At 42.6% G+C, this 111,254-nt stretch overlaps 7 protein-coding genes across 15 annotated transcripts; 2 read left to right on the forward strand and 5 right to left on the reverse strand.

Moving 5' to 3' along the window:
* Positions 1-677: 677 nt before the first annotated feature.
* On the reverse strand, positions 678-2,117 carry LOC115158864 (ciliogenesis-associated TTC17-interacting protein-like). 4 transcript variants are annotated; one of them, XR_003868763.1, is made up of 3 exons: positions 1,520-2,117; positions 1,307-1,444; positions 678-1,154 (listed from the first exon to the last, which is right to left on the reverse strand). XR_003868763.1 is itself a non-coding variant. In XM_029708269.1 (3 exons), exons 1-3 carry the CDS (start codon positions 1,905-1,907, stop codon positions 1,145-1,147), a joined length of 252 nt encoding a protein of 83 aa, XP_029564129.1. In that variant the 5' UTR covers positions 1,908-2,117; the 3' UTR covers positions 678-1,144. The 4 variants fall into 4 exon arrangements, 2 of the variants coding, with proteins under 2 accessions (XP_029564129.1, XP_029564119.1); XM_029708269.1 differs by lacking the exon at positions 1,307-1,444 and having other exon boundaries at positions 1,520-1,673; positions 1,820-2,117; XM_029708259.1 differs by having other exon boundaries at positions 678-1,328; positions 1,520-1,673; positions 1,820-2,117.
* A 7,320-nt stretch (positions 2,118-9,437) lies between these two features.
* tap2t (transporter associated with antigen processing, subunit type t, teleost specific) lies at positions 9,438-20,247 on the reverse strand. Of its 2 annotated transcripts, XM_029708296.1 has the most exons (12): positions 19,230-20,247; positions 18,193-18,747; positions 17,905-18,019; positions 17,609-17,739; positions 17,149-17,354; positions 15,372-15,569; positions 15,036-15,164; positions 14,744-14,932; positions 11,465-11,638; positions 11,130-11,289; positions 10,718-10,854; positions 9,438-10,447 (listed from the first exon to the last, which is right to left on the reverse strand). In XM_029708296.1, the coding sequence occupies exons 2-12, from the start codon at positions 18,701-18,703 to the stop codon at positions 10,256-10,258; spliced, it is 2,142 nt and encodes a 713-aa protein (XP_029564156.1). In that variant the 5' UTR covers positions 18,704-18,747; positions 19,230-20,247; the 3' UTR covers positions 9,438-10,255. The 2 variants fall into 2 exon arrangements, with proteins under 2 accessions (XP_029564156.1, XP_029564147.1); XM_029708287.1 differs by having other exon boundaries at positions 18,193-20,247.
* A 2,151-nt stretch (positions 20,248-22,398) lies between these two features.
* Positions 22,399-33,194, reverse strand: slc16a5a (solute carrier family 16 member 5a). Its single transcript, XM_029708307.1, has 5 exons — positions 32,955-33,194; positions 31,079-31,564; positions 25,160-25,303; positions 24,115-24,945; positions 22,399-23,080 (listed from the first exon to the last, which is right to left on the reverse strand). Exons 2-5 carry the CDS (start codon positions 31,353-31,355, stop codon positions 22,818-22,820), a joined length of 1,515 nt encoding a protein of 504 aa, XP_029564167.1. The 5' UTR covers positions 31,356-31,564; positions 32,955-33,194; the 3' UTR covers positions 22,399-22,817.
* A 13,585-nt stretch (positions 33,195-46,779) lies between these two features.
* On the reverse strand, positions 46,780-61,054 carry kctd2 (potassium channel tetramerization domain containing 2). Its single transcript, XM_029708333.1, has 6 exons — positions 60,400-61,054; positions 60,004-60,112; positions 59,757-59,848; positions 59,377-59,472; positions 59,055-59,180; positions 46,780-51,661 (listed from the first exon to the last, which is right to left on the reverse strand). Exons 1-6 carry the CDS (start codon positions 60,748-60,750, stop codon positions 51,632-51,634), a joined length of 804 nt encoding a protein of 267 aa, XP_029564193.1. The 5' UTR covers positions 60,751-61,054; the 3' UTR covers positions 46,780-51,631.
* LOC115158895 (gamma-tubulin complex component 2) lies at positions 60,627-75,496 on the forward strand. Of its 2 annotated transcripts, none has more exons than XM_029708327.1 (18): positions 60,627-60,697; positions 61,871-62,028; positions 62,117-62,245; positions 62,354-62,530; positions 62,773-62,932; positions 64,429-64,636; positions 65,785-65,984; positions 67,018-67,207; positions 67,387-67,532; positions 67,701-67,881; positions 68,812-68,992; positions 70,733-70,905; positions 71,131-71,259; positions 71,367-71,487; positions 71,815-71,958; positions 72,167-72,295; positions 74,393-74,556; positions 74,854-75,496. In XM_029708327.1, exons 2-18 carry the CDS (start codon positions 61,879-61,881, stop codon positions 74,927-74,929), a joined length of 2,658 nt encoding a protein of 885 aa, XP_029564187.1. In that variant the 5' UTR covers positions 60,627-60,697; positions 61,871-61,878; the 3' UTR covers positions 74,930-75,496. The 2 variants fall into 2 exon arrangements, with proteins under 2 accessions (XP_029564187.1, XP_029564179.1); XM_029708319.1 differs by lacking the exon at positions 60,627-60,697 and adding an exon at positions 61,223-61,281.
* Positions 75,497-77,378: 1,882 nt separating this feature from the next.
* LOC115158916 (disintegrin and metalloproteinase domain-containing protein 8) lies at positions 77,379-85,839 on the forward strand. 4 transcript variants are annotated; one of them, XM_029708345.1, is made up of 23 exons: positions 77,379-77,493; positions 77,808-77,914; positions 78,063-78,136; positions 78,235-78,313; positions 78,450-78,526; positions 78,896-79,094; positions 79,240-79,305; positions 79,400-79,462; positions 79,707-79,876; positions 80,116-80,340; positions 80,460-80,637; positions 80,902-80,991; positions 82,132-82,327; positions 82,577-82,679; positions 82,880-83,051; positions 83,171-83,251; positions 83,346-83,430; positions 83,515-83,635; positions 83,750-83,924; positions 84,208-84,255; positions 84,367-84,417; positions 84,552-84,893; positions 85,109-85,839. In XM_029708345.1, exons 1-23 carry the CDS (start codon positions 77,448-77,450, stop codon positions 85,166-85,168), a joined length of 2,808 nt encoding a protein of 935 aa, XP_029564205.1. In that variant the 5' UTR covers positions 77,379-77,447; the 3' UTR covers positions 85,169-85,839. The 4 variants fall into 4 exon arrangements, with proteins under 4 accessions (XP_029564205.1, XP_029564216.1, XP_029564232.1 ...); XM_029708356.1 differs by having other exon boundaries at positions 84,552-84,872; XM_029708372.1 differs by having other exon boundaries at positions 84,552-84,872; positions 85,054-85,183.
* A 5,770-nt stretch (positions 85,840-91,609) lies between these two features.
* LOC115158948 (inhibitor of nuclear factor kappa-B kinase subunit alpha) lies at positions 91,610-105,116 on the reverse strand. The gene is made up of 22 exons (XM_029708389.1): positions 104,712-105,116; positions 104,402-104,508; positions 103,934-104,028; positions 103,663-103,780; positions 103,317-103,386; positions 103,150-103,238; positions 102,875-102,964; positions 102,628-102,752; positions 102,364-102,471; positions 100,306-100,441; positions 99,843-100,037; positions 99,193-99,295; positions 98,833-98,956; positions 97,486-97,637; positions 97,187-97,248; positions 96,487-96,596; positions 95,750-95,799; positions 95,486-95,591; positions 95,063-95,210; positions 94,755-94,891; positions 94,538-94,637; positions 91,610-93,060 (listed from the first exon to the last, which is right to left on the reverse strand). Exons 2-22 carry the CDS (start codon positions 104,504-104,506, stop codon positions 93,004-93,006), a joined length of 2,280 nt encoding a protein of 759 aa, XP_029564249.1. The 5' UTR covers positions 104,507-104,508; positions 104,712-105,116; the 3' UTR covers positions 91,610-93,003.
* Between the last annotated feature and the right edge of the window lie 6,138 nt (positions 105,117-111,254).

Here is a 111,254-nt window from a genome sequence, read left to right on the forward strand (position 1 = left end):
CGGGGAGGAAGAGGCCTTTTCCCTAGAGAGGGTTTATAGCAAGATAAAACGGTTCTTGCAGATGACTCCCTTCCTGCAGTGGTGGCCTCTGTGCAGCTGCTGACCACGCTCCACCAGCAAATCCTTCAGCAGCAGGTTCTGAAGGACACGTCTTCCTGCGCTGTACGCAGAGGTGACTGATCTCTGACAGCCACACTGAAACCAGTGGGTAGGTCCCACTGTAATCTTCTGTCATTTGCATTTCATTTAGCTGATAGTCCCTGCACAACCAACAGGACATGTGTTACACACAGGCTTATCAGCATTAGAGACAAGGACTACAGAAAGTATAGTACTTTGCTCCCTGTGGAGCATAAGGCAGCAACCTTGCAACTTTTTCAGCTTCCCCCCTAAGACAGGCTTATTGTCTTCAGTCCTTTGTGGTTGAATTAGAACTAGGTGTTAAAGTTTAAAGGAAATCCAAACCATGCTGTCCTGACTCATTTGGTCAAGGCCAGTTGAAAGTAGGCTCAGCAGTGTTCCATTCAGAAACCAGATCATATAGACATGACATGACTTTCATTTATGCCTTTGTTCTTACACATTTATGGGGTGATCACAGCAGAGCAGCAGTTACTGAAGCTATCACACTCAAGGATAAAGTTCTTAACAGAAAAATCATGGAAAACATACAAACATAAAATACATTATATTTTATTCAGACCAACTGACATAACTAACTCTTGCGGTTGCCATATCAGAGTTGATTGGAATTTATTTCAGTGCAGCTCATACAAACAAAAACAGTAGACAGTAAAAACAGTACCACAAAATAAAATACTAAATATCCACAAAAGCATTCATATTTGATGATTGAGGGCCTCTGTACATACTAATGTCAAGTGCTAACCAGAAGAGTATTGTCCTCACTATAGTGCCTGTGGGAGGAAGCTACCAGACTATTGAGACGCAGCCACAGTGTGACCCCTCAAGATAAGGTGTTGAAGGTGCCCCCCAGGGGTCGTCAGGAGGCGAAGGGAGAGAAGTCCTTGCTGGCGAACATGAAGACATTGCTCGGTTTTTCGCTGAAACAGGAACTGCAGGAAGTCGGCCATCATGGCACGGAGCTCCTGGTGCTGTCGCAGGTTCTAGACATGTTCTGCCTTCAACTCCTCCTGTAACACACACGTCAGGTCATGTTGGAAACGTAGGGGTTAGTGGTTTAAGAAGGGAACATTCCCAATAGTGTGTGTGTTCCTGTGTATGTGTGTATCGGTGTGTATTTGGGGAGTGAGCACAGGAGCCTCATGTTGACGGGAGAACACACCTGCATTCGGCTGGCCAGGTACCTAAACAGGAACATGATATGACATCACATCACGCAGGGAGAAAAAGAGATGGCAGAAGCAGTGGTACCCTGTATATCCCGGGTTCCCCTGGTGTAGGCCGGCTTACTGTAAAAACACTGAAAACTGCTAATGTCAAAAATATATATCATTTTGCTTGATTGATTGTATAAGGAGAAGTTATGTCCTCTTACCCATCAGGCAGGAAGTAACAGTGCCAACACTGCCAAGTGGCTGGGATGTCCTCCACTGAGTCCACCGTCCTCTCTACCATCTGATGTCTGCACCCCAGCTCCCTCTGACCACAGTTTGACGTGTTGGCCCACCAGGGCATTTGGTCGGAAGTGTCTGGGAACGAGATTAAATCAAACACAACTGAGAACACACATCAACTTCGTAGAACAGGTAACGCTTATCGCTCAACAAAACACACTTTCATGAGTATTATGAGTAGGGCAGACTAAAACAACTGACACACACAAACACTCACATACAGTATATAGAGGTTGAGAAGTGTGTGTCCTGGTGAAAGGAGGGGAAGGCCATGTTTTTCAGGATGTTCTTCCTCAGAGGGAGCAGCATGTTAGAGCCCTCACACACTAACCCCTTCAAAGAGGACAGAGGGCATGACAGTCTGCATCCTCACTTCCCACACACAGGTTAGCGCCTTCAGATACATACCCTCTAACAGAGCACAATGGGAAACATTCACTCTGCATGCTTACCTCACACACACAGAGAAATATACTGCTCAAAAAAATAAAGGGAACACTTAAAACAACACAATGTAACTCCAAGTCAATCACACTTCTGTGAAATCAAACTGTCCACTTTGGAAGCAACACTGATTGACAATACATGTCACATGCTGTTGTGCAAATGAAATAGACAACAGGTGGAAATTATAGGCAATTAGCAAGACACCCCCAATAAAGGAGTGGTTCTGCAGGTGGTGACCACAGACCACTTCTCAGTTCCTATGCTTCCTGGCTGATGTTTTGGTCACTTTTGAATGCTGGCGGTGCTTTCACTCTAGTGGTAGCATGAGACGGAGTCTACAACCCACACAAGTGGCTCGGGTAGTGCAGCTCATCCAGGATGGCACATCAAGGCGAGCTGTGGCAAGAAGGTTTGCTGTGTCTGTCAGCGTAGTGTCCAGAGCATGGAGGCGCTACCAGGAGACAGGCCAGTACATCAGGAGACGTGGAGGAGGCCATAGGAGGGCAACAACCCAGCAGCAGGACTGATACCTCCGCCTTTGTGCAAGGAGGAGCAGGAGGAGCACTGCCAGAGCCCTGCAAAATGACCTCCAACAGGCCACAAATGTGCATGTGTCTGCTCAAACGGTCAGAAACAGACTCCATGAGGGTGGTATGAGGGCCCGACGTCCAAAGGTGGGGGTTGTGCTTACAGCTTACACCGTGCAGGACGTTTGGCATTTGCCAGAGAACACCAAGATTGGCAAATTCGCCACTGGCGCCCTGTGCTCTTCACAGATGAAAGCAGGTTCACACTGAGCACGTGACAGACGTGACAGAGTCTGGAGACGCCGTGGAGAACGTTGTGCTCGCCAGAGGTAGCCTGACTGCCATTAGGTACCGAGATGAGATCCTCAGACCCCTTGTGAGACCATATGCTGGTGCGGTTGGCCCTGGGTTCCTCCTAATGCAAGACAATGCTAGACCTCATGTGGCTGGAGTGTGTCAGCAGTTCCTGCAAGAGGAAGGCATTGATGCTATGGACTGGCCCACCCGTTCCCCAGACCTGAATCCAATTGAGCACATCTGTGACATCATGTCCCGCTCCATCCACCAACGCCACGTTGCACCACAGACTGTCCAGGAGTTGGTGGATGCTTCAGTCCAGGTCTGGGAGGAGATACCTCAGGAGACCATCCGCCACCTCATCAGGAGCATGCCCAGGCATTGTAGGGAGGTCATACAGGCACGTGGAGGCCACACACACTACTGGCCTCATTTTGACCTGTTTTAAGGACATTACATCAAAGTTGGATCAGCCTGTAGTGTGGTTTTCCACTTTAATTTTGAGTGTGACTCCAAATCCAGACCTCCATGGGTTGATAAATTGATTATTTTTGTGTGGTTTTGTTGTCTACACATTCAACTATGTAAAGAAAAAAAGTATTTAATAAGATTATTTCATTCATTCAGATCTAGGATGTGTTATTTTAGTGTTCCCTTTATTTTTTTGAGCAGTGCATATCTCATAAGATTCTCGGTGCAGACTTTAAGCCTTTCTATGCAGAAATTATGACCGTGGGTGATTGTGTGCTCATCCATTCCTGTGTGTGTTACTTGTAGGAAGTAGTATATCTGCTGCAGCAGCTCCATGTCTATGGATGTTCTTCTCCGCTGAAGATGTGTAGGATGTGAGGTATTGTAAGGGATTGTAATTCTGCATCGAATCTATTTAGTCCTACCTTAGGCCAACAACCTGAAAGGATGGGACACCACAACTTAACACACCCTGTAACTCTTCTGATGTCAAGTCTCGCACACCCAAATATCTCTCTGCAGCTTACGTTCCATCTCTGAAGTAACCATTGCTATAAATGCTAAAAATCCAATCTTACTTTAGCATATATCACTTGTTGGTTTATCCCTCTGTACTGGTACAGATCTACTACTCACACCACTCCTCTCAGGATCCATCCCTCTTGACCCATCTTCCTCTACTTTCTTCCCTGCCTCAGCATATGACAACTTCTGCACTACTCTAACCCTGGAAACGTTAACCTGCTTCTCTCGCACGTGACACGTCTGATCCACAGCCCCATGGGCATCCCTACAATTAACACATACCACTACTTTCCCCAATGCTACACATTCCTTTGTCTCATGCCCTTCTGCACTTCTCACACCTCCCTCCTACACACTGCTGCCACATGCCCATAAGCTTGACACCTGTAACAACGTAATGTATTCGGCACAAAAGCTCGTACAGGATAACTTATATATCCTAACTTCACTTTGTCGGTCAAAGACTCATCAAAACTCAAAAGAACAGACAATGACTCTTTCACCACTCATATCACCCTGTCTGCGTCACATCAAACGACAAGCATCACAAACACCAGGAATCTTCCCCTTCAGTTGGTAAACTTTTACATTTACTGCTACCCACAATTCACATTTCTTGCCCCCATTCATTTAACACGGAGCGCCTTCTCCCTCTGACCAGCAGAAACCCAAACAATTATCACAAGACCACTTCTGGTTACTCTCACCAATTCCACAGCACCCAACTCTGTTTCACCCACCCTGAAACCACAAATGGATCAGCCAAAAGGCAAGGGTCCACTTTTTCCAAAAACGTAACTCCTACTGTCACAGACTCATCTTTATCCTGACCCTAGGTGCAAGCCTCGGGCTCTGAGAGCTTCACCATACCTACCACCTCATTCACTTCCATTTCTCCACCTGTCTTCAGCTCACTTTGCTTACATTTTCTACCATTGTTATTTAACAAACCATCTCCCTTTTCCCACCATTGTTAATCCCCTCAAGCTCACCCTCTTCCTCCCTCTCTCTCTCTCTCGCTCTCTTAGACCTCATCTGCCTGTCTTTTCCCTCCATTTCTCTTAGGTATTCCAAGTATACTTCTCCTTATGATCATGCTGCACTTCTCCTGACATACATCTTGTTCTTGCCTTCTCAAGGGACGCCATTTAACCGGCTGTCACAATCAGCATGAACCCCTCTGGATGTAGCGCTCACCAGTGCATCCCACTTATAAAGCAGCTGCTTCGTCTTGATATTCTTCTTTATCAAAAGCTACCGAAATGCTTTACTATTGCAAACAAGCGCGCTCTTCTAACCACCATTCACCGTCTCGCTTCCTGCTCGTTTTCCATTCTAACTGATAATTAAATGCACCCACCTGGTCTAAATCAGTCCCTGATTAGAGGGGAACAATGAAAAAAGGCAGTGGAACTGGCTTCGAGGTCCAGAGTGTAGTTTGAGGGCTCTAATATATACAAAGCCATACCAGGCAAGGCAGGGAATGGCAGAAGGGTTGTGCCTACCTATATGTGTAGTGTCACTGTCAACATTGCCAGCTTCAATTTCACCCAGTGGTGCAGGTGTAGTGGTGGCCATACGCAGGAATACAAAGTATGTCCACCTATTTCCACATATACTCACCTATACTCACTAATTACCATTGAGAATAATTGAATATAGATCGTTATATTTTTCAATCTTAATTCCTTTCATCTCTGCCATTATTAGGTGGGAATGACCACCTATAGCTAGCTACGTACCAGGGGCGGAAATCCCGGGGGGGACGGGGGGGGACATGACCCCCCCATCCTGGGAAAAATATGATTTGTCCCCCCCAATATATCACTGAAACATAACTATGTAATTTAAAGAATATTAATAATACGCAATGAAAGCAATTGTGCTGATTATAGACACTTAATAGCGCGTTTTTAAGTTTCAAAAGATTGCGACCCCCCCACCCTTTGCCTCACAATGGTTTGATCCACTGCCAGTTCCTTAGTTGGCAAGGTAACAGAGGGGTCGTGTCTACTGTCTGAAAGGCACTCAATGAACGTAACTGACGTGAGGTTAATCCAGTCAATCGCGCACACACACTAGCTGAATATGCAGAGCTAGCGCGCAAATATTAACTATTAAGCTAGCTAGTACCTATTCCATTTATGTGGCCTCGTCAAAGATGGAATCTTTGCTATCGTCAATTTATTCCAAGATCAGCATGCAGATGATGTAAATTAGTGCTTCAAAGTCCCTGTGATAAGGTTAGTGATAAAGTCCAAACTGAACAGAACTACACTCTCTTCTACCATTGTCTTAAATATATTTAATGGTCTCGGTACAAAAACTAAATTGTCGCAAGGGAACTTTTATTTATTTATTTTATTTCACCTTTATTTAACCCGGGTAGCAAAGATTATAGCAAACACCACTGAAACGGAATTGGTGCTCGCTAGCTTTGCAAATTCAGCTATTGTTGGAAGCCAGCCAATATGAAACAAACTATTAACATTACAAAAGGTTGCAGCATATGTTGTGTAAATGGTGAACTCATACAGCTGTCAACTCTTGTCATTTTAATCCGTTTCACATTTGCTAGCTACCTTTTAGATCGAAGCCCAAATAGAATGATAAAAGATAAGATGATAGAAGCCCATCTCCTACTGTAAATAACCTACACACTGTGTGTGTGTGTGTAGCCAGCCAGACAGCCAGCCAGGTAGAAAAATGGCAGAAAAATAAAAGACGGACATCAGAGTATTTTTCAGTACACCAAAACGCAAAGTAAGAACCCTAGTAGCCTAATATCTCAAAGACTAGTTGATAAAATGTTCATAAGAAAGAAATGAAATTCTAATGGAAATGTTTCACAATGATGTCATTAGGCAGAGCAGGCAACAGAATGCACACAGACAGCAGAGTTGGGGACAGATATGCAGGGACAGACTGGCAGAGACAGGGAGTCTCAGGTAAGTTTGTTGAGTCTTTGTTTGGCAACATTATGAAAGGTTCTCAATTTTTTTGACTTGTAAAATAGGAACATAATTGGAAAATGCCATGGATACCCCCACTCTCAACTTAAACTGGTGACTGAACTAAGATTTGTTAAAGGCAATGGTATTGCTGTTGTGATTAGTTGTGTAGTTTTGGGTACCGGTAGTTAGGAGTACGGCAAACCTTATTTCTTTGGTTCCTCAATATACATTTACCATATTACAATGTAGGCTATGTGTTACAGCACTACTTTTGGTGTCCCCCTCAGGAATTGCTCTTGAGAAAATTTCATGTAATTGTCCCCTCCAAAGTTGATATCAGATTTTCGCCCCTGCTACGTACACCATATAACGTTAGACAATTGTTGATAATTAATTCATACTCACCTGATGGCAGAGAGGTGGTGATGGTCAAAATGTATGTCAATCCGTGTTAGCTGGGGCTGGATAGCCTTGAATGATCCTTGTACAGTGTACAGACAGGTACATACACCTGTTTGGTATGATTGCTAGCCAGTGGTGATTTTAGCATGTCAATCTTGGTTGGGCAAAAAAAATGTGGGATGCATGCCAGCAAAGCCACTACACAACACAACACAACACAATATATTAATTGCACTTTACCACTGCTACACCTGGCTATCAGCAGAGCCTTGTCTGGCAGCGAAACAGTTCATTCAGCCTCATTTACTGCATTTAAAAAAAAACATAGCTGATATGGTCGACTTGCTTAAACAAATGTGGTTTCTACTGACAATTGAGATGTACAAACTTTGGCATAAAGGGACGACAAGCAGATAAGAGGAAATCGTAATTTTGATTAAGACATTAATGAGCGAGCTTGGACGGACGTAGTCAATGTAACTATTTGTTCAGCACTTTTGAAATGTACAGCGACAGAATTCAGAACATGTGCCATTCTTACAGTGTTCTCCCTGTATACCAAGTCAGAAGCATAGGATAAATAAAGGGAGCATATAATAAGACAATGAAAGTTCTTACAATATTTGATGATTAAATTTCTCAAAAACAGGTTATAGGCTACATGTTATTAGGGTGAGGCACATGGGCTACTAACAGCTTACTACACATCATACACATAGTATTACTTTCTTAGCTACAGTATACATATCTCCCTGGCATATTACATAATTTATGCAGCAGCATACAATACATGTTCAGACTCACCTTGTTGTGCTGTGCTCACTTGAACAGGAAAGTGGCGCGGCGGTCCTTCGTGGGCAAATTTTGTCATCAAACTTTATCAAAGTCTGGCATTCTCTGGATTTATGGTGCTTTCAAGACAACTGGGAAACTCCCCCCAAAAATGTATGACGTCATTGATCTTCAGGTCATAGCTCTAGAAAGAGGCTCAAGTTCCCGATGTACAATTCCGAGTTGGATGAAAGTTCAAAACGTATTTTCCCAGTCGTAGCTCATTTTTCCCGAGTTCCCAGTTGTCTTGAACTCACACTGTCAGATTTTGCAGTTCCAAGTTAACAGTTGCTTTGAGCGCATCAAAAATCATGCTTCATTGATAGCATGGCCAATGTTGAATGTTTATAATTTTCAACTAGGAAAAGAGACCCTTAATCTTAGACTTGGAACCACACAGCCACTCCACTGAATAGCAGGCTAACGATTACTTTGCAATGCTTGCAGTTAGCCACTGATTCCTTCCAAACCACTCATTGTTGAATTTGCGATTTCCAACTTGGTGTGTAATGTCCAATGGCCGATGAGAACCGATACGTTTGATCTATAATTTATTTTCATTATTTCTCTTCATATGACAAGGATTAAAAATGATTTGCCAGTAGATTGTCAACTTGATTCATGATGATGACTGCTAGCTAAGATTTTTCAGTCCAATCAAAGCTACTGTTGATATAATGTGATTTGACATCATTTTATCTGTGGCCAATAACCTTGAGCCTTCTTGGATGGGCACTTCTAATGTAACTCTATGGCAGCACCCAAGGGGCTAGAATTTTAGAGCTCTACCCCTGGACCCTTCTACCTTTGGACTTGGCGGTGATGTAGTGTCCCCATGAGTGACAGAACACTGAACCAATCACGCGCAGCGCTCCATATTTTCTGCTGGCTTGCCCCACCACCACAGAAAGCATTGAGCTAGGCTGAAACACACTGAATTTTGGAGCTGCCTTACTCAAGAAAACAAAAAAGCGACTATGTTTGTATGCAGCTTTATTAACTCAATGATATATATTTTTTTTACATTGTTTGCAAACTGATATGTGATACGTATTAATGCCAAAATAACATGCAAAACAGGCAAGCCCCAAAAAACTCTAAATAATCTATATATGTGAATGACGTGTGAATGATAGGTCGCCACTGTTACTAGCTAGATTTAGACTTTTAATATAAGCTCCTTCTCTTGTCTGCCAGTAAAGCCAACAAGCATTGAAGGCTTGTTGGCTTTAGTAATGGTGGCCCTTATTTATAACTAACCTGGCAAAAGCTAACTAGCTGGAGCGATGGTCAGGTAACATCAGATAGTCACATACTGTAGCTTTTACTGTGAAAACAGAGAAAACACTGTTGCAGTTCCTCCATCGCTGTGCATTAATTCAATATTTTGGATGACATGAGAAAAATACATTTATGCAATCGAAATGATTATCCTTCTTAGTTGTTTACGTTCAGATATTGATTGAACAAACCGAACACGGACCACTTTTGCACTCATTTTCAAAGATGGTTATTATATATATATATATATATATATATAATTTTTTTTAAACTCATTTTCAGTGTTCACAAACTTGCTCTTTAATTTTAACATTTCAGTGCCACTGAAAAAACATCACATTTCTATGTGATTGTGAATCAAAGCAAAGAAAATAGATTTATGCAGATTTCTTACAGTAAACAAACTATTAACATGCGTCATATTCAGGTCTGATCGTTGAGTATCATTAGCTATGTTTCTACTAACTTGCCCAGTGATTTTTTTGTCGACATTTAGAAAGTATGAATAGAGAATAGATGCGACAATTGCCTGCTTAGGGCGCGTTTCCATTTAACTATAGATACACACGGCGAGGTGTGGCTTAATGTGCCCACGCCCCCGAGTAGAGTACCGATGTAGGGTAATCCCTTTACTCAGAACCCGACAATGGGTGTATACTTTTTTTTTATCAATCTATAAACATTTTGGATATGCTTAGTTGGTAGTTTTTTAACATCCATGTAGTTGTGTCGATTAAAAACAGCTGGACATAATGACATCACACCAACAAAAACATTTTTGCGGCATTGTTTTTGTCAAATAAACCTGGGTCAATGGAAACATGCCTCATGATAGAGTGTGCTGTTCAATCAACATTTTCACTTTTCATAAATGGAAGTATTCTGTGTGGGTCTCTCTCTCTGACAGCTGTGTGATTCCTAATCAGTCCTCAAAGAGTTCCTCTTTGAGCCGATGGTAGCGCCCCTTGCTAGCCATGAGCTCCTGGTGTGTGCCCTGCTCAACCACCTCCCCGCCCTCCATGAAGATGATCTGGTCAGCCTTCTCCACAGTCTGCAGCCGGTGGGCCACCACCAACACTGTCTGGCCCACTGAGCCTGCCAGGACGCCCTGCACCTGGGAGAGAGCATTACGAACCCTATTGACATCATGTTACTGAAGATATTAGATTTAGTTTCTATGACAATATTGGGTCCTGGTTATAGGCTATACCTAAGACCCAGAGTTGTTCCTGCATAAATCCAATTCTTACCCCTAAAAAAGATTCAGAGTCTGTAGTCTGTTGTAGTTAGTCATGTTCATTCTCCAGTTGGTTTAGTTCTATGTTTTACGTTAGACATGAAAATCATGTAATAGTGTTGTGCTATAGAGGTCTTGAACGTGTACCACATGCTGTGTGTTGATGTCCATGCCGCTGGTTGCCTCGTCCAGAATTAGGACCTGTGGCTCTCGAACCAGAGCTCTGGCGATGGCGATGCACTGCTTCTGTCCAGAAGACAGCTGCCCTCCACACTCACCTACGTCTGAGAGATACACAGGACATTAGTGCTAGGCCAGCTGGTAACTATACAGACAGGCCTGTAACTCACAATACGACACAGAGCAGATAATTCCCTCACGCATTGTACACCCGGTTGTTCCAGTCTTACACCTTACGTGCTAACTTTGTTAGAGTCTTTTTGGCAGGCTTTTATGAAGGCAGAACAGGCCCTCTACAGAAAATACAATGCTTGGCAATGAATAAATGTGATGAATATGTGTCAATACAATGGCCACAAGATGACCCATCACTACCTACCTGTGTCGTAGCCCTGTTCCAGCGTACAAATAAAGTCGTGGACGTTGGCGCTCTTCGCAGCCTCTTTCACCTTCTCCAGGGTGCATCCCACGAGGCCGTACTCTATGTTGTGTCTGATAGATCCAGAGAAGAGCACTGGTTCCTGGGACACCAGGGCCATCTTACCTCAGAGAGAGATAATCATTGGGGATGTTTGGTTTAAGAACATATTAAAACGGTCCTAGTTTGCATAATGGTTGTTCACACACGTATAAAGGATTATGGAAAGCAGAGCCCTATCAACGAGCTAAAGTACTACAGCACATTATTGGACATGGTGGGTTTCCTGACTGTACCTTCTGATGCAGGTACTGGTGCTGGTAGCAGTGCAGGGGCTGTCCATCCAGCAGCACCTGGCCCTCCTTGGGCTCATACAACCTCGCCAGCAGGCTGACGCAGGAGCTCTTCCCGCCACCAGAGGGCCCCACCAGCGCTGTCATCTTCCCCGGATGCAGTTCCAAACTCACAGCCTGGCAGATAGATGGTTAGAGACATTTAACCAACCATATACTGGAAATTATTGCAGGTACAGGCAAGCATGGCAGGGAGATAATAGAGTGCCTTCAGAAAGTAATGACACCCCTTGACATTTTCCAAATTTTGTTGTGTTACAGTGGGATTAAAATTGATTTAATTGTGTGATTCTTTGCTAACGTTCTACACAAAATACTAAAAGGTGGAAGAAAAATCAGAACATTTGTAAAAAAAATAAAAATACATTAACATATCTTGATTATATAAGTATTCAACCACCTGAGTCAATACATGTTAGAATCACCTTTGGCAGCAATTACAGCTTTCTGGGTAAGTCTCTAAGAGCTTTGCACACCTGGATTGTGCAATATTTGCACATTATTCTTTTTTGAATTCTTCAAACTCAAGTTGGTTGTTGATCATTGATAGACAGCCATTTTCAAGTCTTGCCATAGATTTACAAGCCGATTTAAGTCAAAACTGTAACTAGGCTTTCAGGAACTTTCAATGCCGTCTTGGTAAGCAACTCCAGTGTATATTTGGCCTTGTGTTTTAGGTTTTTGTCCTGCTGAATAGTGAATTTGTCTCCCAGTGTCTGTTGGAAAGCAGACTGAACCAGTGTTTCCTCTAGGATTTTGACTGAGCTCAGCTCTATTCCGTTAATTTTTATCATAAAAAACTCCCTAGTCTTTGCTGATGAAAAGAATACCCATAGCATGATGCAGCCACCACCATGCTAGAAAATATGAAGAGTAGTACTCTGTGATTTTTTGTTTTGGACATAAAGTTAATTTCTTTGTTACATTTTATGCAGTTTTACTTTAGTGCCTTTTTGAAAAGAGAATGCATGTTTTGGAATATTTGTATTCTGTACAGGCTTTCTTCTTTTCACTCTGTTAATTAGGTTAGTATTGTGGAGTAACAACAATGTTGTTGACCCATCCTCAGTTTTCTCCTATCACAGCCATTTAACTCTGCAACTATTTTAAAGTAACCATTGGCCTCATGGTGTCTCTGAATGGTTTTCTTCCTCCTTCCTTACCCATCTACCAATAGGTGCCCTTCTTTGCGAGGCATTGGAAAACTCCCTTATCTTTGTGGTTGAATCTGTGTTTGAAATTCACTGCTCGACTGAGGGACCATACAGATGATTGTATGTGTGGGGTACAGAGATGAGGTAGTCATTCAAAAATCAAAAAACACTATTATTGCACACACAGTGAGTCCATGCAACCTGTTATGTGCCTTATTAAGCCCACGTTTTAGGCTTGCCATAACAAAGGGTTTGAATACTTAGTCAAGACATTTCAGCTTTTCAAAAATGTCTAAAAACATAATTACACTTTCACATTATGGGGTATTGTGTGTAGGCCAGTGATAGACAATCTCAATTTAATCCATTATAAATTTAGGCTGTAACACAACAAAATGTGGAAAAGTTCAAGGGGTCTGAATACTTTCTGACGGCACTGTAACTGCTTGGCCAACAGGTACAGTGCATTCGGAAAGTATTCAGACCCCTTCGCTTTTTCAACATTTTGTTACTTTACAGCTGTATTCTAAAATTGATTAAATAAAAAGAAATCCTCATCAAGCTACAAACAATACCCCATAATGAGAAATAAAAAACAGGTAATAACTTTTTGCAAATATATAAAAAGTAAAAAACAGAAATACCATATTCATATAAGTATTCAGACCCTTTGCTATGAGACTCGAAATTGAGCTCAGGTACATCCTGTTTCCATTGATCATCCTTGAGATGTTTCTACAACTTGATTGGAGTCCACCAGTGGTAAATTCAATTGATTGGACATGATTTGGAAAGGCACACACAAAAACCAAGCCATGAGGTCAAAGGAATTATCCGTAGAGCTCAGAGACAGGATTGTGCCGAGGCAATGATCTGGGGAAGGGTACCAAAACATTTCTGCAGCATTGAAGGTCCCCAAGGAACACAGTGGCCTCCATCATTCTTAAATGGAAGAAGTTTGGAACCACCAAGACTCTTCCTAGAGCTGGACACCCGGCTAAACTGAGCATTCGGGGGAGAAGGGCTTTGGTCAGGGAGGTGACCAAGAACCCGATGGTCACTCTGACAGAGCTCCAGAGTTCCTCTGTGGAGATGGGAAAACCTTCCAGAAAGACAACCATCTCTGCTGGCACTCCACCAATCAGGCCTTTATGGTACAGTGGCCATAAGCCACTCCTCAGTAAAAGGCACATGACAGCCTTGAATGCCAAGCATCACATCTGGAGGAAACCTGGCACCATCCCTACGGTGAAGTATGGTTGTGGCAGCATCCTATTGTGGGGATGTTTTTCAGCGGCAGGGACTGGGAGACTAGTCAGGATCGAGGGAAAGATGAACAGAGCAAAGGACAGAGAGATCCTTGATGAAAACCTGCTCCAGAGCGCTCAGGACCTCAGACTGGGGCGAAGGTTCACCTTCCAACAGGACAAGGCAGGAGTGGCTTCGGGACAAGTCTCAATGTCCTTGAGTGGCCCAGCCAGAGCCTGGACTTGAACCCATTCGAACATCTCTGGAGACCTGAAAATAGCTGTGCAGTGACTCTCCCCATTCAACCTGACAGAGCTTGAGAGGATCTGCAGAGAAGAATGGGAGAAACTCCCAAAATGCAGGCGTACCAAGCTTGTAACGTCATACCCAAGAGGACTCGAGGCTGTAATCGCTGCCAAAGGTGCTTCAACAAAGTACTGAGTAAATGGTCTGAATACTTATGTAAATGTGATATTTCCGGGGGGGTTATATATACATTTGCAAACATTTCTTAAAAACCTGTTTTTGCTTTGTCCTTATGGGGTATTGTGTGTAGATTGATGAGGGGGGAAAAAAACTATTTAATCCATTATAGAATAAGACTAACGTAACAAAATGTGGAAAAAGTCTGAATATTTTCAGAATGCACTGTATATTTCAATAGTTACATTTTAAAAAAAGGTGCTGGTTCAAAGACAAGTCTCCCTATTAAAAGATGTAATGGTATTGATAAATCCATGAAAATAGCAGGGCTATTACGCTTTTTTGAATATTGACACAATCTTTCATAACAGCTCATATCCTATGAATGGATGCTTACCTTCAGTGCGGGTGTATTTGGGCGTGAGGGATAGTAGAAGCTGACATTGTGGAAAGCAAGTTTCCCCTGAAGCTTTGCAGGAGCCAGCTCTCCTGCTTCTTTCTGATCTGACTTTCTGTCCAGAAACGTGAACACCTTGGCTGCCGCCCCGACAGTGCACAGCATGTCTCCAAAGACATAAACAAGATGCTGATAACAACAAAGAAAACATTTCAGTCAGTTTCACATCAGGTATTCCCGAAATATGACCTGAGAATTCAAAAGCCTGCTGGTGGTTCATTTGCTTACTTACCTTCATATTGGTCACCATGTCTTTCTGGAAGAGGACGAAAGCCAGCACACTGCCAATGCTCAGCTGGCCAGCCGAGATGAGCCTCCGACACAGGAACAGCATGGCCACCTTTAGGCCCACTGTCACCATCTGGCCAGACAGAGAAAAGACACAGAGGGGTATTGGGTACAGGAACACGTCACGTATATAGAGTACTGTATACGAGTTAAAGGTGTTCAGTGTGTGTAGGGATGTAGGGAAGGACAGACACATCATGTGGGATAGACTACATCTCCATGTTATTTACAGCACCCAGGGGTCTCAAACATCCTAGAGTTATCATTAGTTTAATTTTACCCTTCTCAGTAAAAGGTGGACGGCACTGATGATGCCCTTGTGCTCCTGGACCTTGTACATCCTCTCCAGTGCTTGGTTGTACCTATCTAGCTCCTTCTCCTCAGCTCTGAAGCTGCGAACCGTTCTCACCGCCCCAATGGCCTGGGATGCCAGCTCCTTGATCTGGGCCTGGCAGTCCTGCAGCTGCTTAGTGAACTCCTGTTGGGTGGTAGCAGTCAGTCAATGAATCAATCAATCATAATTCTACAAGCATCTATCACTAACTAGTCAATAATCCCATTACTTTTCTATACTTGGTCTTTATCTTGCCTACATTGCTGTCAGAGTTATAACTGCATGGCTGTTTGGGTGTTGTTCTAGCTACCTGGCTGTAGGTAGGGTAGAGTGGGGTAAGTTGAGCCAGTATCACTCCGTCAAGGGTAATATAGTATTCTTTCTAAAAAAAGATTTCTACATATATTTCAGGATGTTGTGTGTCCCTGGAAATAATCAGAATTCATGTAAACATTACCGTTTTGAAAACATAGCTTGTCCTGAAAAAGTGGTCTCTTGGCACAACTTTCCCTGGGTTTGGGGTAAGTTGAGTCGCGGGACAGGGTAAATTAAGCCACCTACAAATGTCTGTACTGATTGAAATAATACCTCAACCTTTTTAAAACAATGTCTATCTTTATTTCCCCAAACACAATCGCTTTTTTGTCTTTTAATAATTTTAAGCGTCTTTTAACACAGGCTTAACACCTAACAAACACTTTGTACTTTTTTAATACTTTTAACATAGGCCAGGCCCTGTTGTTACCTCATATCACAACAACAATGCCTTGCATTATGCCATGGAAGAAAACACTTCAGTTTGCTTAACTTGCCATTGGCTCAACCAGTCTCAATTTCCCCATGGCCATTGGCTCAACATACCCCAAGGCAAACATTTTGACTATATTGCCCCACACAGATACAAGGATGCACTTTCATGCTAGATTTAGGACTTCATATTGAAGCTTATGAAGACCCCAACTGATGTATAGTACAATCTTAAAATTATCTACTTTGGTTTAGATACAAGTATCATATAACCTTTAACACAATAAATTCACGAAGTGAAAATCCTTTTTTTGAACCTAACTTGCTTACCACTTGTTCCATGTGGTTTCTTCCTTCACAGACTCCATGAAATTATCACCTCTTCCTAAATATTTGGTCAAATTATTACATTTGTGTATGGTTTCCAAGAAACAAGGGTGGCTCAACTTACCTCTTTGGCTCAACTTACCCCCATGCTCCCCTATTATATTTTAGGTGTTTGGCTGTTGTTATGTCTACCTGGCAGCAGGTGTTTGGGTGTTGTTGTGTCTATCTGGCAGCAGGTGTTTGGATGTTGTTGTGTCTATCTGGACGTATAATGGTGTAGGTGTTTGGGTGTTGTTGTGTCTACCTGGCAGCAGGTGTTTGGCTATTGTTATGTCTACCTGGCAGCAGGTGTTTGGATGTTGTTGTGTCTATCTGGATGTATAATGTGTAGGTGTTTGGGTGTTGTTGGGTCTACCTGGCAGCAGGTGTTTGGATGTTGTTGTGTCTATCTGGACGTATAATGGTGTAGGTGTTTGGGTGTTGTTGCGTCTACCTGGCAGCAGGTGTTTGGATGTTGTTGTGTCTATCTGGATATATAATGGTGTAGGTGTTTGGGTGTTGTTGCGTCTACCTGGCAGCAGGTGTTTGGATGTTGTTGTGTCTATCTGGACGTATAATGGTGTAGGTGTTTGGGTGTTGTTGCGTCTACCTGGTTGTATGTGTTATATTTGGTCTGCAGCAGGGTGAGGAGGGGCATCTCCACCATGGTGAGCAGGGTGAGCTGCCAGGACAGGCCCAGCATCAGGACCAGCATACCAGCCGTCTTCACCAGGCTGCGAACCAGCACATTACTGTTCAGAGCCACAGAGCGTCCCATCTTGTCCACATCATTGCCGAGGCGGGAGGCAAGGCTTCCTGTGGGAGGAAGGACGTCATTCATAAATCAATTGGATTATAATGGTGGATGAGCTGTAATATTTATACCAGAATCGTCTGTGACTAAGGATAGAGATCACATCACATGCCACCAAAACAAGCGAATAGGACATGGCATGACAATATGTGTTATTATCCTATTACCTCTATGATATAATATCCATCCCACTGGGAACAGACGTCAATTCCACGTTGGTTCAACCAGTGGGATGTTCCTGTGTACATCATCTCACCTGGTTTGTTCTCCTCAAAGAAGGGTATGTCCTGTTGTACCAGGTTGCGGAACAACATGTGTCTCATCCTCTTGTTGAGTCTGGACAGGCTACACATGAACAAGCCCCCTCGCAGGCCTGAGCACAGAGCACTGAGGGGAAAAACCACAGAATGGTCACAGACAGGCCAATCAACAATCACAGAAGGGTCTATCATTCTTCTCTCTGTATATTCACAGATAAACCAAAACACAGAGGTGAGGAAACAACCAAAGGAAAAACTAGAGAAAGTAAAAGAGGAAGCGAAACCTGTGTACCTTCCTAGTGAGACGAGTCCCATGCCTCCAATGGCGTACATGAAGCTGTTGTGCTGGTACTGACCCCTCAGCGTATCAATGACCTTCCCCTGGTAGTAAGGGATAAACGTCTCACCTGCAACAACAAGATTGGCTCGATCAAAAACGGTTCACTGGAACGGATGGCGTAAGTAAGAATAATTATAGCTAAAAAAAACTAGCTCAACAAATTCCTTGAAAACAATTGATAACAGAATACAAACGAACGCATGCACATTTGAAATGACTTTTACACAATGCTATACTCACAGATGACAGCCAGGCTGAGGAAGAGGAAGGCTGCAGCCAGGTAGAGGGCGTCTGGTTTGCAGTATCGCACCACCCTCATCAACTGTGCCCTGGCCTCCTGTTTCTTCTTCTTCTCCTTCCCTTGGTTCCCTCCATCGTCAGGGAAGCCCAGCTCCCATGCCAGGCAGGCCACAGTGGAGGATACCAGGGCCAAGACCACCATGCTTGGGCCAGGCACCAGACCCAGGTCGTCGGCAGTCGATGCCGGCACCATGACCATACGTCCACTTTCAAACACAGGAGGCAAGAGGCAGAGCACTGCCACCCATCTCCTCAGCACTTGCTGTGGCTTTCTATCAGAAAGCACCAGGGTGATTGAGTGGTGCAATGCCCACCTTAGGGCTCCAAAGGCCCATAACCCCACCAGTCCTCCACTACTGGAGAACTCAAGTAGCACTAACCCGGTCCACAGTGCCCCCCACAGCACTAGGTCATAGAGAAGGACCAGCCCATATGTTTTTAAACGAGCCATGGCCAATAGATAAGAGTTACAGCAGTATCTCAATTGTGCTTATCCTGGAAAGAAAAAAAATAAACAGGTAAGTCGATATGGTGCTCATTATTAACGTAACAATAGCAATGCCTTTACATGCATGATATGAATATCCACAATGAGCGCACAAGACACATGGGCAGTATATATTTCTGAATGTATAGTATAATATTAGTATAGTAATACAATTAAGCAATAAGGCTCGAGGGGGTGTGGTAAATGGCCAATATAACACGGCTAAGGGCTGTTCTTAAGCACAACGCAAAGTAAACCTCCAACCACCCAGCTATAATATAGTATAATGCATACATGGAAGACCGGGAGTTTCAGAAAATGATAGGGCCCATGGCATGCCCATCATAAAATCGATGGCGATTGTAGTGCAATAGACAGCTAACTTAATCATATGAAGTCATAACAGAAAACGTATTTGGTAGTCTATCATCCACACTGACAATCGCCCTGCATAACTCTACTTCCTTAGAAAAGCTAACAATATTCTTACCATCGTCTTCGCTGGCTGATGCAAAAAGGGCTTTATAAATACATTTGATTGATTGTTTTCGTGCAGCAGGTTAACGTTACACGTTACAGTAAAATACGATACTTTTACTTTCACTTTCTACTGACCACCGGAACAACAAGGTATCTGTGAGCGAGCGTTTGAAGTGTCTAGCCTACTCCAGTCCTAGCCTATATGTCAACAACATTTTACTATAGCTTTGTAACTGACAACTTGACAACTACGTTTAAAATAATGTAAATATAAATATTTTGCTTTGGGAAAATATCATTCGCTTTTCCTTGGAACAAATCTCAATATCGACTCCTTCTCAAAACCCATTGGAAGACAATGTCAGGGGGGCGGGACCTCTGACTTTCTCATCCAATGGGTTTTGAGAAGAAGCGAGGCGAGGACGCGAGGAATCAAGGAAATACAATTGAGATTCTCCCCTTGATTTCAGCTAGAAACTATTATGCCTTATTTTCACTTTGAACTGGCAGGCTACACTGTCGCCACATCATGTCATACTTTGACAACATTTATAAAATTGGAACACTCCGTTCTCAGAACATTAAGCGATAGCCTATCTTTCCGACCTCGAACGACAGCTTGTTTGCTCTTTAAAAAAAAACTCATGTTTTTTAAGGTGACATTTATCATTTCCACAATTATTTTATATAAATAATGATTTGTATAAAATAAATAATTATTTGGCCCCAGCGCAAGAAACAATAGCCCTTTCTATAAAAATACCTATGAATCGTTCCATGACAAGGGAGCTATAGCCAGGGGCGGACTGGCCATCTGGCATTTCTGGAAAATAGCAGATGGGTTGGTCCAATTTTTGCCTAGTGGGCCGTCGAAGTTGTATTTTTTTGCGCAAAATTATAATTATTTGGCCAATAATGGGGCCTCAAGGAAATAAATGGGCCAGTGTGTTAGAAATGCCATAGCCTAAAAAGTATGTTGCCACATACAGTACCAGTCAAAAGTTTGGACACACCTACTCATTCAAAGGTTTTTCTTTATTTTTACTATTTTCTACCTTGTAGAATAATAGTGAAGACATCAAAACTATGAAATAACACCAAAAAAGTATTAAACAAATCAAAATATATTTTATATTTGAGATTCTTCAAAGTAGTCACCCATTGCCTTGATGACAGCTTTGCACAAACTTGGCATTCTCTCAACCAGCTTCACCTGAAATGCTTTTCCAACAGTCTTGAAGGTGTTCCCACATATGCTGAGCACTTGTTGGCTGCTTTTCCTTCTCTCTGCGGTCCAACTCATCCCAAACCATCTCAATTGGGTTGAGGTCGGGTGATTGTGAAGGCCATGTCATCTGATACAGCACTCCATCACGCTCCTTCTTGGTCAAATAGCCCTTAAACAGCCTGGAGGTGTGTTGAGTCATTGTTCTGTTGAAAAACAAATGATAATCCCACTAAGTGCAAACCAGATGGGATGGCGTATCGCTGCAGAATGTTGTGGTAACCATGCTGGTTAAGTGTGCCTTGAATTCTAAATAAATCACTGACAGTATCATCAGCAAAATACCCCCACACCATCACACCTCCTCCTCCGTGCTTCACGGTGGGAACCACACATGCAGAGATCATCCGTTCCCCTACTCTGCATCTCACAAAGACACAGCAGTTGGAACCAAAAATCGTAAATTCGGACTCATCAGACCAAAGGACAGATTTCCACTGGTCTAATGCCCATTGCTTGGGTTTCTTGGCCCAAGCAAGTCTCTTCTTATTGTTGTTTAGTAGTGGTTTCTTTGCAGCAATTTGACTATGTAGGCCTGATTCACGTAGTCGCCTCTGAACAGTTGATGTTGAGATGTGTCTGTTAATAGGCCGTCATTGTAAATAACAATTTGTTCTTAACTGACTTGCCTACTGTAGTTAAATAAAGGTTAAATAAAAAATGTTAAATTAAACTCAGTGAAGCATTTACTTGGGCTGCAATTTCTGAGACTGGTAACTCTAATGAATGTATCCTCTGCAGCAGAGGTAATTGTGGGTCTTTCCTGTGACGGTACTCATGAGAGCCAGTTTCATCATAGTGCTTGATGGTTTTTGCGACTGCACTTCAAGAAACTTTCAAAGTTCTTGAAATGTTTCGTATTGACTAACCTTCATGTCTTAAAGTAATGATGGACTGTCATTTGTTTTTGCTTATTTGAGCTGTTCTTGTCATAACATGGACTTTGTCTTTTACCAAATAGGCCTATGTTCTGTATACCACCCCTACCTTGTCACAACACAACTGATTGGCTCAAATGCATTAAGGTAAGACATTCCACAAATTACCTTTTGACATGGCACACCTGTTAATTGAAATGCATTTCAGGTGACTACCTCATGAAGCTGGTTGAGAGAATGCCAAGCTGTCATTATTCTCAAATCTCAAATTTATTTTGATTTGTTTAACACTTTTTTCATTACTTTAATTAAACATTTTTAAACTTTAACTAGGCAGTTAATTACAAAATCTTATTTACAATGACAGCCTACCCGGGAACAGTGGGTTAACTGCCTTGTTCAAGGGCAGAACAACAGATTTTTACCTTGTCAGCTCAGGGATTCGATCCAGCAACCTTTCAGTTACCGGCCCAATGCTCTAAACGCTAGGCTACCTGCCATCCCCCAACAAATGGCACATGTGTTATTTCATAGTTTTGATGTCTTCACTATTATTCTGCAATGTAGAAAATAGTAAAAATAAAGAAAAACCCTGGAATGAGTAGGTGTGGCCAAACTTTTGACTGGTACTGTATGTGACTATGTTCCTTAGAGTAATCTTTTGTTGATGATACCTGAAAAACGAGTAGGTTGAGAAGTAACAAATCTCCAACACCTACAGTACTTGCTTCAGTCTTTGACAATGAATAACACCCATGTCCTAGTAACTCCTGCACTTTTACACAAGACATTCTCAGTCATACCACTAAGCTACTGATCGTTCTGTAACTCTGTTACACAATGAACATATCAACAAAACATGAACAGTATCATAAAGAAATGTTTAGGCTCCAAAGAATCCAAGACTTCTTGGGATAAAAAACTTGACGTTGATATGATCAGTCAATGATATCCATCTTAATAAACTGGCAGGCCTACAGTACTCATCATTCAGGCACATCTGTTTTTTTGCACAATCTTGATTGTTGAAGGGTGGCGAAGGATTCCTAAGGTATGTCTTCTAGAACAACATGACACTGATGAATGTTTAACAGGGTGTGAGCAGGAAAGGCACAGGTTTATGGAATGTGTGAAAAAGTACTGTATTCAATCACCAATAACAGTATTAGTCTGCATAAAGAGTGCAGACTGTAATAGCAATGAATAATCCACTCCTAGCATGAACCCATTGGATGAAATACTCAACCCATTTGCACTCACCAATACTCTAACAGTCAAGAGTGTGTATACTATGATTGGAGTGTCAGATCCTAACAGATTGGGATATCATATCAATTATCATACACTTGTACTGTGTATGATCAGCAGCACAGTGTATATAATCACAAAATATACATCTGTGAGTTTGGGGTATGTGTTTGGACTATGACGCTGTTCACAGGCAGCTGACATCCTCAGAGTCTGAGGCCTTGTCTTTGTCTCCCTTGGTGGGCACACTGCTGTACTGGCACTGGGGGACCACATTGTTAACACTGGCAGGCTTTGGTGGGGAGACCTGCGGTGGCACCTGCTGCCCCTTTAGCACCTTTCTGTCCAGCCAGTAGAAAGACACCATGAGGAATACAGCTGATGAGGCAACAGTCGCACTGCAGGCGAAGAAGACGTAAAAATACTCCCCAGTTCTGTCCACCAGGATTCCTGTAACAACAACATAAACAACAATAACAGGAGCCAATCAGAATTAGTGAAGGCCCAGCAGTGCATGACAGACAGTTCATGATGACATAAGGGGATAACTACAACAATAACAGAGTATTACCACAGAACTTCCTAAACCCAGAGGCGCTACATCGCATTACTTCCGGAAACGCTTGCAAAGCAGACCAGGCCGGGGGTTGAGAACTCAATGAGAGAAGCGAAACATTCTTCCTTAGTTGTTAATTTTCTTAAAATGTAAAAGGCACAACCTAGACTTGAGCCTATGTCTTAAGCAGCTGAACATGTTATTACTCCAACCTGGTGGAAGTGACACGTTTCCATTTTCATCATAAACAACTATATCGAAGGTGTGCCTTTGATTTTGACGGCCTTCACATGCACAGTTCGGCGCAAGATGACCGTTAGACCCAATGACGTGTTTCTGCGAATCAGCTTAGCTAGCCAACGTCTCCAGATCACACCTGCAAGTGTGATCTGGGATTTCTATTGGAAAAGCAGTTTCACACTATGCCGTCTTTGATTCTACCATTGCACAGTGAAACTCAACCAACTACATAAGCAGTCAGACAGAAAGAAGTAGGTTGCATACCTGACATTTGAGCTGGAATGCCCCCCCCCCAGGAAAGAGGGAGCTGAACATTCCATTCTTATTCAAGTTTGTCTTCAAGACCCCCCGCAACATGCACGAGCACACAGGCACACACATATTCATGTACACACACACACACACACAAGGACACGCAAACACACACAGCCTGGTTTCCCTTGGACACATGATTGGTTGGATGTCCGTGGAATCCAAGCAACAGGATATGCTCCTTGCCTCTGACCACAGCCTGTGTTATGCCTAGCACTCCTTCAAGTTACACTACAACACTTACTTGATGAATGTGTTCATCATTGAATAGGACATCTCCTCGCCTGGTTTTCATGGAGGGGAGGCACACGCGCACACACACACACACACACACACACACACACACACACACTCCATGCCTCAGGTAGTTCGGTACCTGCGAACGGGGGCCCGAACAGTAGCGCGACACTCTCCATGATGGCCAGCAGGCCCAGGGCAGCGGGGAAGCGACTCATATCCAACGTATCCATGAGGACGGTGAACATCAGTGAGCCCACCACGCTCATGGACAGGCCGTAGGTCACCACGTACACCAGCAGCACGGGGAAGCTGGCATCGATACAGCAGATACTATTACTCAGCCCGTTCATCAGCAGAGCAGCAGAGAACACGTAGATGTGGCGTCCCTTGAACCAGGGCAGACTGAAGACCAGGCCAATGGGCGGCCGCACCACGATGTTGACGATACCCAGGATGGAGAGGAGGAGGGCGGCCCGGCTCTGCTCCATGTCGTGGGCCGTGGCGTAGGGCACAAAGTAGATCAGCGGCACCAAGAAGCCAAGCATCATCCAAGTGATGCCCACAGCGTACACGCGGTAACGCAGGTTGTTACATAAGAGGTCAAAGGCCATGTGATGGTGCAAGGCGGCCTTCAGACCGGCCCACAAGGCCCTCATCCTCCCCTTTGGCTTCTCCTCCTCTGGCTGAAGAGGCCCGTGGTTCATCAGGGGCTGGCCACGATGTCTGTGGCCCCACAGAGGCCTCATCACAGCTCCACACACACAGCAGTTGAGCAGGACGGCCCCCAGAACCGGAAAGCTCCCCCGCCAGCCCAGCTCAGCGTGAAGGTAGTTTCCCAGGAGGGGCAGGGTGCACAGGCCCAGGGCAGTGCCCGTGGACGACATTGCGTTGGCGAAAGCCCGCCGCCGCACAAAATAGTGCCCGAGAATAGTTACTGCGGGCTGGAAGCTGAAGCAGAATCCAAGTCCTGTCAAAGGAGAAGACAATGAATAAGGCACATGGCTGAATGCATGGGAGAAGGTAGATGTTGCCCCTAACCACTAATACAGTGTGATTTTTTCACCATCCCTAAAAATAAAGATTGTAAAAATTAGGATGTAGGGTTATCTGATTCTAGATCTGTTGTTAGGGGTTAAAAGCTTTGTGGAATGATTCCGATTTCTTTTTAGGAGGTTAGTGACCTGCAATAACCCCAGCTGTGACGTAGAGCTCAGTGATGGTGTGGGTAAATGAGCTGGCCGCCATTCCAAGACCACTCAGGACCCCGCCCACCATCACCGTCGTCCGGCAACCAAACCTCTCCACCATTACACTGCAGAATGGACCTAAAGGAGGAGACATGCTATTGGTTAAACACACAAAGACATCAAAGAAAGTACAGTAAAACTTAGAGCCTTAGGTACAAGGGAATTTCCCTAATCCAACAATCTTAGCATAACTGCCCTCTATGGCTATCTTTATCTGAAACAAAGTGGTGGTTTGTGCAGGGCCTTTTGCACCAGATGGGACCCCAAGCACAAACCTAAAGAGATACAATGACTTATAGTAAACTGAACAATGTTTGGGTTGTGTTTCACTGCTAGGATCATATAACTGCTGTTGAGTAAAAACAGAAGGTCAATGCTCTGCGAGATCCCGCCCCACACCCACACACTTTTTATTTTAGCCTCTTCTAATGTTATGTTTACTAGAAGGAAATCTGTGGAAGCAATCATTGCAGTGGGTGCACCAGACTCAACATTAAAGACAACCATGTCTCATTGGCTCCTTGTCTATATTCAGTTTTTCATTGAATTGGAGTCAATCAAGCTTTGGCACAAACATGGAGTTCCAGGTAAGATGCCAGTAAGCACTGGTACATGGAAAAGTGGGTATACTCTAATTTGTTCCAACATTTCCCAAACGGCCCACCCGGTGAAGGAAAGGCACCCCTGTGAGAAAAATGCTATGAGAAACAGTGACATACATGCTGAATGACCTAAAATTATAAATCCCATATTGGTCTTTCACAGTCAGGCCAACCTGTACTGTGGAAGTAGGCTAATAGTAGGCTTACTATTGAAACATAAATGAGATAAATGACACTGTCAACTGAGTCAGACATATTTTGTGTGAGGTTTTTGCTCTCAGTCACACTTTTTTAAATTAGAAGTTAAGTCCACAACAATGCTTAAACCACATCAGGAGACCACTTGAGGTCTGGGGACAATGTAATAAATTATGATTTGAGTGTAGTTACCTTTCAATTCAACTGTGCCGGCACATAGCACTGTTGTTTGGTTAGTGTGTGTCTTGAGCACACATGGAGTTTGGAAAACAAATGGCCACTGGATTGATGCAAATAATCATGATATAATTCTGCCAGGTAGGCATACATTCTTAAAAGAAAAGGTTCTGGATAGAACCAAAAAGGGTTCTATGCTTGCTTAATATATGGCACCCCTTAAGGTTCTACATACAGTAGAACAGAAATTGGTTCCATATAGAACCTCAAAAGAACCCTACAAAAGGTTTCTATATAGAAATTTTAGGAGTGCCATATACAGTGCCTTCAGAAAGTATTCAGACCCCTTGACCTTTTCCACATTTTGTTACATTACGGCTTATTCTAAAATTGATTAAATAAATATAAATCCTCAGCAAACTACACACAATACCTCACGACAAAGCGAAAAATGTTTTTTTAGAATGTTTACAAATAAACAGCAACACCTTATTTACATAAGTATTCAGATCCTTTGCTATGAGACTCTAAATTGAGCTTAGGTGCATCCTGTTTCCATTGATCATCCTTGAGATGTTTCTACAACCACAAGTCCACCTGTAGTAAATTCAATTGAATGGACATGATTTGGAAAGGCACACAGCTGTCTGTATAAGGTCCCACAGTTAACAATGCATGTCAGAGCAAAAACCAAGTCATGAGGTCGAAGGAATTGTCCATAGAGCTCCGAGACAGGATTGTGTCGAGGCACAGATCTGGGGAAGGGTACCAAAACATTTCCGCAGCATTGAACGTTCCCAAGAACACAGTGGCCTCCATCATTCTTAAATGGAAGAAGTTTGGAACCACCCAGACGCTTCCTTGAGCTGGCTGCCCGGCCAAACTGAGCAATCGAGGGAGAAGGGCCTTGGTCAGGGAGGTGACCAAGAACCCGATGGTCACTCTGACAGAGCTCTAGAGTTCCTCTGTGGAGATAGGAGAACCTTCCCGAAGGACAACCATCTCTGCAGCACTCCACCAATCAGGCCTTTATGGTAGAGTGGCCAGACTGATGCCAATCCTCAGTAAAGGGCACATGACAGTCAGCTTGGAGTTTGCCAAAAGGCACCTAAAGACTCTCAGACCATGAGAAACAAGGTTATCTGGTCTGATGAAACCAAGATTGAACTCTTTGGCCTGAATGCAAAGCATCATGTCTGGAGGAAACCTGGCACCATCCCTACGGTGAAGCATGGTGGTGGCAGCATCATGCTGTGGGGATGTTTTTCAGCGGCTGGGACTTGGAGACTAGTCAGGGTCGAGGGACAAATGAACGGAGCAAAGTACAGAGAGATCCTTGATGAAAACCTGCTCCAGAGCTCTCAGGACCTCAGACTGGGAAGGTTCACCTTCCAACAGGACAATGACCCTTAGCACCCAGCCAAGATAACACAGGAGTGGCTTCATAAGTCTCTGTATGTTCTTGATTGGAAAAGCCAGATCTCGGACTTAAACCTGATCGAACATCTTTGGAGAGACCTGAAAATAGCTGTGCAGCAATGCTCCCCATCCAACCTGACAGAGCTTGAGAGGATCTGCAGAGAAGAATGGGTGAAACTCCCCAAATACAGGTGTGCCAAGCTTGTAGCGTCATACCCAGGTGCACAGGGCGGGGATCGAGAACCAGGTACTATGGTGTTAAATGCTGAGCTGTAATCGATGAACAGCATTCTTACATAGGTATTCCTCTTGTCCAGATGGGTTAGGGCAGTGTGCAGTGTGATGGCGATTGCGTTGTCTGTGGACCTATTTGGTCGGTAAGCAAATTGGAGTGGTTCTAGGGGGTCAGGTAGGGTGGAGGTGATATGGTCCTTGACTAGTCTCGCAAAGCACTTCATGATGACGGAAGTGAGTGCTACAGGGCGGTAGTCGTTTAGCTCAGTTACCTTAGCTTTCTTGGGAACAGGAACAATGGTTGCCCTCTTGAAGCATGTGGGGAGAGCAGACTGGGATAAGGATTGATTGAATATGTCTGTAAACACACCAGCCAGCTGGTCTGCGCATGCTCTGAGGACGCGTCCGGGAATGCCGTCTGGGCCTTCAGCCTTGCGAGGGTTAACACGTTTAAATGTTTTACTCACGTTAGCCGCAGTGAAGGAGAGCCCGCAGGTTTTGCTAGCGGGCCGTGTCAGTGGCACTGTATTGTCCTCAAAGCGAGCCAAAAAGTTGTTTAGTCTGTCCGGGAGCAAGGCATCGTGATCCGCGACGGGGCTGGTTATTCTTTTGTAGTCGTGATTGACTGTAGACCCTGCCACATACCTCTCGTGTCTGAGCCGTTGAATTGCGACTCCACTTTGTCTCTGTACTGACGCTTAGCTTATTTGATTGCCTTGCGGAGGGAATAGCTACACTGTTTGTATTCGGTCATGTTTCCGGTCACCTTGCCCTGATTAAAAGCAGTGTTTCGCGAGTTCAGTTTTGCGCGAATGCTGCTATCAATCCACGGTTTCTGGTTTGGGAATGTTTTAATAGATGCTGTGGGTACGACATCGCCGATGCACTTGTTAATAAACTCGCACAACGAATCAGCATATTCGTCAATGTTGTTGTTCGCCGCAATGCGGAACATATCTCAGTCCACGTGATCGAAGCAATCTTGAAGCGTGGAATCCGATTGGTCGGACCAGCGTTGAACAGACCTGAGGGCGGGAGCTTCCTGTTTTAGTTTCTATCTATAGGCTGGGAGCAACAAAATGGAGTCGTGGTCAGCTTCTCCGAAGGGAGGGCGGGGGAGGGCCTTATACGTGTCGCACCGTCGATGTGTCTGCTTGGGGTGGAATATACACGACTGTGATTATGATCGAAGAGAATTCTCTTGGTAGATAATGCGGTTGGCATTTGATTGTGAGGAATTCTAAGTCAGGTGAACAAAAGGACTTGAGTTCCTGTATGTTGTTATGATCACACCCTTCTTCTTACCAGTGAGATGCTTGTTTCTGTCGGCGCGATGCGTGACGAAACCAGGTGGCTGTACCGACTCAGATAGCGTGTCTCGAGTGAGCCACATTTCCGTGAAACAAAGAACGTTACAGTCTCGGATGTCTCTCTGGAATGCTACCCTTGCTCGGATTTCATCTACCTTGTTGTCAAGAGACTGGACATTGGCGAGTAGTATGCTCGGGAGCAGTGCGCGATGTGCCCGTCTATGGAGCCTGACCAGAAGACCGCTCCGTCTGCCCCTTCTACGTCGTCGTTGTTTTGGGTCACCGGCTGAGATCCGATCCATTGTCCTAGGTGATAGGCCAAACAGAGGATCCGCTTCGGGAAAGTCGTATTCCTGGTCGTAATGTTGGTGAGTTGACGTTGCTCTTATATCCCATAGTTCCTCCCGACTGTATGTAGTAAAACCTAAGATTACCTGCGGTAACAATGTAAGAAATAACACATAAAAAAACAAAATACTGCATAGTTTCCTAAGAACGTGAAGCGAGGCGGCCATCTCTGTCGGCGCCGGAAGTAATAGGAACGTGGAGGCAATTATTTTATAAAGACTTCCTCATATGTGCTCTCCTGTGCTATTGGTTTTCAACTCAACTTTATTTCATTGTCTAGCAGCCAAAGCCATCATCCTAGTCATATTAGCAACCCATGATAGTTGTTGCATCTTTAGATCTCACCTCTTTCAAAATGTCTACGATATATTTTAATCTCTGTCCATGAAACCGCTTGCATGTGAGGTGATTATTTTAGAACTGTGTTTTCCCGCAAATTTCATTTTGATACATTTGCGCGTAGGCCTACTGCCATGTGTAGATTGCTGCGCTTAAAATGTGAAAAATAGTTTATCAACATTTTAAGATTAATATTCTAAAATATATATATATATATTTTGATACACCATATACCTCAAAACTATTTTGATACGCATCGTGGGGATTAAGTGAGTATAACGCAATGCCCACCAAAAAAGTGGGTATACAGAAAAAGGACAAAATTGTCATACTTGAGTAAAAAGTAAAAAGACACCTTAATAGAAAATGACTCAAGTAAAAGTGAAAGTCACCCAGTAAAATACTATTTGAGTAAAAGTCTTAAAGCATCTGTTTTTAAATGTACTTAGGTACAGTGGTGAAAATGCACTCAATATCATACTTAGTGGAGCCAAGTGCTGCACCAATGGGAACTGAAGCGCAACAAGTAGTAAAAACTGTAAGGTGGACGGAAAGTACACCTTGACACTGCAAGGTCATTGAAATAAGTAATGTACCAACTTACTGATTCGCTCCACACATTGCTCAGTTTATCATTTGACTCATCTTAATTCAGTTCTGGTGATTTCTTTGTTGTTGTTGCGTTATGGCAGTGGACATACACGCACACGACTTTCCCAGATGTTTAGGGCTTGAAACCCAAACAGAAATAGACCCCCTGTGAGTGGCTGACCAAAGGAAGGCAGCTCATGTGGCGCTACACAGCGTTAGTGTGTGTGTAAGCGTGAGAGACCATCCCCTGAAATCTCACTTATCAAATAAACAAACAGGGGATGTGTTGACTCTCATAATGTACGCCTTTTCCATGGGTTTGGTGTCTGTCTGCGTGTGTCTGATCTGACCAGTCATTATTAGACTGCAAACCTCGGCACTGTAAATCAAATGTGTACACAGTGAATGATCATGACAGGCTGAGTGGGTTAGACAATCTGCTTTAAGAGTTTTAAAAAGTAAGAAAGTCTTGTACTGTAATAGACTGTCAGTGATTGCTGAACTTACTTTGAGCACATTTCCCTGCAAGCATATATGAATGTGTCACTGCAAAAAGAACCCTGAAAAAACCCTACTTAAAATCAGGTGAATCTACGGAAATCTATGGAAACTAGGATGTGACTCTACTACCATACCTCCAGCATGAAGCACTGATACCATTATTGAAGGCACCCAGGAAGTCTCTTGGTTGCTGGCCTGGAACTCTGTCTGTAGGTCCGTGTAGAAAATACCTATGCAGGAGGGGAAGCCCAGAGTCAGGGCTAGCACCAGGATGGTGGACACCAACACCACCCAGCCCCAACCCCCATCAGGTGCAGTGACGGGCCCATCCATGGCCACAGGGACTATGGGTTCAGATTTGCCATTCTCCACCTCTTCAGATTCCATGATCTCTCCATTCTTCTGCCCCATGTTGTGTGTCTGCTCAGGTGCCTTTGCTCAGGTGCCTTGCTCTCCATCTGGAGGCTGTCACAGTCCCCTGCCACCTTGCTGCCTTTCCTCAGGTTCATCCTCTGCTCCGATGCTGAGGAAATGCCCTAGTAGTACAGTAGCTTGTCATGGTGAATGACACCCACTAATATATTCCATCTCACAGCGTATCTCCTCAGCAATGAACATGCCTGTTAATAGGTGGGAAAAAACATGAGCAACCTGATTTGTCCTCTGGCTACGTTGTGTAAAGTCTTGTTTGTATCAAAGCATTAGACACACAATTTGCATAGCTTGTGGCAAAAACTATCCAGCTGTCACTTCATAAATAGGAAAACACTAACTTTTCCAAGGTCTAGTGTAATTCTGTATGCTTGAAAGTAAGGGCCGATTTCCACTATTGGTGTCTGTTAATGAAGGGGGAAGGGAATAGGATATAGATATATGGAACTGGCACATATCTGCATGTGCTTGAGGAAGTCAAAAAATTCAAATGAATGACCTTTTCCAGTTTAGATTTCTGGCTGTAATCTTTGTTAGTTTAGTGGTATTCCTTACAAAAAAAATTGCAGTTTTGAAACTGCAGTAAAAATGCATTAACTGCAGTCAACTGTGGTATTTTGGATGCAGTGACTGCTGGTATACTGCACTCTGACTGCTGGTATACTGCACTCTGACTGCTGGTATACTGCACTCTGACTGCTGGTATACTGCACTCTGACTGCTGGTATACTGCACTCTGACTGCTGGTATACTGCACTCTGACTGCTGGTATACTGCACTCTGACTGCTGGTATACTGCACTCTGACTGCTGGTATACTGCACTCTGACTGCTATCTTTTTTCGTGAGGGACACATTCGAATTATGAGTGCAACTGTGCGTAATTAGGCTTTAAGATGTCCAAACATAGCCTCTAATTCGCATTTAGGGGCACATTAATGACATAATGAGATGCACGTAATTTAGCTGTCTTTATCCCATTTTAACGCCTCAATGTGTGAGCCACTCTTCAGACGGCAGTACAGTGTATGCAATTTGGGCACGAGCGGCAAAATCCAATTCAATGTTCAGTAACATTTGGTTATTGTCATACGTTGTAGTCGCTTTGTCACTCTAGTAGCCTACCCACGTAGAATGTCAATTTATTTGATATTAGAAATCATAACTGTTGGAGTTATCCGGGCCAAGAAAGACAGACGTCGATCCATCCAAACCATTACCAACTAGACCTTGATGCGTCCGAACTCCAAATGACTAGAGCGGCTACTTTGAATAGATGTACAGCAACAGCACGACAACGCTCGAGATAACTCGTCGACAATAATAGGCTACGATAGTGAGAAAACAGTTTGCCTGCCCTATAGTTTACTCTCTTATTATTGTTGAAGATTATCGTCATGGCTCAAATACTTTACGTCAAAATTACATAGGTTACATTTAATTTAAGTCCAGTCTCAAAATAAAAACACTGACATAACAGGCAAGATCACTTGTTTTCAGTAGACTATCACATTGCTCACCAAATTGAGGTCGGCTAGAAAACCTTGTTTACACTAACACGTTAGCGCAATTTTCTTACCTTTTGCGGTTACTCATTATATCTGACGACCATTACCCTCTCTACCACATACATTATAAACAAGCCAGCTGCTGTAAGTCCTAGCCCCTGCCACGGAGCAACAATAACGTCTAATGGGTGGGAGGAGACAGGACGTACGAGCGTTGATGGATGTTTATCACAAATTACATTACGGACACACATTTTTGGCCATTGGTAGACTACTGTTAATCCAGACCAATCTGTCGTGTAGCCTAATGTGGTCGAATAAATTGGAATGCGAGGCGCTTCCTTATATTTTCACAGGAGGTTGGTGGCACCTTAATTGGGGAGGACAGGCTCTTGGTAATGGCAGGAGCAGAATATGTGTAATGGTATCTGTGTTTTATGCCATTCCTTTCATTCCAGGCATTATTATATGCAGTCCTCCTCTCAAATCCGTGACACTTAAATGAATGTGATATGTTATGGTTAGGTAAGAAAGATGGTTACGTGAAAGGGAATTTCACCCAGGCACTGCCGCGGCCTATAGTAATTACTATATTAACAACTTTACGTTTTTATCGTAAACATCACAATTATCCAAACCACAAGCTAGAACTAGCACATTTTCATTTCACTGGTAGAATTGGGAAGTTTTGACTCCCTGTGTAATCGTCTGCTCATAGTGAACCACAAAGTCTGGCATTGATAACAAAACAGAAGATTCTCAATTAGAGGTAACCTAACGTTAGGTAGCTTGCTAGCCTAGATGGGTATGTTAGCTAGGTAGAGATGGTCGCCTCGCTTCGAGTCCTTAGCAAACTATGCAGTATTTTTTTATGTATTATTTCTTACATTTTTACCCCAGGAAATCTTAAGTCTTATTACATACAGCCGGGAAGAACTAATGGATATAAGAGCGATGTCAACTTACCAACATTACGACCAGGAATACGACATTCCCGAAGCGGATCCTCTGTTTGGACCACCACCCAGGACAATGGACCTAATCCCAGAAGCTGACCCTAAACAAAGGCGCCGCAGAAGGGGCAGACAGAGTGGCCTCCTGGTCAGGCTCCGTAGACGTGCACATCGCCCACCGCTCCCGAGTATACTACTCGCCAATGTACAGTCTCTTGACAACAAGGTGAAATTCGAGCAAGGGTTGCCTTCCAGAGAGACATCAGAGATTGTAACATCCTCTGTTTCAAGGAAACATGGCTCTCTCGGGATATGTTGTCGGAATTGGTTCAGCCACTGGGCTTCTCCATGCATCGTGCCGACAGAGATAAACTCCTCTCTGGGTAGAGGAAGCGCGGGGGTGTATGCTTCATGATTAATGACTCATGGTGTAATCATAACAACATACAGGAACTCAAGTCCTTCTGCTCACCCAACCTAGAATTCCTTACAATCAAATGCCGGCCATATTATCTCCCAAGAGAATTCTCGTCAGTTATCACAGCGGTGTACATTCCCCCTCAAGCAGACACCATGACGGCCCTCAAGGGAATTCACTGGACTCTATGTAAACTGGAAACCATATATCCTGAGGCTGCATTTATTGTAGCTAGGGATTTTAACAAAGCAAATTTGAGAACAAGGCTACCTAAATTCTATCAGCACTATGCGCAGGTGTAATACACTCGATCACTGCTCCTCTAACTTCCCGGGATGCATACAAAGCCCTCCCCCGCCCTCCCTTCGGCAAATCTGACCACGACGCCATCTTGCTCCTACCGTCTCATAGGCAGAAACTCAAACAGGATGTACCAGTGACTAGAACCATTCAACCCTGGTCTGGACCGCTGGTCTGACCAATCGGAATACACGCTTCAAGATTGTTTTGATCACGCAGACTGGGATATGTTCCAGTCAGCCTCAGATAACAACATTGATCTATTTATAAAGAAGTGCATTGGAGATGTTGTATCTACTGTGACTATTAAAACCTACCCTAACCTGAAAACGTGGATGGATGGCAGCATTTGTGCAAAACTGAAAGCGCGAACCACCACCGCATTTCACCATGGAAAGCGGTCTGGGAATATGGCTGAATATAAACAGTATAGTTATTCCCTCCGCAAGGCAATCAAACAAGTTAAATGCTGGTACAGGGACAAAGTGGAGTCGCAATTCAACGGCTCAGACACGAGACATATGTGGCAGGGTGTACAGAAAATCACAGACTACAAAAAACAAAACAACGACGTCACACTTCCAGACAAACTAAACACCTTTGCACGCGTTGAGGATAATACAGTGCCACTCGTTTTTCAACCACTCCACAAATGTCTTGTTAACAAACTATAGTTTTGGCAAGTCGGTTAGGCCATCTACTTTGTGCATGACACAAGTAATCTTTCCAACAATTGTTTACAGACAGATTATTTCATTTATAATTCACTGTATCACAATTCCAGTGGGTCAGAAGTTTACATACACTAATTTGACTGTGCCTTTAAACAGCTTGGAAAATTCCAGAAAATGATGCCATGGCTTTAGAGGCTTCTGATAGGCTAATTGACATAATTTGAGTCAATTGGAGGTGTACCTGTGGATGTATTTCAGGGCTTCCATTCAAACTCAGTGCCTCCTTTGCTTGACATTATGGGTAAATCCAAAGAAATGGGGACAGAGATCATACTTTTTGGAGAAATGTCCTCTGGTCTGATGAAACAAAATTAGAACTGTTTGGCCATAATGACCATCGTTATGTTTGGAGGAAAAGGGGGGAGGCTTGCAAGCCGAAGAACACCATCCCAACCGTGAAGCACGGGGGTGGCAGCATGATGTTGTGGGGGTGCTTTGCTGCAGGAGGGACTGGTGCACTTCACAAAATAGATGGAATCATGAGGATGGAAAATTATGTGGATATTATTGATGCAACATCTCAAGACATCAGTCAGGAAGTTAAAGCTTGGTCACAAATGGGTCTTCCAAATGGACAATGACCTGATCTGGAGTCATTCCACAGCGCCCTGCTGAAAAATACCCCAAAGCGGTGGCATTTTGGGTACATAAGCATGAGGGAGCGGACACGCCTTGTGATTATGGAGAACAACTAGATTGTGGAACAGAAACCAGCACGGGACACTGAAAGGTATACAATCAAGTCTATAACAGTAATGACCCAACCACCTCATTATTCTCTGCAGATTCTGAAAACACAAATCAAAGACATGTCTACAAAATTCCCCTGCAAGGGGCTACTATTGACAAGACACTCAGGCTCCCGAGTGGCGCAGTGGTCTAAGGCACTGCATCTCAGTGCAAGAGGCGTCACCACAGTCCCTAGTTCAAATCCAGGCTGTATCACATCCGGCTGTGATTGGGAGTCCGGGTTTGGCCGGGGTAAGCCGTCATTGTAAGTAAGAATTTGTTCTTAACTGACTTGCCTAGTTAAATAAAGGTTAAATAAATAAAAAGAATGATCTGTCAATGGGCTAGGGCAGGTTTATAGACAGCCCTTTGAGATGAGGAAGGGGATTTTGGTTGTGCTTAAACAGTAAATGTTTTGTGTACGAGAACAATTGAAAGGTGCCATTTCTCCTCAATCTCCCATACACAACAATTCATACTATTGATAAGAGAATTATCTAATAAAGGTAAATGAATCAATAAACCATTATGAATTATAAGTCATGTAGCATGGTTAATGAATAATCAATGTAATGATTGATTAGTACCAGAAAGTCTAGTAGAGGCTGGAGAGGGAGAGAAACGTGTGTGTGTATTTAGTGTGCCCAAGAGGGCAGGGGCCAGATGGTAAAGGGAGTAGAAACTTCAAGGGGTTCCTAACCTTGAGGGAAAGGAACAGGCTGAGCTGGATAGTAATAAACAGTGTGGGAAGTCAAAGGGGGATGCAGTTCACCAACAGTTTGTGTGTAAATGCATGTGCGTAAGCAAGCAAGAAACGATATAATGACTTTTGTTATCTTGACCTCAGAACGTTCTCTGAATAAAGCTACATAAACCTTTTGCAGAAAGCTGAGTCCTTGCCTAATTACTTAACCCATTGTCTTACAAACCTTGGGAATTAGTCAAGGCTTATTGATTGTTGATTATTATCATCTAGATATACAATTATTTTAACAACTGTGTAAGAACTGCCTTCCTTATACTTTTCACACCTTCTTTAGGCAACCAGCCCATTCCCTTTTTTGACTCTACTTTCCTCTCAAAAGCATCTCTCAATGTCCCCTCATTGTATCTAAACAATATGCTAGCCGGTCCCTTTCAGTTGATACCTTTACCAACAAAGGTGGTTGCACTACATCCCTTCCACAAAAGTTTAAAATGTTAAGACCACACCCATGTCTTTCCAGGAGATGCAAGAGAACCAAACAGTTGGTGATTAAGAAGCCCTACACCACTTTTGGCAGAGTCTTCTCCAGATGGCCATTCACGGCAGACAGGAAAAGCCCATCGCCAGAAGCACAAAGAGTCTCAGCTTCCCCAGCCCACAATTGCCAGTGTACCAGGACTAGGGCTGAGTTTACACAGGCAGGCTAATTCTGATATAATTTTCACTAATTGGTCTAGATCAGTTCTGAAAAAGATCTGATGTGATTAAGACCAAATAGTGGAACAAATATCAGAATTGGGCTGCCTGTGTAAACGGTGCCCGTGTTAGCTCAGCTTAAGACCATGTAGAACTGGGGTCTCAACCCTGTTCCTGCAGAGCTACCCTCCTGTAGGTTTTCTCCAACCCCAGTTGTAACTGACCTGGTTTAGTTTACCAACCAGCTAATTATTAGAATCAGGTGTGCTAGATTTGGGTTGGGGTGTAGTTGTATTTATTAGGGATCCCCATTAGCTGTTGCCAAGGCAGTAGCTACTCTTCCTGGGGTCCAAACATATTAAAGCACGTACATTACATAGAAAACAGTACATCATATAACATTTACACCACTTCATATCTACAATACAAAATGTTTAATACCACCATACAACAATATCACAATGTATGCATATGCATGTGTCTGTACCTTTGTGTGTGTCTCTTCACAGTCCCTATTGTTCCATAAGGTGTATTTTTGCCAGTTTTTTAAAATCTGAGTCTACTACTTGCACCAAGGGGATTTAACCGTTTTTACAGTCAACCACCGTTTTTACAGTCAACCAATCTTAATGGGCTCCGAGTGGCACAGCGGTCTAAGGCACTGCATCTCAGTACTAGAGGTGTAATTACAGACAACCTGGTTCAAATCCAGGCTGTATCACAACCGGCTGTGATTGGGAGTCCCAATGGGTGGTGCAAAATTGGCCCAACATCATCCGGGTTTGGCCGGTATAGGCCTTCATTGTAAATACAGTCGGGGACTCTTGGTGCTGTTCTGTGAAGGGAGTAGTACATAGACTGATGAGTTTCAGAAGAAAGTTCTTTGTTTCTGGCCATTTTGAGCCTTTAATCGAACCCACAAATGCTGATGCTCCAGATAATCAACTAGTCTAAAGAAGGCCAGTTGTATTTCTTCTTTAAATCAGGACAACAGTTTCCAGCTGTGTTAACATAATTGCAAAAGGGTTTTCTCATGATCAATTAGACTTTTTAAAATGATATACTTGGATTAGCTAACACATCATGACACTGGAACACAAAAGTGATGGTTGCTGATAATGGGCCTCTGTACACCTATGTAGATATTAAATTTTAAAAGAAATCTGCCATTTCCAGCTACAATAGTCATTTACAACATTAACAATGTCTACACTTTATTTCTGATCAATTTTATGTTATTTTAATAGACCAAAAAATTTGCTTTTCTTAAAAAAAAAGAAAGGACATTTCTAAGTGACCCCAAACTTTTGAACGGTAGTGTACATTATCAAGCATTTCACACATATCCAGATACTGACTGTTAGCACTTGGTGGTCTATAGCAGCTTCCCATAAGAATGAGCTTAAGGTGAGGCAGATGAACCTGTAGCCATATTACTTCAACAGTATTTAACATGAGATTTTCTCTAAGCTTTACACGAATGTGGTTCTGAATATAGACCGCAACACCACCCCCGTTAGCATTTCTGTCTTTTTGGTAGATGTTATAACCATGTATTGCTACCACTGTATCATCAAATGTATTATCTAAGTGAGTTTCAGAGATAATATGAATATGAATGTCATCTGTTACAAGCTATTGACTTCATGGACCTTGTTTCTCAGGCTGCATATGTTAATGCGGGCTATTTTTAGCACACCGCCTCAGCGCTAACAGTAACTCTGGTTCATAGGCTCATGATTACGGCATACAATAGCTGTAGGATCAACAGAGGTATTCAGGGCAATTAGGGGGACATCATTTAAGTTACTTACATTGTGTCTGCCAATGCCTCTAGGATAATGTACATTTGATGCAGCATTATGATGACTCATTGTCACAATGGTAGGGATTAACTGAGCTGGTCTTGGGTCATTGATAAATTATTGTTTTAAAGCAGCCTTGAAATGCGTGTCCAGGAGCCAAGATGATTTGGATGGACTCTGTCATTCCTGTAGAGTATCTTCTCTTTCCAGAAGGTGTCAAAGTTATCTATAAAAGTGACTCCAGCAGAGCTACAGTAATATTTTAGCCAGATGTGTAATGCCAGTAGCCTGCTAAATCTTTCACACCCGCGGCCCAAATATGGTACAGGACCTGAAATGATTGTTTTTTGGAGTCTTTTAATGCAAAAATCTGTTCTTTAAAATCCATTTTTAGATGTTTCCAAGCTAGCCCTCCTGATGTCGTTTGACCCCACATAGACTGTGACGGCGCCAGCTCCCGGCATCTGCCGTAGAACAGTCGGAAGCAGCCTTGAAATGTTCTGTACTCCTGCTCCTGGGTAGCACAGGGTTTTTGCATTGGGGACCGAGATGTTTCTCACCATAGAGCTGCTGATGATGACAGCTGGTGATGTTGAATGGGCCGGTCTGTCAGGCAGCCTCACGGTCTGGTGGGAGTGCTGAGGATCTGAACCCGAGGTAGAAGCCACCGGAGAGGGAGACAGAACAGAGGACGAAGATGCAGGTATCTTTGGATCCAATCTCGAATGGGAAACCCCTAAGGAAGAGTGAGTGAAGACCTACAGGATGGTAGCTCTCCAGGAATAGGGTTGGAGAGCCCTAATATTTTCTAGCAATCTTCAAAATTTGTCTGCGCTTATGGATTCACAGAATATATTTATATAAGCTGTACAGGGCTCTGTAGCACCAAACAGATGCTAGACATTCAGATATCCAAAGAATGTTTATTTGTCAAAATCTAAAATACAGGAGTGTACTCTTAATGCTAACTCAAGAGAAATGGTTATTCAAACAACTATGTTATATGGTAAAAGTAACAGTGTGTCTCAGGTGTAGAGAACTGTTGTTACAGATTGTTGCACCAGATAATGTGATCAAAGATGTTTGGCATCTTGTCTATTTCAAGTCTTCTGTCATTGATCGAGACCGGTGATGACAGAGACCTGAAATAGACACGATGGCGGCGCACATATCGTTGGATTACTTTATGGAGCAAAACAGTATAATGTATTTTTTTTTTTTAATTCAAATTGACCCCCTACAAGTGGACACAGACATTTTATGAGACTCCTGTTTCCCCGAATCGAGGCGAAGATGGCATCGCTAATGTTGGTCGAAAATTCTCTGTGCTACACCAAACAGTACCTATCCTGTAACTCCCAGTAATAGATACCAAAAATCTTTGGTTAAATCACATCATCTGGTGTAACAATCTGTAGCTAAGAGAACTGGTGGTCATGATGAAATTGCCGTTAGGCAAGTTTGATTGGTCAAACTTGTACAGTTTGAACAACAGTTGAACCGTGCCAGCATAACATCAACATTATGGTAGACTAGTTGAACATGCATGCGCTCAGGCACAGAGATTACATTTACAACAATATCTAGCCTAATAGAAAGAAATATGGCATAACCTTCAACCTTTGCACAGTGACCAGGCTGTACAAATTAGCCTAGGTAGGTAGGCAAACAGTATCTACCTACAGTCATGTCTATCAGGCATGCTTAGGCAAATATTTCTATATTAAAACCAGCTTCAGTTTAAAAGATTTACAAAGGTAAATTATTGTATTTTTGTTTCTCCTCACTGCTTGCTAGTAAACTTAGTTATTTAAAAGTCAGTTAAGAACAAATTCTTATTTACAATGACGACCTACCAAAAGGCCTGCTGCATGGACGGGGGCCTGGGATTAAAAAGAAATAAAATAACACACATCACGACAAGAGACAACACAACACTACATAAAGAGAGACCTAAGACAACAACATAGCAAGGCAGCAACACATGACAACACAACATGGTAGCAACACAACATGGTAGCAGTACAAACATTATTGGGCACAGACAACAGCACAAAGGGCAAGAAGGTAGAGACAACAATACATTACGCAAAGCAGCCACAACTGTCAGTAAAAGTGTCCATGATTGAGTCTTTGAATGAAGAGATATTGAGATAAAACTGTCCAGTTTGAGTGTTTGTTCCAGTCGCTAGCTGCAGCGAACTGAAAATACGAGCGACCCAGGATGTGTGTGCTTTGGGGACCTTTAACAGAATGTGACTGGCAGAACAGGTGGAGGATGAGGGCAGCAGTAGATATCTCAGATAGGGGGGAGTGAGGCCTAAGAGGGTTTTATAAATAAGCATCAACCAGTGGGTCTTGCAACAGGTATACAGAGATGACCAGTTTACAGAGGAGTATAAAGTGCAGTGATGTGTCCTATAAGGAGCATTGGTGGCAAATCTGATGACCGAATGGTAAAGAACATCTAGCCGCTCGAGAGCACCCTTACCTGCCGATCTATAAATTACATCTCTGTAATCTAGCATGGGTAGGATGGTCATCTGAATCAGGGTTAGTTTGGCAGCTGGGGTGAAAGAGGAGCGATTACGATAGAGGAAACCAAATCTAGATTTAACTTTAGCCTGTAGCTTTGATATGTGCTGAGAGAAGGACAGTGTACCGTCTAGCCAAACTCCCAAGTACTTGTATGATGTGACTACCTCAAGCTCTAAACCCTCAGAGATAGTAATAACACCTGTCGAGAGAGGGGCATTCTTCTTACCAAACCACGTGACCTTCTAGCTGGCTGGATATGCAATATTTAAGCAATAAGGCTTGTGGTATATGGCCAATATACCGCGGCTAAGGGTTGTTCTTATGCGCTACGCAACGCAGAGTGCCTGGATACAACCCTTAGCCGTGGTATATTGGCCATATACCACAAGCCCCGAGGTGCCTTATTGCTATTATAAACTGGTTACCAACATAATTAGAGCAGTAAAAATAACTGTTTTGTCATACCCCTGTTATACCACGGCTGTCAGCCAATCAGCATTCAAGGCTCGAACCACCCAGTTTATAATTGTTATTTACATCTGTTTGGAATCCTATCTTGCGTCATGCCTATAATTTTGTGAGATTGAAATGCATCCACAGTCAATCATAACCAATGTCAACCCTTGTCAATTACATTACATAGCTAGTTAGTACAATTATTTACAGTTGCTGATGTTACACATCATTGCTAGCTAACAAGTTACAAATCCGAGGCGCGGCACATAAAAAGTTAGCTGGCACCAGGCTAACTAGCTAGCCAACTCCAGTCATGTGCTAACGTTTCCTGGTAAACCTAGTTGTGGCTGTTTGTAACATTGTAGTTTTCTGTTTAATAGCTAGAAATATCTACGACTAAAAAGAGAAGAGGTTTTTCAATCGAGATACAAAAGATCTCCTATTGTAAAACCTATTCTATGATTTTAAACAGCGTTTGACATGCTTCGAAGTGCGGTAATGGAATATTTTGATTTTTTTTTGTCACGAAATGCACTCGCGCTTCACCCTTTATATACTGACCTGAACGCACAAACAAAACGGAGGTATTTGAATATAACTATGGATTATTTGGAACCAAAACAACATTTGTTGTTGAAGTAGAAGTCCTGGGAGTGCATTCTGACGAAGAACAGCAAAGGTAATCCAATTTTTCTTATAGTAAATCTGAGTTTGGTGAGGGCCAAACTTGGTGGGTGTCAAATTAGCTAGCCGTGATGGCCGGGCTATGTACTCAGAATATTGCAAAATGTGCTTTCGCCGATAAGGTAATTTTAAAATCTGACAACGCGATTGCATAAAGGAGTTCTGTATCTATAATTCTTTAAATAATTGTTATGTATTTTGTGAATGTTTATCGTGAGTAATTTAGTAAATTCACCGGAAGTTTGCGGTGGGTATGCTAGTTCTGAACATCACATGCTAATGTAAAAAGCTGGTTTTTTATATAAATATGAACTTGATTGAACAAAACATGCATGTATTATATAACATAATGTCCTAGGAGTGTCATCTGATGAAGATCATCAAAGGTTAGTGCTGCATTTAGCTGTGGTTTTGTTTTTTTGACATATATGCTTGCTTTGAAAATGGCTGTGTGATTATTTTTGGCAGGGTACTCTCCTGACATAATCTAATGTTTTGCTTTCGCTGTAAAGCCTTTTTGAAATCGGACAATGTGGTTAGATTAATGAGAGTCTTGTCTTTAAAATGGTGTAAAATAGTCATATGTTTGAGAAATTGAAGTTATAGCATTTTTTAGGTATTTGTATTTCGCGCCACACGATTCCACTGGCTGTTGACTAGGTGGGATGCAAACGTCCCACCTTGCCCAGGGAGGTTAAACTGGGGTGGGGGGGGGGCAAAAATGCTATTTCAGAATGTGGGGGGACATGTCCCCCCTGTCCCCAGTGAAAGTTGCGCCCTTGCAAAAAAGCAATTGCGCCATTACTCTCTAACTGTTTGTACCACTTTTAACTGCAATTACTGCAACCAAATGCTTCCTGTATTTGTTGATCAGTCTCTCACATCGCTGTGGAAGAATTTTGGCCCACTCTTGCATGCAGAACTGCTGTAACTCAGTGACTTTTGTGGGTTTTCAAGCATCCAGTCCTGCCACAACATCTCAAATGGGATTAGGTCTGGACTTTGACTAGGCCATTCCAAAACTTCAAATCTATAGCTTTTTAACCATTTTCATGTGGACTTGATTGTGTGTTTTGGATCATTATCTTGCACGACCCACCTACGCTTCAGCTTCAGCTCACAGATGGATGGCCTTACAGGAAAAAGTGGACCGAGCACGCCACCATTCTCATCGACGGGTCTGTAGTGGAGCAGGTTGAGAGATTCAAGTTCCTTGATGTCCACATCACCAACAAACTAACATGGTCCAAGCACACCAAGACAGTCATGAAGAGGGCACAACAAAACGTATTCCCCCTCAGGAGACTGAAAAGATTTGACATGGGTACTCAGAGCCTCAAAAGGTTCTACAGCTGCCATCCAGGACCTTTATACCAGGCGGTGTCAAAGGAAGGCTCTAACAATTGTCAAAGACTCCAGTCACCCTAGTTATAGACTGTTCTCTCTGCTACCGCATGGCAAGCGGTACCGGAGCGCTAAGTCTAGGTCCAAGAGGCTTCTAAACAGCTTTTACCCCCAAGCCATAAGACTCCTGAACATCTAATCAAATGGCTACCCAGACTATTTGCATAGAGCTCCGAGACAGGATTGTGTTGAAGGAACAGATCTGGAGAAGGGTACCAAAAAAGAGAATGCCAAGAGTGTGCAAAGCTGTCATCAAAGCAAGGGGTGGCTACTTTGAATAATCTCAAATATTTTTATTTTTTATTTAACACATTTTTGGTTACAACATGATTCCATATGTGTTATTTCATAGTTTTGATGTCTTCACTATTATTCTACAATGTAGAAAATAGTAAAAATAAAGAAAAACCCCAGAATGTGTAGGTGTCCAAACTTTTGACTGGTACAGTACATGTAGGCCTAATAAAAAATGATATAGTAACTCTTTTATTTAAATGTAGCAATTATTTTACAGCATGTCATTGCCTCATTGCTCAAGTGGTTTGCAAGTGATTTCCATTTTCCCAATTCCTTTGGGTCTCCTTTTTCACTTTGCTCATCTCTCTGTATGTCCTGTGCAACAATGTTATCATAACTGGCCAAAAGTGATCACACCGATGCACCTTCTTTCCTCAACTTTCCCCGACATGCATTTTCTATGCTGTAGGCCTGTTTTACATTCAGCAATTAGCAAGAGCAAGCCTGATTCTTTCCCTGAATAGGCTATTAGGCCTAGTATAAAAAAATGATCAAAATGACTGTTCTATAGCTTTTATAGCCTATAGGAATGGTCTATTGCAGAGAGGCTTGTGTAGCCTATTGCCTGTCGCGCACGGGAACAGCTAGAATAGAAGTGATGTTTAGCTAAAAGTAAGAAGCTAAATATTAGCTAGATATTAGGCAATTCCTTAGATAAATATTAGGGATTTAGGATAAATATTTACCTGTCAAAGTGCAAAACATAATAATTAACAGAAGATATAACGGTAGATCTGTAGTGCATTCTGCTGTGCTCTGTGGTCCCCGGGCTCACAAAGCGCCACTATTGATTTGGCCTCTAGGCCTACGTTTTTAGACAATTATTATACCGGGGCTAACAACATAGTGCAATTGTGAGTGCACAATTATTTGACCATAGGCTGTAAACTACAGTGATGTAGGCTAATTTTAATATCCGCTCAAAAGTCCTGTTTTGTTTCATGCTGAAGTAACTGCAGAGGCCTACAACCTAGGCCTGATTATGCAACCATTTGGATCAGTTTGGGTCTATTCTCGACTGTTTAGAATGTCCAGAAAGGTACATTAGCAGGCCACTTTGTCAGGATGTAGCCCGGTATTAAGATAGGACTGCTATAGGACAATATGGGCTTCTCCTTTCCAACTCCCTGCCCGTTCCTAATGCTGTAGCCTATTTTACATTTAGCATGCACAAGCAAGCATGCATCTATCCTCCAATAGGCTATTAGTAGGCCAAAGAAAATGAATTGAAATAAGTTTTCCAACCAGTTTTTGTAGTATTGCTTTTCTTGAGACTTAAGAGTAAAAGCCCTGGTTGCGGAGGCCAGGTGCACAATTGTGCAATAGAACAAAGTCAGACAGGCTGGAGATGTCGACTATAACCTAAATTAGAAGTGTATGCATATTAGCCCATAATTCATAAACTCAATGTTAGGCGTAATAATGTAGTGAAGATATCCAGTCAATTTACACAGCGAAAGGAAAAAAAGTGATCAGATAATGAAATCGTAGCCTACACTATGTGCACTCCCGAGGCTGAGCGCACTCGCTCCCAGTCCCCAGGTATGCAGCTCGAAAAGCTACCCTATTGTTTCAGTTTTTTAGGGACAAGAGATGGATCCTACTTAGGCTACAACAACACAATGTAATGAAACATTTTGTTTTCATGTGAGTACACAACTCTAGTCTGATTTATGATAATGCGCGAGCATGGAGTAAATTGTATCCATAGTTTCCGCGTTTGGCTTCCATGTTTTAAATGTGTTCGAAAAATGAGGTGGATAGTACATTTTACAAATTCGTAACATATCTTACGAAATGGGTGACAGACATCCACAAATGAATACATACCATACGAAATGTAACATTATACTAAATGGAGTGTCTCTAATTTACGTACATAATAATACAAAATGCTCTGACACCAGGTTGCAGCAGCCTTAGGCTACTGTAAAGGCTAATCTCTTGGTTTATGTGTGAAGTTTGATACTGAAACATGCAGCTATTTGGGACGGGGACCCAATAATAGGTTAAATCAGAAAGTGTATGAATTTCTTGTGGATTTGTTCACATACTTTTCTAAAATTATGAAATATAATATTTGAGGTGGTATAAGACCTTAAAATCCACTATTATTCACACATACACAAACACACACACTAGTTAAACAGCTGTACAAAAACAAGTTACACACACATTTTGAAACACAGAAACACATTTTATAATTAAAAACCAGACTGGATTTTGTTAAAATTATTCAATTTAAAGAAACTGCATTGGTAGACAAAATTCCAAAATATAAAAGGAATAGGAAAATCAGACAAAATGTTGTTTCAGCTTCAAAATAGTTCTCCACAGTCTCCATTGACAATAGTCACATGACATGAATTTTGTTGATAAATTAATACACTTAAAATAATGTACGTTTTCAGTACATCTAAATGTGTGTACAAGCATGTATGTGTATAAACACATGCAGATGTTGCAGATTAACTATGGTAGAATGAGCCCGGATTAAAATGATCCTCTCTTCATTTTGCGTGTGGACTTTTAGTTTGAGTCAATACTAAATCCAAGTTTGGGGTCTGCAGACTTGTTCAGTTTTCAATAGACAAAGAGTCTGTTAATTTAGTGAGGTTAACTTTAAACTAGTTTTTTTTTTTTAAATTGACATGACACAAAAACAACAACAGAAACAAAACATGACTAGAGAATACTTGTAGTTGCAGACTCACTGTTCCACACAAGAAATGTACACCTACTACAGCCATGCCTCCCTCTGCTCTCCAACCATGCTCCATATACAGTTTGCACTAACACAGATGTCAGACAAACTCCAGTACACAACTCTGTATTCTCTAGTACACTGCATGTGTTTTTGAAGATTTGTTAAAATTGTTCAAATATCTGAATAGTGCAGTGATAGGGGAAACACTTTATTTTTTTTTTGCAATGATCGTTTGTATCTAAGTACAAGGTTCAATATCAAAATTGGATGAACCAATCTGTAAGTATAAAAGGAAACAAAGAAATGTCAAAGGAGAAATTTGGGTTCACTGGAGTGAAAAAGTAGTGGTTCAAAGTGAATGCATACATCAACAACAAAACCTTCTGTCAGTGTAATTGTCATGGGATCAGAACAGACAGCATAAGTTGCCAAATAAACATGTCTTGCCATTTTCCCAAAAGAAAAGTGCACTGCTGGCTTTAGGGTCGTTCCACGAAATGAGTGCCTTTTGCGTCCCTTTGATATTTTAAGTGAAATTGTGCACCAACCAATATTGAATTGTAAATGCCTGTTATATTCAATGATGTGCCCTTTAATATAGACCACAAGGAGAATTAAATATTTTTTTAAAATATGAATAAAGACTTATTAAAGGGCAAAATTCAGCAATTTAACATGTCCCTCCATGCACCCTCTGACTTCCAGGAAGATTCAAGTTTTCACCATCATTGTAAAGCCCTAGTTATTTTGTTGCTTTGACAAATCAATTTCTGAAGATTATTATTTCATATGATTAGTGATTCATTTTAACAAAAATACATTTGAAATTCAAGCCTGTTATGTAAACTGATCTCATTTTAATATGGTGAAACTATTCCTTTTTAAACATTTTTTTTCTCAAAAGAAACATTGAACATCAAATAGTGAAATCATAGTGTAAAATGAGGTCAGCTGTTTCTACTCTGCATTTCCTGGTGTTTTATTGTGGAAAACGGAGTTGGTTGAGCATAACACGTCAAGCCTGTTACCCATAGATACACAGGTTAGAAAAGTTTTAACAATTATGTTGTTTTTTGTGAAGCTTGCATTCCAATTGCCCCTCCCTGTTGCACACAAGTTTAAATTTCCCCTGTCACAAGTGGAGTTATGGCTGATTTAACATGAAATCATCAACCCTGTTACTTTATTTGGCACTTAATATAGGCTTTTTTTTTAAGATGAGAAAATGGGCTCTTTATGACAGAATGTAAAAATGAGGTGAAATCAAATGTTATTGTTTCACCAAGTTATACATCTCAAAAGGCACCGACTTGGTGGAAGGACCCTTTTACTGAGATAAAATCACAACTACAACCACCGTCTCCTGTTCTCTGCCTCTCAGCTGGTTGTGGGGTAAACTTACAAGGCCAACTGCACCTACAGTCTACACACATTTATGACAGGAAAGAAAACAAAGGAATACAGCGACAAACTAACAGGCAAAAGGTTCAGGAGCTAAGGTACAGGGGTCAATAAGGGGTGGGGGGCTTGGTTAAAAAGTATTGGCACAAAATAAAAGGAGTTAAGCCTGGTAATCTGCACTGTACGTAAACAAACAGGACCTAGTCATGACGGCAGAATAGACTCGGTCAAGGTCTATTCCAGGAGTTTTCCTCTCACTGACTAATAACGGGAGATCGAACCAACAGAGGAACCACGCCACACGGGTCCCTCGGGGGCCTCGTAGCTTTTCGTTTCCAATGCGAGAGGAGCCTCATAAGCCAGAGGGGGGGGCAACAACTGTGCACAACACAGGTCAAAAGGCACAACACTGGACACAGACAGACAGACAGACAAAGGGAAAGAGAACAACCCCCGGGGGCTTTGAAAAAGGCTCAAAGAGGAGAAAAAGAGCCTCTATCAGACAGTCAGTCATTCTTCCAGCAGCACAGTCTGTGCGCTACTGCAGTTTTGTCCCAGTTTAGTAGTAGAATTGCACAACATACACTCCAAGAGGAAAAACAAAAAGTCACAAAAAAACAGTCAGGGAGCATAACAACACAGGTAATTATTTTGTTTTTTTTAAGTTGAACGCATTCTTACACATGCCGATATAACATAATTGCACCTAATATTCATTATACACAGGAAAAAGGTGTACAGATTATGTGACGCCCGTGAAATAAAAAGGATGTGATATTGGTTACTGATGGGGTACTTATTTTAAGTACACAGTCAAATCGACAGAATGTAGTACAAATGGGGTAATACCAGGATTTACTCCTGGGGCAATGATATGCGTATAGGAGAAGTATACTCCAGACAAGCTTGTACCCATCACTGTTGGTTGGTACAGAGAGATGTAACACTTGTTGAGAAACAAAAAGTATAACTTCCTTATTTTCCCCTCAACGTTACAAGTCAAAAAGCTGAAATGTCCCATCCATGCAGCAATTTCAGTACCCAATGTTCCTGTGGGTATACCGACTCTATAACAATTCCAGAGTATGTATGTCAAATATTCATTTCAGCATACTCTAAAATGACTAAACAGTGCATACTGCAAAATGTAAAGCAAAGCTGTTAACTGAACATACGCCAAGGTGTGTAGCAGGCAAATGCACAGTGAGTGATAATTGGCATGAAAATGAAACAAGGCTAGGCAGATTACAGATGATCACAGGCCCAACAGGCACACTGTACTGGACACATGCCATCTCTTCATTTCAAATAAAAGCTTTTCAGTAACCCGTCTCTTATCTCTGATTACAATTTGAAGAAATGCAAAGAGAACATAATAGAGCTGCGCGAATTAAGGATCGTTTGAACGGGTTATAAGGAACAGAAAATCAACTTAGAAGTTGTGTCATTGAAAAACTCTGGGTCGCTGATCATATCTTCAATCATTAACGTATAGCAGAGAGGCACTGCATACACAAACCTACACCTTTGTCATTGGGGAAAACACCAAGAGGAGTGATATGTCTTCCCCGAATGGAATAAAACACACCATACTACACAAATATGACAAAAATCTATCATTTGCATTCATTTTTTCCATATAATTTCATTATATATAGATGTATATTCCTCACATGCCTGACAATTGTGTACATGTGTGTGGTTTAGTCTTTTAAGTTGTGTGTTTTCTTTTGCAATGAAACATCCCTAGCACGGCTGCAAAAGAAAGATGTGCCCTCCTGGTGACAAAGGACTTTGACCTGAGCCAAAAAGAAAATGGATGCTCAGTGTGATGGATGCTCAGCACTCAGCAGTGAAAGTCACTGATGAACCACGGTGGAGTGGAGCCTCTGTTAGACAAGGGTCTGTTCCTCCCCATTATCCTCTAGTTTTATAATGCAAGAGTTTCTGTGAGAGCAGGACTGACTGCACAAGATGACCAAAAGAGACGCTGTAGTACAGGGGTATTCAAATCTTACCCTAGAAGGTCCGTACTACTGCTGGTTTTCTGTTCTACCTGATCATTAAAAAAAATAATAAAAAAATCGCACCCACCTCGTGTCCCAAGTTTAAATCTGTCCCTGATTAGAGGGGAAGAATGGGGGGGGGGGGGGCAGAGGAACTGGCTTTGCGGTCCAGATTTGAATTTGAGGGCTGTAGAAGATTCTGGTGGCTTCACTGTCCTTAGCCCCACCTCTCCGCCTTCAGCCTCCCAAGTGACTATGAACTGTCTTGGAGCTCCAGCTGTGGAGATGGAAGGACTAGGATTGGAGGTCAGAGGGTGGGCCATGTTGCTAACAGTATCATCTCACCCCATAGGTGGATATTCAGGGCTGTAGGTAGGTGGGACAGGTCACAGTCAGTAGAGTTTTTGTTTTCCTTTTTTTGTCCTTTGAAAGTCCTGAGGAGATTATCACAGATTTCCGCCAAGTCGACATAGCCAGACAGACAAGGAAAGGGCTCCCCACTAACTGTGTGATCACCTGAATGAGGAAGGTGACAATGATTTAGCTCTGTGTGGAGGTACTATGGACAAGATGGGGATTATGATCAGGGGCAAAACCTGAATCTTCAAAGGCCAACTTATGACAACAGGTATTGCATTTAATAATACTCTATTGCCATCTCTTCAGAATCCCTCAAAACGTTCATGAGTATAACTGAGAATAAGAAATGACGATGGGGTTATGTTGCAGCACTGTAGGGGAGGGGGATGGGAACCCCCCACTGTGGAAAGGCACACCCAGAGGAGGGGGAGGTGAAGGGGGCGTGGGGTTGGAGGTGGAACAGGTGAAGGTTTGGACCATGGCTGAGGTGGTGCAGGAGACATCAGGAAATGTCACATGAGCTGAGCAGGGTGAGCTCAGGCCTGGGAGTCTCATCACATCCGTGAACCTCTCTCTTGGAGGATCTGTAAGGAGAGAAAATGCGTCTGTCTCGATCAGGGATCAACAACTAGATTCATCCGCGGGCTGATTCTTTCTTGAGATGGTGGTCAGGGGGCCGGCTCATGAATACAAATAAGTTGTTGACAGCAAATTGATCGCAAATTGTCCATTTTAAATGTATAGGATTCATATAAAATTAAATGTAGTACCTAACATCCGATTTAAACCAAATGTTTTTCCTTCATTGAGGTAGACATGAGGAATCCAAGAAAATGGTGTAAAGCCACCCACGGACCCCCCATACACCTCACGCCAATCTGACCCCAACAATGAGTACACAGTATCGGTTTGACAAGTAGTATGGAGCTGCGGCTCTGAGTATTGTTTGTTCATCTTGTGTAATGCATTCTTAGTGAATATGGTGATATTTTTGTACCATGTTCTAAGAAATGAGTCATTGAAGTTGTTGGGTTTATGCCGCATCCTACATCCTGATATGACCAGGTTCTGACCACTAGATGGTGGTGTTCCTCCTATTAGGTGATTTTTTAAAAAGAATCCCTCCCTCCCCATTGTTAAAGAGATAGTTCACCCAAATTACATATTGGTTTTCTTACCCTGTAACAGTCTATGAACCAGGTATGAAAGCAACTCATGTTTTGGTTTTGTTTACCTAGAAAAAACATCTAAATCAAACCAAAATGTATTGGTTGCGTACACAGTTTAGCAGGTGTTGTAGTAGGTGAAGCGAAATGCTTATATTACTAGCAACGAACAATGCAGTAAAATGTCAAACAAGTACAAATAATAATAATAAATATATATAAGTTTGGACACACCTACTCATTCAAGGGTTATTCTTTATATTGTAGAAAAATAGTGAAGACATCAAAACTATGAAATAACAGATATGGAATCACGTAGTAAACAAAAAAAGTATTAAAGAATCCCCAAAAATATTTTAGAATTCAGATTCTTCAAAGTAGCCACACTTTGCCTTGATGACAGCTTTGCACACTCTTGTCATTCTCTCAACCAGCTTCATGAGGTAGTCACCTGGAATACATTTCAATTAACAGGTGTGCCTTGTTAAAAGTTCATTTGTGGAATTTCTTTCCTTCTTAATGCGTTTGAGACAATCAGTTGTGTTGTGACAAGGTAGGGTTGGTATACAGAAGATACAGTGCCTTGCAAAAGTATTCATCCCCCTTGGCGTTTTTTCATATTTTGCTGCATTACAACCGTAAGGTTAGATAGATTTTTATTTTTATTTCATGTAATGGTCATACACAAAATAGGCCAAATTGCTGAAGTGAAATGAAGTGAAACTGGCTCTCATGAAGACCGCCACAGCAAAGGAAGACCTAGAGTTACCTCTGCTGCAGAGGATAAGTTCATTCATCCTGTACTCCCTGTTCACCCACGACTGAGTGGCCATGCACGCCTCCAACTCAATCATCAAGTTTGCAGACGACACAACAGTAGTGGGCTTGATTATCAACAACGACGAGACAGCCTACAGGGAGAAGGTGAGGGCAGGTGTGGTGTCAGGAAAACAACCTCTCACTCAACGTCAACAAAACAAAGGAGATGATCATGGACTTCAGGAAACAGCAGAGGGAGCACCCCCCTATCCACTTCGAAGGGACAGCAGTGGAGAAGGTGGACAGCTTTAAGTTCCTCGGAGTACACATTACAGACAAACTGAAATGGTCCACCCACACAGACAGTGTGGTGAAGAAGGCGCAACAGCGCCTCTTCAACTTTAGGAGGCTGAAGAAATTTGGCTTGTCACACAAAACCCTGACAAACCTTTACAGATGCACAATCAAGAGCATCCTGTCAGGCTGTATCCCAGCCTGGTACGGCAACTGCACAGCCCACAACCGCAAGGCTCTCCAGAGGGTGGTGCGGTCTGCACAACACTTCACCGGGGGCAAACTACCTGCCCTCCATGACACCTACAGCACCCGATGTCACAGGAAGGCCAAAAAGATCATCAAGGACATCAACCACCTGAGCCACTGCCTGTTCACACCACTACCATCCAGAAGGCGAGGCCAGTACAGGGGCATCAAAGCTGGGGCCGAGAGACTGAAAAACAGCTTCTATCTCAAGGCCATCAGACTGCTAAACAGCCATCACTAACTCAGAGAGGCTGCTGTCTACACTGAGACCCAATCACTGGCCACTTGAATAAATGGATCAATAGTCACTTTATACAATGCCACTTTAAATAATGCCTCTTTAATAATGTTTACATATCTTACATGTGATATGAGTAATGTATATACTGTATTTTATACCATATACTTACATGTACATATTCTCTCATTCACCCCTTTAGATTTATGTGTATTAGGTAGTTGTTGGGGAATTGTTAGGATTTGTTAGATTACTTGTTAGACATTGATTGCTGCACTGTCGGAACTGGAAGCACAAGCATTTAGCTACACTCGCATTAACATCTGCTAACCATGGGTATGTGACAAATAAAATTTGATTTGATTAGATTTTTAGAGAGTTACCAGCCTCAGAAATTGCAGCCCAAATAAATGCTTCACAGAGTTCAAGTAACAGACACATGTCAACATCAACTGTTCAGAGGAGACTGCGTGAATCAGGTCTTCATGGTCGAGTCGCTGCAAAGAAACCACTACTAAAGGACACCAATAAGAAGACACTTGCTTGGGCCAAGAAACACGAGCAATGGACATTAGACCAGTGGAAACCTGTCCTTTGGTCTGATGAGCCCAAATTTGAGATTTTTGGTTGTAGGTGAACAGATTGATCTCCGCATGTGTGGTTCCAACCGTGAAGCATGGATAAGGTGGTGTGATGGTGTGGGGGTGCTTTGCTGGTGACACTGTCAGTGATTTATTTAGAATTCAAGGCACACTTAACCAGCATGGTTACCACAGCATTCTGCAGCGATACGCCATCCCATCTGGTTTGCGCTTAGTGGGACTATCATTTGTTTTTCAACAGGACAATGACCCAACACACCTCCAGGCTGTGTAAGGGCTATTTGACCAGGAAGGAGAGTGATGGAGTGGTGCATCAGATGACCTGGCCTCCACAATCACCCGACCTCAACCAAATTGAGATGGTTTGGGATGAGTGGGACCGCAGAGTGAAGGAAAAGCAACCAACAAGTGCTCAGCATATGTCGGAACTGCTTCAAGACTGTTGGAAAAGCATTCCTCATGAAGCTGGTTGAGAGAATGCCAAGAGTGTGCAAAGCTGTCATCTAGGCAAAGGGTGGCGCCTTTGAAGAATCTCAAATATAAAATATATTTTGATTTGTTGAACACTTTTTTGGTTACTACAGGATTCCAAATGTGTTATTTCATAGTTGTGATGTCTTCACTATTATTTTACAATGTAGAAAATAGTCAAAATAAAGAAAAACCCTTGAATGAGTAGGTGTGTCCAAATGTTTGACTGGTACTGTACATTGAAGTATTATCTGCAGTTGTGTCACTATGACCGTGAACACGCCCTGAAAGCACTGAATGGGCTGCAGCAGAATCTGTGTGTTTAAACACCTCATGAATGCTCGTGTTACCGAATGCAAACTACAAGTGTAATGGCTGTGCTCAGTGCAATGGCACTTACAAATGTAGATCCTTCAAACAGGGAAACAGATCCTAATCAAAAGATGTTATCAGGGGCTCGACTAGTGAAGATATAGTTTGGATGTCTTCATTATTATTCTACACTGTAGAAAATAGTAAAAATTTGTAAAAGTCTTGAATGAGTTGGTGTGTTGAAACTTTTGACTGGTACTGTATATATACACAATAGTATGTGGACATGCCTTCAAATTAGTGGATTCGGCTATTTCATCCACACCCGTTGTTGACAGGTGTATAAAATCGAGCACACAACCATGCAATCTCCATAGACAAACATTGGAAGTAAAATGGCCTTACTGAAGAGCTCAGTGACTTTCAATGTTGCACCGTCATAGGATGCCACCTTTCCAACACATCAGTTCATGAAATTTCTGCCCTGCTCGAGTTGCCCCGGTCAATTGTAAGTGCTGTTATTGTGAAGTGGAAATGTCTAGGAGCAACAACGTCTCAGCCGTGAAGTGGTAGGCCAACAAGCTCACAGAATGGGACTGCCGAGTGCTGAAGCAAGTTGCGTGTAAAAATCATCTGTCCTCGGTTGCAACACTCACTACCGAGTTCCAAACTGCAACGTCTGCACAATAACTGTTCGTCTGGAGCTTCATGAAATGGGTTTCCATGGCCAAGCAGCCGCACACAATCCTTAAATGACCATGCGCAATGCCAAGCAACAGCTGGAGTGGGGTAAAGCGAGCCGCCATTAGACTCTGGAGCAGTGGAAATGCGTTCTCTGGAGTGATGAATCACGCTTCACCATCTGGCAGACTGACAGACGAATCTGGGTTTGGCAGATGCCAGGAGAACGCTACCTGCCTGAATGCATAGTGCCAACTGTAAAGTTTGGTGGCGGAGGAATAATGGTTTGGGCTAGGCCCTTTAGTTCCAGTGAAGGGAAATCTTAATGCTACAGCATACAATGCCGATCTAGACGATTATTTGTCCCCAATTTCGAGGTATCCAAGTGGTAGTTACAGTCTTGTCTCGTCGCTGCAACTCCTGTATGGACTCGGGAGATGTGAAGGTAGAGAGCCGTGTGTCCTCTGAAACACAACCCAGCCAAGCCGCACTGCTTCTTGACACAACGCCCGCTTAACCCAGAAGCACCAATGTGTCGGAGGAAACACCGTACACCTGGCGACCGTGTCAGCGTGCACTGGGCCCGGCCCGCCACAGGAGTCGCTGGAGCGCGATGGGACAATAACATCCCTGCTGGCCAAACCCTCCCCTAATCCAGACGACGCTGGGCCAATTGTGCCCCCCCCCCCCCCCCCCCGGGTCTCTCGGTCGCGGCCAGCTGCGATAGAGCCTGGACTTGAACCAGGATCTCTAATGGCACAGCGATCACTGCGTCACTCGGGAGGCCCATCCTAGACAATTCTGTGCTTCCAACTTTGTGGCAATAGTTTGGGGAAGCCCTTTCCTGTTTCAGCATGACAATGCCCCCATGCACAAAGCGAGGTCCAGACAGAAATGGATTGTTGAGATCGGTATGGAAGAACTTGACTGGCCTGCACAGAGCCCTGACCTCAACCCCATCGAACACCTTTGGGATAAATTGGAACACCAACTGAGAGCCAGGCCTAATCGCCCAACATTAGTACCCGACCTCACTAATGCTCGTGGCTGAATGGAAGCAAGTCCCTGCAGCAATGTTCCAACATATAGTGGAAAACCCTCCCAGAAGAGTGGAGGCTGTTATAACAGCAGAAGGGGGACCAACTCCATATTAATGCCCATGATTTTGGAATGAGAATGAAATTGGAATGAAAAGTATGTGGACAAGCAGGTGTCCACATACTTTTGGTCATGTAGTGTATATATAAAATAAATAACAAATCGAGAATGGCGGGACAAATCCAATTAACAACCCAAACAGCATTGTAGTAGTAATCAAAATGCAATCTATACATATGTATACCGGGAGAATTTACACAAGATATACTAAGAATGATATGCATTGCAGTAGATATATTAGAGTGAGCTATCTCAAGAATCCAGTATATAAACATGCGGGGTGTATAAACAGTGTAAATAAAATACAATTTACAGTAGTAGAAATATTAGAATGAGCTATGTTGGGGATACAGTATTTAAATACATAGTGTTGTTGGGTTCTGAGAATATGAAATATACTTATTCATGTAACTGAAGGAGAGAGGGTAATGTATAACGTTTACATTATGTCAGGATATGTTATTGTTAGCCATCAGGGATCCTATGGGAAGGATCCTCTGGGAGGAGAAGAGACACGGTCTGGTACCAGTCACCATAACAGCCGTGAGTTGGGGAGGAGTGAGCACTTTGGGGCAGAGGTCAGGTCAGATTAAGTGAGGAAGAACAGATATCACTAAGGTTCTGTCTAGCAACAGAAATGCGTTGGCCGTTCAGATGTGTAGGAGGAGACTCAGCATAGGACAAAGTGTTAAATATCAGTGCTTGTGTGAATATGTCGTCGTCTAATGCAGCTGTATTGATCCTCTGGGAAGAATAAACTTGGTTTGAGCTTTCATAGTGTCCGGTGAGTCTTTACTCTGAAAATTAGAACCTAACAGTGTGAAACAGGAAGAGTCCAGTGGTTCAATGTCTCTATAACATGTGACAGCAGCATTGGCTCTCTGTTTGCCTGTGTGTGTGAGTAGCTTATGTGTGTCTATTGTGTGAGTGAGTGTGAATCACCTGCAAACTAAAGCATAGGTTACTGTCATACCTGATCCATAGACTGCTTACAGGGTAAGAAAACCAATTAGTAATTTGGGTGAACTATCCCTTTAACAATAACCTAATAGCAGGAACAGCACCATCTAGTGTTCAGAACCTCCTAATATCATGATGTAGGATGGGACATAAACAACTTATATTACACATTGCTCTGAACAGGGGAAAGAAACATCAACAAATTCACTGAAAATACATTATATAGGATGAAGAAACAACACTCCGAGCCGCAGCTTCATACTACTTGTCAAACAGAGAACTGATACTGTAGTATATACTTGTTGGGGTGGGATTGGCGTGGGATCTGGGTGGTCTGTGGATGGCTTTTGACACCTTGTTGGATTCCTCATGTCTTACTCATTGTTAGAAAAAAGTTTGGTCCAAATTAGATATTAGGTACTATCATTAATTTAATATTATATCAATCTTATCAATAAAAATGTGCCAATTTGGGTGCAATTCCTCCGATATCAAATTATATTTCAACAAAATGTTTCTGCAATGCTTATCTTATCTGTTTCTAATTACAGAAACGATTTCAGAACAATCTCTGAGATGATTGGTGTCGTGGCTTTCTGAAACGACATCGAACTACCCTACACAGATTTTTACGTCACTGATCATTCGGAAAAATCCAGATTTCGCAGGTGTTTGCATTTTTCGAATTTTAGGAAGGGGAGGGGACATTTGGCCCATAGACTTGCCCACAACTTGCAGAGAGAGGGGGACGCAGCTACTGCTCTGCTTCTGCTCCTCTTTCTAGTATCTTTTTCGAACTCGATTGAGCATCTGATGTAATTAAGCAATATTTTAGCTCTGGGTTTCCAAGATTAGGCACCGGCTGATTTCATGACCTTATTCAGTGCCTATCATTCCCATTAATTTAGGGTTGAATGAAACAGTGAAGCTTAATCTACATAACCGGTGACGTGGGACGAGGCCTCATCTATACGTTACACAATTTTTGAAGTTTTTGATGCCTGACTAACTTTGATGTTACAAGTGAGAATCTTCTGACTTCATGCCTAACACATGACTCACAGACACTCTGAGAAGCTGATCTCACCTTTGCCTTCTCAGTGGGCTCGATGACAATGCCATTAGTGGAGTTGTTGAGCTCCCGGGAAACCACACACAGGAATTCAGCCTGGTCCTCGTTGCCATAATTATAGGACGAGCCGATGCTTATGAGCTGTGAGGGGAGATGGGAAAGAGTGAGCGAGATTGTAAATTACCTTAAAAGTCAACTTCACATGAAATTTTAGGCATATTTTGAAACTTCACAAGAACATTTTAAGGCACTGGAAAAAGGTATGGACATGACCAGATTTACCACCAATGACCTATGGATTTAAAGACAAGTGTGACATGAGGACTACTAGGCCCACCTGCTCAAACTTCCAGCCGTCTGACATGGTGGACACCATCTGGGTGAGCTCCTCCTCCTGGCACTGCAGCACCCGGTACACATGTTTCACTGGGCCCTGAGAGAAAAACGGATAGTACAATAAAAGCCCCTGTTTCCACACAGTGACATGTGTCTACCAGAGCACATTAGGGTTAATTGGCCGAGTAGGTGTTTTGCTTTGGAACAGTGAGTGGTGTGTGTGAGTGTGCCAGTATACACATAAACACAGACTTGTAAACACATTCATCCTCTGAAATGTTAGTGTTTGGTTTAACATGTGTTATTTCACAGCATCAATGCCATCATCCATCCCAGACTAAGGCCTTTTCCATTCATCCTGCCTGCGTTTCCCTGGCATACCTGAGATGTCCTGTTCTCGTTGTCCCGTATCCTGTCTTTTACCAGTCTCACCAATGACGCAATATTGTAGAACTCCGCCTCCTCAAGGACACCTGAGACAGCCAACCAATAGTTTAGTCACATGATACTAATAAGGAAAGGGCCTGTATCACACATCTGCAGAATCCCATTGCTTCTAAATAAAAGCATGGTGTGTGATAGGGATTGTATTTGACAATTTGGGGAACTATTATTTAGACAGTCTTACCTTCTTCTGCTAGGTTCTTGTCCATGATCAGTTTCCCATGCCGCAGGTAATTCAGAATGGGGCCAAAGTATGTGGGATCTCTGTCAATCAGGTAAGCACCTGTCTCATCCTAAGATATTTATAAAAGTTTGAAAAAAAAAGCCCATTGCATGCCTGCCATTTTAGTGTCAGAAATGTTTTTCTGGTGCTTCTTCACATGCAGATCAAATCATGCATTACTGTCAAATGGCTGAGCAGCAGACTTTGAGTGTTACAATTTTCGAACATTTTAGCTGAAGGTGTTTGGGTATAATATCATGCATGATCATCACAGTGGCAATGCATTATGAATGCTACATTGATGCACCTTGATTAATGATAGAACGGTATGCCACACATTATGGTAGATGTTGTTACCTTATCAGAGTCCAAATCCGGATCTTCTTGACACAATCGGTACAGGAACGATTTGGTGTCCCTGCACAATGTCTGTTTGGTTGTGACAAAATAGGTTCCACCAACATTGAGGCGAACCCAGCGGGATCCGGGTTTCTCTGCTGGCTCTGACGGGGAACTGGGGTTGCTCTTCATTGAGAACCCAAACACTACTCTGCTAGTACTCGATACCCCGGGACTGGTGGGCAAGCTACTCCGCGGCAGAACCATGAGACTGGACGAAGCCAGCCGAACAGAGCCTCGGACATCACGGTGCTCGGTTTGTTCTATAGTGCTAGTACCACTCTGCTCCACAACGTGCAATTCAGCCATATTTCCTTCGACAAAAACAATCACACTACAGGGTAACAATAATTCCTACCGATTTGTAAACACAACGGGGCTCTTTTTCTCCAACAAGGTGGCTGACATTAGGGCGTTGCTACACACATTCGTCCATGCCTCACAAGACCTCTAAACAAGACATCTATATTTCTTAGTTTAAATATACGATATTTTTAAGCAACATTGCTTGCAATGTTTTCCTAAAACAAATTGGCCATTCTTGTTTATTCAAACGTTAATCAGAAGAGGGCAATTCTTCCGGGTTGGAACGTCATTACTGTATACTTCCGCTGTGTCGTTTTCCCCCTCCAAAGTAAGAGTTCATTGATTAAATATAAGTGTTATTTTCAGTCATACTATAGTTAGTATTTAAAATTAAAAATGTGTTCTCTGTTGATGTTGTAAATCTCCTTATATTAAGCACTTTTTAAAATTATTTGAATCTAAAAACATTTATTATGAAAGTCTGTGTTGCCAGACAGTTGGCGGTAACTGCTTGTTAGTCAACAGAGGCTTCAGGTAATGTGCTATCAATTTTTCATGTTTTTTTATCATCCTTTACTTGCTAAGTGTTTCCAGATAATCCATTTCAAGATTCCGTTTATATAGCTAACCAGGTAGATAAAATATTCGCTAGCAAGCTCTATTTTCTGACCCTACTCTAGTAGTTTAGCTAGCGTGCTTGCTCAAAGTGGCTGGCTAGTTAGTTAGCTATCTAGCTCGACCAAATTGGGTCAATATGAAGACCATCAAGCTAGCTTCATAACTAGCTAGTTAAGGAAATAGTTGAATAATGTTCTCGGGGAAAAGGCTAACTAGCTAGCAAGCTATGTGGTCTAGCCAGCTCAATTCGTTATACTAAAGCCAGAAAGGGCAGCCACTACAATCTAAAGCATCATCAGTTGTGTCCTTATGTAGCCAGAGAAGCTGCAACATCAGTACGAGGGTGGAGGGGAGGGACATATTGATAGATAGCAATCAGCCACATTCATTTATAAATGTGCGTGCTTTACTTTTAACTGCCATTATTAAACTGATACGCTAACTGTTAGAGTTGAACTTGACAGAGGTTTGATTATTTAGTTATTGACCTTTCTCATTTCAACAGCCTTAGCCATGAGTGAGTTTCGGATACATCATGACGTCAACGAGCTGCTCAGTCTGCTTCACGTGCGAGGAGGTGATGGAGCGGAAGTGTATATTGATTTACTGCAGAAGAACAGGACACCGTATGTCACCACAACAGTGTCTGCACACAGTGCAAAGGTGATTGACCGGGAAATTATTGGCACATTTTGTAAAGGTTTATGCTCTTTCTACCAATATCCTTGACTAATTCAACTTTGATTCTCAGGTCAAAATAGTAGAGTGTTCCAAGACGCCAGAGGACTTCCTAAGGAAATATGATGAGCTCAAGTCAAAAAATGTCCGCAACCTGGACCCACTGGTCTACCTCCTATCAAAGCTTAGCGAGGACAAAGAGGTAATCATTTTGCATATGTTACTCAGAGGCTGACAATTCCTACACTGTTTAATTTACAGTACAGTATTATGTCCTAATAACAATGTGTTGTGTGTTAATATTTTTCAGACGCTCCAATGTCTGCAACAGAATGCCAAAGAAAGGTCTGAAGCATCTGGTAATGTGACATCAAGTACAAGCACATCCTTTGCTATCCCTCAAACCAGCACCAAGATGTCAATGCAGGAACTGGAAGAGCTGCGCAAGAAGCTGGGAAACGTCACTGCCAGCTCCAACGTGCCCCAGGTGTGTACTCGCATAATTTGAAAGGTTACTTATAATTAGGGACAGGATATTTTCTGGCCCTTTTTATAGTCTGTTACATAGTTGTAAGCTAGGGTCTGGAGTTTTTCCTGGTGAAGTCATGTAGTCAGAAAAGACTCCTGGCCCGCCGCGTATGACTACTTCAAGTGGGCCCGACCAAATAGTTTTGAAAAGGCTAGAGTTGAATACATCTAAGTTCTACTACTTGTCCTCCATCTTTACAGTCGGCTGAAGTCACACGAAAGATGCTGAGGGACAGACACAACAAAAAGAACCCCACTCAGCCCAACCCAGTGTTTCCAAACTGGGTGTATGACCGGCCTGCTCTCATCGGGGACTTCATCACCGGTGCCACACCAGCAGGAGACCCAGCAGTGGCCGTTGGTATGAATGTTCTTCATATGTCTCACTTTGACACATTTTGATAGATTTCATGAAGTTTGTGCATACAGTGTTTTCAGAAAGTATTCATACCGCTTGACCTATTCCTCATTTTGTTTTTACAGCCTGAATTCTAAATTGATAACATTTATTATTTTTCTCACATATCTACACACAATACCCCATAATGACAAAGTGAAACATGTTTTTAGAAATGTTTGCTAATTTATTGAAAATTAAATACAGACATATCAAATTCAGATAAGTATTCACACCCCTGAGTCAATACATGTTAGAATCACCTTTGGCAGCGATTACAGTTGCGAGTCTTTCTGGGTAAGTCTCTAAGAGCTTTGCACACTTGGATTGTACAATATTTGCACATTTATTATTTTACCAATTTTTCAAGCTCTGCCAAATTGGTTATTGATCATTGCTAGACAACCATTTTCATGTCTTGCCATAGATTTTAAAGCAGATTTAAGTCAAAACTTGGGAACATTCACTGTCTTCTTGGTAAGCAACTCCAGTGTATAATTGGCCTTGTGTTTTAGGTCATTGTCCTGCTGAAAGGTGAATTCATCTCCCAGTGTCTGGTGGAAAGCAGACTGAATCAGGTTTTCCTCTAAGATATTGTCTGTGCTTAGCTCCATTCCGTTTCTTTTTTATCCTCAAAAACTCCCCAGTCCTTAACGATTAGAAGCATACCCATAACATAATGCAGCAACTACTCTGCTTGAAAATATGGAGAGTGGTACTCAGTAATGTGTTGTATTGGATATTCCCCAAACATAACACTTATATTCAGGACATAAAGTGAATTGCTTTGCCACATTTTTCACAATGTTGTTGATCCATCCTCAGTAATCTCCTATCACAGCCATAAACTCTGTATTGGTTTTAAAGTCACCATTGGTCTCATGGTGAAATCCCTGAGCGGTTTCCTTCCTCAACGGCAACTGAGTTAGGAAGGACGCCTGTATCTTTGTAGTGGCTGGGTGTATTGATACACCATCCAAAGTGTAATTAATAACTTCACCATGCTCAAAGGGATATTCAATTACAGTTTTCTTTTCTCACTCGCCTGTGGAACTTACAGATAATTGTATGTGCGTGGTACAGAGATGAGGTAGTCATTAAAAAATCATGTTAAACACAATTATTGCACACAGTGAGCCCATGCAACTTATTATATGACTTGTTTTAAGCCATTTTTAGCCATTTGACTCAAGACATTTCAGCTATTTGTTTTTAATACATTTGTAACAATTTCTAAAAACAACATTCCACTTTGACATTATGGGGTATTGTGTGTAGGCCAGTGACCCAACATCTCTATTTAATCCATTGTAAATTCAGGCTGCAAGATAACAAAATGTGGAAAAGGTCAAGGGGTGTGAATACTTTCTGAAGGCAGTGACTGCTCATTTTTATGTACAGTATGCAATAACAAAATGTGTGAAAATGTACCTCAAATCTCTTTGGTGTTTTATGATCAGGTACAATGCCCCTGCCAGCCCAGGAGCAGGCTTTGGTTGATGATCTGTTGTTTGTGCTGATCGGTGTGGATGGCAGAGACATCACAGCCCAGCCTGTCCTCGGGAGGCAGAACCGCTCCTTTATTGTTGACCCCAGCCTTGACATGTCCATCAAGGAGCTGGTCAATAGGATACTACCAGTCGCCTCATACTACTCTACTATAACACGGTGAGTGAACTTTAACAAGGAAATATACACTGAGTGTACAAAAAATTAAGGCCTTTCCTAATATTGAATTACACCCCCCTTTTGCCCTCGGAACAGCCTCAATTCGTCAGAACATGGACTCTATAAGGTGTTAAAAGTGTTCCACAGGGATGCTGGCCCATGTTGACTAATGCTTCTATAATGAAAATGTTATGATTAAAGGTTTGACTAAATGATTTCACCCTGAAAATGTTTAACCGAGTGATTATAAGATGAAGGTACTAATGTGTGTAGGAAAAGTTTAAGCTTAAGGATTTAGTAATGTAAACAAGACATTCAAGAAAAAAGGGGAACTGTTAACAGACAGCAGACAACTTGTGACCACTGTGAAACTAATAACAGGAAGAAGGTCTCCCCACCCAGGGACGGGAGAAACCTTTAGGCTTACAGTAGATTATGTAACATGGGGCAGGATATGATAAGCAATGTATGTGATGGAGAGGACTTGTAAATAAGCATTGACAGTGTTAAAGAAGAGGAGGAGGCATCTGTAAGGGGTATGACATATGATATGACCAAATGTTAGGTATAAAAGGCTGTGTACATTGTATGATATTCAGAGCTCTCGTGAATAAACTTGGTTGATTATTGTAGGCTGGGCCTCCGTCTGTGTCATTTAACCAGAACCTTACGAACTCTGGGGTGCAGACTGAGTAGTTTAATTGAAGTTCAGTTTATGAACATTGGGAACAAAATTCTCATAACAGCTTCCCACGGTTGTGTCAAGTTGGCTGGATGAACTTTGGGTGGTGGACCATTCTCGATACACACAGGAAACTGTTGAGTGTGAAAAACCCAGCAATGTTGCAGTTCTTGACACAAACTGGTGCGCCTGGCACCTACTACCACCCTCTCAAGGCATAACAATCCTTCTTTAACCTGTCTCCTCCCCTTCATCTACCCTGATTGAAGTGGATTTAACAAGTGACATCAGTAAGGGATCATAGCTTTCACCTGGATTCACCTGGTCAGTCTGTCATGTTTTGTTTCTGCGGGACTCAAGTTGTGATCCTTACACCATCTGGAGATGTATCATGTGGCTTGCGTTGGCAAACAATTTGTTTGTGTTTTGTCTGGTATAACAGTTTGGCTGTGTTTATGACTGGCAGCTTCACTGAGGAGAAGTCGTCCTTTGAGTACGGCCAGGTGAACCACGCCCTGACGGCGGCCATGAGGACCCTGATGAAGGAGTACCTGATCCTGGTGACCCAGCTGGAGCACCTCCACAGGCAGGGCATGCTCTCCCTGCAGAAGCTCTGGTTCTACATCCAGCCTACCATGAGGACCATGGAGATCCTAGCCTCCATTGGTAAAGCTGTCATGATCATACAATACAATAAATCGTATATATAAACAGAGTATACCAAACATTAGGAACACCTTCCTAATATTGAGTTGCACCCGCCCCCTTTGCCTTCAGAACAGACTCAATTTGTCGGGGCATGAACTCTACAAGGTGTCAGAAGCGTTCCATGGGGATGCTGGTCTGTGTTGACTCCAATGCTTCCTACAGTTTTGTCAAGTTGGCAGAATGTCCTTTGGGTGGTGGACCATTCTTGATACACAGGGGAAACTGTCGAGCATGAAAAGCCCAGCAGCATTGTAGTTTTTGACAAACCGGGTGCACCTGGCACCTACAACCATACCCCATTCAAAGGCACTCTGAATGGCACACATACACAATCCATGTCTCAAGACTTAAAAATCCTTCTTCAGCAGTCTCCTCACCTTCATCTACACTGATTTGAAGTGGATTTAACAAGTGACATCAACACAGGATCATAGCTTTCACTTGGATTCACCTGATCAGTCTGTGTCATGAAAAGAGCAGGTGTTCTTAATGTTTTATACACTCAGTGTATGATCCTTATGCATCATATATACACTACCAGTCAAAAGTTTGGACACACCTACTCAAGGGTTTTTCTTTACTTTTCCTATTTTCAGCATAATAGTGACAACATCAAAACTATTAAATAACACATTTGGAATCATGTAGTAACCAAAAAAGTGTTAAACAAATCAAAATAGATTTTAGATTCTTCAAAGTAGCTACCCTTTGCCTTGATGACAGCTTTGCACACGCTTGGCATTCTCTCAACCAGCTTCATGAGGTAGTCACCTGGAATGCATGTCAATTAACAGGTGTGCCTTGTTAAAAGTTAATTTGTGGAATTTCTTGATTCCATTCCATATACACACACTTATATTCTGGTTTGTTGGTAGCTATATCTGCATTGCACTTTTGGACATTCAATTGTATTATTGCTTTTTAGATCGATCTGTCAGAGGTGTTATGCCGGTATTGATAATCAGTGGGTTGCATGTTCTGTTTCGCAAAGCCTCCTCGGTGGACAAAGGAGACTGCATGGGTGGGTCGACGTTGAGCCTCCTTCACGATCGTACCTTCAACTACACTGGAGACAGTCAAGCCCAGGAACTGTGCCTCTACCTCACGAAAGCAGCTAGTGTGCCTTACTTTGAGATACTGGAGAAATGGATCTATAGAGGCATCATCAAGGACCCTTACAGGTATCGTGTTTTTTTTTTGTGTTTTTTTGTCGTGCAACTCATTTTCCACATTTCTTACATTTAATCAAAAAGGTACTTTTCTATTATGTCACAGACTTGAACATGAATTATGGCAATTTAGATTTTCACACAAGTAGTTAGTTTTGTTCATGTTTTTGTGATTTATTTGACCTTCATAGTGAATTCATGGTTGAAGAGCACGAGCTACAGAAAGAGAAGATCCAGGAGGACTACAACGATAAGTATTGGGATCAGCGGTACACAATCGTACAGCACAGAATTCCATCCTTTCTTCAGAAAATGGCAGACAAAATTTTAAGTACAGGTAAGACGCATCAGATTTGTTCAGATCACCCTTTTAGTGCACCCTGACCATGGCCAGTGCAATTCACAGTGTTTCTTATAGTGTAGAAAACAAGGAGTATCAAGGTCCTGATCATTTGTTGTGGAGTTTGTCTGTTTTTTTTCTTCTTCTTCTCATCCTGTTCTATAGGGAAGTACCTCAACGTGGTGAGAGAGTGTGGCCGGGACGTGACTTGTCCTGATGCTAAGGAGATCCTCTACACTCTCAAGGAGAGAGCCTACGTGGAGCAGATAGAAAAATCATACTACTACGCCAGTAAGGTCCTTCTAGACTTTCTGATGGAGGAGAAGGAGCTGGTCGCACGCCTTAGGTAAACAATAGATCATTCAAGTTTGATAGGGTATTTCTAATTTGTTATGTTCAAATTAAATTGATTTTATCACATGCAACAATGCAGTTGAAGAAATAGAGTTAAGAAAATATTTACTAAATAAATGTAAGTAAATTTTTTTTTTTTAAAGTAACACAAGTAAATTGCATAACAATAACAAGGCTATATACAGGGGGTACCGGTACTGAGTCAATGTGCGGGGGTACATGTTAGTCAAGGTCATTTGTAAAGTGACTATACATAGCTAATAGACAGCGAGTAGCAGCAGTATAAAACAAAGGGGAGCATCAATGTAAATAGTCTGGGTGGCCATTTGATTAATTGTTCGCAATCTTATTGCTTGGAGGTATAAGCTGTTAGGGAGCCTTTTGGTCCTAGACTTGGCGCTCCGGTACCGCTTCCCGTGCGGTAGCAGAGAGAACAGTCTATGACTTGGGTGACTGGAGTCTGACAATTTTTTTTGTCCTTCCTCTGTCACCGCCTAGTATATAGGTCCTGGATGTCAGGTAGATTGGCCCCAGTGATGTACTGGGCCTTATGGTCAGATCCCGAGCAGTTGCCATACCAGGCGGTGATGCAACTGGTCAGGATGCTCTTCGATGGTGCATCTGTAGAACTGTTTGAGGATCTGGGGACCCATGCCAAATCTTTTCAGTCTCCTGAAGGGGAAAAGGTTTTATCATGCCCTTGTCACAACTGTCTTGGTTTGTTTGGACCATGATAGTTCGTTGGTGATGTGGACACCAAGGAACTTGAAACTCTCGACCCGCTCCACTACAGCCCCGTCGATGTTAATGGGGGCCTGTTCAGCCCTCCTTTTCCTGTAGTCCACGATCAGCTCCTTAGTCTTGCTCACATTGAGGGAGAGGTTGTTGTTCAGTTGTATGCTAAGAGATGTATTCTTCCTAGGTCAATCAAGCACTACTTCTTAATGGACAAGGGAGATTTCTTTGTCCATTTCATGGATCTGACAGAAGAGGAGCTGAAAAAGCCAGTGGATGACATTGTCCCTCCCAGACTGGAGGCCTTGCTAGAGCTGGCTCTGAGGATGAGTACTGCTAACACAGACCCATTCAAAGATGACCTGAAGGTAATTATAAACCGTGGTTTTATTTATTTTAAATGTAACCTTTATTTAACTAGGCAAGTCAGTTAAGAAGACGTTCTTATTTACAATGACGGCCTTCCCGGACGACGCTGGGCCAATTGTGTGCCGCTCTATGGGACTCCCAATCACAGCCGGTTGTGATACAGCCTGGATTCGAACCAGGGTGTCTGTAGTGGTGCCTCACTGAGATGCAATGCCTTAGACTGCTGTATCCAGGCACTCCGCATTGCGTCGTGCTAAGAAAAGCTCTTAGCCGTGGTATGTTGGCCATATATCAAACCCCTCTGACCTTCTTGATGAAATATCCTAGACGAGTACCAGTCTGGAATTTATGCTAAATTGATAACAGCAGCACCATCTAGTGGTTACCTTATTCATTCAGTTTCAGTTTTAGAAATGGGTTTAGTTCAATCATCATGACCTAAATACATACTGTACACGGTATGATGCATGCATTATGATGAATAGGCTCGTGTAACCTTCCCAAAATAAGTCTGACCATATTAATGTTTGCTTACAGCAGCTGGGGGCACTATTGACTACTTTGAGGTGAATCTAAAGTCATTTATTATCTTGTTATTCAAATGGTGCATCCATTGCTGTTTGCTGCACTCTAGCACAGTAATAGAAAATTGCTGAGGGGCAGAATCACAGTTGTATAGCAGGGATGGGCAACTTTGATGGAGGTGGGGGCCACCAAAAATCTGAACTCCTCACGAGGGGCCGCAGTGGCTCATGGGTCTGCGTACCCACATCCATAACCACACATGCAGTCAGAGCCGGCCCTGGCCTTTTGGGTGCTTTAGAGTACATTTTCTGCAATTCTACACATTTTGCCATAGAGTGGAGAGAAATGTTTTTAATATGATATCTGAGCAAAGTGGGAGACAACAACACCTCCGCCACGTTGATCTTCAACAGGGGCCCCACAGGGGTGCGTGCTCAGCCCCCTCCTGTACTCCCTGTTCACCCATGACTGCCCGGACACCCACATCTCCAAATGAACCATCAAGTCCGCTGACGACACAACAGTGACAACTGTTGATTACCAACAGCGACGAGACCGCCTACAGTGAGGAGGTGAGAGTCCTGGTAGAGTGGTGCCAGGATCCACATCGACGGGCCGCAGTGGAGAGGGTCATAAGCTTCAAGTTCCTCAGCGTGCACATCACTGACAACCTGAAATGGTCCCTTCACACAGACCGTGTGGTGAAGAAGGCGCAATAGCGCCTCTTAAACCTCAGGAAGCTGAAGAAATTTGGCTTTGCCCCGAAGACCCTCACAAACTTCTACAGATGCACCATTGAGAGCATCCTGTCGGGCTGTATCACCGCCTGGTACCGCAATTGGACCGTCCACAACCGCAGGGCTCTCCGGAGGGTGGTTCCGTCAGCCCAACTCATCACCGGGAGAACACTGCCTGCCCTCCAGGACATCTACAGCCCCCGGTGTCACAGGAAGACCAAGAAGATCATCAAGGACCTCAGCCACCCGAGCCATGGCCTGTTCACCCCGCAAATTGTTCACCCTGTTCACTGCCTTAATTTTGCTGGACCCAAGGATAGGGATCCATAATATATATTATTTTTGGAAGAGGGGAAATTGCGATCTATAGGCTATACATATAAAAGACTTAAGTTTAACAACTGGTATGTAATGTGACTGTTTTGGGAGGGGCATCACACTGAACTCTTCCACTCACCCTCTGGTCCTGTTTCCCAGATTGACCTGATGCCACATGACGTGATCACCCAACTGCTGCGGGTGCTGGCCATCGAGACCAAGCAGGAGAAGGCCATCATCAATGCCGACCCCACCGAGGTGGCCCTCAGCGGCCTGGAGGCCTTCTCCTTCGACTACATCGTCAAGTGGCCGCTGTCACTCATCATCAACAGGTCGGTACACTGGGCCTATATCCAAGACCAGGTCTTCTGACCTCGTTATGACTTCCTGGTTAAATGAAGGCTAAAAAAAGCTCACTTGAAGATGGGATTAAAATAAAAAATATATACTTTTCTACCCTAATGTAGCTTTTCTCAATCTATTGAGACCCCCCCCAGGGCATGCTAAATGCCAATACTATAACCATGTGTTCTGATTCCGAGTTTGTATTTTTCTAGGAAAGCGCTTACGAGATACCAGATGCTATTCCGCCACATTTTTTACTGCAAACATGTCGAGAGGCTGTTGTGCAACGTGTGGATCAGCAACAAAACAGCCAAGCAGTACGCCTTGCACAGGGCCAAGTGGTGAGTTGACGAAACTTCTTCACTTGACTTCCTTGTTTGTTCCTCTTAGTGCCAACTTCCTAATAGCAAGATCTAATATGAGCTATCTGGTATCCTCCTCCCTGAAGGTTTGCAGCAGCGTTTGCCCTGAGGCAGCGCATGCTGAACTTTGTCCAGAACATCCAGTACTACATGATGTTTGAAGTCATGGAGCCCACCTGGCATATCATGGAGAACAACCTGAAATCTGTGAGTGGAAAGGAACCAAGGCTGCTCCCCACCTTGATAGCATTCAGTGCTATCATGTATCAGCCTATAGCTACTTGTGGCGTAATTGTTCTGTGCCTAGTGTAGTAGATTGGCATCCATTACAAATGTCAGCCACAAGCCTTTACTTTGCTTTGACCTAAGATTGTTGCGGTCAAACGTTTTGTTTCCAGTCCCCATTTTCAATATTACATTCATTTAAAATGCTCCTAATAACTGCATGCTGCAGTTTAGTGCACACTGTCATAACCATGCCAAGCCCTGCATTGACCAGGAATGCCCTAATATAGTCCACGTTGTCTCTCTCAGGCCTCCAACATAGACGACGTGCTGTGTCATCACACCAGCTTCCTGGACAACTGCCTGAAGGACTGCATGCTGACCAATCCAGAGCTGCTGAAGATCTTCTCCAAGCTCATGTCCGTGTGTGTCATGTTCACCAACTGTATGCAGGTTAGTGGATGTGGAACTACAAAAACTGGGAATGTCAAGGCAGCTTGTTGTAGCTTACACGTAATGGTATTGTATTTCAATTAAATACAAATACATGCAACTCATGCACATTAGAAGTATTGTGATATGTAGCCTAATACCCCCCAGTGTGACTATAGTGTCTCTCACTGCTGATCCTTATTAAATGTGTGTCTGTTTCCTGGTGTAGCGCTTCACCCAGAGCATGAAGCTGGACCGGGAGATGAACCGTCTGTCTCTGGAGCACGGCACCATGGAGGGTCCTCCCACCCAGAGCGAACGCACCGTGGAGCAAGAGAAGAAGAGGCTCACCTCCAAGGTAACTACACACATACTCACTCATCTGGAGCAGATACTCACTACTATAAACAACTTGAAGCATGGCTTTCAAAGGTAAAAACATCAAAGTATGACATGGGTTTTACCTGGGTATGTTACATAGAACAACAACCAAATACAAGAGTATCGTAATGATGTCAATGGACGTTTTGTATTCTGTCTCAAGTACGATCTATCAAATATAACATGACTGTATCCCAATCTGAAAATGTCTTTACCTACAGTAGAAGTCGGAAGTTTACATACACTTACGTTGGAGTCATTAAAACTCCACAAATGTCTTGTTAACAAACTATAGTTTAGTCAAGTCGGTTAGGACATCTACTTTGTGCATGACACAAGTCATTTTTGCAACAATTGTTTACAGACAGATTATTTCACTTATAATTTACTGTATCACAACACCATGGGACCACGCAGCCGTCATACCGCTCAGGAAGGAGACGCGTTCTGTCTCCTAGAGATGAACGTACTTTGGTGTGAAAAGTGCAAATCAATCCCAGAACAACAGCAAAGGTCCTTGTGAAGATGCTGGAGGAAACAGGTACAAAAGTATCTATATCCACAGTAAAACGAGTCCTATATCGACATAACCTGAAAGGCCGCTCAGCAAGGAAGAAGCCACTGCTCCAAAACCGTCATAAAAAAGCCCGACTATGGTTTGCAACTGCACATGGGGACAAAGATCGTACTTTTTGGAGAAATGTCCTCTGGTCTGATGAAACAAAAATAAAACTGTTTGGCCATAATGACCATCGTTATGTTTGGAAGAAAAAGGGGGAGGCTTGCAAATTTTGCAAATTGTATTGGTCACATACACATGGTTAGCAGATGTTAATGTAAGTGTAGCGAAATGCTTGTGCTTCTAGTTCCGACCGTGCAGTAATATCTAACAAGTAACAATTTCACAACAACTACCTTATACACACAAGTGTAAAGGAATGAATAAGAATATGTACATATAAATATATGGATGAGCGATGGCCGAACGGCATAGGCAAGATGCAGTAGATGGTATAGAGTACAGTATATACATATGAGATGAGTAATGTAGGGTATGTAAACATTATTTAAAGTGACTAGTGATACATTTATTGCATCCAAGTTTTAAAGTGGCTAGAGATTTGAGTCAGTATGTTGGCAGCAGCCACTCAATGTTAGTGATGGCTGTTTAACAGTCTGATGGTCTTGAGATAGAAGCTGTTTTTCAGTCTCTTGGTCCCAGCTTTGATGCACCTGTACTGACCTCGCCTTCTGGATGATAGCAGGGTGAACAGGCAGTGGCTCAGATGGTTGTTGTCCTTGATGATCTTTTTGGCCTTCCTGTGACATCGGGTGGTGTAGGTGTCCAACCGTGAAGCACGGGGGTGGCAGCATCATGTTGTGGTGGTGCTTTGCTGCAGGAGGGACTGATGCATTTCACAAAATAAATGGCATCATGAGGGAGGAAAATGATGTGGATATATTGAAGCAACATCTCAAGACCTCGGTCAGGAAGTTAAAGCTTGGTCACAAATGGGTTTTCCAAATGGACAATGACCTCAAGCATACTTCCAAAGTTGTGGCAAAATGGCTTAAGGACAACAAAGTCAAGGTATTGGAGTGGACATCACAAAGCCCTGACCTCAATCCTATAGAAAATTTGTGGGCAGAATTGAAAAAGCGTGTGCGAGCAAGGAGGCCTACAAACCTGACTCAGTTACACCAGCTCTGTCAGGAGGAATAGGCCAAAATTCACCCAACTGATTGTGGAAAGCTTGTGGAAGGCTACCCGAACCGTTTGACCCAAGTTAAACAATTTAAAGGCAATGCTACCAAATACTAATTTAGTGTATATAAACTTCTGACCCACTGGGAATGTGATGAAAGAAATAAAAGCTGAAATAAATCATTCTCTCTACTATTATTCTGACATTTCACATTCTTAAAATAAAGTGGTGATTCTAATTGACATAAGACAGGGAATTTGTACTAGGATTAAATGCCAGGAATTGTGAAAAACTGAGTTTAAATGTATTTGGCAAGGGTGTATGTAAACTTCGGACTTCAACTGTATGTCGTTGTTCCCTGTCGTCAGTTCCTAGCGGAGCACATGGACGCCCTGCAGTCAGACTCGTGCTTCGAAGCCACCATCAGCAAGTTTGACAGCAACTTCAGTACACTGCTCCTGGACCTGCTGGACAAGCTCAGTGTCTACAGCACCAACGACTGTGAGCACAGCATGATTAACATCATCTACCGGTGAGTCTACTACTGCACAGGTCTATCTCTGGTACTGGAGAGATACTGGCTACGCACGCTTTTGTTGCTGCCCAGCACCCACACACCTGATTCAACTGATTAAGGTCCAGACTGAACACTGTGAGAAGTTGGTTATTGGAAATAGGTGTGTTAGTGCCGGGCTGGAACAAAAACCTGCATACTCCGCAGCTCTCCAGGACCGGAGTGGGAAACTCCTGGTCTATAGATGGTTGCTTGAATGGATATGCTAAGATAGTTACAATCCTAGTAAAAACTGCTTTGAATTTGATTCCATAGGTTGGATTTCAACGGGTTCTACACAGAGCGCCTTGAGAGGATGGCTATAGAGAGAAGTCAGAAGGCTTCTGCATAGCATTGTCAAAGTGCGCTTGACGGTAACCCAAGCAATATGTATTTATTTCTCCTACTCCTGCCCATATTATAAAAACCACCCTCAAAGACGACATTTCTCCCCCAGACATTTCTCCACGTATCAAACATAAAACGGTTTAGTGTTTGATTCAAGAAACTATCACCATATATATTGATGTGTTTTGAAACCGGCTCTATGGTGTTTCCCCCTTTAAGAGGGGCATAGGATTAAATAACCCCTTTAAGAGGGGCATAGGATTAAATAACCCCTTTAAGAGGGGCATAGGATTAAATAACCCCTTTAAGAGGGGCATAGGATTAAATAACCCCTTTAAGAGGGGCATAGGATTAAATAACCCATTTAAGAGGGGCATAGGATTAAATAACCCCTTTAAGAGGGGCATAGGATTAAATAACCCATTTAAGAGGGGCATAGGATGAAATAACCATGAACTGTATGCATTTCTCAGAAGAAGTAAAAGAACCTGGACCTCTATAGGGGTAACTTATTTTTTATCTCATGTTTTTTTGTTTGTTTCCTGTGTACAATAAAAAATATTAAATGTTCCCAAGCATTCTCTTTGTCATCTTTGCTTACAGAATTCAAAACACCTAGGACAGTAAACAGTAGGGGGGAATGGGTGCCAAAGGGTTAGTTGAGCCACCCCTTGTTTCTTGGATTTCATGGAGTCTGTGAAGAAGAAACCACTTGGGAAAAGTGGTAAGGAAGTTAGGTCCAAAAAAATGTATTTTTCACCAAGTTAAATACATTTATTGTGTTATAGGTTTCATGATGCTTGTATCTAAACCGAAGTAGATAGTTTTTTAAGACTGTTTCATACATCAGTCGGGGTCTCTATGCTACAATATGAGGTCATATACCTAGCATGAGAGTGCGTCCTTGTAGCGGTGTGGGCTAATATAGTCAGGGCAACAACTACTCTTCCTGGGGTCCAAACACATTAAGCCACTTACATTACATATTAAACAAAAGATAAAACGGTACATCATATAACATTATTACACCACTACATTACAATACAAAATGTATAATACCACTATACAACAATACTACATGTGTGTAGAGTGCGTGCTAACACTTGTGTGTGCATGCGTGTGTCTACCTTTTGTGTGTGTCTCTTCACAGTCCCCGCTGTTCCATAAGGTGTATTTTTACCTGTTTTTAAAATCTGATTCTACTGCTTGCATCAGTTACCTGATGTGGAATAGATTTCCATGTAGTCATGGCTCTATGTAGTACTGTGCACCTCCCATAGTCTGTTCTGGACTTGGGGACTGTGAAGAGACCTCTGTTGGCATGTCTTGTGGGGTATGTATGGGTGTCTGAGCTGTGTGCCAGTAGTTTAAACAGACACCTCGGTGCATTCAGCTTGTCAACACTTCTTACAAAAACAAGTAGTGATGAAGTCATTCTCTCTTCCACTTTGACCCATGAGAGATTGACATGCAGATCATTAATGTCAGCTCAACTTGCTCAATTTCCACATGATTCATTACAAGATTTAGTTGAGGGTTAGGGTTTAGTGAATGATTTGTCCCAAATACAATGCTTTTAGTTAAAAAAAATATTTAGGACTAACTTGTTCCTTGCCACCCACTCTGAAACAAAGTGCAGCTCTTTGTTAAGTGTTACAGTCATTTCAGCCGCTGTAGAAGCTGACGTGGATAGTGGTGAGTCATATGCAGACAAAGACGCTCTGGCCTTACTGAAAGCCAGTGGCATGTCGTTAGTAAAGATTGAAAAAAAGTAACATCATCATGCCCCGTGTATACAAATGGTAAACAAGCAGGGGTCTAGCCCCCTTTGAGGTTCTTGATAGTGAAGGGAAGAAGTCCATTTGAGCAGCAGCAAGGGATGAAAAAAATACACTGAGTGATACTGAAGAGTATCACTCAAATGCAGAGAACTTGCCCACGAATGTGAAGGCGGCTCAATTTACCCTGTCCTTATACTAATTTTACCCCATACCTGGTAAGTTGTGCCAAGAGGTCACTTTTATTTGGACATTATATATTTTCAAAACAGTTATGTTTACATTACATTTTATTATTTACATGGATACTCCACATCCTGAAATCTATGTAAGAAAGAATACTATATTTCCCTTGACCTAGTGATGCTGAATGTAAAAATGGCTAATTTTACCCCACTCACCCCTATTAATAAGGAAGAGGCTATAAGCTGAAGCTTAAACCGACTAGCAAAAACGTAAAACTGATCCTTACCTTAACCCTAACCTTCACCTAATTTTAATCAATTCTGAAATATCGGTTTGGACGTCAGGCGTGGCCTTATAGCGTTTTCAATCATCTCGACCGGTTTTCCGGTAATATGTGAGTGATGTCATGATTGCTACGAGGAATGGCTGCCCCTTGGCGATAACTGACGTCACGGAGAGGCGGCACTGGAAAGAGCTGCTTCATTTCTGTGTTCACTATCAAATTAGTATCGGTGCGTACAGCACATTTGAGAAACTCTGGGATATTACACTCCAGCCATGCGATACACTATATATACTTTCCTGTTATGCATCACGTATTGGGGTAAATTGAAAATATATCATTATGGTTTAATATTTGCTATCTGAAGGTCTTTATATTACATATAATCATATATAATTATAATGAACAACTACAAAAAATAAGGTGTGTTTTACTGTACAGTATTTGTATGCACAGCGACCTAATTAGCCCAAATGTTAATAGCACATTTAGTACTTATTTATAACATTACAAAGTTGATCACTTGTATGATGCTCGTAGTGTGATCAAGGTCTACAGTCTAGACTTTAAATCAATGACAATTACTATAAGGAAAAGATGACTGTTAAAGTAGGTCTGGATGTCTGTTCTTTCAGTTGTACTGGTCAAGGGCGCAAGGAAATTGGATCATGTGGAGCGCTACGATGTAGTCCGACCTCAGAGACTGACTGGTCGGGTCAAAAGAAACATTTTCTCAAACCAGGTGCTTACATCCCGTTATATTTTCTCTATAATTAGGTAATAGTGGTTCCCTGCAAATTAGGGAAATATTTCAAATCCCGATGATGAAGGGTGTTTATAAAGAACAGGATAGCTTTTCATTGTCGACAACTAAACAACGTCTTTGCTAGGTTTATCCTGACGAGTTACAATATGCATTAACCATTGATGGAGAGAACCACACTATTCATCTGGAGAAAAATAGGTAAATCATTTTTAACTGTCCACCAATTACTAGACGAGTTTTGGTAGCATATTTGGTAGCAGTTATATGAATTGTTCTTCTTCTTACTCTTTTCATAGGCAACTTATTGGGAGGCATTACGCTGAAACACAGTATTCAGAAGATGGAAGGCGGGTGACAACATTTCCAAATTATGAGGTATTTAAGCCATTTCAATTAATAGCTTACATTTTGTTGAATTTTTTTAAATTCATTGCATGTTATGCATATTTAATGTGTACAGTATTTTAAGATATGCTCTCAACCAATACTTGTATTCATTTCAACATTTTAGGACCACTGCTATTATCATGGTCATATTCAAGGCATTGAGGATTCATCCGTTAGTGTTGGAATCTGTTCTGGCATTAGGTAAGTGAGATATCTCCATATTTCCTGTTTTCTATCAGCAGTTTCTGAACTTTATGAATCACTTTTGAATGACTTGAATGACTTGACATTTCACTGGAAGTCAAAGTATTCTTTTGAGAAATTCAACATTTCTACATTTCCACAGATGTTTAATAGGAATGACAAACATTTGGGGTTGAAATCATTTTGAAAGAGGTCTTACACATTTAGAAATGTACCTGTCTTTTATGACGTAGTGCCATTTCACCTCCAAGACAATGATTAGAGTTGCTATATCATATCGTTTGAAAGAACAATGCTATGTTCATTGGGGAGAAACTGATTGTCAATGCAACACTTAGAAAACCACCCTCTGATGTGTCTTTCCAGTGGCTTTGTGAGGGCTGAGCAGAAAGTCTACCTGGTTGAACCTTTAGGAGACTCTGCCGATGGGGAGCATGCTCTGTACAGGCAGGAGCACCTCAGAGCCAACAAGACCAGCTGTGGTCACTCCAACGACAGCACGGTCTATGACCATGACCAGGGACCGGCCCCCAGACTCTTAGGCCTCTTCAAGTCCAAAGGCTGGGTACGCAGTTACTTACTAATGCTTCCTTTTTGTTACTTACACAAAACACATCCAAAGTGTTCAGAGATGATGTATGTTGTATTTATCTTGTAAGAAGAGTCCAATGTTTTCTTATCTCTCTCTTTTTTTTCTTTTTTCTTTTTAGAAAAGTAAACCCATCACTGGGCCTCAAAGATTTGTGGAGATGTATCTGGTGGCTGACTATACAGAGGTATGTTATGTATCAATATAGATGTATGTTTTCTGTCTTGTTTCCTGACAGCCTTTGTTGGTGGCTAACCTATGTGTGTTTGTTGTTTTTTCAGTACAAACTATTTGGAAGCAAAACCCAAGGTCGAATGCTGGAAATTGCCAATCATGTTGATAAGGTACCTTTTCAAGGAAGTAATTTTGTGTGTTTGTTTGTGAATGGCTGCATGAGCATAGTTAGGTCAAGGAGTTTTTCTGAGCTGGTCCAGGCTCTAGTTACAGGTACTTAGGATGCTATATTGAATTAGCCTACTGTAATAACAAGGGCCTAGGGCCTGGAGTCCCCCACCCCACCTGTCTCTAGTACATATATCTTATATTAATGAAGGAGTTATTGAAAAGACCTCTGTCTTTACATCCTAGTTGTATCGGCCATTGAACATCCGGGTCATGCTGGTGGGGTTGGAGATATGGACTACTAGGGATCACATTGACGTCACGATCAGTCCTGAGAACACCCTGAATAGGTTTCTCCAGTGGCGCCAAGACGACCTTCTGAAGAGGGCAAAGCATGACAATGCCCAGTTTGTCACGTGAGTAGTTAGCCTTATCTTCTTTGTGTTTGTGTTGTGTGGAAGGAAATGGATTGCAATTAATCACAATCATTTTTCCATTATTCTATTGTTTGGTATTATATGCTGTAAAAAATATCAATATAAAATGTTGTTTTTAATGCAGTGAAACGATGGCCAAATGTCTTGTTTCGGTGGGTTTGCAAAGCTAATGACAGTTCTAAAGCTTTCCTCCAACATTCGGTTGTTGTTTTCAACAGTGGTAAAGATTTCTTGGGCGATACTGTCGGACTGGCAAATAAACTTGCCATGTGCACTGGAAGTTCAGGTGCAGTCAACCAGGACCACAATAGAAACCCTATTGGCGTTGCCTCAACCATCGCTCATGAGATGGGCCACAACCTGGGCATGTCCCATGATACCTCAGGCTGCACCTGTGGGACATCGCTGTCCAACGACAACTGTGTCATGGCAGATCGGGTCAGGTAAATACAAAAACACTCGCACGTTACACATTCACTAACACGTTGACACGGTGAGGAATTCCCTATGTTAGTTATTATGTTAGTCATTCTAAAGTGAGCCATCATTCCCACGCCTTTAGGTCAGAGTACCCAGGGCTGTTTAGTGGCTGCAGTCAGGAGCAGCTGAGTGACTTCCTGGAGAGAGCCAATCCCAGATGTCTGCTGGACACGCCTGGCTCTGATAGGCTGTATGTGGGGCCTGCCTGTGGCAATGCCTTCCTGGACCCGGGAGAAGAGTGTGACTGTGGAACTGTGGAGGTAAGTCAGGCTCACAAGGTGCACTGGCATTGATTATATCGTCTTACACTATTCCACTGACTCAATCCAAGGTTTATCTTTGTTGTAAGGATGATAAAACTTTGCAAAAGCTTATAAAAGGGCGAGAAAAAAATACACACGCATGACTGCTTTGTTTGCACTGTAAATTATACATTTTGGATGACTGACTAAACGATACATTTGGTAGATTAAATCGTTATTTTGTCTTTTGTAATTGATTGGTGTGATTTTTGGCCCTCCTAGGAGTGTAAGAATACCTGCTGTGACCCCACTACCTGTCGCCTCACTGAGGGATCCAGCTGTGCTCATGGAGCATGCTGTGAAAACTGCCAGGTAAGTGCATTTTGTGCATTTTTGTGCATATGTAAAATCCTGGGAAATCTGGGTGCTTTATTAAACCTATGATTAAATGAGTCAGACCAGCTGGTAACGTCCACCTCTGATCTCTCTTTGCTCATCCCGTATGATTGAATGAGTCAGACCAGCTGGTAACGTCCACCTCTGATCTCTCTTTGCTCATCACCGTATGATTGAATGAGTCAGACCAGCTGGTAACGTCCACCTCTGATCTCTCTTTGCTCATCACCGTATGATTGAATGAGTCAGACCAGCTGGTAACGTCCACCTCTGATCTCTCTTTGCTCATCACCGTATGATTGAATGAGTCAGACCAGCTGGTAACGTCCACCTCTGATCTCTCTTTGCTCATCACCGTATGATTGAATGAGTCAGACCAGCTGGTAACGTCCACCTCTGATCTCTCTTTGCTCATCACCGTATGATTGAATGAGTCAGACCAGCTGGTAACGTCCACCTCTGATCTCTCTTTGCTCATCACCGTATGATTGAATGAGTCAGACCAGCTGGTAACGTCCACCTCTGATCTCTCTTTGCTCATCACCGTATGATTGAATGAGTCAGACCAGCTGGTAACGTCCACCTCTGATCTCTCTCTGCTCATCACCACTCAGACAGACACACCCAACCAACTGCAACTAACCAACCAGCAAAAAAACAGAAAATAACATAGCCAGAAGAGAAGTAGTGTTCGGAGAAACCAGGGTTGAAATGGCAGCAATAATACCAGGAAACAGATGCATTTGTTCCCCTTTACTGTACTGCACATATCCTTCCTTAGTATGACAGTCAGGGGACTGTAGGAGGCAGACAAACAAAAAGGTTTAATGGGTCCGCAGTCAAAGATTTTGCATAAACTTTATTATTCAATTTTCTGTATTCTTTTCAGAGCATCAGGGACAGCGTGCACTGACGTTTCAGCAGGCATAGTCAGTCATCAAATACCATTTTTACTGTAAGAACCAAACTTGGCGTCTAACCAAGAATCATACACTTTGCTGTAGTAGTAGAGTCCAATTTTCGTTTTGAAGTTAGCGCTTTGAGCGTAATGTTTGAAAAGCACTGTACAAATATAGTACTTCCTCAACCACTAAACTATTTTTTCTCAATCTTCAGCTGAAACAAGCAGCCAGTTTGTGTAGAAGTGCTGCCGGTGACTGTGACCTGGCAGAGTACTGCACTGGAACTTCAGAGCATTGCCCAGAAGATACCTTTCAGATGAATGGGAAACCTTGTAGCTATGGTCAGGGCTACTGCTACAATGGGCAATGTCCGACACTTCAGCAACACTGCAAGAGACTGTGGGGACCGGGTACTTCTGTCTTTATTGTTTTAAGTACATAGCCAATCATTTACACGGCACTAGTTATGGCACGGCGTAACCATCCAAAACCGTATGATGTTATTTCATTAGCACAAAGCAGAACCCTTCCAGAAAAAAAAAACAGGCCGAGATATAATCTCCTTCGGTCGGTGCAGGTAGAACGTCATATTGTGCAACGATGATCATCTACAGTGAGGATTCATGTCGTGACTGTCACACCTTTCTCTTGTTTTCTAGCGGCACAAGTAGGCATGGATTCCTGCTTTAATCTAAACCTGGGTGGCAATGAAGGAGCCCACTGCGGAAGGACCAAAAATGGCTTTGTTCGCTGCACACCACAGTACGTGCCCGCCCATCTGACTTCCTGTGTTCTGACATTTCCTGTTTCCCATCGAATGTGACCACACAATGTCCCTCCTCGAGGCAATTTACAAATAGAAGAAAACAGATATTACAAGACTTCCATACGTTTGTGCTGTTAAGAAACATGTTGCCATATTTTGACGTCAAATACTAAGTCAATTTGTTTTCTTCTCCTAGGAATATGAAATGTGGAACACTATTTTGCTCTGGAGGAGATGAGTATCCCATCACTGGGCAGAAGGCCTTCTACAGTATGCAGGGAGGGGGGACATGCAACATAGCAGTGGACCAGGATAAGATGCGATCTCTGGACATGGTCCCAACAGGAACTAAATGTGGCATGAAGGAGGTAAGACTGTTTATGAATTCCAAATCACCCCTCAGTAGGGTCTATATGAATTCATGGACACGAATTCATGGTATTCATATGAGAGGGCAAATGAAGTGAACAGTTCTTTGTTTCCACAGGTTTGCTATGATCACAAATGCCAAGATGTCAAAGTCTATGGTCAAACGGAGGACTGTTCATCCAAATGTCACAACAATGGGGTGAGTGCATTGGCAGTCGATTTTCGAGTCGTTAGTAAAACTTAGCTAGAATTGTATGGACCCAATCATCACACACTGTGCGCTCTTTTGTTAGGTGTGCAACAACAAGGGACAGTGTCACTGTGACCCAGACTGGGCTCCACCCTACTGTGACGTCAAGTATTCAGACTTGCCTCGAGGTACGCCTCATTCACTCTGTTGTGACATGCATTGTTGTTCATGAAAATTAACATCTTAATGATTGGTTATGTTTTGCTTTGCAGACGGGTTTGGGGTGGTAACTGGCATCTCAGCAGCAATAGCTGTGTTGTTGCTGCTCACTTTCCTGGTTGCAGGACTGATGTGCTGCAAGAAAAACAAGAGAGAAAACTACACCTCCAAAAGGTGAGTTTTTTTCCACGAACATACACATTTTTAAAACGAATTGTTAATGCCACTTCGCAGTTGTCATTTGAAATGATTTGGTACATAATCAACATATTGATGTGCGATGCGCAGGAAAGTCCACTCTACCTCCGGCCAGTTGAACCCAATGTTCCGGGAGAGGGGTGCGAAGGGCAAACCTCTGAACAAGCCCCCCCAAATTAGCCAACCCACCTTCATGGAGTCATCTGCAACACAAGCCTGCACCGCTCTGTTTGTCACTGTGGTCCCTTCCAGGCCCCCTCCACAGGTGAGCTACATTACCACAAGTTAACATTATCTTAGAATTACCAGTACTCCAGGCTGACTGATGAAGACCTTTTATGTGGAGTTACTAGTATTATCATACATGTGTGTAGTTCCTATGTAAAATATATTGATAGCAACAAGAAGTGAAACAGCTGCTGAACTCATAAAGATAGCCTGCCTAAAGTTAACGTTGGTATATTTGGAATAGACCAGGGATATTTGGAAAGAAAAATAAATGCCAATTAAATGGAGAGGAATATTTATGAGAAAATGTTGTCTTGCAGCCACCAAAGAGCTTGCCTGCAGTGCAGCCACAGTCTCGCATTGAAGCGGTGAGCTATGCCAATTGAAATAACTAAATGTATCATATTAATAAACTCTGGAATCTTAGAAATGTATTCTGCAGTGCCAAACTCATACAAGCATTTTTATTTGATCATCAGACTAAACCTCTACCTCCATCAAAGCCTTTGCCGACTCTGAGTAGCAAACCGGTGAGTCATTCCAGCCATTACGATGACTAACATGTTAACAACATGGTATAACAACTGTTATAACAAGTACCTACATGGTCTCCACACAGTCTAATCATGAACTGATTGTCAATTGTTTTATATTGTTCTATTAGAAAATCAAGCCTGTCGTCCCAGTGTCTCCAGTCAAGTCCAGTCCTTACCCAGTGTCTCCAGTCAAGTCCAGTCCTTACCCAGTGTCTCCAGTCAAGTCCAGTCCTTACCCAGTGCCTCCAGTCAAGCCCAGTCCTTACCCAGTGCCTCCAGTCAAGTCCAGTCCTTACCCAGTGCCTCCAGTCAAGTCCAGTCCTTACCCAGTGCCTCCAGTCAAGTCCAGTCCTTACCCAGTGTCTCCAGTCAAGTCCAGTCCTTACCCAGTGTCTCCAGTCAAGTCCAGTCCTTACCCAGTGCCTCCAGTCAAGCCCACAGCACCAAAGGTACCCAGCAAATATCCACAAGTAATTGTTTATCTAACACATTTTTCGTAGTTGTGTCTCGCAAATTCTTCATAGCAGTTAGATAAAAAAAAAAAATTATCTTCTGAAACCATTGCATTGCAGGAAAGTCAAAGTAAAAAAAATGTAAACATTTTGTGTTCGTAATTCTTTGCGTAACCAGAAATGAAGGGCACGTTTCAAGATGGCCGTCTAATTGATCCCTGTGTGTTGAGCAGACCTCAGGAGGAGCAAGCCACAAGATTGCACTGAAGCCTCCCCCCATGCCACGTCGATGATGACTGCTGCATGGAGCAGTATGGTGACTCATAGGAAGACAAGGCTTTGAGGAGGAGCCTAGTCCATGTTTCAGGCTCTAGGAGGTCCTGGAGGACCGAGCCTAAAGTCAACTGTGGAGAATGTCTTTGAAGACTCAACATCAACATGGTGGTGTCTCAAAATGTCCTCCTCAAACCACTGTGGAAAAGTGGTTTGGAAAATGCTGGAACAGAATTGCTGGTGCATTTCTAACACAGTGGTTTTTTTTGTTTTGTTTTTTACAATAATTGTGTATAATTATTATTATTCTTTTTTACAGTAGACCACTCCCTTTTAAATAAACCTAGCAGTTGTACTTGTTTTTATAGGCTGCTTCAAAAAAGAAGGGAGAGCCTCATGCTGCCTTCATGGAATTGTACATATGAATGTTCATTTTAAGTTGTGCTCAAGCCATTGTGTCTTTTTTTTTTAAACGAAAATGTATTTATTACATTGATATTAGTTCTTTTTTGAAAGATATTACTAATGAATATTACAAGTGAGAGAGAGATAGGCTTACTGAAATGAAATACTGTACTGTATTATACCTGCTTATTGTGACATGTGCAATAATTCAGTCCAATGCATCCTTGACTTCAAATGGCCTAGGAAACTGTTGATTGTAATACAAATAAAAATGTGCCTAAACAAATCCATAGTGTTTGTCTTAGTTTTATCAGACACTACTCATCTCAGCCCAGAAGTAGGACAGAGAAAAAGGGGAGAACACTGTTTATGTTAAAGAAAAGCTAAAAGAAATGTTTACATATTCATTGCATTCCTTCATCTGACAGTACAATCATTCATTTTTTTTATGATAAGCTAATGCTCGAGTGGAACTGAATAGCTTTACTCAGACAGAATTCACCAAGGAGTCATCTAGTTAATTGCACGATGAGCCAAAAGCAGAAAAGTCTCACTAGCTAAGAGCATTAGTTCCACAGTACTTCATGGTTTCATAATATCTCTTGCCGTTAGGCACTTGTTTTTGTTAACATGCTGCAGCACCGCTCTGTGTCAAGCACGGCAGTCATGGGGTGCACGAGTCTGTGGGAAACAAGCTGAGGAGCACACAGGATTTCATACATGCTCAATGAATAGTGAATCATTGTCAACCTCCAGTCAGTGGGCTGGAGGTTGACAATATAGTATGTATCTCACTAGAACAATACAGTATTCACTAACAGGTTGTGTTTGTTGCAACCAAAAGAACAGGAAATGCCCTCAGTTGCTCCAGGAAGAAGCTTGACCCATCAATATATTGCGCAATTGCTACATCTAAGAGAACAAAAACAGCTCAGTGACAAATTCAGTTTTGATTCTGCCAATATCTAATTCGATGGCAAAAGTGCCAAAGGGAAACGTTGCATTAAAGCCCCAATCAGTAAGATTTCTAGTCTGACAGTGTGTCTTAAGCCCCGTTTATACCTGGCGCTAAAATGCCTCCTTGGTCCTGATCTTGTCCACGTTCTGATTGTGCCCACATTTTCAGATATGCGTTTACACGTAGTATTTAAAGGTGTCTCTTATCTGTCCACTGTGTCTGCATTGGTCCCTTCCTTTATGCAACGGCAGTCTTCAATTACTCATTTTATCTCCCTTGATATCTCTGGTGTTAATAGCCTGAAACCATTCCTAAAATATCCCTCATTCATTCTGGTGGGGTCATGATGGGAACACTCATCCAATGAAAGAACAATCATTGATGGACCATCATTTCAAGTGTAATATGTCATATGATAATATATACTGCTCAAAAAAACAAAGGGAACACTTAAACAACACAATGTAACTCCAAGTCAATCACACTTCTGTGAAATCAAACTGTCCACTTAGGAAGCAACACTGATTGACAATAAATTTCACATGCTGTTGTGCAAATGGAATAGACAACAGGTGGAAATTATAGGCAATTAACAAGACACCCCCAATAAAGGAGTGGTTCTGCAGGTGGTAACCCCAGACCACTTCTCAGTTCCTATGCTTCCTGGCTAATGTTTTGGTCACTTTTGAATGCTGGCGGTGCTTTCACTCTAGTGGTAGCATGAGACAGAGTCTACAACCCACACAAGTGGCTCAGGTAGTGCAGCTCATCCAGGATGGCACATCAATGCGAGCTGTGGCAAGAAGGTTTGCTGTGTCTGTCAGCGTAGTGTCCAGAGCATGGAGGCGCTACCAGGAGACAGGCCCGTACATCAGGAGACGTGGAGGAGGCCGTAGGAGGGCAACAACCCAGCAGCAGGACCGCTACCTCTGCCTTTGTGCAAGGAGGAGCAGGAGGAGCACTGCCAGAGCCCTGCAAAATGACCTCCAGCAGGCCACAAATGTGCATGTGTCTGCTCAAACGGTCAGAAACAGACTCCATGAGGGTGGTATGAGGGCCCGATGTCCACAGGTGGGGGTTGTGCTTACAGCCCAACACCGTGCAGGACGTTTGGCATTTGCCAGAGAACACCAAAATTGGCAAATTCGCCACTGGCGCCCTGTGCTCTTCACAGATGAAAGCAGGTTCACACTGAGCACATGTGACAGACGTGACAGTCTGGAGACGCCGTGGAGAACGTTCTGCTGCCTGCAACATCCTCCAGCATGACCGGTTTGGCGGTGGGTCAGTCATGGTGTGGGGTGGCATTTTTTGGGGGGCCGCACAGCCCTCCATGTGCTCGCCAGAGGTAGCCTGACTGCCATTAGAAACCGAGATGAGATCCTCAGACCCCTTGTGAGACCATATGCTGGTGCGGTTGGCCCTGGGTTCCTCCTAATGCAAGACAATGCTAGACCTCATGTGGCTGGAGTGTGTCAGTAGTTCCTGCAAGAGGAAGGCATTGATGCTATGGACTGGCCCGCCCGTTCCCCAGACCTGAATCCAATTGAGCACATCTGGGACATCATGTCTCGCTCCATCCACCAACGCCACATTGCACCACAGACTGTCCAGGAGTTGGCAGATGCTTTAGTCCAGGTCTGGGAGGAGATCCCTCAGGAGACCATCCGCCACCTCATCAGGAGCATGCCCAGGCGTTGTAGGGAGGTCATACAGGCACATGGAGGCCACACACACTACTGAGCCTCGTTTTGACTTGTTTTAAGGACATTACATCAAAGTTGGATCAGCCTGTAGTGTGGTTTTCCACTTTAGTTTTGAGTGTGACTCCAAATCCAGACCACCATGGGTTGATAAATTGGATTTCCATTGATTATTTTTGTGTGATTTTGTTGTCAGCACATTAAACTATGTAAAGAAAAAAGTATTTAATAAGATTACTTCATTCATTCAGATCTAGGATGTGTTATTTTAGTGTTCCCTTTATTTTTTTGAGCAGTGTACTTTCCCAGACGCTTTCATCCAAAGCCAACCAAAGTTAGATCTGTGTAGCCTCTGGATTCAAACTCACTGGGTTGTTGCTAGGACCATGCCCTAACCAGCTGAGCCATATACAGTAGACCATACTGTGTACTGTATATTAAGTGCTGACACAGACTGACGTTGAGAATAGTTCCCAGATTGATGGTTTTCCTGTGCAGTCTCATGAGTGACTATCCAAAATTACCAAACGTTATAGCAAGAAATGCTAGAAAGAGGAGCGGATCCGAAAGGAGGAGCTCCGCCCTCTCTCTCTGCAAGTTACGGGCCGAACGTCCCCTCTCCTTCCGAAATTCAAAAGATGCTAACACCTGCGAAACCTTGATTTGTCCATATAACCAGAGACGAAAAACCCAACCACATGAACTACTGCTACTCTTATCCTAGACATCCAGTTCAGTTCTAACAGATTCTCTCAGTTCACACGCAAAATTTTTCCACAAAAGAAGATGGTGCTGCCTGCCAGGAGACATAGGCCCATTGGCCACATAGCCTATTGCTTACAGACTGACTCAGAACAGCTCCCAGATTTACGGGCAGTCTCCTGGGCAGTCTCGTGAGTGACTAAGGAAATGGTTTGGGAAGCATGGAGTGACTCCCCCGTGAGGCCCTGATCTGGGTCAGCTCGGACTGAGGAGTAGAGCAGACAGGAATCCTGATCTAGGATCAGTTTGGCATTTTAGACCCAAATGAACACGACAACATGGACAGGGAGGACCTGGTCCTAGATCAGCACTCAGATGCTTTATGCTCAGGAATGTAGCATTAAGTAGGGGTTGGTCTCAGGCATGCTGAGGCCTCCGATGATTCAGTCTGATTCACTCAGTATCAACGTATTAAAACCCTGCTGGTTGTTATTAGAATGGGGGATGGGATGGCTGTGTCTGGGCTTGTTTTAATTGTTTCGTACTTGGTTCACTAACATTGAAACAATGAGCTATGTCTTGTTTTCTATTTAGGAGTTAACTAATAGTGAAACAATGAATTTTGTGTTTCTGCGCTTGTTGTTCACTCAGATTTCAACAACGGTTACTGGGTTGGAGGGATTACAAAGAATACGTTGTATTATTACAAAAGAGTACATTAACAACACTTGGAACATGGAACAAAGCGTACAGCAGTTATTGTGGTCTTGTATTAAGGAATGTTCGCATTGTAAAATGCTAAATGAAAAACACCAGACAAAACCACTTTGCCTCGTGAAACCTAGAGTCCTAGACTGGGCTTCAGGGCAGTCAGACCACAAGTTTATTTTTATACACTTCTACAGTGGCAGTTGTTACTTACAAGTTGCTATTTTAGTGCAGCTTGCCAGGCCACAGCAAACGCTGAATAGTTTTATTCATTTACCTCATCCATCACCGCAAAGTGAATGCAAAGCAGAAACTAACTGAGATTCTTAAGACGTGATGACACCCAGAGTAGGATTGACTAATAGCCTATATTTAAATGACGCCGTGTGAGCAAAGAAATATGAGAAGTTGCACAGAACCATGGATGATGAAGATATCTTCTTCCTTTCTTTGGAGCAAAAAAGAAGCACAAACAACAAGCAACTAAAGCTCAAATACTAGGTGAAGAGAGAACCAACTGCCTCTTGAAGAAGGGAATGCAAACATATTCATTTGACAAATGCTACGGTCACATGTCTGAAGAGAGGACAAAAAGACCTACTATTCCATTTAATAAAATTATCCAAGAAGGGGAGTAGGTTACATTTCCCTGCCGGACATGACCTGTCCAGCTCCACAGGCCCCCCCGCTCTTAAATCATTTCCTGACATCTGCAGTAAAACTAATATATGTCATGGCCAGCTGAGAGTGACTCTTTTCAACGGAAACAAAGAAATATTGGTGATAATGACAGGGTGGGGAAAGTGCAACACCAGTATATCCTGCACATCCTTCAGTGGTCAGTGACTCATGTATTGAATCAGTGACTGACTCTTAGGCTGCGTTTACACAGGCAGCCCAATTCGGATATTTCTCCACTGATTGGTCTTTTGACCAATCACATCAGATCTTTTTCAGAGCTGATGTGATTGGTCAAAAGACTAATTAGTGAAAAAAATGATCAGAATTGGGCTGCCTGTGTAAACGCAGCTTTAGTGTACAGGAACAGAACATGGCCCATATCCACAAAGCATCTCAGAAAAGGGCTTAGGCATCCTGTTAAAACCTGTTTTAAGACAACAACAAAAACATACAGCTCAGAGTAGGTTTGGGGATGATGTTAAGATTGTCTGGGTACTAACTGTGAGCCAGGAGTCAAAAGAACTCATACAAGTTTATCTCAGATGGTAATCAGGACAGATAGTAATGACGCTCATTGACTTTGTTGGAAATTGGGGAATAACCAAAGAACTCTACAGCACACATTGCTTCAGACAACCACAGTGAATGTGACTGTGAATGTTGCAATGGTAAAACATTTGATATACAGTTTCACCTGACATGATCACTTTGCCTACTCTTAATTATTGCCTCATTCTGATGGTGGTTAAAAGTGGAATTTTGACAATAATTACCATTATATCAACACACTCCTCACTCCTGTTTAACAACTAAATCACTTTGGCACAGTAGGCAGTCGACGTTTGAAAGGTCTACCATTTTCATCGAACATAAGCAAAGTCAACATGAGCCCTAGACTCCTTCAATCCTTTATAGGCATGCCCAATTTAGACATCCTTTATAACAACGTAATGTTGCGCTCCAAATGGATAACTTGAAATAACAGAAAGAAAAAACGTGTATATTTATAAGCCTAGTGGTTATAAGTATTTAGGCATAGCATGTAAAATAAGCCTCGTGAAATCAAGGCCAAAAGCGCAAGAGACAGCGTCGCCTGTAGCTCTACATTATTCTATACGATCAATCCATTAAATAATCAAAACATTCTTCTCCTTCACACAGACGCCTCCGTCTTCAGCAAGCCTCAGTTAAAATCCACCATTGAAATTTGGTAGAGCAGAAAATGTAGACAGTGGCCACCACTTGCAGAAACAGGGACCACCACAAACATTAGCTTCTTAGAACTAGTATAAAGCAATACAAACTCACGCCAAGTCCATTTTTATTGTAATACCAAGTCAATGTTTGATATCTATACAATACAATTACTAAAAAAAGTTAACATTCAGACATGGGTTTTTACATCAGATGGTGACAAACCTTGAAGAGGGAAACTGACATAGCATGTCACTTAAATACTACAAAATAAACATTATCCATTGCACTTAAACTACATAAATACAACTTAAAGATTTAATGTACATGTCTTTCTGGAGCAAAGTGTGCACTTTATTTTTGTTACACCTCGGGTTGTACATTCAATCATTTATCATGGCCCGCCATATGTTTCTATTCATCGAGCATCCAGTGAAAAGAAAGTACACAAGACAGACAGTGCACCCGACAAACTGAATTTAACTTGTGGTATTCTATTTTTCAGGTTTAAACATAACATTTTCAACATATGGAAAAAACATACCAGCATCCTTGGTGACACAAACGTCACAAAGTACCTATTGGATTTCCATCTTTCCCCCCCCTTCAATGTAAAGTGTGTTTAGTCTTGATAGAATACTTTTAGTCAATCAAAATACAATTAATATATGGTCAAAACCCTTTCCCCTTGATCGATGCATGACTTGATTTCAAATACAGTTGATACATTTCCTGTCCCGTTGGATGATTGTAACAATAGGTGTGTCACCAGGGCCCAGACTGATAAATAGGGTTCTAGAGGGCATCTAGGACCCCAGATGTCTGACTACTACTTCCTCGGCACAAACAGGATGGAGGATGCTTATGAATGTCAAAGTGCTTTTGGTTGATTGTAATTTCCTTCCCCCTCTCTTTTCCTTGTGCTGTGTCACATCACGAGACATGATGGGGCTCAACACAAACGCGCGTGCATAGAAAGCTTTCTTATCAGTCCCATTTCCTTAGCCCAAACACTTTCTAGCTATACTCTGTCATTCCAAAACTTTGACTCACAATCAAATGCAGTTCTCTGATTCTTTGATAAGATAATAGTAAAATATGGATTTTGATGAATAGTGGTACTTAGATTTGCACAATGATCTGTGAGGTAAAATAAAAGGTGACATTTGCTTGAAGAGTAATGGACGACTGACATGTCGTGTTCAGAAACTCTTTTTTTGTTCATATAAAAACAAAATGATACATCCACCCTTCTCACCAAATAGATGAGAAAACAGAGAAGAGAAAAACTTTGAGCATTTGTATTTTTTGATCTGCCTTTTTAAGAAGCTCAGGTTAGCTGTTAAAGTGAGTTACCAAATCCACACATCTAAATGTACAATTACATAAACTGCCGTCCCTCCATTTTGTTAACAGCATTCTGTCCTTAGTGTTACTTGGTTGGAGGGCAGGCAGGGATGAGCTGGACAGTGCTTTGTTTGCTGTTGACATGTATTCACACATTTCATTTTAGCAGTTTCGTAGACAACGTTTCGTATTTAGTCCAGCTCCAATCTTGCTCCTACAAAGAGATGACATAATACTTGACCTCAATGTAGCTTTAAGGTTGTCGCTGTAACAAACAAAGGGTTAACTGGAGTTGCCACAAGGTCAAAATTGTCTATATCGTGAAAAAATCATGAACAAAAATGTGGTTTTTTAATTTAAGGCTAGTGGTTGTGGTTAAGGTTCAAAATCACATTTTAAGAAGACAAATTGTAGAATTAGGTGGGGTTTGACTTCGTGGCTACGGTAACTAGTGACGACCATGGTGTTTGGGTTGTGGTTTAGACACAGTATCAATCTCAGTGTCTTCCAGGAAAGGCAGCCAACCTCCCCAGACATGTTTTGAATGGATGAGATTAGCCAGTTAGCCTTAAGGACATGTCTGAGCCCACTTAATACAACACAAGGTTAGATTAAAGACAGAGAGGGAACCTTATCACCCTCCTGACCTGGGACACCTAATCCCACCCTGATAGGGAGTGGACATACAGAAGAGTGTGACTGGTAAATGACGCACACCAGTGGTGCCAACTTAACAAGTACCTACATGTTTCAATTCCACATTATAAATAGACTGAACAAAAATGTAAACGCAACATGAAAAGTGTTGGTCCCATGTTTCATCAGCTGAAATAAAAGATTCCAGAAATGTTCAATAAGCACAAAAAGTGTATTTCTCTCAAATTTCGCTTGCATCCCTGTTAATCAGCATTTCTCCTTTGCCAAGATAATCCATCCACCTGACAGGTGTGGCATATGAAGAAGCTGATTAAACAGCATGATCATTACACAGGTGCACCTTGTACTGGGGACAATAAAAAACACCACTAACATGTGCAGTTTTGTCACACAACACAATGCCACAGATGTCTCAAGTTTTAAAGGAGTGTGCAATTGGCATACTGACTGCAGGAATGTCCACCAGAGCTGTTGCCAGAGAATTGAATCTTAATTTCTCTATCTGTCTCCAACGTAATTTTAGAGGATTTGGCAGTACATCCAACCGGCCTCACAACCGCAAACCACAAGTAACCACGCCAGTCTCGGACCTCCACATCAGACTTCTTCACCTGCGGGATCGTCTGAGACCAGCCACCCAGACAGCTGATGAAACTGAGGAGTATTTCTGTCGGTGGGGAAAACTCATTCTGATTGGCTGGGCCTGGCTCCCCAGTGGGTGGGTCTGGTTCCCCAGTGGGTGGGCCTATACCCTCCCAGGCCCCCTATGGCTGCACCCCTGCCCAGTCATGTGAAATCCATAGTTTAGGGCCTAATGAATTTGTTTCAATTGACTGATTTCCTTATATGAACTATAACTTAGTAAAATTGTTGCATGTTGAGTTTAGATTTTTGTTCAGTATAGATGTGCGTGTGACTTAACACACTGCAGAAAACGTGGTGACGTGCAACACTGAAATATAAGACACTGCATTGACAGAATTCCAGGCTTCCATTACAAGTCTTGCCAGCTGAGAGAAAACGGCCCAACTCACCACTATGCTTTTGGACTGCTCGTCAGCAGCTTCCTGCATCAGGCTGGTCAGCTGACTGAGGTACCTCTGGTTCTCCTGAAGCAGACGCGGGGCAGCATCACTGGAGGGAAGGAGAGAGAGAGAGAACAAGTCACCTACTGTCCTAAGGGCATTCCTTTTCATTCTGCTACATATAACGCATCAACCCCTCCTGTGTGTCTACTGTATAGCCCAGTACCTATCGTTGGGTCCAGGTAAGGAGGTGAGGGGGTGAGGGTTGCTGATGGGCTGGGCAGACTGGGCCCACTGGGACACCTGCAGGGGGTTGGACAACTCTGGGCTGGCTGCTATCGAGTTCCTTGCAGAGTTCTGAGCCTGGGAGAAGACAAATGACTTACACTGAACACGTGTTCAATTATTATGACCTAGCTAGCTAAGTGAGTTCTATAGAAAATTGCACAATTTAAAATAACCCAATGCCATCTTACAGTAGAGCTCATGACCTTATGACTAACTAAACTCTGGTTCTACCTCTCCGTCACTCACACAGGCAATCTTCAGTAGGTGCCAGAACTCTCTCTGTCTTTTGACCTGCATCTGCATCACAGTGTTGTCGGCATCCTTGATGTTCTCCAGCGTCTTCTCAATGCGTGGGAACAGGTCAATTATCTTCTGCTTGCTCAGTAAGATCTTACTGCATGGGGGGGGGGGGGGGGGGGGGGGGGGCAGACAGTAAAACCTCAGGAATAGCAAAGAGGACAAAATCCAACTAGGCAGCTCTATCATCACATTTCTGCGGAATGTTCAGAATTCCGAGAGAAATATATTGCATAGAACAGACACATGCCTCTCTGACATGTAGAGTATAGAATCATGTCAGCTCTATTCATGCTATTTCTATCTGCAACGCTCAGTTGGTGACCCGGGGTGATGTGACAGTCCACTGAACAGTGCCAGGACCCGGTCTACCTGAGGTGTGTGTAGAGGTCCCGGAGGACCTTGTCCTGGTTCTGGACCGTCTGGATGATGGCTTTAACCATCTCGGAGCTGTCGCTGCTCACATCAGGGTCAGGCGCTGAGGGAAGAACAGCACACTGGTGTTAGGTGGTGGTAGCGTTCAGAATTACCGTTGTACCATTACAGATTCTATTCAACATCCAAACGTACTACTGTCTTATGGACATTTACGACAGCTGCAATGCAGTGACTGTTTATTGGTCCAAAGTGGCTTACTTCTGCATTTCATCTTCAGTTGTTTGTAGAGTTCAATGGCCTTCTCCTCTCTGAAAAACAAAGAATAAACAAGTCGTTATCTTAGAACATTCATTTTATACAGAAGAGTTGACCTTTTCTTCTTAAAAAGTGTGCATTTGAGTACTCTAACATCAGTGTTTCTCAACCCTGGTCCTCCAGTACCCCCAACAGCACACATTTTGAGTGTAACCCTGGACAAGCACACCTGATTTAACTTGTCAACTAATCATCAAGCCCTTAACTAATCATCAAGCCCTTAACTAATCATCAAGCCCTTAACTAATCATCAAGCCCTTAACTAATCATCAAGCCCTTAACTAATCATCAAGCCCTTGAACGAGGTGCATTTGTCAAGGGCTACAACGACACTGTGTACTGTTGGGGGTACTGGAGGACCAGGGTTGGGAAACACTGACCTAAAATGTATATGACTGGCAATGCAAATGAAAGAACAACATTAGGTTAGCTGTCAGGTCAGCTACTAGCTTTAGCTGGACACAGAAGCCAGACATCTCAATAAGGTTCCATCTACTTAAAAAGGAAAGATTCACCCGGTTTGAATGTTTCAACGACGTATTGTGCAGATACACAGGAAAACATGAAATGACCCCAGGAATCTATAGAACATCGCTCAGACACTCAGACAGATAGACCCTTGATGCGTTTCATGGAGGAGAGACAGAGCGTGTCATTCATGCCTAGTATAGAACACTCACAGCTGCTCCATGACGTCTCCTTGGCGACGGGCGTAGGGACTCCGCTGCAGCTCCACAATCTCCGAGTGTAACGACATGATTTCCTCGTCCAGGTGGCTCACCTCTGCCACCTGGTGGACCAGACACATTACACCTGGTCTTTCAATGGTAATAGGTAGAGTTGTCTCCGAGCACTGAGAGGGTCATACTTTTATTAACCTGACGATAACAGTTGGTGGGGTAATCTGATTCTAGACCTGTGGTTAAAGGGGCAATCTGCAGTTGCCACATCCATTTTTTTTAAACATATAAATGAATGATATGTACTCATTGATTCCTGAACAATATAACGTCTTAATACGTCATGAGTTTAGTTCAACTGTCGTACCCCATCAGAACCCCAAAAATAAGCTTGTTTTAGTCCAATGTTTGTAAACAATGTCATTCTAAAACAGTTTATAACCTCAAAACTATACATTCTGATATCATGGATGGGCAGTCCTTGCATCCATAGCTCTGTCTATGAATTTGAGTGGTTACATTTCTCCAGCCCCATCCCTCAGCTTTTTACCAAAACAAGGGCAGATGTGTTCTATACCAACAATCAATTTGGAATGAAGAAAATCCATTGTACATGAGAATATATATATATATATATTTTTTTTTACAGACGGAATGCACGCAGCAAGGTTCCTAAGTTTGTCCCTATCCTTGCTGGTACCTGTGCATATGCAGCAGCTTTCCCCTCGTTCTCCTGCCACGCTTTCAGCATCTTCTCTGACGCTGAGGGGTAAAAAGAACCAAATCTCATGAAAACAACTCCATCTTTTCACAAAACAAAACCATTGTTGCTTCTGAACTGGCACCCTATACCCTAAATTGGGAAATGGCACCCTATTCTCTACTGTGGGCCCTGATGAAAAGCAGTGCACTATATAAGGAATAGGGCACCATTTCAGACACAGGGCCATGGGGGTGACTATTCTTGGCACTACCAATCATTAGCCGGCAGACACTCACAGATCCCATAATGCATCTGGTCGCTGTACTTCTCCAGGTCGTATTGAATGCTGCTCTTGAAGAAGTCCAGCTTGGCCTTCAGCTGCTGGGAGAAGGCAAACATGCCGTTCTTGCACCGGGTCAGGTTGGTGTTGTAGCGTAGGAGGCTCAGCCTGGACACACACACACACACACACAATAGAATAACTGTCTGTTCAAAGACAGAAATGTACATCAAGATAACACAGGATCACACCAATTTCCCCTCCAAAAAACGTCAGCCTTGAGCTAATTTCAGCGCTGGTGAACGGAAAGGTGAAGATCGTGAGCCTTCTGTGTGATTTCTGGAACGCTTCAACTTTGAACACTGAGGCTGTACCAGTTAAGAGCATCTACTTGCACCCGCGGGTAATTGAAAGAGCACTCGTACCTGTCAAAATGCACTAATTCTACTGCAACCTTTTTCGCTTACAACAAAATCGCTGACTCAATCTTGCAAAGTTAGGTTGGCTGCATTTAAAAAGGGTGATATTATGTTAATTCGACCACAATTCCCACATCAGAAAAGTTGAACTGAAAGCTAGTGTAAACTAATGGGGCAACACTAGTGCAGTTCACTGAAGTTCAATCTCATGCGTCTCAGCGCGGGCTGGCATTGCTTCTGCACGGCTGCGCGTGCAAAGCTCATTGGGAACATTGAATCACACACACCACAGATGAAAAAGCAACTGGCCGATTCTTCGAAAGCAAGTCTGGGAAATTCTTTTGCATTTACGGCATTTAGCAGACGCTCTTATCCAGAGCGACTTACAAATTGGTGCATTCACCTTATGATATCCAGTGGAACAACCACTTTACAATAGTACATCTATATATTTTTTTTGGGGGGGGGGGGGGGGGGGGGGGTTAGAAGGATTACTTTATCCTATCCCAGGTATTCCTTAAAGAGGTGGGGTTTCAGGTGTCTCCGGAAGGTGGTGATTGACTCCGCTGTCCTGGCGTCGTGAGGGAGCTTGTTCCACCATTGGGGTGCCAGAGCAGCGAACAGTTTTGACTGGGCTGAGCGGGAACTGTGCTTCCGCAGAGGTAGGGGGGCCAGCAGGCCAGAGGTGGATAAACGCAGTGCCCTTGTTTGGGTGTAGGGACTGATCAGAGCCCGAAGGTACGGAGGTGCCGTTCCCCTCACAGCTCCGTAGGCAAGCACCATGGTCTTGTAGCAGATGCGAGCTTCAACTGGAAGCCAGTGGAGTGTGCGGAGGAGCGGGGTTTTAGCAATTTCAGTTTGGGAATATGGTAATGTCTCAACGTAAAGAACCTCACTTCCTTTCAGATTTGTTTAATTCTAGTACAGCAGGCTGGCTTACTCACATGGCAGCCCTCTGGCCCTGGAACAATCTGCTGTAGTCGTCCTTCAGTCCACAGATGTAACTAACCGCCTCACCCCACACCTTCTTCAGCACCACCAAGGGAAGCTGGGACTTAGCCTCCCGCACTGGGAAAAAGGACAACAAGCTTCTACATAAGGCTTGGTACATATGAAGGAAGAACAAACTGAAGACATTTTTGAACCAAACGATGGAAGGAGGACTAGTTTAACCGAATGCTCAAATCTGTTTTTGCCCCAAAAACTAAAAAAGCACTACCTCTAATTGCATGAGCTTGTATTCCGATCCAAATCGGTTTAACATCTCAAAATATTTATCAGCGAGCAGAGAAGACAGTACTCACCAATAGCGTTGACTTTATCAGGCAGCTGTCTAGCACTGAAGGGACCAGAGTACTTGGTGAGGCTCTTGTCAAACAAATAGATGATGTAACTGTCCCAGCCTCGCTGCACAACACACACACAATCACTTTACATGGGGGTCAAATGCAAAACATGTTAATGCTAAAGAGGTGAGTAAGATTTACAATGTGTTGCATCGAAACCTGCCCGACGACTCAAAATTAATTCTTCCACTGCTCTATCGTTTGCTGCATACTTCAGTCTGAGACAGCCGTCATTTAAGTTGTTTGTGGTGACGTCAAAATGAGGGGTGTTGTACAAAAGAAAGTTAGCAACAATTGGATCATCTCGAACCAATCAGAGTATCAATGACACATTTTTCAAAACGTCGCTTTACCCACGTGTGTTTTGGCTCTGGCCCAACATATCGGTTTCTGCGACCAATCAGACGGTCTAGAACGAATTTCCATTCTAGAAATTGTCAGGGAGGTACTCCGATCCAGACCCACTGCGGAGAACAAACTAACGTCTGTGGGTGTGGCGTAGCGTTCGGCCGGAGCAAGGAGTTTGTGTAGCCAGGCAATCAAAACTACATTCTAACAAATAACATTACACCAACGAAGTAGCAGAGTGGAACCAAAAGGAGTCCTACCACCCCGTCGAGGACACACTGGGCTGCAGCCTTCCTGGGGTCCAGCGACACCCCTGTCTCCTGCAGCAGCTCCTGGTTGACCAGCTCGATCTTGGTCTCCGTCTCGATGCGGCGCTGCAGGCTATGGAGGCTCTCCTCTGGGACCAGTTGGAAGGAGTGGACCTGGGCCGTGCTCATGTTCAGGATGTGGACAACCTGCAAATGAGAGAGAATATATGGGTAAAATAAAGGAAGCCGATTGGCTAGCAGAATGAGTCAATCCAAAATATCAAGCACTGACAGTCAAACTTAACATTTTGCTGAAAAAGTATATTAATTGCACATTCCCTTACTGAGGAAAAATAAAGAGTTCACAGAATTTTGCCTATGAGCGCAAACCAAATAAATGAGGCCAGCCTTGACAGAGAATCTGAAACACTATGGTCAGCTCAAGAAATACAGTATGATACATTACAGAACTAACCTTCATGCATAATATTTGTTCCAGCACTTCAAAGCACTGGGGTTTCTTGCTGTCAGCGTTGGTCTTGCCTCCCCTCTGGACAGGATCCCATTTCAGCATCAGCTGAAGCAGCATCTCCATGCGCTCCAGCAGTGTCCTGAATGAGCACAGCGCAAATTAACATTGCCCCCGGTGGAGGGGAAATAAATAGGTTCACTCTATACAGGTCATGGGTCGTTTCTCTCGGTTTTCAATTTTCATGTTATGCTACTCAATGAGGTGAAACACTTAGAATGTTGTCATAAATTGAGCTGACACGATTCAGTTCTACATGACAGACAGTCAAAAGTTTGGACACACCTACTCATTCCAGGGGTTTTCTTTATTTGTACTATTTTATACATTGTAGAATAATAGTGAAGACATCAAAACTATGAAATAACACATTTGGAATCATGTAGTAACCAAAAAAACTTATATGAAAATATATTTGAGATTCTTCAAAGTAGCCACCCTTTGCCTTGACAGCTTTGCACCCTCTTGGCATTCTCTCAACCAGCTTCATGAGGTAGTCACCTGGAATGCATTTCAATTAACTGGTGTGCCTTGTTAAAAGTTAATTTGTGGAATTTCTTTCCTTCCTAATGCGTTTGAGCCAATCAGATGTGTTGTGACAAGGTAAGGTTGACACACAAAAGATAGCCCTATTTGGTAAAAGACCAAGTCCATATTATGGCAAGAAAAGCTCAAATAAGCAAAGAGAAACAACAGTCCATCATTACTTTAAGACATGAATGTCAGTCAATACGGAGGATTAAGAACTTTGAACGTTTCTTCAACGGCAGTCGCAAAAAACATCAAGGAAAGACCAGAGTTACCTCTGCTGCAGTGGATTAAGTTCATTAGAGTTACCAGCCTCAGAAATCGGAAATTAACTGCACCTCAGATTGCAGCCCAAATAAATGCTTCACAGAGTTCAAGTAACAGACACATCTCAACATAAACTGTTCAGAGGAGACTGCGTGAATCAGGCCTTTATGGTCGAATTGCTGCAAAGAAACCACACCAATAAGAGACTTGCTTGGGCCAAAAAACACGAGCATTGGACATTAGACTGGTGGAAATCTGTCCTTTGGTCTGATGAGTCCAAATGTAAGATTTTTGGTTCCAACGTCGTGTCTTTGTGAGGCGCAGAGTAGGCGAACAGATGCTCTCCGCATGTGTGGTTCCCACCGTGAAGCATGGAGGAGGTGGTGTGATGGTGCTTTGCTGGTGACACTGATTTATTTAGAATTCAAGGCACACTTAACCAGCATGGCTACCACAGCATTCTGCAGCGATATGCAATCCCATCTGGTTTGCTCTTAGTAGGACTATCATTTGTTTTTCAACAGGACAATGACTCAAATCCCATCCAGGCTGTGTAAGGGCTATTTGACCAAGAATGAGAGTGATACAGTGCTGCATCAGATGACCTGGCCTCCACAATCACCCGACCTCAACCGAATTGGGATGGTTTGGGAGGAGTTGTACGCAGAGTGAAGGAAAAGCAGCCAACAAGTGCTCAGCATATGTGGGAACTGCTTCAAGACTGTTGGAAAAGCCTTTGAGGTGACTTCATGAAGCTGGTTGAGAGAATGCCAAGAGTGTGCAAAGCTGTCATCAACACAATGGGTGGCTACTTTGAAGAATCTCAAATATATTTTGAGTTGTTCAACACTTCTTTTGGTTACTACATGATTCCATATGTGTTATTTCATAGTTTTGGTGTCTTCCTTATTATTCTACAATGTAGAAAATAGTACAAATAAAGAAAAACCCTTAAATGAGTAGGTGTGTCCAAACTTTTGACTGGTACTGTGTGTGTCACTCACTGACTGACTGACTGACATCTCTCAATGCTGTTACATGACACCCTACTGAACAGGCCCCTGGTTTCCCAGGTAGAAATATGTCTGTGCCTAAAGGTTATGATGAAAACCAGCATACACATCCTTCGAGGACCCTGCTATACATAAAGACGTTAGGCGACAGGTAGTTAATAACGCCATCAGAATGAAGTGTGTGATGGTGTCGGACCTGCTTAGATTGTTGGGGTATGGTAGATGTGTGGAGAATCTGACTTCCCCATTCAATTCCTCCACAGCCATGATGTCTTTGGGACCTTTGCTCCGCACTTTGCTGGCCCTGAGGAATAACAACATTGAAATGGCATTTAGGATGGTTACCTAGTGCCCCTTGGAGGATAACTTAGAATTAAAACTAGCACTTGAAAACTGTGTTACTGTATTAATGTTACTCCTTCGGGGTTGGGGACACAATCAAATGCAGAGGGACAACTACCATTGGACCGGCTGAAGATTGTGCAGAAACGGCCGGAATCCACAGCTGCATTCAAATATCATTGTGCCAAAACTCCAGTAGTCCACTGTGACAGTGTAAGGCTTATTCTCAAATAGCTCAGGTGCCTGGGGAAAAGATATGCAACGTATCAATATGTAAGTCCGGTTTTAACAAACAAAGACAGTGGTGTAGCGTTGAATCAATAGGAATCTAGGAGTGCTTGCGGGGGGATGGATATTATGCTCACCAAGTACTGCAGCGTTCCCACAAAAGAGGTGCACAGACTCCCCTGGTCCAAGTCTTTGGCATAGCCCAAGTCTATGATTTTGTGAACCAACTGAACAAGGAAAACATTATGAGAAAATTTAACATTGCAAGATGAACAGTAATCTTTCAAAATAACAGACAATGTCACCATAGTCGAATTCACACTTTACAACACCAACAGCACAAAAATGTAGACTGTTTTAAAACAGAGCATGGTGACACATTCTGTGTGCTGGTCCATAAATATTGTGTTACCTTTCCGTTGACATCCTGCAGCACTACGTTTTCTGGTTTAAGGTCTCTGTGTATGATCTTGTTTTCATGTAAATACTGGACGCCTGAACCTGTTAAGACCATTCAGAAAAATCAGCTCTATGCAGAGCAACGATGGACACAATACAACGGTGTGGTCCAGTACATACCGACGTCATTAAGCAGGGAAAGCACTTCACTTTCTTTCAGTCCACAGCAATTTTCTGGCTTGCTCAGCATCTGTCAAATTCAACCATAAACACATTGTTAGACAAATGCCTGATAATATGAAGAAAATAAAATTATACTTCAGACCGCATGACAGAGCAAGCCGCCAAAAAACATTTTGTTGTCGAGCCCTTCCGCGAGGCATTTAACTACTCCAGGGGCACTGCGCCGTGGCTAACCCTGTGTTTCTAACCACTCAGGAGAGTATGTAGGTTTCAAATCAAAATGACACATTTGCGTGGACATTAAGGAAAATTGACAATTAAGTATTATTCCTCTGCAGTCCACCTTTCTGAGGTCTCCCTTGGAGCAGTACTCCATGGCCAGCAGTGGAAGGTTGTTTAAGGCAATGTGCTTCATCTCCTCTGGCACCTCTCGCGCTGTCACAACATTGAGATTATTCAACCTGAATATGAAAGAGATAAGAAAAACATTGTACTTGATACTAACGAGAAGCAAATGCCGATATGTCAATGTATCACTGAAAAGGTAGAAGTCACACAGTTCAAATGTGGGTGGCGTTCAATGATGTACAAAGGATAATACGATGAAGACAAACTTTTTCATGATCTGGATCTCTCTGCTCCATCTGTCTTTGTTTCTTGGTATTAACTCCAGACGACACATTTTCACTGCTATTTTTTCCGATGTGTCCTTGGAAACAAGGGGGGAAAAGTATAATCTATTATCTTGATTGAACCTGTAACAGCTGGTCAATTCAACAGATGTGTACTTATGAATTCACAGAGAGAAAAATACAAAACAGTACGGTATTCCAAAAGTTATTTTTAGGCTACGAAGTGTTTCTCTCAACTGGTGGCCATTGGACCTATGATACATTATCTGCCACCCAGTCAGGCCTACTGTTTACATCTAGGACGTGGTTGACAACCTTTCACCTACTTGTAAACATATCTCCAGATCTGATTTGGCAGCCGGATGTGTAGCTACATTTATTCAAATCCAGAACAACTAGGGTTAACTATAGAAATGTTGCTAACATTAGCTAGCTAGTTGGAATACTTACATGATTTTGATACAGGTAGACATGGGCAAAACCGCCCATGCCCAATCTCTCTTTGAATTCCCAGTCTCCACAGTTTTGGTTTTGTCTGAAAGGAGGCTTATCCATTGCTGTAACGTTAATAACATGAACGATTAATGTTACATTTGGATATGCAAATTGGCAACATGTATAGTTAGCCAGATATGCTGTAAATCAAGCATTTACTAGCTAACTGTTAGCTTGATAGCTAAGCTATTTTATAACAGCTAACGTTAGTGGTGCTAGCAAACGTTAGCTAGCTAAACAACTTTCAAGTTTGCCTTACTAGTACCTTCAACTTAGCTCCACTGTCAGGTGATGTCCGTAAACAAAACGTATTAATAGCCAATAGACGTTTAAACGTTACAATCGCCCATATTTTCCTCGCAGGGTTGTACCCATGACTGTTCAACGAAGCTTGTAGACGAAGTAAACATAGCTACCGTTAGCTAGCTAGCTAGCTAGCTCGTTGGACAGACAGCTAGCTAACGCTGCTGGCTATCAAAACTGGGAAAATATTGGAGTAATACTATAATCTAAGATAAGTATTACGTTACTTTGCTATTTCATACGAGAGTCATTGGCTGTTGTTTTTCCCAGAAAAATAAAGATAATCTTGTGTCTGACCAATGCACCTAGACAGGAATGTGCGCTTTCCTAGATGTGACGTCACCAACAAACCCGGCAGCTTTTCTGAATAAGAAATGAAACGGGGGACAGGGGCCTCATTTATTTACACTGACTGTGATGGTTTAATATTCGCGGAATAGTTTAGATAGGCTACCATTCGCTCCATCTCTTATTTCATTGGAACCACTTCACAGTAGCAAATTGATAAGCCATTTCAAGTATTTTGCTCTATTTGACCCGAACTGAAGCGCAGTTTAACAGTAGAACAGAGGGTTCACCTTTTCCATTGACATTTGTAGGCTACTGCATCTGAATACTGTAATGTTACATTTCTTCAGTAGACACTATTTCATTTATTAACATTGTACATATACAGTATCATAACCATTGCAGAATACATTTCTCACCTTTGCTGGCCATGATGAGTTCCTATTCCCGAAGTAGCCATACAGCAAATGACCATGCACATCTCTCATTGTTCCTATTAGATATTGTAAATTCAAGTTTTTGCATCAGAAAGGGAGCGCGGTTTATAACTTGCAGTAGAATTGAACAGTTGAATAGACAGTTGATATTTTGCATTGAAGTGTATAGGCTACCACTGTAAGTAGGCCTGTAGCCTGCTTGTGCAGTCTTTTCAGAAATGGCACACGCAGATATGTATTAAATGTACGCAACGGTTATAATTGAGCTCCTGGTGAGGACTAGATGGTATAAAGCTAAGAACATTTACTTTTCGTAGCAGGTTAGGAGAACTTACGCAGCAGGTTAAGATAATTAACGTAGCAGGTTAGGAGAACTTACGCAGCAGGTTAAGATAATTAACGTAGCCGGTTAGGAGAACTTACGCAGCAGGTTAAGATAATTAACGTAGCAGGTTAGGATAATTAGGTTAAGGCTAGGACAATAGTTCGTTTTGGGGTGAGTTAACCCCGAAAATACAAAAAAAACAGTTTTCGACGATTTATGCATCACTTCCGTCCGTAGCTGTATACATCTAGCCACAACTGTTGTGTCCGACAAAAGTTGCTGCTCAGTATGACATCATGCCAAAGACCTCGAACACCATGAGTGTGAAAGTACGTGACTGACACACAGTTTTACTTTCTTCTTGTTCCATACTCAATGCGTATTTACCTTTTGAAAAGACAGGTGCAAACGCTCTGGCCTATGACAGTCCAGCGAGAATATATAAATAAATACAAATATGCCCTCGTTTTGTCGAGATCAGAATATACTTTTTTTCTTTATCAAGAAATAACAAAAGTTATTTTGTCAAGATCAGGAGATAAACTATAAATAGGAGTGGACTTATTGATGATAGATTGACTATGGCTGAGGCAGAGCCCACGGTGGATCAGCATATCCGGTTTTTATTTTGATCAGTGATTAACATATGCAAAAACGTCATTATGTCTGTCAGTTATAGATGGCTTCCAGTTTTGGCTCCATTACAATCACGTTTTAAAGGCATGCAAAAGTGTGGTTGCACTTCTATTTTAAATGGATTGAATGTGCAATGTTCAGTGCAAGAAACGTTAACATTGAGGTCTGTGGTTTCAGATTACCAATGAAAGACTACCAGACTACCAATAAAAGTTGATTTTAATCTCTTAAATAGTTTTAACAGAGAGGTCAGCCTCTCAATAGAAGAAAAAAACGCAGTCATAAATAACAATTAACAAGTAGTACAGAACATTTTTAACAGCAAAGCAGGCGAAGTGAATCACATGTTGAGGTTTCTAAATACTCCAACATTTAATGTAGGATACCGTCTATTTGTCATTTCAGCCCCAAATGGTGGGCAAAATGTATTGTTGGAGCTTTGATAAGAAGACCCAGGCAGTAGCACATGGCTACTTACAACAGATAATGTTCTACTCCAAGGTCTTAGATCTTTGTAGAGTCTTACTGCCTTTGGTGCACTATGACAATGCTGTCCATCTATCATCAATATGTCCACTCCTATCTTGAGTTTCCCTTGTGATCTTAACAAAACAACTTTTGTTATGTTGTGATCATGAAATAAATACACTTCATGGCCCAAAGTATGTGGACACCTGCTCGTCGAACATCTCATTCCAAAATCATGGGCATTGATATGGAGTTGGCCCCCCCTTTTGCTGCTATAACAGCCTCCACTCTTCTGGGAAGGCTTTCCACTAGATGTTGGAACATTGCTGCAGGGACTTGCTTCCATTCAGCCACAAGAGCGTTAGTGAGGTCGGGCACTGATGTTGGGCGATTAGGCCCGCAATCGGTGTTCCAATTCATCCCGAAGGTGTTTGATGGGGTTGAGGTCAGGGCTCTGTGCAGGCCAGTCAAGTTCTTCCACACTAATCTCGACAAACCATTTCTGTATGGACCTCGCTTTGTGCACAGGGTCATTGCCATGCTGAAACAGGATAGGGCCTTCCCCAAACTGTTGCCACAAAGTTGGAAGCACAGAATCGTCTAGAATGTCATTGTATACTATAGCGTTAAGATTTCCCTTCACTGGAACTAAGGGGCCTAGCCCGAAACATGAAAAACAGCCCCCGACCATTATTCCTCCTTCACCAAACTTTACAGTTGGCACTATGCATTGGGGCAAGTAGCGTTCTCCTGGCATCTGCCAAACCCAGATTAGTCTGTCGGACTGCCAGATGGTGAAGCGTGATTCATCACTCCAGAGAACACGTTTCCACTGCTCCAAAGTCCAATGGCGGCAAGCTTTACACCACTCCAGGCTTGGCATTGCGCATGGTAATCTTACACTTGTGTGCGGCTGCTCGGCCATGGAAACCCATTTCATTTCATGGTAACCCATTTCGTTCCCGACGAACAGTTCTTGTGCCGACGTTGCTTTGAGAGGCAGTTTGGAACTCGGTAGTGAGTGATGCAACCGAGGACAGACGATTTTTAAGCACTACGTACTTCAGCACTCGGCGGTCCCGTTCTGTGTGGCTTACCACTTCACGGCTGAGCCGTTGTTGCTCTTAGACGTTTCCACTTCACAATAACAGCACTTACATTTGGCCGGGGCTGGTCTAGCTGGGCAGAAATTTGACGAACTGACTCGTTGGAATGGTGCCATCCTATGACGGTGCCACGTTGAAAGGCACTGAGCTCTTCAGTACGGGCCATTTTACTGACAATGTTTGTCTATGGAGATTGCATGGCGGTGTGCTTGATTTTATACACCTGTCAGCAACAGTTGTGGCTGAAATAATTGAATCCACTAATTTGAAGGGGTGTCCACTTTTGGCCATGTAAGTCATGTAAGTCGTGATTTCGACATAATGAGGGAAACATTTTTTTAATTTATATATCCTCTCTGGAGTTCCAGTACTGGCCCCATTTGTGGTGGCATCTTATTTTATGTAGTTTGACTTTGATATTTGACAAAATACAATAATGCACAAACAATCCCTTTTTGAAACACTTTTATTTTTCCCACTATGCCTCCCCAGTAGAGCTCATATACAAACAATATTTCCTTAAAGAAGTGAGGTTTTAACAGGCAGTCGACATGTGTACAGCTAAAATGAGTAAAACAATCCAAGTAAAAACATTTCAAATGTCTCTCATTGACAGCAGTCTAAGAAAACTGAAATGAGTCAGAACCACACTGTAGTACACTATATCACAGTTTTGAATGCATTGGTGGCTTGGTGTGGTGTCTACAACACATTAGCAGAAAACAGCATAAATACAACAACTTTTCCTTCATTCAGCTTTATAATTTAAAAAAATCATGACAATGAACTGAAGGACAAAAATGTTGCTCTATATATTAACCTTTCATTAAATACTCTAAACATAATACAATGGAAAGCAGACCATTATAATATTATCTCATGCTGTATATATACAGTATATACACACATGTCACATTCAGAAGTGCTGGCTGGGAAAGGGTCAAACATACAGTAACACCTGGGCTTTCATTTCAGTATCACGGAGCCAACATTTAGATTTTATTTCCCGAAAATGTCACAATCAAATAGGCACATTTGACATACTTGGAGGGAACTAGCGGTTTCCATGCAAACCAGTGCCATGGAGACCCTGCAGCTGCTCAGTGATAACGTCAGAGGGGGCAGGGTGGCAGGGTGGGCATAGAGAGCTCGCTGAGCTTGAAGCGGAGGCTAGTCCTGACTATCATACTGCTGTACAACAGACAGTGTACTGTATCAAACTGTCTGTGCCTCTCTCCCTCATGGTTAGTGCCTGGGCCACAGGGAACAGGGCACGTACTGCATAGACCCCAAGATATGAAGAAATAGTGTGTTGAAGAGGACATTTTCAGTGTTGTTCACCTGTTGATTGAACTACACAACGTCCGTTTGTATGTAAAGGGCCCTCAAAGCTTGTACCCTCCAATGTCCCGAGGTGACATAGCATTCTGTGATAGACTAACCTGGTCACATATGCCACAAGTGTGAAACACTATAAATAAATACAAGTACCAAGCAGTAATATCACAGCAGTAACATTATAATATTACAATACAATTCAAGGTATATGTCATCAGTAATAGTAACAATATACACAAGCAGTTAAGTGATGAAGGCAGCTTCCCAAAAGATTGTGTAGGAGAGTGATAGCAGTGAGATGATGACTGAGACAGAGGGCAGATCAAACTGACAGGGGGGAAATGAAGAGAGAGGAGGAGGAGTGAAGGGGAAAATAGAGAGGGTATGAGATTGGAGTGGAAAGAGATCATGGAAAAGGAAGGTGACAAATGCAAAACTAACTGAAGTGAGATAGGAAAAGACGAGAGGCAAAATACACCAAGTGAAACTTCGACCTAACATTCAATTGTCTGTACTAAAATTGTACAGATACTTTTTTTCAGCAAGGTAACTACATGCGATGGACACAGCTGGATAAAGCATTCCTGCTTCAAAACATGACATGAATCTGCCGGCTAGAATATTCTCCTCAGCCACATTCCTTAAATAGGCTCCTTAGTAGAATAGCAGGTCAGCCAGGTCGCAGCATACTGCATTCAATGACATTCACAAACCTACAGCAGAACAAAAACACATCTCCTCAGATGTACGCATTCGCGCCGCACACACACACACACACACACACACACACACACACACACACACACACACACACACGTGCAACTATCTGTCAACGATCACAGATAGCTCCGCAGTGCTCCCTAGCCAGAGACTGCGAATGGGCCACCCTAACAAGCTTGTGCAGTGCGGGGGCAGCAATGTTATGGCTGAAAGGTAACTGAATGTCCTGCTAAACAGCTCTCTCTGCTGGTAGGATGCTGGCAACACAGCTGTTCAAGGCGACGTTTGAAAGCCTGAGTAGAAAATGTCTGTCCTTCAAACATATTACGCAACAATATGACATTCTCCAGTGAATGTTTGAAACTGAAGGTATGTCATGAAATGGCTATGTTGCTAATTTTTATTTACATTGATTGAGGATATGGTATGGATATGCTTCCATACATATTTAGTCAGTAAATGCATTGCCGCTCCCCCCCCCTCTAAGCCTGCAAGGCAATCCTCTCACATTCCACGTTTCACATTCACCTGTTACATTATTCCATGTCTGTTTTTCATGTAGCAACAACAGCAAAACATTACTCTCTGACAAGATTAAGAAATACCTTCAAAGTAAATCATGCTAACAATTTAAAGAAGAATGCCTCTCTCACTCTCTTCCGAATACTTCAGAGCAGAGAGTTGAAATAATGATGGGAATTGATTGTGGCACTGTCCCACTTTACTAGGTCTTCTTTCTCAGTCTCATCATTGTTTGATAGATACATAGGCTTTAAGATAATACTCAGATTGTGCTGGTGCCTTTGTTGGCCCTTTACATACAGAAGAATACTACGTAAAAACACATAATTATCACAGAACACTTTCAGGACATTTAAATACAGGGAATGTATAATATCAACTCTGTATGTTTATTTTATGCATATTCACCAGGATATATTGTAAAAGTACATATACTGTATAATGTATCATACAATATAAGCATAATATAGTAGCTGGCAGGTTATTATAAAACGTCTGCCATAAGTTTACTATGAATATGAATAAAATACTTCTTATATTCTTGATATTTCATCGTACAATGACGCTTACAACAGTACACCAGAGGAAGAGGAGCATGTCCGACAGACTATTGTAAAATACTGTAAAAATATTAAAAAAACAAGAACATTCAGGGTCTGCCTGGT

This window comes from Salmo trutta, chromosome 2 (assembly GCF_901001165.1).
Source record: "Salmo trutta chromosome 2, fSalTru1.1, whole genome shotgun sequence".
NCBI lineage: Eukaryota > Metazoa > Chordata > Actinopteri > Salmoniformes > Salmonidae > Salmo > Salmo trutta.

Excerpts from the sequence above, each read along its gene's own strand:
- LOC115158864 (XM_029708259.1), bottom strand. The coding sequence starts at position 1,907 with ATGCTGCTCCCTCTGAGGAAGAACATCCTGAAAAACATGGCCTTCCCC. Across the intron at positions 1,674-1,819 it reads CTTCTCAACCTCTATATACT|ACACTTCCGACCAAATGCCC; the intron begins GTATGTGAGTGT and ends TCTCGTTCCCAG. Across the intron at positions 1,329-1,519 it reads TGTTACTTCCTGCCTGATGG|GTACCTGGCCAGCCGAATGC; the intron begins GTAAGAGGACAT and ends GTTCCTGTTTAG.
- tap2t (XM_029708296.1), bottom strand. The coding sequence starts at position 18,703 with ATGGCTCGTTTAAAAACATATGGGCTGGTCCTTCTCTATGACCTAGTG. Across the intron at positions 14,933-15,035 it reads ACATGGTGACCAATATGAAG|CATCTTGTTTATGTCTTTGG; the intron begins GTAAGTAAGCAA and ends TGTTGTTATCAG. Across the intron at positions 10,855-11,129 it reads GGAACAGGGCTACGACACAG|ACGTAGGTGAGTGTGGAGGG; the intron begins GTAGGTAGTGAT and ends TGTATCTCTCAG.
- slc16a5a (XM_029708307.1), bottom strand. The coding sequence starts at position 31,355 with ATGGGGCAGAAGAATGGAGAGATCATGGAATCTGAAGAGGTGGAGAAT. Across the intron at positions 24,946-25,159 it reads CACAGCTGGGGTTATTGCAG|GACTTGGATTCTGCTTCAGC; the intron begins GTCACTAACCTC and ends CTCCTTTGACAG. Across the intron at positions 23,081-24,114 it reads GTTCGGGCCCCCGTTCGCAG|GAATCCTGGTGGACAGAACT; the intron begins GTACCGAACTAC and ends TTGTTGTTACAG.
- kctd2 (XM_029708333.1), bottom strand. The coding sequence starts at position 60,750 with ATGGCTGAATTGCACGTTGTGGAGCAGAGTGGTACTAGCACTATAGAA. Across the intron at positions 60,113-60,399 it reads CGGATTTGGACTCTGATAAG|GATGAGACAGGTGCTTACCT; the intron begins GTAACAACATCT and ends TAAATATCTTAG. Across the intron at positions 59,849-60,003 it reads CAAGAACCTAGCAGAAGAAG|GTGTCCTTGAGGAGGCGGAG; the intron begins GTAAGACTGTCT and ends TGGCTGTCTCAG.
- LOC115158895 (XM_029708327.1), top strand. The coding sequence starts at position 61,879 with ATGAGTGAGTTTCGGATACATCATGACGTCAACGAGCTGCTCAGTCTG. Across the intron at positions 67,533-67,700 it reads AGACAAAATTTTAAGTACAG|GGAAGTACCTCAACGTGGTG; the intron begins GTAAGACGCATC and ends CCTGTTCTATAG. Across the intron at positions 72,296-74,392 it reads AGAAGAGGCTCACCTCCAAG|TTCCTAGCGGAGCACATGGA; the intron begins GTAACTACACAC and ends CCCTGTCGTCAG.
- LOC115158916 (XM_029708345.1), top strand. The coding sequence starts at position 77,448 with ATGCGATACACTATATATACTTTCCTGTTATGCATCACGTATTGGG. Across the intron at positions 79,877-80,115 it reads GACAATGCCCAGTTTGTCAC|TGGTAAAGATTTCTTGGGCG; the intron begins GTGAGTAGTTAG and ends TGTTTTCAACAG. Across the intron at positions 83,636-83,749 it reads GAAAACTACACCTCCAAAAG|GAAAGTCCACTCTACCTCCG; the intron begins GTGAGTTTTTTT and ends TGCGATGCGCAG.
- LOC115158948 (XM_029708389.1), bottom strand. The coding sequence starts at position 104,506 with ATGGATAAGCCTCCTTTCAGACAAAACCAAAACTGTGGAGACTGGGAA. Across the intron at positions 103,781-103,933 it reads GAGATCCAGATCATGAAAAA|GTTGAATAATCTCAATGTTG; the intron begins GTTTGTCTTCAT and ends TTTCATATTCAG. Across the intron at positions 98,957-99,192 it reads TGATAAAGTCAACGCTATTG|TGCGGGAGGCTAAGTCCCAG; the intron begins GTGAGTACTGTC and ends CCTTTTTCCCAG.